The sequence below is a fragment of the Helianthus annuus genome, chromosome 4 (genome assembly GCF_002127325.2).
Source record: "Helianthus annuus cultivar XRQ/B chromosome 4, HanXRQr2.0-SUNRISE, whole genome shotgun sequence".
NCBI classification, from domain to species: Eukaryota; Viridiplantae; Streptophyta; class Magnoliopsida; order Asterales; family Asteraceae; genus Helianthus; species Helianthus annuus.
The window spans coordinates 112,114,001-112,258,179 of record NC_035436.2 but is presented as its reverse complement, the minus strand read 5'-3'; positions in this window follow the sequence as shown (position 1 = coordinate 112,258,179).

Below are 144,179 nucleotides of genomic sequence, written 5' to 3'. Positions count from 1 at the left end.
GGGACCTACAGGAGTGTAAGCCACATTTAAAGAGTTTTGCTTGAGGACAAGCAAAAGTTCAAGTGTGGGGTATTTGATGTGTGTAAAATACAACATATAAATCACATCGATTAAGGCATAAAACTAACCCTTTTTAAGAACTAATGTTGGAAAAAGAGTGTTTTTGTCTTTCTTTTGTATTTTCAGGATGAAATGAGCTCAAATTCACAAAAGAAGCAAAAAGACAACTAATTCTAGCATAAATACAAGAAAAGGAATAAAAGTAGACTGCCCGGACCCTCAACGGCATCCTCCAAGGCAAAGAAGAGAAAGCAGAAGTCTGAACACGCCCCGTGCTCAGCCAGCACGGGGCCGTGCCCAAGAAGCAGCATAAAAGACAAACTTATAGAAGCTTCCATTGCCCACCACGGGGCCGTGTCCAGCGGGCACGGGGGCGTGGTGAAAGTACAGCAGGCGCATTAATTGTAATTGCGAATTACAATTAATGAGGAGAGAGAGTGTCAGACGGGCACGGGGGCGTGTCCAGCGGACACGGGGCCGTGCCCAGCCTTCTGTTCAGCCTATAAATAGGAGTGCTTGGTTTCATTCCATCTCATCCCTTGGCACACCACCTCTCTCACACTTCATCCACCACCCACCACCACCATAACACCATCATCCACCACCATCATCCATTGTCCATCGTAGAGTGTGTGAGTCGTCTCGGGATCCAAGATTGATCGTAAGAGTTCTTGACAATCAAGGCCATGTTTGCCTAAGTCTCTTACATCACTTGGTGAAGACAAGTGTTTAGTATAATACTTTTTATTTTTAATCTTTTGCACTTTTTATTTGGTTTTGTATTAATGACTTTAATAACTAGTTGCTTATGTTGAAGGTGATCTTTCCTTATCGTTTGTCCGTGGTGTCTTGGCATTATTTTACTGTCTATATAAAATAAAAGATTTTCACCATTCATATCTCCACGGTCTATATGGAGGTATGTTGGCTACCTGGTCGGGGGTTAAGGGAACGGTTTGGTAAGGGTCTTGCCCTTGTTCAGCGTTTAAAGGTCCTGCAAGGGACCTGGGTCAAATTTAGTAGGATCTCCTTCAATGCCCATAGGTATTGGATGGCGGGGATCCAAACTCTTTGACCCCCTCATAAGTTAACTACTATTAATACTATAACCCGGCTATTTAGGATTGTATCCCTGCTGACTCAGACTACTTAGCCGAGGGTAACGTCACCGCCGAAAGCGGGGCCTACCACAATTTGCATTAATAACTTAATTCATTATCTTTCAATAATCCGACCCTTTAGGATTGTATCCTTGCTGACTCAAACTACTGGGTTGAGGGTAACGTCGCCTTCAAAAGAGGGGCCTACTACAATAACTAAGATAATCTCTTAAACAAGTGCAAAAGTGCGAAAATAATCAAAGGTTATACTAATACACGTGTCGGATCCAAGTGATTCATCTTGTCTATCTGTTTTTATTTTATTTTTATTTTTCAGCATTTAGTTAGTTTTTATTTCCTTAGCTTAAAAAACATTTTTCTCATTTTTTGATTTGATTAGACGTTGAGGATAAACCGGTATTAAAAGCACTTGTGTCCTTGGACGACCTCGGTATCTTACCAACACTATACTACGTCAACGATGGGTGCACTTGCCCATATGTGTGTTTAGTGTTAGTGAATATCGTGTTTTATAAATTTAAAACTTGGCTAAAAGTGTAAAAAGGGCTTAAATATACATCAAAAATATAACACACTTCACGCACATCAATCTTCGTTGTCCATCTTGGTCTCCTTGGCATGCCTCTTGGCTGCTGAAAAGGAAGTACCACATATGTCTGATCCTCTGGATATGAAGCTGATAATTTGTGCATCAGCAGGAGGAGCAGGAGCTCTTTCTGGAACTTTTTCAGTATCCTGGATCGTTGACTTTTTCTTCCCAACAGTTCCTTCAAGTGCCCTTTGCATAACAAGTAACCAATCTCTTTTCTCAGTGCAATACATTCTTCAGTGAGATGACCGAAATCTTCATGATATGCACACTGTTAGGGGAAGATTTTCTATCAGTTAGTGATCCTTACTTGTTATCCTAATAGTGATCCTTATTTCTGTGACAGGCAGTGATCCTTAGAGGAGCTTCAGGGAGCAGGATCATGGATCACCTTAAGGATCATGGATCACCTAAAGGATCCTCATACTAACGGTTGTTTCTTTGTATTTTGTATTATTTTGCAGGAGTGTTAAGCTTGACCTGGTCCTGGTAACGTTGCAACGGAATATTCCCCGGGCATTTCGCAGCCATTTGAACGAAGATGGACGTTGTGGAAGAACGTGGGGGAATGGCACAAAAGTCGGGCAGTTAGTTAGCTTAGTTTAACTTTCATATTTAAATGGGGTAACGAGCTAAAATTAGAACACTTAGCTACTTTTTGCTTACACACACACTCGTATACTTGCAGTCAAGAAGCTCTCGGCAAACACTTCACATTTCTTACACTTTCACACAATTAAACATAGTGATCCTTGTACTTAGCTCGTCACTATCCGAAGTTGTAAACATTTTTTGTTATATTTGAGCTTGGTGATCGGTAGTTTCCATCACCCGAGGTTTTTTATGCCGGAGATCTTCTAAAGATCAAGGGCTTTTTCCTCGTATAAATCCTGGTGTTGTTCTTGCAATTTATTTCATAGTGATCCTCATCACACTTCTTCATTTCAAGCATCATTCCATGTACATAGAGTTTGGTTGCATTATCCTCATCAGATTTTTGACCAAAACAGTTTGGCGTCCACCGTGGGGCAATTGGTGCTTCATTTCTAAGAAAGTTTTCTGTTGGTGATCATTCCGGTTCATTGCAAACGAATACATGGCTTCATCATTGAAGAATACTTCTACGGCAATGTCTGCGGTCAATTCATCTCAGGGCATTCCACCGCTGCCTCCACCACCTGCTGGATCTTAGAAAAATGCTGAGAAGAGACCAACTCCCATTTTCTCTAAACCTCCAACTTCTTCTGCTCCAACTTCTTCTGCTTCTTCTACTCCCACTACTAGTGATATGTTTACTTTGATTTTGCAGATGAGGGATCGTATTCAGCGGCAGGATGAGACCAACGATAGGATCCTCAAGGAAATCGGAGATCTCAAGAAACAAAAGAAAGCGGCAGAGGATCACTCCCCGTTGGTGCCCAGATCATTGAATTTTGACACTCCAGTGATCACTTCTCAGCCATCGGTGGTTCCAGATGTTCAATATGTAGGTGGACCGAAAGAAGTGCACAACGGCTCAGCAATAATGACTCAGGCATCAGGCCCATATTTCCAGCCAGCAGGATCCTATCCGCAGCATATGGGATCCTTCATGAATTCAGGGGCTTACTCAGGAGTGCAGCATAGTCAAGGATCTTCCTTTGTTCCAGGATCATCCCAGGTTCAAGGATCCTCCTTTGTTCCAGGATCATTCCAGGTTCAAGGATCCTCCATTGTTCCAGGATCATCCCAGGTTCAAAGATCATCCTTTGTTCCAGGATCATCCCAGGTGCAAGGATCCTCCTTCGTTCCAGGATCATCCCAGTTTCAGGGATCCTTCCAGATGCCAGGATCCTTGAGGAGTTTACAAACAGGAAGTTCCGACGTCCATCAAGGAGATTTTATTCCCATGCAAACCATTGCTTCTACTGGCCCCTCCATCATTCCAGAGTCCCAGCAATTTGGATTCACATCCAGTGTCCCTCACTTAAACCCAACGGGAGGTAACATGTTTAATAATTCTCTTACGACTAACCATGGATCCATGCAGGATACAGGTATCAACCATGCCATGGCCAGAGAGTTGCAAAAATTGAAGGATATGATATCAAGTGTTCCAGGAGTGGTCAAACCTATCCCGGAGATTGCAGATGGAAGTCACAGGATATCTCGTTTTGCACCACCAATCTGTGATGCTGAGATACCCAAAAGGTTCCATGTTCCAACCATGAAGCTGTATGATGGTTTGACAGATCCTGAGGAGCACATAGCACAATACGGGGAGAGGATGGAGATCAATCCAATCCCAGAAAGGTTAAAGGAAGCATGCCTGTGCAAGGGATTTGGATCCACTCTTACTGGATCAGCTCTCAAATGGCTGCTAAGTCTTCCCCCTTACTCTATTACCTCATTTGCTAATCTAGTTAACTTGTTCAATAGTCAATTTTCTTGTAGTAGAAAGTTTGGGCGATTAACTAGTGATCTATATAGGATAACCCAAGGTCATAATGAATCATTAAGGGATTACATAACCAAATTTAGTAAAGAATCCTTAGACATTCCCAATTTGGATATAGCCACGGCTGTTGAGGCCTTCAAAATGGGATTGCTTAGGGACTCGTTGTTTTATGATGATCTTGTTATGACACCTTGCAGGAACCTCGATGAGGTAAGAACTCGGGCACTCAGGTTCATCAGATTAGAGGATGACCAGAGGATTCAGGAGAGACTGGCAGGATCCTCAAAGCAAGACAAGCAAGGATCCTCATTTAAGAATAACAAGTTCAGATCCTATAATAGATCTGATAACCAGAACGTGCATGCTGTTGATCAAGAAGAGGATGATGAAGATTATCCTCCAATTTCTGAATATTGTTTTTCTGTTGATAACAATGAACTGATACTTGCGATGCAGAATTTAGGTGATAAAGCCAGATGGCCAAGAAAAAATGATAGACCAGGTGCAACCAAAGATAAATCCAAGTGGTGTCCTTACCATGAAGATTTTGGACATCTAACAGAAGAATGCATTGCATTGAGAAAGGAAATTGGATACTTGTTGAGCAAGGGGCATTTAAAAGAGTTGCTGGGCAGAAAAAAGCCAAAGACTCAGGATCCTGAGAGGATCCCCGAGAAAGCTCCGGCCCCTCCAGCAGATGCACAAGTGATAAACTTCATTTCCGGAGGATCAGATATTTGCGGCACATCCTTCTCAGCAGGCAAGAGGCATGCAAAGGAAACTAAAATGGATAATGGAGAAAGACCTATTCGAACATCAAGTGTCTCTGAGGGAAAAGTTATAACCTTCGATGAGGATGATCGTGTTGATATCCAGGATCCTCATCATGATGGATTAGTTATTACACTTTTTATTTCTAACCATTTTGTCCGCAGGATCCTTATTGACGGAGGAAGCTCAGTGAACATTATCCAGCTAGATGTTCTGAAGAAAATGGGTATTCCTGAATCAGATATCATACCAAGATCCTCCATGCTTGTGGGATTTAGTGACGAAACGAAGAATACCCTGGGGGACATTAAACTCCCAATATATATAGAAGGCTTACATTCTTATCAAAAATTTTGTGTTATTGACTGTTTATCTTGTTGTAATGTTATCCTTGGCAGGCCTTGGATACACGATATGAAGGCAGTCCCATCTACCTACCACCAGTGTGTAAAGCTCCCTAGTCCTTGGGGAATAGTCAAGATTGATAGTGATCAGCAGGAGGCTAAGAACTGCTACACTTCATCGATGAAACCAGCCTCGAAGTCAAAGGAGCAATAGCAATCAAAGTATCCTCCAAGGGATGTCTTGGAGGCGAGAGAACAGGATGTGGTAGAAATCCTCATGGATCCTGATGATCCTGAATCCAAAGTCTATATCGGATCAGGGATCCTTGGCCAAATGAAAGAAGACCTCGTATCCTTCTTGAAAAGAAGGAAGACTACCTTTGCATGGAAGCATGAGGATATGACAGGTATATCTAAGGATATTATAACTCATAAACTTGGCATTGACAGGTCATTCAAGCCGATTCATCAAAAAAGGAGGAAGTTTGCACCAGAAAGGAATGCCATTATCCAGGAAGAGGTAGAGAAACTGCTCCGGGCAGGTATGATTAGAGAGGTCAAGTATCCAAGATGGTTGGCCAATGTGGTTGTTGTTCAAAAGAAGAATGGAAAGTGGAGGGTATGTGTCGATTTTACAGATTTAAACAAGGCATGTCCCAAGGATCCTTTCCCATTACCCCACATTGACTCCATGGTGGATGCAACCGCGGGTCATGAACTGTTGACTTTTATGGATGCTTCATCTGGATTCCAACAAATCCAGATGGAACCATCTGACCAAGAGGATACGGCTTTCATGACTCCAACCGGTATATATTGTTATATTGCTATGCCGTTTGGATTAAGGAATGCAGGTGCCACATATCAAAGGCTGGTGAATATGATGTTCAAGGACCAGATTGGACAAACTATGGAGGTTTACATAGATGATATGGTGGTGAAATCCATAAAAGCTGAGGATCACCTGAGGGACTTGGAGGAAGCATTTGATATCCTTGATAAATATAACATGAAGCTTAATCCTTCAAAATGTCACTTTGGTGTCAAAGCAGGTAAATTCTTAGGATACATGGTGACCAAGAGAGGCATCGAAGCTAGCCCAGAACAAATTAAAGCCTTGGTGAATATCAAATCTCCTGCCAATGCAAAGGATGTCCAAAGGTTGACAGGCAGGATAGCAGCTTTAAACAGATTTATATCTAAATCCTCGGAGAAGTGCAAAGAATTCTATGATATCCTAAGGAAAAACAAGAAATTCGAGTGGACTGAGAAGCATGAAAATGCCTTAAGAGCTCTCAAAGATTACCTATCCTCAGCCCCGGCCTTGATGAAGCCAGAAAAAGGCGATGTGTTATCCTTATATCTGGTAGTATCCTCAAAAGCAGTAAGTGCGGTCCTTGTTAAGGATCACGAAGGTACACAGCATCCTGTCTATTATGTAAGTAAAAGTTTACTTGATGCCGAATCCAGGTATTCACACCTTGAAAAGCTTATTCTTGCATTAATCATGGCATCTACTAAGTTGAGGCATTATTTTGAAACTCATGTTATTGTCGTTAAAACTAATTTTCCAATTAAGAATGTCCTCAGGAAACCAGAAATGTCAGGAAGGATGGCTAAGTGGGCAGTGAAGCTTAGTGCCTATGATATAAGATATGAGCCCAGGACAGCCATTAAATCCCAAGCATTGGCCGACTTTGTGGCTGATTTCAGTAGTGATTTACAAGAGGAAGCCGAGTTAGAAGTCCAGCAGCTAGAGGAGACCAAGGATCCTTGGATACTCTATACTAATGGATCCTCAAATGTCAAAGGCACAGGGCTTGGTATACTACTAAAATCGCCACAGGGGGACATAATACCCCACTCTATAGCTTGTGAGTTCCAAACCACTAACAATGAGGCTGAGTATGAAGCCTTGATTGCTGGTTTGCAAATTGCTAAGCATATGGGGATCAGGTATCTTATGGTACATGTTGATTCTTTACTAATTACAAATCACTTTAATGGATCCTATACTGTTAAAGGTGAAAAACTAACCAAGTATTTAGAGATAGTCAAAGAGTTGGCACTCTCTTTTGTTTCCTTTAGTTTGACACAGGTACCAAGGGAAGAAAATACAGAAGCTGATGCATTGGCTAACCTAGGATCCTCCCTGAAGATCCCGGAGGATATAAGTATCCCTATTATCCATATCTTGGCTCCCGCCATTAAGGATCATGTGGCTATGGAGATAGGAGAGGATTCTGCAATTATCCCTAGTGAGGATACTCAATCCCATTCAGGATCAGGATCATGGATTTCACCGATCATGAGATACTTACAACAAGGAGAGATTCCTATGGGAGAAAATCCTAGGGCTTTCAAACAAAAGGTATCTCAATTTACAATCTTAAATAATATGTTATATAAGCGATCTCTTGCAGGACCATATTTGAGATGCATTGAGGATCCTGAAGTTCAAGAAGTTCTAAAAGACTTCCATGAAGGAGATTGTGGAAACCACACTGGGGGCAGGGCATTGTTCTCTAGGATCCTAAGGACAGGATACTACTGGCTAACAATGAAGAGGGATGCTGTGGAGTATGCCAAGAAGTGTGATCCTTGTCAGAGACACAGTAATATCCTTCATCAGCCGGCTGAATTTCTACATCCTATATCCTCCTCTTGGCCGTTTATAAGATGGGGCATGGATATAGTTGGTAAGCTCCCTAAGGCACCTGGTGGGAAAGTGTTCATGCTTGCTATGACTGATTACTTCTCCAAGTGGATAGAGGCTGAAGCTTTTGCCCAAGTCAGAGAAAAGGAAGTTATATCCTTCATTAAAAGAAATATTAAAACTAGATTTGGTATTCCTTCTGAAATTATATGTGATAATGGTTCCCAATTTATTGGGGGCAGAAGTACTAACTTTTGTGACAGCTGGGGGATTAAGATGATAACATCAACACCAGTCCACCCACAAGCTAATGGTCAAGCAGAGTCATCCAACAAGATCATCATCAACAATTTGAAGAAGAAGCTTGGATCCAAGAAAGGGAAATGGGCAGAAGAGCTACCTTATGTGCTTTGGGCTGATAGGACAACCCCTAAGAATTCTACTGGTCAAACACCATTCCCTTTGGTATTTGTGGCAGAGTCGGTGATCCCAACAGAAATGGTGGTTCCAACTGCTAGAACAAGTACCCGTGATCCTGAGGAAAATGATGAGAACCTGGCTCAAGACCTGGATACTATTGAGGAAATCAGGGATTTAGCTAGGATAAGGATGGCTAGTTATCAACAAAGAATGGCCGGTGCTTATAACAAGAATGTCAGGATCAGGAAGTTTCAAATTGGTGATATGGTATTAAGGAAAGCATTTTAGAATACTACCAATCCTGCTGATGGAAAGTTGGCACCAAAATGGGAAGACCCTTATTTGATTGAAGCTGAAGCAGGAAAGGGGGCATATAGATTGCTGACCATGGAAGGTGATTTGTTACCAAGAGCTTGGAATGCTGTCCATTTGAAGAAATATTTCATGTGAGCAGGATCCTCTTTGCACATGTGATCCTTACACTAGGGGTATCCTTGAAGGATCCTTAAAGCGTCAATGATCCTCACTCTGGTAACATCCTAATCTTGAACTATTTCATTTATTTACTTTCCCATACAAGGATAAGGATCAGGTATCCTTTATCCTTCTCTCACCAGATTTTGAGTTTTGAAAGTTCAGGTATTCTTAGCATAATGTTGATTATCTACAGAAGTGATCCAAATCCTTGGGTTTAACCCCAGTTATTTGGGCTTGACCCCAGTTCCGCCTGTAGCGCATGATGATCCTGGTATAGTTCAAGGCATTGGGACCAGTACTCGCTTTAGGGGCTGATAATTCCATTGTACTGGCTATACCTAGGATCCTACGTATAATGGTAGACGTACCATACATCCGTTCCTAAGGTTTCTAACGTTTTCACGTTAGCTAAGGTTTTGGCATTATCATGTCACCAAGTTTGGATAGTCGCCAGTTAGGGCCATACTCCAGTTTACACACGATCCTTGGGCTTGTCCCCAGTTATCCTTGGGCTTGTCCCCAGTTATCCTTGGGCTTATCCCCAGTTATCCTTGGGCTTGTCCCCAGAATTGTTGGGCTTGTCCCCAGTTACTAACTTGTCTTTTATATTGGCTTAGTCCCAAGTTATATTCTATTTCAGGTTTTCGAAGTTAAACAACTAAGGATTCTCAATCCTTATTATCCACTAAGGTTTTTCTTATGGTTACCCTGATTATAGTGTTAAAGGTTAGGATCCTAACTTGGATTCTCAGGTATGATCCTTAACTATTTTGATTTTATTCATTATTCATTTGAATAACCCTTATACTTTGACAACTGAACCTATGATCCTTAAAATAAACTACCTTTTAGAAGTTTTCGACTATAGGATATTTGATCTTGGATCATATCCTAAAATTCTTAAACTTAATTTGTTTAACTTTTCTTATTCAAACAAATGTATAACACAACAATTGAAAACTAAAGGATATACAAGGATAACAACACGGGAAATAGTCAAAAAGTTGAAAGTTTTATTTATCAACAAAATATTTAACCCTTTAAGGTTGTCAAAATTGCCAACCCACATTTCTACCAGCAAAACGTGGCCCGTCCACATGGGTTGGCAAAGGGTGTCCATTGTTCATGCGGTCATAGCAGTGCAGGAAATAAAAGTCGGCAGGATAACAAGTGGCTTCATCCCCCAAACAGAGGATCCCTCCACCACCTATTATCCTACCTATTGTTCAAAGGATCATAGATCCTTACCCTAAAAACTATTGTTCAAAGTACAGACCAACCACCAAATTGTTCAAACAAACAACCACTAAACAAAAAAAAAAAATTGGGCTCCGGCTAAGTCTCGAAATTTCCATCATTGCCCAATCCTGCAGCCTAAACCTTCGCTGCATCCTCACCACCAGCTCCACTTGCCTCACCACCTTGGTCCTTGCCAGTGCCTCCACCCTCAAGCGTCAGGATCTCTTCAGCCTCTCCATCGTCCTCCAGTTCAGCCAGCCTAGCCTTCCAGCCCTCAACATCCCAGGTGCTCTTGTCAAAAGCAGGATCCTGAGCTTCCATGGCCATTTACAGCTGGATCTTATACATAGCTATTGTGGCAGAGACCTTGGCATCCTGGGTGATCTCATGCTTCTCATAGTCAAAGTTGATCAGCATCTTGGCAGCTTCATTCTTGGTGGCCTGGAGATCCTTCTAGAGGTCGGCTATCTTGAGATCCTTCAGCACAGCAACCTGTTGAAGATCAGCAATCCTCTTATCTTGATCCTCAACGTGGCCCACGTAGTCCTCAATCTCAGCAAATTTCTACAAGGAAGACAAAGGATAATGTCAGAAATAAAGGATCCTCAAGCAAGCAGGATATGCAAACAGGGACAGTGATCCTTACATCGTTGAAGTACTCGAGGAATTGGTGGCGGATCAAAGACAGGCCTTGCAGATCCTCAGCCTCGGAGGTCTTTCTCTTCTTTCCTCCTTTTCCTTTGACAGGTGCCTTGGGGATAGAAGCACTTGGGCTAGCAGGGGTCTTCTTCCTTGAGGATTTAACATTGGTGAGGTCAGTGATGCTGAACTTCGAAGCTGACTTGGTGGACTTTCCGGCACCTACACAATCAAAACAAGATAAGTATCTAAATTTTATTGCAATTTCATTATTTAATTAAATCTTTAAAACAAGGATACTTACTCGACATTGTGACAGAACCAGAGGATACTTCCTGAGAGTCTTGTGTGGTGGTCTTGAAAGTTCTTGTTTCAGGGTCCAATCTCTTGAAAGCTAGAAGTCTTTCCTTTGCAGCAGGAGTCAATCTAAGGTGTGCAACAGAGATAGCTGTACAACAAAAGAACAACAAAAGTCAGTGATCCTTATGTGAAAGAAAAGGTCTTCTGGTGATCCTCCCGAGGATCCTTCCTCCTACCATGTATAGCCCACATCGTGGGAAGATCCTTCCCGTCAGGGATAGAATCTCTCCTCACAAAGAAGAAGCGACGCTTCCAGTTGGTGTCATTTTTTGTGGCCTTGAAGATTGGATGCTCCTCCCCAGGCTTTCGTTTGAACAAGTAGCGATGGGAACCGAAGGTGGTCAGATCATACAACTCTCCTAACTCAGCCATACCCAAATCTATCCCCTCTTGCTCGATGATCCTCTCCAGGGTGTATAGAACCCTCCAGATCATCGGCATAGCTAGGATGTAGGATATGCCGGTCAGGGAGAAGAAGGATTGAGTGAAAGCTGGGAAAGGATATGTATAACCTATGGTAAATGGGGTGACAGGGAAAGCAACCCAGTTATCAGAGATGTGATCACTGAGAGCATTAGGGTTAAAAGGTTTGAAGACAGTGGTTGCCGGAAAACAACAGCGGATCCTGTCAATCTGTGGATCGGTAAAGCAGCATCGTTCCTTGATGGAATCTTCGATGATTCCTTGGCTTTTTGGTGGACTGTTCATCTGGTGATCCTTAGCAGGGGAGTTCCGGAGCAAAATTTTCGACAGAATAGTAGAAGAAAAGAAAAACAGAGCAAGCAAGAGAGAAGAAGATGAAAAGGAGAATACCTGGTTGATCTTCTGAACACGGTTATAAAGGGAGTCGCTTTGAATTTAAATGCATTTGATCATATCCCTATCTCTATTTATAATCATGATTTTGCAGATATGTCACTTCCGTGACGTCACAGTGCAACGGCTAGTTAGCATTTAATGGCTATAATGTCGTTGAGTTTGTTACAGATAAGATCGAGAAAATATAATCCGTTACTTTTACATTTCACTCCTTATATTTTGGGGGCAATTGTTAGGGGAGGATTTTCTATCAGTTAGTGATCCTTACTTGTTATCCTAATAGTGATCCTTATTTCTGTGACAGGCAGTGATCCTTAGAGGAGCTTCAGGGAGCAGGATCATGGATCACCTTAAGGATCATGGATCACCTAAAGGATCCTCATACTAACGGTTGTTTCTTTGTATTTTGTATTATTTTGTAGGAGTGTTAAGCTTGACCTGGTCCTGGTAACGTTGCAACGGAATATTCCCCGGGCATTTCGCAGCCATTTGAACGAAGATGGACGTTGTGGAAGAACGTGGGGGAATGGCACAAAAGTCGGGCAGTTAGTTAGCTTAGTTTAACTTTCATATTTAAATGGGGTGACGAGCTAAAATTAGAACACTTAGCTATTTTTTGCTTACACACACACTCGTATACTTGCAGTCAAGAAGCTCTCGGCAAACACTTCACGTTTCTTACACTTTCACACAATTAAACATAGTGATCCTTGTACTTAGCTCGTCACTATCCGAAGTTGTAAACATTTTTTGTTATATTTGAGCTTGGTGATCGGTAGTTTCCATCACCCGAGGTTTTTTATGCCGGAGATCTTCTAAAGATCAAGGGCTTTTTCCTCGTATAAATCCTGGTGTTGTTCTTGCAATTTATTTCATAGTGATCCTCTTCACACTTCTTCATTTCAAGCCTCATTCCCTGTACATAGAGTTTGGTTGCATTTTCCTCATCAGATTTTTGACCAAAACACACACCATTTGGATTTGTCTTTTGTTGCAGCTGGCTTATCACTTTTTCTAGGCCATTTTGCTTTTTCACCTAAGTTCTGCATTGCAAGGATTAGTTCATTCTTATCAACAGAAAAACAATATTCAGAAATGGGAGGATAATCCTCATCATCCTCTTCCTGTTCTATTGCATGCACGTTCTGATTATCAGACTTGTTGTAAGACTTGGACTTGTTGTTCCTGTAGTAGGATCCTTGCTTTTCCTGCTTCGAGGATCCTACCAGTCTTTCCTGGATCCTTTTATCATCCTTTAATTGGATGAATCTAAGGGCCCTGGTTCTCACTTCATCAAGATTCCTGCAAGGGATCATGACAAGATTATCATAGAATAATGAATCCCTAAGTAAACCCATTTTGAAGGCTTCTACAACCGTAACAATATCCAGATTAGGAATATCCAAGGATTCTTTACTAAACTTAGTGATATAATCTCTAAGTGATTCATTTTGACCTTGTGTTACCCTATATAGATCACTAGTTAAACGTTCAAATTTTCTGCTACATGAGAATTGGCTTTTAAATAGATTAACTAGATTAGCAAATGAAGTAATAGAGTAAGGGGGAAGACTTAGCAGCCATTTAAGAGTTGATCCTGTCAGTGTGGTGGATCTGAAACCCTTGCATAGACATGCTTCTTTTAACCTCTCAGGAATTGGATTGATCTCTATCCTTTCTCTGTACTGAGCTACATGCTCTCATGGATCAGTTGAACCATCATATAACTTCATGGTTGGTATTCGAAACCTCTTTGGAATTTCTGCATCACAAATAGGTGGTGCAAAACGAGATATCTTGTGGCTTCTGTTTTGGTCAAAAATCAAGCAATGATAATGCAACCAAACTTTCCGTTGTGAGGTGTGATGCTTGAATCAATGAACAATATTAAGGATCACTCTGAAATGTAACGAACAAGTGACACAGAGATTTATACAAGGAAAAAGCCCTTGATCAATGAATGATCTCCGGCTTAAAAAACCTCGGGTGATGGAAACTACTGATCACCAACTCAAATTAAACGAGAAATGTATTACAACTTCGGATGATAGCGAGCTAGTTACAAGGATCACTATAGTGTAAAGTGCAAAAAAAGTGTGTAATCGCCAAGTGAGTTGTTGAGAGTTGGTGAGAGCAGTTACTAGTGTGTGTGTTAAGCTAAAAATAGCCAAGTGTTTCTATCTAGCTCGCTATCCCCTTTAAAAATAGAAAATATCTAAGCTAACAAACATTCCGCAATTCATGCAAGTCTCCCACGAACTCCATAACGTCCATATTGGCCAAGCACGTGCGGAATAAACATGGAATATGCTCCAGGAATATCGCCAAGACCAAGTCCAAGCTCCTACTCCTACAAAACAACATCATATTCAAAGCAGACAATCGTTAGTATAAGGATCCTTATGATGATCCATGATCCTGATCCTGCAATACTTCTGAGGATCACTAGCTCAAACAGAAGTGAGGACCACTAAACCCAACAGCAATTGAGGATCACAAATCATTGGAAAATCCTCCCCTAACAATTGCCCCCAAAATATAAGGAGTAATGATGCAAATAACGAGTTATATTTTCTCATCCTTATCTGCAACGAATCAACCAGGAAACTAGTCGTTATATGCGGACTAGCCGTTGAGATCCTGACGTCATTGAGGTGACTATCCTGCAAAATCATCATTATAAATTGAAGTTAGAGATAAGGGCTAGAGAGCATTTAAATCCGTGCGTTTCCTCTTTAAATCCTCATTAGAAGACTTGATCAGGTATTCCTCTCTCCTTTCTCTCTTCATCTTCTTGCTTTGTTTTTCTTCTTCTTCACCATTGTCATAATCAAAATGATGCTACGATCCTCATCGGCTAAGGATCACAAGAAGAACAGCCCCTTGAAAAGCCAAGGGATCATAAGAGATTCTGTAAAAGAACGTTGCTGCTTCACCGACCCACAAATTCACAGAATCCGCCACTGTTTTCCGTTGAACACCATTTTCAAACCATTTAATCCCACTGTTTTAAGCAATTTTGTGTCTGAAACCTGGGTAGCTCTTCCGGTCACCCCATTCACAATAGGATACACATACCCTTTTCCAGACTTCACCCCAATCCTTCCTCTCTCTCACTGGCATCTCCTACATCCAGGCAATGCCTATGATCTGGAGGGTTTTAATCACCCTTGAAAGGATCATCGAACAACAGGGTATTGATCTGGGAATGTCGGAGCTTTCAGAGATGTACGATCTTGTTAGCCATGGGTCTCACCGATATCTATTCAAACATAAGCCCGGTCAATAACATCCCATCTTCAAAGCCACTAAGAACGATACCAGCTGGAAATGGTGATTTTTCTTTGTCAGAAGGGATTCTATCCCTGATGGAACGGATCTGCCTAGAAAATGGACCACTCATGGTAGGATAGAGGATCCTTATAAGGATCACTAGATGAATTTGATTCTGACCAGGATCACTAACATACTTCCATTCTTTTGTGCAGCTATTTTTGTCTCACATCTCTTCAAAACACCTGCAACAAAGGAAAGGCTTGCTGCTTTCTGAAGACTTGATCCTGCCATAAGATCATTCAAAGCAAACACCCAGGATTCTCAAGAGGTATCCTCAGGTTCTGTCACCATGTCAAGTAAGTATCCGTGTTTATATGTGATTAAATGCTTAAATAAAATAAGGTAAGGGTATTTATCTGTTTTGAATGTGTAGGTGCTGGAAAATCTTCAAGATCCGCCTCCAAATTCAGTGTCACTGACCTCGACACTGTGCGATCCTCAAAGAAGAAGCTTTCTGCCAGTCCAACTGTCTCGATCCCCAAGGCACCCATATCTAAAGGCAAGGGTGGCAAGAAAAGGAAGACCTCTGAAGCTGACAATCTACAAGGCTTTCCTTTACTGTGTCATCAGTTCCTTGAGTACTTTAATGAGGTAAGGATCACTGACTTAGCTTAAGTATCCTGCTCACTTGAGGATCACGTGATCCTGAACTTTGCACTATCTCATTTGCAGAAATTTGCTGAAATTGAAGACTACGTTGGAAACGTTGAAGAAATTAAGCAAAAGTACTCGGACCTCCAACAAGTTGCAGTGCTCAAGGATCACAAGATTGCTGCCCTCGAAAAAGACCTCAACAATGCCAAAACTGAGACGACCAAAGTTCTGATCAATGCTGATTATGAGAAGCATGAGCTGATGGAGGGTGCTAAGGTCTCCGTTGCTATTGCCATGTATAAGATCAAGCTGCAGATGGCCCAGGAGGCTCAGGATCCTGACTTTGACAGGAGCAACTGGGACGTTGAGGGCTGGAAGGCTAGGCTGGCTGAGCTGGACGACGAAGAGGAGGCTGAGGAGGTTCTAGCAATTGAGGCTGGTGGCAGTGGCAAGGATCCGGGTGGAGAGGCAGGTGGAGCTGGAGATGGTGATGCAGCGAAGGTGTAGCTGCAAGGATGGGCGATGATGGACACTACTAGACATAGTCGGAGCCCATTTTTTAGTTTGGTAGTGCTTTCTATGGTTGTTGATGTTTTTAAACAATGATGGTTGATCTGTACTTTGAACTATAGTTTTTAGGACTGTGGATCAAGGATCCTTAGACAATAGGTAGGATAATAGGTGGTGGAGGGATCCTCTGTTTGGGGGATGTAGCCACTTGTTATCCTGCTGCTTTTTATTTCCTGCACTGCTATGACCGCATGAAGAATGGACACCCTTTGGCAACCCATGTGGACGGGCCACGTTTTGCTGGTAGAAATGTGGATTGGCGATTTTGACAACCTTAAAGGGTTAAATATTTTGTGAATAAATAAAACTTTAACTTTTTGACTTATCCTGTGATGTTATCCTTATGAATCCTTTAGTTTCCAAGTGTTATTATATACTTTGTTTGTAAAGTTAAACAAATTAGGTTTACGAATTTTAGGATATGATCTGGGATCAAATATCCTATAGTCGGAAAAGATAAACTTTAGAAAGGTTATGCCATTTTAAAATCATTGGGTCTGTTGTCAAAGGATAAGGGTCACTTCTATAAATGATAAAATCAAAGTAATATAAGGATCATACCTGAGGATCCAAATTAGGATCCTAACTCCTTAACAATCATAATCAGGATAATCAAGAAAGACAAACTTTAGTGGAAGGTAAGGATCAAGGATCCTTGCTTGTTTAACTTCTAAAACCTGAAATAGAATTCAACTTGGGACTAAGCCAACATATAAGACAAGTTAGTGACTGGGGACAAGCCCAACAATTCTGGGGACAAGCCCAATATACTGGGGACAAGCCCAAAGGATAACCGGGGACAAGCCCAAAGGATAACTGGGGACAAGCCCAAAGGATAACTGGGAACAAGCCCAAAGGATAACTGGGGACAAGCCCAAAGGATAACTGGGGATAAGCCCAAAGGATCGTGTGTAAACTGGAGTATGGCCCTCACTGGCGACTATCCAAACTTAGTGACATGAAAATGCCAAAACCTTAGCTAACGTGAAAACGTTAGAAACCTTAGGAATAGATGTATGGTACGTCTACCATTATACATAGGATCCCAGATACAACCAGTACAATGAAATTGTCAGCCCCTAAAGCGAGTACTGGTCCCATTGCCATGAACTGTACCAAGATCATCGTGCGCTACTGGCGCTACTAGGATCAAGCCCAAACTGGGGACTAGCCCAAAAAACTGGGGTCAAGCCCAAATAACTGGATACTTCTATGGATAATCAATCCTTTGTTAAGGATACCTGAACCTTCAAAACTCAGAACCAAGTGAAAAGAGGATAAAGGATGCAGGATCCTTATCCTTATATAAGAGAATAAAAGAATGAAACAGTTTGAGATTAGAATGTTACCAAAATGAGGATCGTCTGTTCTGTAAGGATCCTTCAAGGATACTTGTCATGTGAGGATCATCTGTTCTGTAAGGATCCTTGTCACATGAAGTATTTCTTCAGATGGACAGCATTCTAGGCTCTTGGTAGCAAATCACCTTCTATTGTTAGCAATCAATATGCCCCCTTTCCTGCCTCAGCTTCAATCAAATAAGGGCCTTCCCATTTTGGTGCCAACTTTCCATCAGCAAGATTAGTGGTATTCTGAAATGCTTTCCTTAGTACCATATCACTAACTTGGAATTTCCTGATCCTGACATTTTTGTTGTAAGCTCCAGCCATCCTTTGTTAATAACTGGCCATCCTTATCCTTGCCAAATCCCTGATTTCTTCTATAGTATCCAAGTCTTGAACCAAGTTTTCCACATTTCCTTCAGGATCACGGATACTTGTTCTTGCAGTTGGAACCACCATCTCTGTAGGGATCACTGATTCTGCCCCAAATACCAAAGAAAATGGAGTTTGGCTAGTAGCGTTCTTGGGAGTTGACCTATCAGCCCATAACACATAAGGTAGTTCTTCTGCCCATTTCCCTTTCTTGGATCCAAGTTTCTTTTTCAAGTTGTTGATGACCTTGTTGGATGATTTTGCCTAGCCATTAGCTTGTGGGTGGATTGGTGTTGATGTTATCATCTTAATCCCCCAGCTGTCACAAAAATTAGTAGTTCTATTCCCAATAAATTGGGATCCATTATCACATACAATTTCAGAAGGAATACCAAATCTAGTAATAATGTTTCTTTTAATGAAGGATATAACTTCCTTTTCTCTGACTTGAGCAAAGGCTTCAGCCTCTATCCACTTGGAGAAGTAATCAGTCACAGCAAGCATGAATACTTTTCCACCAGGTGCCTTAGGAAGCTTACCAACTATATCCATTCCCCATCTCATAAAAGGCCAAGAAGAGGATATAGGATGCAAAAGCTCTGCTGGTTGATGAAGGATATTACTATGTCTTTGACAAGAATCACACTTCTTGGCATATTCCACAACATCCTTCTTCATAGTAGGCCAATAGTATCATGTCTTCAGGATCCTTGAGAATAATGCTCTGCCCCCAGTGTGGTTTCCACAATCTCCTTCATGGAAATCCTTTAGGACTTCTTGGATTTCAGGATCCTCAATGCATCTTAGATATGGTCCTGCAAGAGATCGTTTATACAACATATTATTCAATATTGTAAATTGAGATACCTTAATTTTGAAAGCCCTAGGGTTTTCTCCTGTAGGAATCTCTCCATGTTGTATGTATCTCATGATTGGGAGGATCCATGATCCTGAATGAGATTGAGTATCATCACTGGGGATAATTGCAGGATCCTCTCCTATCTCCATAGCTGCATGATCCTCGATAGCAGGGGTCAGGATATGGATAATAGGAATTCTTATATCCTCGGGGATCTTCAAGGATGATTCTAGATTAGCCAATGCATCAGCCTCTGCATTTTCTTCCCTTGGTACCTGTGTCAAACTAAAAGATACAAAAGAGAGTGCCAATTCTTTGACTATCTCTAAGTATTTGATTAGCTTTTCACCTTTAACAGCATAGGATCTATTAAAGTGATTAGTGATTAATAATGAATCTACATGTACCTCAAGATACCTGATCCTCATATGCTTAGCAATTTGCAAACCAACTATCAAGGCTTCATATTCAGCCTCATTGTTAGTAGTTTGGAACTCACAAGCTATAGAGTGGGGTATTATGTCCCCCTATGGCGATTTTAGTAGTATTCCAAGCCCTGTTCCTTTGACATTAGAGGCTCCATCAGTGTAGACTATCCAAGGATCCTTAGTTTCCTCTAGCTGTTGGACTTCTAATTCAGCTTCCCTATACAAGTCACTACTGAAATCTAGCACAAAGTCAGCTAAGGCTTGGGATTTAATTGCTGTTCTAGGCTCATATCTTATGTCATAAGCACTGAGCTTCACTGCCCACATAGCCATCCTTCCTGACATTTCAGGTTTCCTGAGAACGTTCTTGATTGGAAAATTAGTCTTAACAATAATGGCATGAGTTTCAAAATAATGTCTTAATTTAGTGGATGCCATAGTCAAAGCAAGGATAAGTTTTTCTAAATGTGAATACCTGGATTCAGCATCAATCAAACTCTTACTTACATAATAAATAGGATGTTGTGTACCTTGGTGATCCTTAACAAGGACCGCACTTACTGCTTTTGAGGATACCGCTAAGTATAAGGATAATATATCCCCATTTTCTGGTTTCATCAGGGCGGGGGTTGAGGACAGGTAATCCTTAAGAGCTTTAAGGGCACTTTCATGCTTCTCAGTCCATTCAAATTTCTTGTTCTTCCTCAGGATGTCATAGAATTCCTTGCACTTTTCTGAGGATTTGGATATGAACCTGTTCAAGGCTGCGATCCTGTCTGTCAATCTTTGAACATCCTTAGCATTGACAGGAGATTTGATATTCACAATAGCCTTGATTTGTTCTGGACTTGCTTCAATGCCCCTCTTAGTCACCATATAGCCTAGGAATTTACCTGCTTTAACACCAAAATGACACTTGGAAGGATTTAGTTTCATATTAAATTTATCAAGGATATTGAATGCTTCCTCCAAGTCTTTAAGGTGATCCTCAGCTTTCTTAGATTTAACCACCATGTCATCTATATAGACTTCCATAGTGTGTCCAATTTGTTCCTTGAACATCATGTTGACTAGCCTTTGGTAAGTAGCTCCTGAATTTCTTAGTCCAAATGGTATAGCTATATAACAATATGTACCAGTTGGGGTCATAAAGGCTGTATCCTCTTGATCAGATGGTTCCATCTGAATTTATTGGAATCCAGATGAAGCATCCATAAAAGTTAACAGTTCATGACCCGCGGTAGCATCCACAATGGAGTCAATGTGGGGTAATGGGAAAGGATCGTTGGGACATGCCTTGTTTAAATCAGTAAAGTCGACACATACCCTCCATTTTCCATTTTTCTTTTGAACAACAACCACATTGGCTAACCATCTCGGATACTTAACCTCCCTTATCATACCTGCTCGGAGTAGTGTATCTACCTCTTCCTGGATAATAGCATTCGTTTCAGGTGCAAACTTCCTCCTTTTTTGATGAACTGGCTTGAATGACCTGTCAGTGCCAAGTTTATGAGTGATTACATCCTTAGATATACCTGTCATATCCTCATGTTTCCAGGAAAAGGTGGTCTTTCTTCTTTTAAGGAAGGATATCAGCTCCTGTTCAATGTTGCTAAGGATCCCTGATCCTATGAAGATCTTGGATTCAGGATCCTCAGGATCCATGAGGATTTCTTTCACATCCTGTTTTCTGGCCTCCAAGACATCCCTTGGAGGATACTTTTATTGCTATTGCTCTATAGGCTTGGAGGCTGATTTCATTGATGAAGTGTAGCAGTTCTTAGCCTCTTGCTGATCACTCTCAATTTTTACCACTCCCCACGGACTAGGAAGCTTTACACACTGATGATAAGTGGATGGGACTGCCTTCATGTGATGTATCCAAGGCCTCCCAAGGATAACATTATAACAGGATAAGCAATCTATAACACAAAATATTTGAAAAGAATGTAATCCTTCAATATAGATTGGGAGTTTGATGTCCCCCAGAGTATTTTTGGTCTCCCCACTGAATCCCACAAGCACTGAGGATCTTGGTATAATGTCAGATTCAGGAATATTCATCTTTTTAAGGACTTCAAGCTGGATGATGTTCACAGAGCTTCCTCCATCTACAAGGATCCTGCGAACAAAATGGTTAGAAATAAAAAGAGTAATAACGAGACCGTCATGATGAGGATCCTGGATGTCAACACGATCATCCTCATCAAAAGTTATGACTTTGCCCTTGGTAACACTGGATGTTCGAACGGGTCTGTCTCCATTATCCATCTTGGTTTCTTTGGCATGTCTTTTGGCTGCTGAAAAGGAAGTACCACAAATGTCTGAGCCTCCAGATATGAAGTTTATAATTCGTGCATCTGCTGAGGAGCTGGAGCTTTTTCAGGGATCCTTTCAGGATCCTGGTTTCTCAACTTCTTTCGTCCCAAAAGTTCCTTTAAGTTCCCCTTGCTTAACAACTAACCAATTTCCTTTCTTAGTGCGATACACTTTTCAGTGAGATGCCCAAAATCCTCGTGATCAGCATACCATTTGGATTTATCCTTTGTAGCAGCTGGTTTATCACTTTTTCTCGGCCATCTTGCTTTCTCACCTAGATCCTGCATCGCAAGAATCAGTTCATTGTTATCAACAGAGAAACAATATTCAGAGATTTGAGGATAATCCTTATCATCCTCTTCCTGTTCCACTGCATGCATGTTCTGGTTATCAGACTTGTTGTAGGATTTGAACTTGTTGCTCTTGAAAGACGATCCTTGTTTTTCCTGTTTTGAGGATCCTGCTAGTCTTTCCTGGATCCTTTTGTCATCCTCTAACCGGATAAACCTAAGGGCCCTGGTTCTCACTTTATCGAGATTCCTGCAAGGTGTCATAACAAAATCATCATAGAATAATGAATCCCTAAGCAATCCCATTTTAAAGACTTCTACAGCCGTGGCTATATCCAAATTAGGGATGTCTAAGGATTCTTTGCTAAACTTAGTGATATAATCTCTAAGTGATTCATTTTGACCTTGTGTTATCCTATACAAATCACTAGTTAATCGTTCAAACTTTCTACTACAAGAGAATTGGTTATTAAACAATTGACCTAGATTAGCAAATGAAGTAATAGAGTAGGGGGAAGACTTAGCAGCCATTTAAGAGCTGATCCTGTGAGGGTGGATCCAAATCCCTTGCATAGACATGCTTCCTTTAACCTTTCTGGGATGGGGTTAATCTCCATCTTTTCCCTGTATTGAGCTATGTGTTCTTCAGGATTTGTGGAGCCATCATACAACTTAATGGTTGGTATTTGGAACCTCTTGTATCTCAGCATCACAAATAGGTGGTGCAAAACGAGATATCTTATGGCTCTCATCTGCAATTTCAGGGATAGGCTTAACTACCCCTGGAACGCTGGATATCATCTCCTTAAGCTTCTGTAACTCCTTAGCCATAGCTTGATTGATACATGTATCCTGCATAAGGCCATGGTTAGTGGTATAAGAATTATTGAAAGTGTTACCTCCCGGTGGATTCGAGCTTGGAATCCCGGATATGTATCCATATTGTCGAGGCTCTAGTACGATCGAAGGACTAGAAGAAGCAATGGTTTGCATTGGGATGAAGTCTCCTTGATGGACATCAAAACTTCCAGGTTGCAAACTTCTTAAGGATCCTAGATCCTGCGGAGCATTGGATCCTTGATGCACAGTGAATGGGGGTCTTAGAGGATAATCCATGGATCCGAAAACCTGTGAGGATCCTTGAGGCTAAAAGGAGGATCCTTGAACCTGGGAGGATCCTTGGACCTGAGAGGATCCTTGAACCCGGGAGGATCCTTGAACCTGGGAGGATCCTTGAATCTGTTGCATCCCCATGTATCCTCTTAAGCTGACAAAGGATCCTTGATGCTGAGAGAAGGATCCTGCTGGTTGAAAATAGGATCCTAAAGCCTGAGACGTTGCTGAGGATCCGTAGTGCATTCCTCTTGTTCCACCTAAGTATTGGACATCCGGAGCTGCAGAATGCTGAGAAGTTATGACCGGAGTGTCAAAATTCAGTGATCAAAGCATCAATGGAGAATGATCCTCCACTGATCTTTTCTGTCTCTTGATTTCACCAATCTCCTTGAGGATCTTTTCATTGGTTTTGTCCTGCTCTTGTATGTGATCCCTCATCTGCAAAATCAAAGTAAAAAGGTCACCAGTAGTAGGATTAGAAGAAACAGAAGAAGTTGGTGGTATTGAGAAAATAGGAGTCGGTCTCTTGGTGGTGGAGGCAAAGGTGGAATGCCCTGTGAAGAACTTATTGTCGGCATTGCACTTGAGGTGTTCTTCGCTGAAGAAGCCATCTGCTTGATTGCAACAAACCGAAATGATCACAAAAACAAGAATTCCTTAGGAATGAAGCACCAATTGCCCCACGGTGGGCGCCAAACTGTTTTAGTTAAAAATCAAGCAATGATAATCCAACCAAACTTTCCGTTGTGAGGTGTGATGCTTGAATCAATGAACAATATTAAGGATCACTCTGAAATGTAACGAACAAGTGACACAGAGATTTATACGAGGAAAAAGCCCTTGATCAATGAATGATCTCCGGCATAAAAAACCTCAGGTGATGCAAACTACCGATCACCAACTCAAATTAAACGAGAAATGTATTACAACTTCGGATGATAGCGAGCTAGTTACAAGGATCACTATAGTGTAAAGTGCAAAAAAGTGTGTAATCGCCAAGTGAGTTGTTGAGAGCTGGTGAGGGCAGTTACTAGTGTGTGTGTTAAGCTAAAAATAGCCAAGTGTTTCTATGTAGCTCGCTATCCCCTTTAAAAATAGAAAATATCTAAGCTAACAAACATTCCGCAATTCATGCAAGTCTCCCACAAACTCCATAACGTCCATATTGGCCAAGCACGTGCGGAATAAACATGGAATATGCTCCAGGAATATCGCGAAGACCAAGTCCAAGCTCGTACTCCTGCAAAACAACATCATATTCAAAGCAGACAATCGTTAGTATAAGGATCCTTATGATGATCCATGATCCTGATCCTGCAATACTTCTGAGGATCACTAGCTCAAACAGAAGTGAGGATCACTAAACCCAACAGCAATTGAGGATCACAAATCATTGGAAAATCCTCCCCTAACAGCTTCCATCTGGGATTTCAGGAATGGGTTTAACCACTCCTAGTACGCTGGATATCATATCCTTCAGTTTTTGTAATTCCCTAGCCATAGCTTGGTTGATACTTGTATCCTGCACTGAGCCATGGTTAGCATTATAAAAATTATTCAAAGTTTTACCTCCTAAAGGATTCAAATTTGGAATTCTAGATGTGAATCCAAATTGACGGGATTCTGGTATAACCGGGGGACCGGAAGAAGCAATAGTCTACATTGGTATGAAGTCTCCTAAATGAACTTCTGAACTTTTGGGTTCTGTACTTCTTAAGGATCCCTGATCCTGAAAGATGTTGGATCCCTGAGGTATCGAAGTTGGGGGTCTTGGAGGATAATCCATGGATCTGTGAACCTGAGATGAGGATCCTTGACCCTGAGAGGAGGATCCTTGAACCTAAAATAAGGATCCCGGATGCTGAGAGGAGGATCCTTGATCCGTCTGCATCCCCATGTATCGCCCTGAGCTAGTGAAGGATCCCTGATGCTGGAAGGAGGATCCTATAGGCTGAAAAGAAGATCCTAAAGGCTGGGAATAGGATCCTAGAGCCTGAGTCATTGATGTTGATCCATAACGCATTCCCAATGATCCACCCTGGTACTGGATATCTGGAGCCGCAGTTTGCTGGGCAGATATGGCTGGAGTGTCGAAATTCAGTGATCTAGGCATCAATGGAGAATGATCCTCCGCTGATCTCTTCAATTTCTTGATGTCATCAATCTCTCGAAGGATCCTGTCATTAGTTTTATCATGCTGCTGCATGTAATCCTTCATCTGCAAAATCAAAGAATAAAGATAACTGTTAGAAGGGCTAGAAGAAACAACAGAAGTTGGTGGTTTTGAGAAAAGGGGGCTTTGTTTCTTCGCCGTATTCTCAGCATTCTTCTGGGATCCAAAAGGTGGTGGAGGCAAAGGTGGAATGCCCTGTGAAGAAGTGACTGTCTGCATGGAACTTAAAGTGTTCGTTGCTGAAGAAGCCATCTGGTTGAAGGTAATGAACCGAAATGATCACGATGAACAAAATTTCTCAGAGATGAAGCACCAATTGCCCCACAGTGGCGCCAAACTGTTTTGGTCAAAAATCAGACTAGGATAATGCAACCAAATCTTATTTTGTGAGGTGTGATGCTTGAATTATATTGCAATTGTATGAACAACTTGTAAATGAAATGAACAAGAGACACAAAGATTTATACAAGCAAAAAGCCCTTGATCAAGAGATGATCTCCATCATAAAAAAACCTCGGGTGATGGAAACTACCGATCACCAACTCTATTGAACAAATAAAGGTTACAAATCGGGATGATAACAAGCTTGTTACAAGGATCACTAGTGTGCAATACGTGTATAATTACCAAAATGTTGCAGAGAGCTTTCGAGAGTATGTGTATTGCCAATTGTTCTTACTGTCAAGACTTGTTCATTCCTGTAAAACAAGTTCGAATACAATGGAAACAACCGTTAGTGTTAGGATAATAATGAGGATCCTGGATCCTTAAACCTGCAACGTCTTCTGAGGATCCTTAATTCAAACAGAACTGAGGATCAGTGATCCTGGCTGCACTTGAGGATCCATGATCCTTAGGTTTAGAAAATCCATCCCTAACAGCAATCTCAACAAATACATCAAGATATCAGCTTGTATTACAAAAATGTTAAAGTTCAAAGTTCAAACATACAAACTGTATTCAATGCAAATGTAGGAAGCTTGAACAAGTATACGTACATTCTAGTATCTAATGAAAATGGTGGTGGTAATAGTTTAGGAAATTCAGGGGTTTATTCTTCAAATCAAAATGTCTTTCTGCATATCAAACAAGAATCACAAAGCCGACAATGGCAGTATCTACCAGATTTTCAACATTTGAGGCAAAATCAGCCACAACAAAATCAACAAATTCCGCAGGGTCAAAATTCAGAGAATCTTCAATGCAATATGTCTTTGAATCTCACAAACTTAAAAAACTCATCAATTCCAAATGCCAAAGAGCACAAGGCACTATTAGCATCGGTGTTACAATCATACGAGTGCTTAGTTGAAGGGAAGATTGGAGATTATAATCTGGTCAAAGAAGATTATGATCGAATTGACCCAGAAGAAATTAAATAAATTGATATCCGTTGGTGTATGGCTAGTGTGACAAAACGTGCACAGTGATTCATGGAGATTACGGCCAGAAAAGATTTAGCTGGGGAGAATACAAAGGTTGGGTTTGACAAGTCAAAGGTAACTTTCTTTAACTGTGGAGAGCGTGGTCACTTAAAGCGGGAATCCAACAAAACCAGAGTAGAGGGAAATTATAACCTATTTAGAGGAAGAAGCGACTATTATCAGAAAGCCTATCAGTATTACCCACAACCGCAGAATCAGAATCAGAGCCAAGCATCTCCAACTAGTTTTATTCTAATCAAACGTTCATCATCAAATCAAACTGCTTCATCTCTGAATAAGAAAGCGTTAATGGTTGTACAAGGTGATGAAGGATTCAACTGGAATAGCATGGTGTCAAAGCCTAAATGAGTTACACTAGTTTCTGAAATCAGAGAAATCTAACCAGCAACTGATTTAAAAGAGGATACAGAAACAAAAACTGAATCTTTTCAATTTCAAATTTTCAAATCTGTGTTTCTATAACACCTCGTAAAAATCGTGTCCAACAATGATAATGTGTTGACACATGTCCTTAACCCTAAATATGTCAAATATTGACTATGAGGTACTATTATTGCCAAATGATGAAAAGATGTATGTGGAGGGACTAAAAGTGTCAACATGCATAACCTATGCCTCTGAATGACCTTTTACGGTATTCGTATCCTTTAACTAGCCACGTGTTGGACGTACGAAACCGTTTGTGATTTAAATCGAAAGTTTATGAATTGAAGGGTTAAAAGCATCAAAATGTTTAATTATACCTCTGAGTGACCTTTTTACGAACCCGGAGCTTAATGATATTCGATTATACTTCCGGGAATAACTATAATCTAACTTGAAGGGTCAAAAGAGCCAAATATGAAAGTATAAACAAGTTTTGGTGGCAAGGGACTGAAACTACCAAAGTTTAAAAATGTTTTACTAATTTTGTGAGACGTGGCGAGCCACGACCCCCTTGACTAATCTCGATTGCGGGGCGTAAGGAGCCCCTCTAGGCAGAAACCTTTGGACAGCTGCAGGTTGCATGCTTGTTCACTACTCAAACCACTTCTACTCACATGATTTCAAAACCTTGAGCTCTTTGATGGTCTTTAACACCTGCGATGATCTTGGAACCCCTCTTACACTTGGCTTAATCCTACATTTCAAGTTTCAAGTATAAATAGAGGTCCTTGGTGGCCTTGAATCCTTGCACCTCTTAAAAACATCTCTTCTCACTTCTCTTGCTCTCTTCGAGATTCCTGGCATAAAGGAGATTCCACCTCAGTTAAAGTTTCAAGCTAGGGCCCTTTGTAAGTGTCCTTAGCCTTTGCTTTTCGTTTTATAGGATTTTAAAAGCCGAAAGTCAAAGTTTTTCGATAAACGCTTTGACTTTTGGCTTAGACCATTATGGTCGAGCCATTGTAAGAGGCGAACATGGCTACGTGGTCATAATTAGGTAGGTTTTAATCTCTCAAAACGGCACCTCCTAAGAATCACGCTTGCTTAGTCAATTGACGGGTCAAAGTTATTAATTTAAAAATTAAACGAGTCAGTTTTTAAAATAATTCATATCTAATAATGTAGGTGTTATAAAATATGATTTATCACTTTAGTAACTTGGTAATAATTATTAGAACATGTGTAAACATGTTCAGCCTGTCAATTCTAGGTTTAGAGTCGGTTCGCAACTGAAAGTCGTGAAGTTTGACTTCTGCTTTGACTTTTGGTTTTGACTCGAATTAGATTAGTTTCATTCTGTTTTAAGGTTCTATTATGACCATATTATATTTTAGTATAACCCTCTGAGGTTATATTACATGGTCATATAGTAATCTGAGTTTATATTGCAAGTTCTGTTATTATGCTTAATCTTGACTAAAATGCCCTTTTGTTTAAAAATAAGGTATTAAATATAAATGAGCATCCAATGAGTTATGTACTGATAAGTAAACATATTTAGCATATTTGGATGTTAACTTTCTGGTAATAAACTGAGTTTACTTATATAATCGTAAATCATGCTTTTAAAAGGACTAAAACGCCCTTTTATATGTAAAATGAGTTTTAAACATAATTTCTTGGCAAGACTCATTACATACTGATGTAATAACATATTTAGGATTATTTGGGATGTCAAGTCAGTTTACATTCTGAGTTTAACTTCAAGTTCTTGTTAAACGTTCTTAAATGCTAAAATATATTTTTACCCACTAGTTGGGGATAACTCCTTCGTGGGTTTTATAAGTGGTGTGTCAGTTAATCATGTCTCGGTTTCTATCCTGGGCCCCATATGTATTAACAAACATGTAACTATGTACAAGATTAAAATTCTTAATTGGCCCAAGTTATAAAAGATTTTCATGTGCCTTGTGCACCCAAATCAATTTTGGAAACATTTTCAAAATGTGTCGTTAATTGTATTTACCAGTGTAAACTGGCGTATTTTCAAAAGTCTAAGTTACAGGTACTATACGAAATAGGCTGGAAGCTGCTCGGTATCAATAAGAGGATCTTGCAAATCGTTAGAATGCCTAAAGTCTGTTGAACATCATTTTGTACATTTATTTGATCCGCCTATCGAACCTTTATTACAATCGTCTGTATAATTATTTTTGAACATTCGAACACTTCGGTTTGTAATAGTAATTTTATTCCAAGACTTCCGCTGTGCTATTATGTGTTTAATTGTCTATGATGATATCAACTACGTCACAATACTCCCCACCGGGCCCACCGGGTTATGTTGGAAATTCGGGGTGTGACAGGTTTGTATCAGAGCCAACGTTTGAGTGAATTAAACACTAGCCCTTTGTGTTTAAACTCAAATGACACAGTAGCACATTCCTTAGACTTCCGAGTCTAGGCAAATGACCTAGGATTAATCCTAATCTTTATTAAGTTTATATATATTGTTTTCTTTGTTTTTGGCAGGTTACCTATTAAAATGCCGCCAAAAGTTCGAGGCCGTGGAAAAGGTCCAATGCGAGGTTGGCCATCTAATCAGGCGGGGCCATCACACCATCGCTTCCCATCTGCATCATTCGATTCAGATCCTTCTGAAGATTGGAGCATTCCATGGAACCTGTGAGGCACTCCGTTTCTTTAAGCACTTCGCCTTCATACCATCACTCCTTCGGGCCTCAACATTCACATGAGTCCCATTCGCACTACTCTCAGTCACAAGGGCATTTTAACCCGAATGACTACATCAACACTCCTCCTGGTTAAAGCCAGTTGGATCCTGAAGAACATCATGATGAAAGTCAGGATATGGATGTGGACGAGGATCCAGATCCAATCATGCCGCCATCGGGGACGCCTACGCATCCCATTGACATTTTAAGTGGTTCCGCTTCTTACACGGGATCGCCTTATCAGGGCCCCGACAAATGGGCCGAATGGTGAGGTTAATATAAGTGGGAGTATAATCCTTCTTATCATAACACTCCACCAAAGCAGCATCAAGCGGTGGAACCATCACCACCACCGCCACCACCAATGGAGGAACAACCACCTCCGCCGCCTCCAGAACCATCAAGGAGGAGAAGAAACGCATGTATGTCTGTGCGTGGGGGCCCACATTTTAGTTCGCCCCATGCTTTAACCACCTATCCCCTATCCCTGAGGACCCCCCAATGGGAGGGCCCTCAAATCCTGCGCAGGTGATTGATACTACACCAGCCACCTTTGCGCAACCATCGACGCCCGTGGGTTTTGTGTAGGATCGCGTGCTAACCCGAACGAGTAAATCAGAGGTGTTCTAATCCGTTACAGGTGCGGAAAACAAGAAACGGACACGGAAAACAGCTTGTTCTACTAAATATTGCCTTGTATATTGATTTCACAGCTATTACAAGTCAAACGGCACTTCGGCAGCAATTCGTTACCGGAACAAGACACACACCAATGATTTCGCTCATGATGGTATATATAGGGGAAGGGATTTCACCCCTAATGTCATGAATCCATTTGGAGCGAAATCAGCAATATGCTGATTTCGCTTGAAACAGTTTAGGGCGAAATCACCTAAACAACCTGCTAGGAGCGAAATCAACATCCAAAAACCCTAAGTTTTGACATTTTTCCATACAACATGCCCTGATCTAACATTCTAAGACTAAGACTCGATACAAGACGAAGTCGACAGATGTATGCACCAACAGACTCCCCCTCAGATGTTGACGAGTCTTAAGTGTCAAGTCTTCGCATCTTCAGTCTTGATCAGTCTTCGGGCTTCCAAACTCTTTCTCGAACTCTTCGTTCCACTCTAATTCTCTTGATCAGATCTCTTGATTCTTTAAGTTCATCAGCATCTTCACTTTTAGAATTGAAACTTGGCTCTTTGACAATTCAACTCCCCCTCAACTTGTGCTTGGATCATAGACTAACTACCAGGTTCACCTGCGGATCCTCTACCCAAAACATAAGATTTACAAGAATAAGATTTTTACAAATTATCTAATTGTATGCACCAACACTGACTTCCCCTACTATCAAAATACAATCAGAATTACAATGATCATTTAATAACTTCTCTGAAAAACTTTTCAATCAAACTCTCCCAAACCTGTTCATCATGTTCAGCACTCGGAATTTTGAGAATCAGTTCTTCAATATCAGTTGTCGAAAATCTTTTTGGATTTTTCAAAATTTTATGCTAAAACACACCGAAAATCTTTTTGGAATTTTGTGAAAACAACTGAAATGAAATGCAGTAAAGAAATATTTACAGACAATATTTTTGTGAGTTTGTGTAAGAGGATCATATCAGTTTCTGAGACAAATCACCAACACCGTTAAGCTTTATTTCATTTTAAGTTCTAAATGATTCACTTAGATTGTCAGTATACTGGTCCTCTTAAATTCTCACACAAAGTTCAACTGTTCCGAGATACGCAATTAATGTCTTAAGGACTTAAACTTATTCGCGTGCCCCATCACTTGAACATACTCCCGTATCCAGATCCCAATATTCTGTCTTTCAGGTGAGTATACCATAAATGATATCTGTAAAGGGTTAGGTGCGAGGGCCGTGAGAGCTCAGGTCGATACTTCCGTATACGCAAAGAGATGACGGCTTTGACTTTTTGGTGTGTCCCCTTTAGAGGATCTTTTGATTACAACAACAGTGACTATCAATTTTATTGTTTCATCAACTTGCTGAGGCCGTAGCTGTATTTCAAGCTTTCTGCAGAAAGCATTATACGGGGACTAGGTTAGTATTTCCATGCAGCAGAAGTCCCGAGAAAATACCCCAGATATCACTGAGCATAAAGACCTAGTATCTCAGAATAAGGGACCTTTCAAACAAGATTCCGGGGGTTACCCATATATCCAAGAAGTTGTTCCCCACGAACTAAGTAAGTTTGATTTTTAGATTTATATCTCGTCACAATCTATTAAATGTGCAAATACCTACTGACACATCATCAGTGAGACCGTTTATCACTATTTAACTCTCCAATTCTTTAGCATGCCGTGATTGTCCACTGATGTACTATCATTTCCTCTTATATACAACAAAACTCATTTTTCATTTTATCACGTTTTTGTCTTTTTCAAATTTTCTAATGTTTTTGGATTTTTCTGTGAAATTTTTACTCCCCCCTAAAATTCAAACACATTAAAAGGAAAATTTGAAAACAAACTGTACAAACAAATTGACAACTGATATCAAATCACTTCAAATCGCCATCCACTCGGCATAAACAATCAGAACTCCCCCTCACAACAACTATTTTCCCATTGTGATTTCAAAACACTTAAGTTTGTTTTAATCAAATGTTTTTTTCGGAAAATAAGTTTTGTTGATTTTCAAATCACTTGTAAATTAGGGATTCATCACATTGTTCTTCAAAATACCTCATGTAAGTATGGTCCAATCAAGTTCAACTTAATGACCTTGATTAACCACTGGTGAATGAAAATCTCTTCAACCACTTGCAAGTTTACTTACCAACCACAAACATTTGTAAAACAAAATATAACAAATTAAGTATACCACCGCACTTTACCAACTGTACCACTAGTAGGATCATTTGCAAAAATTCCGATTCCTGCTTTACTCTTATCAACCTGAGAGCTCCGGCAAGTCCACAATTAGTAAAATTTAACAAACTTTAAGATTCATTCACATAATCAATTTTAAGAAAGATGCCGATTCCTGATCCGCGATTACAAACTTGGGATCTCCGGCAAGTCAGGTGTTTAATCAAACATAATATCCACCCAAGCCTAACCAGCCTTGGGTGATTTTGGAACACATCTGTCCCACCAACACTTTGATTTATAAAACTCTTTAGCACCCTTAACCTTCCTATCAACCATCTTCCCGAAAATGTGCTTGACTTTCCCGTTGAAAGCTTTCTCAACATCAAATTCTCCCTTATCAGCGAAGAATTGATTTGAGATCTCTACCTTTCCCACTCTCGACATCAGATTTTCCTTTGACAATTTAGGAAAATATTTATCGGTCACCTAAGGAACGGGACTCACAATCTTCTTATCAACCAATGACTCCTCTGATTTTATGGAATCAGATTCATTGTCAGAATTGCTTTCTGTTTTTACAATCCATTTTTGTTTACTTAAATCACCTCTTCGTTTGTAAAAACGTTTTGAACTTTCACCCTTTTCAGAACTTGACTTTTCAAACAATTTACCAATTTTCACCAATTGTTCCTTTTTATCAACTTCAATCTTTCTCAAAACAGAGTTAGAAGAAACTCCCTGTTTTTGGTAGTTGTCCTTGGGGCAATTCCAAGCTATATGTGCAACCTCTTGATATTTGAAGCAGGTTCTTCTATCAACTCTCTCAGCAAACCTTCTCACATTCTTTTTCACTTCAGCAAGAAACTCTTGATTTGACTGCTTCCAAAATGGTTTCTTATGTTCATCCTCTGAGCTTCCTCCTGAAACAAATTTTGTTTTTGGTTTCTAAGTTTTCTGATTTTTATAATTTTCTGACGAATTAAAACCAAGACCTTTCTTTTTGAGATTACCATTATGGTTTGGTTTCTTTTGAAAACCATAACCACAACCGTAACCCATTTTCTTGTTTACTCTTGGTTGTATTCTTGAAGTGTAAGGTTTAGGTTTTGCAGAAAGATTTAAATCTTTTATTTCAGAAATATTAATTTCCGTTAATTTGAAAACCTGTTTGATCATTTCAGTTTTAACACTTCTTATTGGGAATTCCTTATCAGAATATAATTTGTCTGAATCATTCAATGTATATGCTACTTTGACTGATCCGTCATTCAAATTAGATTTTGATAACAGGAATTCTTTGTTGTACACCCTTTTAATCGCTGAACTCGGACTCTTCTCAGACAAAGTCAAACAACTGTTTGACGAACACGAACTATCTGACTTAGACTCCAATTTTGACCCTTCATCCATATCCAACACCTGATCGACAACTTTCTTAATTAACTCAGACTCATGATCAGTGTCAGACGCTGTGAATGTGACATCAATATTGTCTGGTAATTTATCAGTGATTTCAGACTTTAATTTGATGTTTAGAGCCTTATCTACATGTTCCTCATTTGGTTTCCTGGGGGAATAAGTCTCAAAGATAGGAGGCGGACATCTGTTATACTTGAGACTCTGTGTCTTACCAGTATCCTCTTCTTTTTCTTTCTTCTTTTTGAAGGCTTCAAGACCTGCCATAGTAGGATAAACCCGATCAATTAGATAATCACAAGTAGTATAACTCAACAACAATCGGTTAATCCTTTCACTCTCAATTTTCTCCAGCTCCAGCTCCTTTTTCAGTTTAGCACAATCTTCAATGTAGTCATTGATGACACTTTGCTCTGTCATTAAAGTTGCACTCATCTTGTCATTTGCTTTTTCAATTTCTGCATTTGGTCTCTTCAAACTATCAACTGTCCTATTCAGCACATCATATGATTGCTTCACATACTTTACAACGGACAGTAAATCTTCTTTCATTTTTTCTAATTTAGCAATCTTCTTGTCTTTTTCTTCACATACTTTGCAAGATTCTGAACATTTCTCACAAGGCTTAGTGACTTCAACCACCTTTTCAACTATGTTCTCAATTTCAACAGTCTTTTCAACTTCAACAATCTTTTCAACTTCAACAAGTTTTTCAACCTCTACAATCTTTTCTATTTCTACAACTTTCTCAACCTCCACAAGTTTCTCAATTTCGACAATTTTCTCTACTACTTTCTCCACTTCAACAATCTTTTCAGTCACATTCTCAGTAGCTGCTTCAGCTTTTGTTTCTCCGGCTTTCGTCTTCGCCTTTACATCTGCTAGTAACTTTGCCGCTTCTAGCTCTCTCTTCAACTGAGCAATCTTCTTCTGGTTCAGCATCTCAACCTTATCTGCATAGAAAAAATTAAAACTAGCAGGATCAATGATTTGTCTACATTTGTTAAGATACTCCTCCTCATCATCTGTATCAACATCACTTCCAAGATCCGGAAATATTGGGATTCTTTTCTGACAATCTTCATTTTCACCCAAAATTCTGGTAACAAGAGCCACATCAGGTCTAGTCCCACTAGGTATAAACTTGTCCCAGCTAAATCCCTCTACAACAAACTCATCACCTTGATCGATTATACCATAATAAGCTTTTCTGTTTGCTTCTTCGATCATTTTCCCATGAGCAGTTTTCTGATCCTTTTGCTGGGGTTGTTGATCAATCTGATGAAATATTGATTTCTGATAATAATTGCTTTTATCTTGACTCCCAGATGATTCTTGATTCTTACATTCTCGTTTGAAATGACCTTTTCCTTTACATCGGAAACAGGTAAACTTTGACTTGTCAAACCCAAGTGGAGAGGTAGCCATTCCTCGAAACTCATCTCTGCCAGTAATCTGTTGAAAAGTTTTCAGCTCTCCTGCAGGCACTGGCCAAACACCATTTCACATCCATCAGCTCAAACTCCTCTGCATCAATTTGGTCGTAATCTTCTTTCGTGAGCATCGGATTACCAATTCTTCCGGCAATCAGGCTTTCATACGACTCTAACATGGCGACCAGAGATGCCATGTGTTGCTTAGCCACTTCAGGAGATATATTCTGACCATTCTGAATAGTTAAAGTAACATTGCACTGCAGATTAGTCGGATTTTGCTTTTGAGAGCTAGGTGTGTTGCTATTTGGATCAAAGCTTGAGAATGACGAAGTGAATCCACCACTTTGAGTTGTAGTACTAGCATTTGGACTTGCAGAACCATCAGCACTGAATGCAATACTAATCTTCGGACTTTGACTGGGGGTAGTCTCAAATTTGTTTCCTCGATAATACAAACTGACATCTTGTTTGGCGTTTGGATTTGTCATGATAGATGTCTTTTGAATATCCAACTCTTGTTCTTCAATCTTCTGGATAAACTGAGCCAAGTTCATACTCTCGGTTTTTCTCATGAGTTTAACAACCATCAAATATGTTCCCCACTTGTGTTGTGGCAAGGCTTCAGCTAGCTTATCGACCCACTCATCCTCATCTTTCTGAATGTCAAGTCTTCCCATTTCTAGAACCAGATGACATTATCGATCAATGGTTTGCTTGGTTGTTTCATGATCAAAAGCAGTAAACATGTTAAACGACTTTTTCAATAAGGCCTTTTTGTTTTTGATCATATCAGCACTCCCTCTGAATTTCTGAATCAAAGCCTCCCAGATTGATCTAGCTGTTCCGTTATGTTGGAGTAACACAAAAATATCTTCTTTAACAGCTTGCTGTAGAATGCTGATCATCATCTTTTCACTTGTATATTTCAACTTGTCAGCTTCAGTAAAGTCATTAAAACCCTTTTCTAACCCGCGTTCATTCTTAGGTCTCTCGTAATCTTTTAGCAATGAACACCAAGCATCGAATCTGTAAGCTTGAATCCAGTTCTCAAAACGGTTTTTCCAACCCTGAAAATCCTCAGTGTACATCAACCTTGGTGGTTTCTAATGAGTACTCGTCTCATTCTCACTGTATACTGCCTCAGCAGCAGTAACAGGTGCAACCGGTGTCGCGAAAGCATTGTAAAACTCTTCAGCCATGCTTTGATAACACGTATTTCAATAACAGACAGTTTCGAGCGAAATAGCAAGTTGGGGCGAAATTAGAAAGCTTGGTTTGACTGGAGCGAAATCAGATTCTTTGTTTGACTGGGGCAAAATCAGGTTCTTATGCAGCTTTGGAGCGAAATCAGCTTTAGCAGCCTGGAGCGAAATCTGTTAGTCTTTTGAAGCGAAATCTGGTATTTGTAACTTGGAGCGGAATTAGCACTTTTTTCCTCCTGGAGCGAAATCAGCAACTGGTTTGGAGCGGAACCTCGATTATGAGTGGAATTAGCCAATTACTTAAGAGCGAAATCTGACTTTTCAGGTGGAATCAGAATGTACTCTCGAGCGAAATCACTTCACGAGTCCATTTTTGCTATTTTTAGTCCGAATTTTGACGTGAAACTTTCAAGGGTTTGTCTATGTCCAATTTTAAACAGTCTGTAAAAATTTGGTCCGATTATGACCGTGAAATCTTCCTGAACAAATAAAAGAAGGTGTAGAAGATAGAAAATGATGTTGTTTTGGCAAGAACTCCTCGTCCTGAGCTCTGATACCACTTGTAGGATCGCGTGCTGACCCGAACGAGTCAATCAGAGGTGTTCTAATCCGTTACAGGTGCGGAAAACAAGAAACGGACATGGAAAACAGCTTTTTCTACTAAATATTGCCTTGTATATTGATTTCACAGCTATTAAAAGTCAAACGGTACTTCGGCAGCAATTCGTTACCCGAAACAAGACACACACCAATGATTTCGCTCATGATGGTATATATAAGGGAAGGGATTTCGCCCCTAATGTCATGAATCCATTTGGAGCGAAATCAGCAATATGCTGATTTCGCTTGAAACAGTTTGGGGCGAAATCACCTGCACAACCTGCTAGGAGCGAAATCAACATCCAAAAACCCTAAGTTTTGACATTTTTCCATACAACGTGCCCTGATCTAACATTCTAAGACTAAGACTTGATACAAGACGAAGTCGACAGATGTATGCACCAACATTTTGAAAAGCTAATCCCCACTTACCCAGCTGCGACTGGGTATAACCCGTTAGAACCATCAGCTCCTATGGGCTACAACTACCAAGCGCCATCGTACGATCCATATGTTGAAGCAATCGTACATAACGCTTTATATCCATCTCCTTTTCCCCCTGCTTACCTAACTAGGTATCCAGCTTATGGGTACCAGTATCTTGCTCTCCCACCACCACCACCACAACCACAACCACAATTACCACCACAACAAATGGAGGTCTTAACTCAGGCCTTGGGAAGGGTGGAGGACGTAGAGCGTCAAGTGGAAAGAGGTGAGAGGAAAACCAGTAAGTTCCCTAAGAAACTTACAAAGTTGATCAAAGGAAAGAAGGACAAGGATTAAAGACTTTATTTTACTTGTTTCGTAATGTTATTTCAATTAAGTCCCTGCATGGACAATTTATTTTAGTATTAGTCCCTGTGTGGACCTGTTTTTATTTTAGTCCCTGCGTGGACAACTAGTTATGTTAAATAAGACCCGTTTAGGGCAATTTTGCAATCATTAGTTAAATTAATGAGATTTTTTTTGGAATTAATGTTTGTTATATTATATATATATTTCATTACATCATTGTTCAAGCGATCGTCTTGATTTTATTCGAACTTTATCGATCTGCTAAATAGTTCCAAAAGATCTTCTTAATGGTTTAACCTTGCCTATATGTCAATGCGAACATGGCTACATTGGTAAACCCTCTTAAGATAATTAATCTTTTTTAGTATTCATAAAATGTTAACACTCCTAGCAGAGTGGCTTGAGGAACCACACTTGCCGTCAAGGCATTTGGGTTATATCCAAGCCTTTATAGTCTATATGATCAATACGATCATGACTAGTATCATCTGTATGGTGATTATTATTATTATTATAACATCCATTAGTGATGTCAATTGATTTGCCTACGGGCCAAGTTATATCGTCTTTCATGACGATGATAGTTGTAGTCTACGACTCCTGTAAAACCTGATAGGACCTTTTAATGATATCAAACGTGACTTGTGAAAGTGCGGAAATCAATCACAAGTTGATTCAAGAATAATAGTATGAATGAGACAATGATATTCAAACACAAACTGAAATATCTTGCATTCAAAGATGAACAATGACTGATACAAGACTTCCTTGTTTCGACTGGCCGTACCTTGTTTGCTCCTTCTAACCAATCAACCTCAACCAAATGGTTGAGGTTAACCTAAATACTAAACACATGGATCACATGGCCCACTCGAAACCGGCCAAAACTAACCAAACCCATACATGTCGACCCAAAATATAAACTAAAGAATTACAAAATCAACCCTTTAACTATGCAATCCTTCATGTATAAACCTTCAGGTTCCAACAATCTCCCCCTAGGTTTATGCATGGAGGTTCTTGAGACTTCAACTTTCACGATCACCACCCAACCGATCCTTGAGCCTATCAAAACCTTTTGTGCGAATATGAATGGCTGAGACAATAGCAGCAGTCCATCATTTTGCAATCTCTTCATACTTTTCAGTTGATCTAATTTGGTTTCGAGGTAACACCTCCAGGTCTTCAAGAGCAAGATTCAGCACATCAACTTGATCAACCAATCGATAATTCACATCATCATCACAAACAAACACTGTCTGTCCAAGACGCTCATCATAAGCCCAGAAATGTAAAGACTTCAAAGCACCTTTTGGAATCTTTTTCACCAACGGAATCATCTTTTCTTTGTCAGTTAAATGCCAGTGCACAATCTTCATACGCTTGTTTGTGTATGGATCTCTAATTCCTTTAGCTGGTTTAACAAAAGACTCTGCCGTGCGCATCGAAGGAAAGTTACGAAGAACTTCCGTCTTCAATCTCTCGAAAAACACATATCCAGGACCTCTAGGCTTGTCATCTACATAAGGTGCTTTAGACAAATTTGTCAAATCAACCTTAGTGAAAGACTAAAACTGGCCTGGATGTTTGTACCACTCGACAGGACCAACTTTTCTTTTTATCCACCATCTTTTGCGATCATGATCAAATCCCCAGCTAACTACACTAGAACGCTTTCCAACTTTATCATAGAGAGTTTCACCAACATCCATTAAATGGTGAGTTGCATGAGCATCATCATCATCTGGATCTAGATTCTTGTTCTTTAAAATTACAAACTCCCTTTTCTTTTTAATTCTTTCAGCCTTCTCTTTGTCTGCCACTGGATCAGTAACTCTTTTGAAGTATTGTTCCATGGCAACACTTCTCTCAGCATCATCCCTATCGAAAGCTTTTCTTCTGTTTTCAACGTCAGTCAGATCAGAAAACTCTTGCCCAAATTTCTTCTCCAACTTTCCACGTAAATCATAAACCATATTGAATAACAAACTTACAACTCCTTGAAGTTGTTCAATTTGTTGATCTTTCTTAACTATTGTATCTTCAAGTTGAATGATCTTGGCATCTTTGTGAATTGAATCTTGCTCAAGCACAACCAGTCGTTTCTTCATCTCCCTCATGCTAATAAACTCAGCATCATCACTTGAGTCTTCATTAAGTGGCATCATCAACGGCTCTTCAGGTCTTCTACCACTTGAACTGCCAGGTACATCATGAATAATTCCAGAAGGACCTGCATATTCAGAGATACCAAGCGGTATTGACCCACTTACAGACTCAGAAACAACTTTCGTAGCTTGAACATCAACAATGGTGGACTCTAAATTATCTCTTTGAGCATCAACATCAAACTCAAAGATATTTTCAATAGTGGTGGTGGTATCAGTGACACTTCTTTCAAAATCGAAGTCATACAAACCATCATCATCTTCAGCAATATTCATGGATTGATCTTTGTTTTGCTCAACATACATTCCGAGTTGAGGATCCCTCATTTTCCGCTTCAATGGCAGGGAATCAGGATCCTTTGGGTTCTCACTAGGCTCTTCACTTGATACTGAAAGATCAGAAGGAGGATTTCCCATCTTATCAGTTACAGACTTTAACAGCAAAGCCAAATTTTCAGCAGAAATCACAGGTGGAACAGCAGAAACAGCAATATCAGCTTCAGCTTCAGGAGGAAGCTCTTCATCTTCTCCTGAATCACACATAACCTCAATGCCTTCATCGTCAGAGTTGATTGTTAAAATCTCTGTCTCAGGCTCATCTTCAATATCCCTTTGAATGTCATGTTCTTCAGCAACTATAGCATTTGCAGGTGCATTGATTGGCGCATCATTCACTGGAACAGGTTGCACTATTACTGGATTAGCAGCTACATCTTCAGTCTCTGCAAATTGACCAAATTTCTCTAACGGAATTAAACCTTCAAATTTCTTTTCAGTACCCTTCTTTGGAGTGAGAGCACCAAAACAAGCTGGACCCATGGGCTTCAACTCCAATGTGTTTCCAGATCTCTCCAAATCTGGATAGCAAGCATTAAAAATCATCTGCAAGAACCTTAGATACATAAGAAACTTGTCCTTTCTGACTCCAAACACATTTCTCTTCATCGCTTCCAAAATATACTTTGAATAATTGAAAGGCCCGTTCATTATCACACAAACAAGAGCAGCAGACTATGTGATATTTAATTGATCTGTACCTCCTCTAGTTTCTGTCATACACAACATAAACATGTAAACCAAAAGACGCCAATAAGGATGCACAAATTTATTTACCAGAGGTGGATACTGTCCTTCGTAACTCAATCGAGGTAAAATTTCTTCCACAGTTCCAGCTGGAAGCTCTTTGGAGTCTGTTTCTTGATCATTGAACTGCAACACTTCTCGAATCATCTGCTCTGTCACAGTGGCAACCGTCTTTTGAATGTCAGCAACAATAACTCCTTTTCCTTCAACAACTTCAATCCTTGCACTTTTCCAAAATTCTTGAATGAGACTTTCGTAAAAAACTGGATTTTCTCGTAGTGCATGAACAATACGACAACTACTGAGACCTTTCATCAATGAAGTGTACAACTTCTTGTGTTTCTTCGGAGGAGGGGCTAAGTATCCTGCTTGATTATGTGTTGAAATAAACTTCAAATCCATATTCTGCATAAAACACAAGTTTATTAGGAATATAAAGAGTTAAGCAAATACTTGAATCAAATTTAGAAATCTCAAACTTTAGACTCAACAATCAGAACAGGTCAACAGCATTATGACTCAGATAATAAAATTTTGACTCGAGACTGTTACTTTTGACTCGAGACCATGAGTCGAGATCATGAGTCGAGACTATGAGTTCTCGAGTCGAAACCATGAGTTATTGAGTCGAGACCATGAGTCGAGACTATGATTTCTCAATTCGAGACCTTGAGGTCTCGAGTCGAGACCATGAGATTGCGACTCGTAACCACTGGTCTCGAGTCCTTATGTGTTATCTGAGTCGAGACCCTACAAACAACTTCATCTTCTCAGCTTTTTGGATCAAAATCCCAAAAGACCCTATGATTTATTTGAAGACCAAGATATATTCAAAACTAGGGTTCTAGGTCATCTTCAAATCTTCGTATAATCAGCATCAAATCTTCAAACTTCCTGTAAAACTTCAAACGAAACATCAAAATACCTTTAAAAGTCGATGAATCAAGACCGGAAAACAATTTTGATGAATCGAGACCGGAAAATGCATCGGAAACGTTAAAGACTGGCCGGAATTTTGAGAGAGAATAGCAGTTGGTCTCGAGTGAGAAATGAGGTCTCGACTCGAGACCTGTCTTATATACCCAAGGATTGGGCCTTTTGACTTTTGGGCCAAGACCATAATGTTGGGCTCAATCTGATTTTTAAGGATTTAATTAATTCAATTAATTCATTTATGAAAAACATCCTCTAATTTCAGATATAATTTTAATAACCCACTAAACCTTCTGAGTACAATCCAAGAACACAAAAACCTAAAACAAAAAATAAATAATAAAAACTATTATTTACAAAAATAAATAGGAAATAATAAAATTGCTCAGGGATCAAATCACGAGGTTTCAGGCTTGACTTCACTTATCAACATTGATCTACTACCGAAAGATCTAGACGATTGCCAGTATTTTTGTCCGCATAAACTCATCTCCCTAGACCTTTTCCATATAACTGCCTGTAACAAGTTTTATCATGTTTTGATTTCTTAACAATGAACACTCAATCAAATACTAATCAAATCCCTGAATTATAGACAACACACTCTATCATGCAAGTAGCTTCCCTACCACATATTTCACAAGTCCAATCCAGATCTCTGAAATCTTAACTGGGAAGAGAACAGAATAGATCTTAAGCAGAGATGGTATAATATACAGATCAAACGAGTTTTTCTCAGTTTGATATAGGTCTTTTGGGTTTCTTTTGGGCACTTGAGGGCCTCTTTTGGGTGTATAATTGATCTACAGAGCGACAACGTACAGCTAGGTCAGCATGTATCTGGATGCAGCAGAAGCTGTCGTTGCCTAGCACCTCCAGGTTAGCATATATCTGGATGCAGCAGAGGAGATACACGACTTTTTCAGAGAAGATTTCAAAGTCAGACCAAAATTGTGTGTATCGGGACAACATACAGACATTCAAATAGACATGAGCTAATTCCAAGTGATTTTCTTTTCTGAGGTCATGTACAATTTTAGTTCTGAACAAAACAGTCATTGTTTCCAGTCTTAAGGATGGAGCCTACCAACACATCATACTAGAGTCAAACTATTTCGATACTGGTCTTACATGAGTCAGCCCTTGACCATAAAGTGAAAATTCATTTCGTTTCCCAGTCATGCAACGCTTCTTTTTGTATTTTTCAATTTTTTAATGTTTTTGTATTTTTCATAATTTTCTCCCCCTAAATTTGAGCATAAATAAAAACTACCTAAGAATAGAAAAATTTATGAACAAATTTACCTACGAATAAAACAAAAACATGCTCAGTCAGTAAAGCGAATCATTTTCAGAAAATCCACAAGCACTTGAAATTTCGAACTGCGGATAGGTTTTGTGAACAAATCGGCAGCATTTGCATCTGTGTCGATTTGCTCAAGTTTGATAAGACCTCTATCGAAACAGTCTCGTATAAAATGAACTTTAATATCAATGTGCTTGGTTTTTGAGTGGAAAACAGGATTTTTCACAATTTGTATGGCAGCATCATTATCACAGTATATGGTAGTCTTAAGATAAGTCAAACCGTACTCTTGCAATTGATGTTGCATCCACACCACTTGAGAGCAAGACGCCGAAGCTGCAACATACTCTGCTTCAACTGTGGAAATAGCTACCGTTTGTTGCTTCTTGCATTGCCAAGAAATGAGCCTGTCACCCAAAAATTGACATTCAGCAGAGGTGGATTTCCTGTCCTTGTCAGTGCCTCCAAAATTACTGTAAAAAAACGCAAACAGATCAAAATTCGAATCCCTCGAATACCACAGACCAAACCTGGGTCGGCCTCTAAGGTACCGAAAGATTCGTTTAACAGCAGTAAGGTGAGAAGTTTTAGGATTAGCCTGATATCGTGCGCAGTTGCAGACAGCAAACATAATATCAGGACGACTAGCCGTCAGATACATCAACGATCCAATCATAGACCTACAAAGTCGTTGATCAACAGAGATCCTTCAGCATCTTCAGTTAACATCGGTCTTTCCGCCATTGGAGTTTCTGCCGGTTTAGCCTCAGTGAACTTGAATTTCTTCAGCACATCATCCACATATTTCCCTTGATTAATTAGAATGCCCCGTGAATCTTGTTTAACTTGTAAACCCAAAAACAATGTCATTTCACCGAGTGCACTCATCTCGAACTTCTTTTGCATAACTCTCTCAAAATCTTTGCAAAGCTCCTCACTTGTAGACCCAAAGATAATATCATCGACATAAATTTGAACCAAGATTTGATCCTTGCCCACTCTTTTGATGAACAGAGTCTGATCTATTGTGCCTCGTGTGTATCCATGAGCCAGAAGATGTTCTGTCAGAGTAGCATACCAAGCCCTAGGTGCTTGATGCAACCCATATAATGCCTTGTCAAGCTTGTAGGCATATTATGGATGGTCTGGATGAATAAAACCCGGCGGTTGCTCAACAAAAATCTCTTCCTTCACTTCTCCGTACAAAAAATGTCGTTTTGACATCCATCTGGTAAACAGTGAATCCCATGAAGGATGCGTATGCTAAGAAAATCTGGATAGCTTCTAGTCGAGCAACTGGGGCATAGACTTCATCATAATCCAGTCCCTCAATCTGTCTGAATCCTTGAACCACTAATCGTGTTTTATTTCAAACGATAACTCCTTCAGAATCTTGCTTGTTTCTGAAAACCCACCGAGTTCCAAGCTTGCGTTTTCCTTTTGGCAACTCCACAAGTTTCCATACTCCTAGCCTCTCGAACTGGTTTAGCTCTTCGTGCATAGCATCAACCCAGCCTGGTTCCTGCAACGCTACATCAATGGTTTTAGGTTCAATTTGAGAAATGTAGATAGAATATAAGCACAAATTAATGGTTCCTGATTGGCTTCTGGTCTGAACTCCTGCATTCACAGGACCTATCACATTCTCAATAGGATGATTTCTTTGAACACTTGTTGGAATGGCAAATTCAGGTATCGTCTCGTCTAGAGATGTGTGTATGTTGCTTGACTCCCCCTCATTAGGTGCTACCGGACTGTGACTCACATGAGTGGTTACACTACATTCTTCAGGAATGGGATCTGCAAACAGTACTGATCCAGCTGCATTAGTTGAAATTCCACTGGATTGTGCACCTTCAAGAGATTGATGAGACGTTTGTTGAGGCAAGGGATGCTGTGTAAAAACCATTCCTGGCGGGTCAATGGTATGATGTCTGAAGCTTCCTTCTGCCTGTTCTTCTTCCTCAGTATCACCAAAAGACAATGGCTGCTTTGGCGTAGACACACCTGCATCGGAAGAGACACTTGACAAATTGTTAAATGATTTAAACAAATTTGCATAATCATATAACCAATCTGGTCCAACTCTACCATCCGTAGCATTTTCTTCGAGCCATTCAATGTTGCACGACTCGATGACCTTTTTAATAACTTTGTTGTATACTTTATAGGCAGAGCCTTTTGCATATCCAACAAAGAAACATTCATCCCCTTTGACTTCAAACTTTCCATTAGAGTCCATAAGTAATAATACACATGGACATCCAAAGATACGAAAGTATGAAACCGAAGGTTTACGTCCTTCCAGAATCTCATAAGGAGTTTTGATATGACGTTTATTTTCTAAAGCATGATTCTGGACGTAACAAGCCGTGCTAACTGTTTCAGCCCAAAAGAAACTAGGAAGCTTCGAGTCAGCCAGCATAGTTCGTGCAGCCTCGATAAGAGTAGGATTTCTTCTTTCAACTACTCCATTCTGTTGAGGAGTTCGTGGTGCACTATACTGACGATCAATTCCCTTTTCAGTGAAGAATGTATCCAACGTAACGTTCTTGAATTTTCCTCCATTGTCAGATCGAATAGCCTTTACTTTGGTGCTCGCTTGATTTTCTGCCAGAGTGATGAATTTCTTCACTAAAACTGCAGTTTCATTCTTGTGGCTGAGAAAATACACCCAGGTGTAACGTGAATAATCATCTATGATTACGAGACAATAAGCTTTCTTGCCAATACTCAACACATTCACTGGACCAAAAAGATCCATATGAAGTAATTCGAGCACAGCTTTCGTTGAGGGTACAGGTTTAGACTTATGAGGTTTTCGATGAGCTTTTCCTTTCGCACAAGCAACACATTTTTCAACCAACATGGAATCTTTGATTGGAAGATCACGGACTAATTGACCTTTAGCCAGTCGGTTCAGATTCTTCATATTCACATGTCCAAGACGACGATGCCACAGTAGACCATCGTGTTCTGAAATCTTCGAGAATAGGCAAGTAACTTCTTCACACGGTTTCTTGTTCATATCAATCACATAAGCGTCTCCTCGTCTCTCTGCTGACATCAATAACCAATCTTCTGGAATGACAATCCCAGGTTTAAGCACATAACATCCTTTCTTTGTAAAGTGAACTGAATTTACTCGATCACAAATCTGAGAGATTCTCAACAGATTGTGTTTCAGTTCTGGAACATAGTTAACATTCTCGAAGCTTAAAACGCCGTTTTTACTGTTCCTTTAATTGTGATCCTTCCTGATTCTCCTCCCGCAAATGAGACATATCCACCATTAAATTCTTTGACATTTATCAGTTGGGATAAGTCTCCCGTCATGTGCCTGGAACAGCCACTATCCATGTACCAGAGGTGCACGGTAGTCCTCCACAGCTGTTCCTGCACGATTAGCGGGATCAGTTAGATTTGGGAACCCAACCCATAGTGGATCTGGGTTTTCCTTGTGCATCAATGTAAGTCAGTCTCTGCCATACTAAATTGTCTTTTTTTAAAAACTTCGAAGGGTTTTCAATGGCAGAATTTTGATGAAATGTATGAGACGGATTGGATTGTGTGGCCTTAGCTTTAGGTTTCCAATGCTTGTTTGACCATTTAGAATTGTAGTTACCAAAAGCTTTATATTGATTTCTTCGAAAATCATTTTGTTGATTTTGTTTTTTACGTTTGGCTGCATTCCAATCTTGATCAGAAGGTTTAGTCTTGCGATAGTTGTTTTTCATTGGCTTAGACTTTTCAGTCGTCATTGACTCTGAACAATGATATTGGTTAGACTTGACCTTTTGATCTTGCACAAACTTCTTTTTAGACTGGGCACTTGGGAGTTGAACACAGTTTCTGACAATGTGTCCAGCAATTCCACAATTAAAACATGTTTGCCGTTTCATTGTGTGTGTATTTTGAAAATTTTGATATTTTAATGAGGAATCTTTGTTTGTTTTTTAATGATTTGACGTTTTGGTTTTCCTAATATGTTTTGCTTGTGGCTGTTCTGAGCGTTTTCGTATCTGCTGATTAGAATCTACACATTCATGTAATGTTGATGAACAATTTGACACCCTTTCTTTACCGTGATCATCATTTGAAGTTGATGTTTTAATTTCAAAAACATTTTCTGATGACTCTTTATTTAACTCAAAACCTTTTTCTTCTTTACCAGATTCAGTTTCAGTATTTGAACATGCAGAAGTCTCATTAATATGCGTTTCATCAACACATTTATCATGTGAAACTAATTCAGGTTCAATTTCCACTACAGTTTCCAATGGGATCCCACTAGATTCAACATTAGGGATGCCCACTGAGACAGATTCAGAAGAAGAATCACAGAACTCTTGATTTTCTTGTGAAGAAGTTTCAGTGGTTTCACTGAATGTGTCCTGAGGGACCTCACCTGTAACACTGTCATCAACCAAAGGGTTAGAATCATCACATTGACAATCATTAACTGAAGAAAATTCATCACCAGACTTATTGTTCAAAGTTTCACCACAAACATTATCAGTTTCGCCCAAAACGTCAGGGTCACTAGACGAAACATAAGCACAAAATGACGCAAAAAAAGACCGACCAAAAGCAATATCAGATTCAGTTTGTTCAAAATAATTTTCAGAAATATTAGTATGAACAACTGGTTCACTCCCAAGAACATCTCCACACTTTACTTCAGATACTTTATCTGCACATGAAGACGAAGTGTTAGGATCAATTGAGCCTTTAGAAACAAAGTTTATTAGAGCAGACTTCTGTTTCTCAATTGGTCTGTCATTAAATGATGACTTATTGTTTTTGGGACCATCAGTCATTTTACTTTCATTCATCATCTCCTCCTCAGTCATGGGTAAATAAGTATAATTGTCATTATAGGGAGGAGGAGCCTGATTAAAACCCAAACCACGCCCTTTCTTTTCCTTGTACGCGAGCTGTTGATCACACAAGTTTTTGACTAATTTGCTGGAAGAATCAAATTTCTTAATATTAAGCTCATTTATTTGATGTCTATCTCTAATATCTTCCAGTTCCTTAGTTACAGTGCAAAGTTTCTCCTGAACATATAAGAGTTGACTTGATTTCATACTTACATCATCCTTGAGTTTGACGATGTCTTTTCGCTGAGCTTCAATCTTTTCTTTATAAAGTTTTTCGTTTTTTCATAAAGTAAAGTTTTTATTTTTGATATCTTGATAATCTTGAATTAGCTCAGCGTTGTGTATTCTATAAACTTCAACTCTTTGTTTACACTCAGGAGTACAGAAAGCAGAAAGTACCTCTTCTTTGGTGAGACCTTTGACTGAAGCTGAAAGAATCTGGGTCATGAGAGCCAAGTTTTCAGCTCATGCCTCATCCTCTGGTACAGAAACTTGATCATTTAAAGTAATGAAAGCAATGTTGTTTGAAGCAGCTTGATTTTCTGGAGCTGAAATGTTCAGTCGCTCAATTTTGGAATTCCAGTTAAAGTTGATGTCAGGCTGAACCACCAAAGCTTGAGCTCCTGTAAATGAAGCACCCCATCTGTTTTTACCAGTTCTTTTCATAAACCTAGTTGCCCTGAATGCAGCCATAGCCATCTGCCAAGTGATGTCCATTTCTTCAACATCATCAGGATAAATCTGATGTAAGTCATCGCCACACCATTTAGGAGGGTCAATTTTTCCTGCAACAAATGCATTCAAACAGTTTATAACAGAGGTTGCGATATCCAGATTTTCTTTAGACTTTCGTGTAAAGAAAGCAATCATCTCATTATTCACAGTAGAAGTAGGAGCAGCAGAGGATGCATTCACAACGGAAGCAGAAACAGTAGTAGAAAGTGATGGAGCATTTTGTGTAGAAGACCCAGAGTAATAGACATTTCCTGAAGTAGGAGCAACCTTAGCAGATGCCGCATTGCTAAACATTTGAAATCCTCCTTGAGACAAGAGAGCTGCGTTGTTATTGTTTGACGAAGTAGGAGCAACAGAGAATCTTGCAGCTAGCATGCTGTTCTTATAGTTGGTTTCCCTTTGTTTATCATCTAGTTCACAGGCTTTGATATGAGAAATCATCTCTGACAAACTGCACCTAGCAAGATCTTTTGTTTTCTTGATCATTGCAACATGATGATCCCATCTCTTTGGTAATGCGTTCAAAAGTTGTCTATTTGTTGAAGCATTTGATGTATGAATTTCTTCCATCTGCATTTGAGTGACTAGTTTGACAAACCTCTGAAGTTGGTTATCAACAGTTTCTCCATAGATATGGTTGAAATTGTTGAAATTTTGTCTCAGCAAATTTCTTCGACTCTCCTTCATGTCCTTATTTCCTTCATAAACATCGATCAGAGATTCCCACAGTTCCTTGGCAGATTTGTAGGTACGAAAGCCAATAGCAATATCTGGACCCAATCCCATGGTCAAATAGGACAGTGCTCTTTCATCTTCTTCAATTATATTGAAATCATCTTCGGTATATTCACTTTTGAGTTTCCTTACTTTTACTCCTGGTTCAGTAGGACTATCTGTCATGATCTCCCTTGGCCCTCTCGTAATACTTCTCCAAATTTTAGAATCCTTGACCTTTACATGTTGTTCAAAACGCCACGTCCACTCAGGAAAGTCGTTAGCATCGGTCAACCTTGGAATGCGTGTAGTGGTTCCAACCTTTGAATCCAGTTCTTGTTGTTTGTTAAGGGCAGCCAAGTCAACATTATTTGAAGACATGATTAATTAATCAATTAATTATTTTAAGTCCAAAGATTTTGTTCAAAGTTCAAAGTCCAAAGTCCAAATCGCGTTGCAAAATGTCGTTGCGAGTCGAGACCACGGTTGCGAGTCGAGACAATAATGAAGATGACTCGAGACCACAGATGGTTGCGAGTCGAGACCAAAAGCAGACAACTCGAGACTGAAAATGGTTGCGAGTCGAGACTAGCAGTGAACAACTCGAGACCAAGGCTGGTTGCGAGTCGAGACAGCAAGTTCACAAGTCGACATATGCTGATTTCGAGTCGAGACCCTGCAAAACAAACAAAGTTATAAAACCAGCAGAAATCCCTGATTATCAGCAGCTTCCAAAATTCAAAGATTTTGAAATCTTTGAATTTTAATCCTCAACAAACTTCCGAAAAATCAGCAAACAACTCACTGAAATCACACAAACCAAAATCAGTAAATTCTTTCAATAATTTCTAAGAACAGTTTGAAGATTGAATGATCCGAAAAACAGAACATGCAACCAAAACTATTGTTACTGCAAAACAAACACTATCAAAACTGGATCAGTAATATAAGATATCCTTGAATCTGAATGATATCAAAACCGAACCAAGAATTGGTTTCTTGGCTCTGATACCAATTGTAAAACCTGATAGGACCTTTTAATGATATCAAACGTGACTTGTGAAAGTGCGGAAATCAATCACAAGTTGATTCAAGAATAATAGTATGAATGAGACAATAATATTCAAACACAAACCGGAATATCTTGCATTCAAAGATGAACAATGACTGATACAAGACTTCCTTGTTTCGACTGGCCGTACCTTGTTCGCTCCTTCTAACCGATCAACCTCAACCAAATGGTTGAGGTTAACTTAAATACTAAACACATGGATCACTAGGTCCACTCGAAACCGGCCAAAACTAACCAAACCCATACATGTCGACCCAAAATATAAACTAAACAATTACAAAATCAATCCTTTAACTATGCAATCCTTCATGTATAAACCTTCAGGTTCCAACAACTCCCTATCCAGCGGTGAAGAACTATGTTCAAGCCTTAAAAACCCTTGATCAAAGAAGATCGCGGATTATGTTTTAATGTCCTTGTGACAAGGCCTTTTGTGCCATATTTAAATGTCCTTTGGGACGAGCCTTCGGGCTATTTAATATTGTCAATGCGACAACGACAGTTGTGATTTATGATCCACTGTCTGATAATTAATGGACTATGTCCTATTCTAAAGTGCCATTGATGGTTCTTTTGTAAACTAGGCCAATTATATTGAATTAATTTCGAAGTAACCTTCATTAGAAATGTTATAACTTAATAGCCTATATGGTTCAATAATACTATGGCTTGTTAATCATCAAATGCAATGATTCACTATTAAATTGCAACTAAGCAGTTGTTGTTATTGGTGTTTAGCACTAAAGCTTCAAAATGGTGAATTCTGATGAAGCACACAGCAGTACTACGGACATAAACGATGCTGCAAATGTGAATATTAATGGTGCTGATCTTCAGGCCATGATTGACGCAACTGTTAATAAGGCTGTAGATAGAGTTCTCAAGGAGTCGAGTGCAACTCGCTCCAAGTCCTAATTGAAACCACATACATCTCGAAAAGAAGAATTTGTTCACTCATCAATTGCGAAGAGTGAACCATCGAAGAAGATCATTTTTTATCAAGAGCCCCGATCCTTTAAAAAATGTACTTATAAGTATTTTGTCTCTTGCAAGCCAAGATACTTCAATGGCGAGAAGGGGGCCATCGATTGCGTGAAGTGATTGGACGAGAGGGAGACCGTTGTGGATATCAGCGGTTGTGCAAAAGAAGACATAGTAAAGTATGTGTCTCAATCGTTCAAGGGCGATGCCCTAACATGGTGGAAAGCATTGGTACAGTCCACGGGGAAGATCCCCCTTTATAATCTTGAATAGTCTATGTTTGTGGACCTGGTGAAAGAAACCTAATGCCCTCAACATGAGGTTGAAAAAGTAGAGTCAGACTTCTTGACTCTTGTTATGAAAAATCTGTACTGTAGAACCTACATCACTGACTTTAATTCCATGTCAAAATTGGTTCCATATCTGATTACACCCGAACCCAAGCGCATTGCGCACTTTATTTGTGGTCTGGCACCAGAGATAAAAGGGATGGTGAAGGCTTCAAAGCCTACAACCTACAGGTCCGCTATGGATCTATCTCTATCCCTCACATTAGACATGATCAGAAGCAGGTCTGGAAAGACCAATGATGAGGGTAAGATAAAGAGGGAAGATGATAGCTCCCACAGGTCTGACAAGAAGAAAAAGGGGAGGTTTGGGTTAAAAAAGAACCAGGATAGATCGGGTGAGAAGCCCACTTGCAAGAATTGCAACTACATGCATTGGGGGCAGTGCACTATCACACCCTGGCTTTGCGGAAGCGTGGTTAATTTGGTGTGACTTCTTAATACCATAGCTTAATCATAACAAAGCTATATGAATTAAAAACATGCAAGATCATCCATTATATTTTAAAAACCAAATACAGTACCATTGTCGTAACGGGAAAATACCCTAACAACCATAACATTGTTCAACAATACAAATAAAACATAATCATGGTTTAAGGACTGTGACTTGTCCAGGAAAGAGTCACATTCCCCAAACCCCGGATGACCTCGGAAACTTGTGCAGCGGGAAAACGTGCCATACCGTGCCAGATCTTTTAATTCCCTGAAATACATGTAAGTTGAAAAATCAACAATAATGTTGAGCGAGTTCATGCGAAAGTGAGTAAATAAACCTTTGTAGCTATCAAAAATCCTGGTATGTAGCAAATAAGGAAAAAAGAGATCACCAATGGTTTGCAAGGCCATTGATACGTGTGAAGTGCAAGTAGGAAGACTCAAACCTTGCGATTTTGCGTCGGGGCACAAAGTCACCCCGGGGTCCGTTATGTTGGACCTGGGGTTGGGCTCGCTACACCCAGATAGATCTACCGCTTACGTCCCTCGGTCCTACAATGAGGATTAATGGCCTCCAGTTCCCGCCTACCCACTCACATGATCTAAGTAGTAACCCTCCTTACGCTAACCATACCATGTAAAAAGTACTCATAATCATAGTAACATGTATTTCACCCCCGCAGTTTAGAAAACTGAAAACAGTTAAGAGAAAATGGGGACATGAACTCACAGTCGGTGCGTCTCTACCAAGTACTCCAAATCAGGCAGCTGTGCAACGACCTACATGTGCTAATTCTATTAGACGGACGGCCGTGCCCTAGCTTTATAGTTTAAGTTTTTGGGAAATAGTTAGACAACTATTCCGTGTTTACTTTTCGTATATACTTGGTAGTTAATCTCCTTCCCAAGGATGGGGGATTTAATACATGTGCGTTCGAATTATATCATTAAGTCTCACTTAATATATATTTATTTCTAATTCCAAAATATAAATATTTTTCTCAAAAATATTATATTTTCATCGCATAATATTCTCCAAAAATAATACGTTTGACAAAATACGCGTTCATAAGTATTTCCGCATAATGTTTAAGTTGCGTTTTATCATTCGTGTGGTAATAGTAATTACCGGTGTAACTTATATAATTATCGTAGAGGCGTTCGTATTATTTTGGATCTGTTAACGTTCGAAAATATTGTTTTTACTCTAAAAATAATATTTATGTATTTTTCACAAAATAATCATAAACAGTGTGGTGAAAATATATTTACTAATATATTTATTTATCACGTTTAATTTTTGTGAAAATCCCACCTCCGAATATTTGTAAATTAAGTCGTGGCGAAATATATTTTGAAAGCATGTCAAAAAGTTATTTCTAACACTTATTGTAAAAATAATTCTAAGTGTTAGGTTTTTAGGAAAATTTCGCCAGAGTTTCCTCTGTAACTGGAGGTGGCCACGCTTTCAAGCGTATCATTTTCTTTTACAAAATCAATTTCAACAACTTCTTTATTCAATCAAACAATTTCTGACACATCAACTAGTCGACAAGTATGTAAATCGCATAAGTACATGAACTTGTAGTTTTTCCGAAACTATAGTGTAAATCCCATTATATTTTGTGGATCTTTATATAAAGTAATTTGATCCCGTAAAAACCTCGTTTTTAGAGTAAATCCATCTTTACAACTTCTCGTCATTTTTACAAAGTTTGTTATTTTGTCGAAACCTTTCATTTCACAAGTGTTTACACACTTGTGGTTTATAAAAATCATGCTTGTTAATGTAAGATTCATTTTTAGAAAACATGATTTCTGTGATATGTGGTTCTTTGAAAATACCACCCGCAGATACGTAGATCTGCTAGTTTTGAATACTATTTTACAAGTAAAACATTTTTACACAAGTTCATGATTCGCGTGTGGTAGAGTTTCACCTTTTAACCCTTGTACCATTCAAAACAAGCTTATGTCAAGATCCATGACCTTAACCAAACCGGGTTAAATGATGATCTGAGCTACCACAACATAGATCGGGTCTAGATAATCACACAAAATCAATACTACAACATTTACACAACTTATGAGCTTTTAACCAACAATACTTGCATTTTTAGTAAACTTTAATGCATGATTTTATAAGATTTCGAGTTTTAACCGTTACAACACATATTAACCACCTTAGATTAGTTCAAGAGGGTGTTTTAAGCATTATACCTCTAGCTCGAGGCTAGGGAAGAATCTATGCGCAAAAGAGGTGGATAAAAGCTAGATAGAGAGGTCCTTCGTCTTCCGTTTGCTCCAAGGCTCCTCGTATGTGACCCGTGATGTTTGTGTAACCTTGGAATGAGAAGATGGCAACCGAAAAATGGATGGATATGGAGAGGGGGGTTCGGCCGAGAATATAGGGAGCAAGAGAGGGAGTAATTTTTGTGTGTTGTGTGGAGTGAATGATCTCTAGTGCCATCCATCATACTTATAGACAATTTAGAAGTTTTGATCCAATGGATTATATGTAGGTTAGATATCAAACAATCTTGATTAAAATAATCAAACTTGTACCATGGGTGTTCCCCCTTAGTTGGGGACGGTTAGGATGGGGGAGGGGGGCTTCTAGTTCATTTCCAACTAGTTAGTTGATGTTTAGTTAGGTTAACTACGTTAGATTTAGGGATTAACTTGGTTAGTTATGCGATGTGTTTTAACGCGGGTGTTAGGGTGTTCAGGGACCCTAACTGGCTCAGAAAAAGATCAATATTGTTAATGTCAATATTTTTATGTTCCGGGTATAGTCCGGTTGTTCGGTTGGATAGTAATCCGTTAAAGCGCTTAATAAAGCTTTTAAGTGTCGTAAATACCATTTTTAGTGACACAACTTATTCCTGACACTTTGGAAAGTGTCTAGTAATATTTTTCTCATGTTTTGGCACTTTATTAGCTAGCCAGAAGCTGAAATGTTAATTAAAGTGCTGTGTTTTGTGCTCAGTGTATGTTTTAGGCACATCCAGTCATCGTAACTTATTCCTAGAGACGCAGTTCTACAACCCTTGTATCCCTACACTCACTATGGGTGTAGTAAAATATTTCTGGCTCATACAGGCCTTAGAGGCAGTATCTGCCTGATGCTGGCTTTATCAGCATGTTCAATAGGTTATACGTTCATAGTGCTACTGTGCTTTTGTGCATCATGTTTGTCACTAAAGTTCAGTATGTAAATAATGTAGTGACGGTATGTAAAGTATGATGCAGGAATATACAAGTATCAGAAATCAAGTAGCAGTTCATCAGTAATTTCAAGTAAGCACAGTAATTAAGCAAAAATTATTTATTAATTAAATCGTACGGATACCTGGTTTAGTGAGGGTTGTCACATTCTCCCCCCATTAGAAAAATTTCGTCCCGAAATTTAAGTTCTGCTTGTAGAAGCAGGGTTCTTGGGAAATAGATGGGGGTATTTTTCTTTCATTCGATCCTCACGCTCCCAGGTGAAATCAGGACCATGGCGGGCATTCCAACGAACTTTGACGAGCTTGACACTGCTCCGGCGGGTCTTGTTCACTTTCCAATCTGTGACCTCAACAGGTTCTTCAACGAAGTGGAGCCTGTCGTCAACATGAATTTCGTCGGTAGGAATGACAACGGTATCTTGTGTTGGACTTTTCTTCAGATTGGATACATGAAATGTATCGTGAACACCATTCAGTTCGGCAGGTAGGTCCAACTTGTATGCTACAGTCCCAATTCTTTCCAGAATCCTGAACGGACCAATATATCGCGGATTTAACTTTCCACGCTTCCCAAAGCGTGCCACACCCTTCCAGGGTGATACCTTCAACAAAACCATATCTCCAACCTCAAACTCTAGAGGTTTCCTGCTTCGATCCGCGTAGGCTTTCTGCCGGTCACGAGCCGCACTGATGCGTTCTCGTATCTGTGCAATCTTGTCGGTGGTTTCCTGGACTACATCAGGACCAACCAACTGTCTATCACCAGCGTCAGACCAACAGAGCGGTGATCTGCATTTGCGCCCATATAAAGCTTCGAATGGCGCGGCACCAATACTGGTGTGGTAGCTGTTGTTGTATGAAAACTCAACCAGAGGCAAATGCTTATCCCAGCTACCGCCTAAATCCATAACACACGCTCTCAGCATGTCCTCCAACGTCTGAATCGTCCGCTCGCTTTGACCGTCGGTCTGCGGGTGAAACGCGGTGCTCATATTCAACTTCGAGCCAAAAGCTTCTTGGAAGGATTGCCATATCCTTGATACGAACCTTCCATCTCTATCGGAAATAATCGAGAGAGGTACTCCATGGCGTGTAACAATTTCTCTCATGTAAGTTTCGGCCAATTTGCTCGTATTATCCTTTTCTCGGATAGGTAAGAAGTGTGCTGACTTCATTAATCGATCCACTATCACCCAGATGGTGTCATGGCCTCTTGGCGTTCTTGGCAATTTCGTAATAAAATCCATGGAGATTTGTTCCCACTTCCACTTGGGAATTTCCGGTTGTTGCAGAAGTCCTGAAGGCTTCTGGTATTCCGCTTTAACCTTAGCGCAAGTTAAACATTTGCTCACATAAATAGCCACATCGCCTTTCATCCTAGGCCACCAATAATAATCTTTAAGATCCTGGTACATCTTATCCGCTCCAGGGTGGATAGAGTACCGTGACTTGTGAGCTTCATCGAAAATAACCTTTCTTAAGCCTCCAAACAAAGGAACCCAAATCCTTTTCTCAAAACACAACGTTCCTTCCTTGTTTGGTACCAATAACTTCTCCATCCCACGGAGATACTCTTCTTCAAGGTTTCTTCCCTTGAGAGCTTCTTTCTGCGCGGCACGAATGCGCAGAGGAAAATCGGTTCGAATAACCATTTCCAAAGCCCTAACTCTTATGGGCTTGATCCTCTCCTTTCGACTTAGGGCATCGGCGACCACATTCGCCTTCCCTGGATGATATTTTATCTCGTAGTCGTAGTCATTCAACAACTCAACCCATCGCCTTTGCCTCATATTCAGCTCCTTCTGGTTGAATATGTGTTGGAGACTCTTGTGATATGTGATGATCGTACATTTTGTACCATAAAGGTAGTGTCTCTAGATCTTTAAGGCAAAAACCACTGCGCCGAGTTCCAAATCGTGAGTGGTATAGTTCTTTTCATGCACTTTCAATTGACGCGATGCGTAGGCAATCACCTTTTGGCGTTGCATCAACACACAACCCAATCCTTGACGCGATGCGTCGCAGTATACCACAAAATCATCTGTACCCTCTGGTAGGGCTAAGATTGGCGCGTTGCAAAGCTTATCTTTCAATACCTGAAATGCTTCTTCCTGTTTGATTCCCCAATCAAACTTCTTGTCCTTCTGTGTGAGGAGCGTCAATGGTTGAGCGATCTTTGAAAAGTTCTCGATGAATCTTCGGTAATAGCCAGCCAAACCCAAGAATTGTCGAATCTCGGTTGGCGTCTTTGGCGTTTCCCAATCCTTGATCGCCTTGATCTTGGTTGGATCCACGTGGATTCCATTTCCATTTACCACGTGTCCAAGGAATTGCACTTCTCTTAGCCAAAACTCGCACTTAGAGAATTTGGCGTACAACTGTTCCTTCTTCAGCAGCTCCAGAATGGCTCTTAAATGCTGCTCGTTCTCAGCCTTCGTCTTTGAGTAAATCAAAATATCATCGATGAATACAATCACGAACTTATCCAAGTACGGCTTGCAAACTCGATTCATCAAATCCATGAACACTGCAGGTGCGTTTGTCAAACCAAACGGCATAACGAGAAACTCGTAGTGCCCATAACGGGTTCTGAAGGCTGTCTTCGGGATACTCTCCTCTTGTATCCTTAGCTGATGGTAACCAGATCGCAAATCGATCTTCGAATAGAAGCTTGAACCTTGAAGTTGGTCGAACAGATCATCAATCCTTGGCAGAGGATACCTATTCTTGATCGTCAGCTTGTTCAACTCCCGGTAGTCGATGCACATTCGAAAACTACCGTCCTTCTTCTTGACAAACAAAACTGGAGCTCCCCAAGGCGAGAAGCTTGGTCGGATGAATCCCTTGTCTAACAACTCTTGAAGTTGTGTCGACAGTTCCTGCATCTCAGACAGAGCAAGTCTGTATGGTGCCTTAGCCACAGGCGCGGCGCCTGGAACTAAGTCAATGCGGAACTCCACTTGCCTTTGAGGCGGCAAGCCAGGCAAATCTTCTGGGAAGACTTCTGGGTACTCCCTTACGACAGGGATGTCTTCGATCTTCGGTTCTTCAGCTTTCTTATCCACAATGTGTGCCAGAAAAGCAACACATCCTTTCTGCAAACACTTTCTTGCTTTCAGGCAGCTAATAATCCTCAACGGCGTCTCACGCTTCTCTCCGTGAACAACAATGGTCTCACCATCATTGGTTGGGATACGAACAACCTTTTCATGACAAACTATCTCTGCCTTGTTGCCTGATAACCAATCCATTCCTACTACCACGTCGAAGCTTCCCAACTGGACTGGTAGTAGGTCCAGAGCAAACTCACGCTCTCCCAATTCAATCACACAACCTCGAATCACCTCATTAGCTTCTACTAACTTCCCATTCGCCAATTCGATCGAGTACGGAACATCTAATTTACTAGCGGCTAAACCAAGCATATTCTTAAATTCTAACGACACGAAGCTATAATCGGCACCAGTATCAAATAAAACGGATGCATAGCGTTGGTTTATAGGGAACGTACCAGTGACAACATTGGGATCCTGGCGCGCTTCCCTTGCTTCTATGTTGAAAACCCTTCCGCGGGCTTGGTTTAATTCCGGGAAATTCCTCTTGTAGTGCCCAAGATCACCACAGTTGAAACATCCGGGCCTCTGCCCATTTCCACCACCGTTTCCAGCTTGATTGTTCATCTGATTACGATTCATAGTGCCTGCTTGGTTTGCATTATTGACCCGATTCCCATCACCTCCATTGTTTCCTTGTGGGCGATTCCCAATACCACCACGATTATTTCTATTCCCAAATCCTCCTTGGCCTCCCCAGCCAGCACTAGCCCAACAAGAATCCTTCAAGTGACCAGTCTTTCCACAAGCTTCAGATACTTTTGGCCTGCATCGACCAGAGTGATGGCGTTGGCAAGAGTTACACTTGGGATGTGCACCCATATATCCCTTACCTTTCCTCCTACCACCAGTTGTATCCTGAACTGGCATACTTGATTCCCCTTTCTTAACCACCACCTCGGTGCCCTGCTTGAAGTTTGAAAACTTCCGCTTGTTTCCTCCAGATGACTCCACATGAGTCTCTTTCTTCTTAGGCTCGACTTCATCAAACTTGTTCAAACGAATTGCCTCCTCTGTGAGAGCCACGCTCAAATCAATGGCTTCAGTGATAGTCGCAGGTTTGGAGGAGGTCACCATGCTTATGATTTGAGGAGCTAATCCCCAAATGAAACGCTCAATTCTCTTGAACTCAGGAGTAACCATGTAAGGTACCACATGCGACAAGTCGTGGAATCTCTGAACATACTCTGCTATCTTTGGGCCTTCCATTTTCAAATGCCAGAACTCGGTCTCCAATCTTTGGATTTCAGCGAGGGAACAGTACTTTTTGCGCATGAGTTCCTTCAGTTCGGTCCAGGTCAGCGCGTAGGCAGCAGCTTCGCCAAGTGTCTGTACTTGCAAATTCCACCAGGATAGGGCTCCATCCAAAAATAGCCCAGAGATATAGGTGACTTGCTGATCCAGTGCGCATTTGCTCATGCGAAGAACAGATTCGGTTTTCTCAGCCCAGCGGACAAAGGCGACAGCACCTCCTGTGCCATCAAAGTTTACGGGCTTGCAGTCCAAGAACTGTTTGTAGGTGCACCCTGCACATACATTATAACATATGATTTGCATTAGCATTCTTGCTAAGGAAATCCATTTAGGTCATGGTATGTCTTAATGACTTAGGGTTACCATGAGGTGGATTGTTGTTGTTGCCGGTGTTGCCAGAGTTGCTTCCACTCATTCCTCCTTGAGAGGCAGCATATTGAGCAATGGCAGCAGCAATGACTTGCTGTAGTTCTTCCTGAGTCGTAGGCATTTGCTGTTGTTGACGTCTTGGCGGCATCTTTTAAAGATGTGTTTACGTTGGTCAGGCCATAGTGAAGCGTACTTATATAGTAATAGTAATAGCACATAACATCTCATGTTATCAATATATCACAAATACCAATCACACAACATCCCATGTCACAAATATTATACACACAACATCCCATGTCATAAAAATATAAATAAGCAATCAAGCGAAGCAAATATGATGAGAATACTGCGATTGCTATATATCGAGACCACGTAGTATGTGTATCAGTACATCACTGTGTCATACAATCATCAATCAACTAGGGGCTACATCACCCCTGTCCAAAAACTATATCAAGTCAGTGTCAAATACATCAAATACATCAAATATATGTCAACAAAAGTCAGAATCATCATGTAGTCTCTAAAAAGGCTGTGCAGTCAAAAGCAATCGCGGTCCTCTCACCAACGTCTACCCAAACAGTACTGATGAGTTCTATACAGATGGTGGTGGAGGAGGGGGAAAGTGAGTGTAAAACAAACGACGTAACTGGAGCCAGTCCTCCTCCATGGCTCTCTGAGTACGGATGAATGAAGCAACCTGCTGCTCTAAAGCAAAAAGGCGTGCAGCATAATCTGGGGGTACAGGTCGAAATGGCTGCAAAGGAGAGTGTGTCTAACCATGGCACAAACATGGTGGCAGCTGAGCTCTCTCAAGCTCCTGGATACGCTGCGTGTGTGACTCATGCTGAAAAACGAAAGACATCAAAACGTCCTCTATAGTGTGTCCCACATGGAATGGATGGTAAGGATCAGTAGGTGGCATGACAGGAGGTGACGGCCAAAGGAATGGCGTACTAGTGGGATCAAAAGGTGCCACATGAAAAGGAGAGACAGGGGGTACAACAGGTGGAAACTGTGGCAAAACAGGAACATATGTCGGTATATGCCCAAAGGGATGGGCCGATGAACCCTCTCCAGGTCTCGCTGGAGGTACAAACTGAGGAACCTGAAAAGAGAAATCAACATGTCGTGTATCAGTGTGGTGTGGGGGAATAGGTGGAACATCCTCATCAGCAGGAATCCATCCGTGCTGTGCGTGCTCGTCCGGTGGATCCATGTGTGCCACAAACAGTGCATGCTCGGGCTCTAGTGGAACGGGATCAGGTGGGGGAGCAACAATAGGGTGAACGGGTGCAATGTGATCGACAGGATGGTCAACAGGTATATCAGCAATAAGAGGTGGGTCGAGATGATCGGCAGCAATAACATGATCACCCTCCAGATGATCATCGACAGGCGGGTCAGCCAGAACTGGCTCAACAGGGATGCCAGCATGTACGGGGTCATGCTCAGGCATAGGGTCTAGAGCAGCTGCCTGCTCAGGAGCCAAGGCAGGCTCAGGGTCATCAAAAGCCATCTCGAAATCGAACCCGGGGTCAATAGGATCGACTGGATCAGCTGGATCCTCCATGGGCTGATCCATCGGTATGAACTCTATATCATGATCCGGGTCGAATCCCGGAGGAAAGATGGGATCAGAATCCTCTATGTCATCATGGTCAAACGCAAAGCTGGGAATAGGAGCAACAGAGGATGCCTGGTCGGGGTCCGAACCATGCGAAAAGTGCTGTGCGCTCAAAGGGTGGGAAGGTGCGGATGCCACAGACTCAAAGGAGTCTGGGACCGGAGAATGCGCAGGCGAATCCTCGGCGGGAGCATCAGCGATCATCAGAAGATCGCCAGCAGGAAGAAGGGCCGCGTCCTGGATCTCATCCTCGATCGGCTCGTCGTCATACAGATCAATATCGCCGTCAGCCTCGGTGTCAAGAAGTAAGTCATACGCAGGATAAACGGCTAAAGGTATAGGAGCCGGAATCTCTACTAATGGTAGGTACTCAACGGGAGGGCCATCTGCAGGCTCATCAGCACCCTCAGGTAGTGCGAAGGGCTGAAAATCGTCCTCGTCAGTGCTGGTGTAGTCAGAAGTGTGCACCTCGTGCTCTGAGGATGGGAGGTCATCAGATACTACAGGTATAGGTCCGGTGGTGTGCGAATCGCCGGTACCGGGCGAGTCCATGAGTCTGTAACATAAACACAAATATGCACAAATAATCAGTCATACAATCAGGTAATCACATAAGTCACCAAGTAAGAAATCACATAATCCTCCTTGTCCCACTAGCGTCCCAGTCTCCTAGACTGACATTCCTAGTCCCACTAGCCAAATTCCTCCCAGTCTCTAAGACTGCTCTATCATCCACCTCGACCTCCTAGATCGAGCCTCGGCCTCCATGACCGAGCCTCAGCCTTCATGACTGAGCCTACTCTTCCTAGTCTCACTAGCCATCTACCTCGATCTCTAAGATCAAGCCTCGGCCTCCAAGACCGAACCTCAGCCTCCAAGACTAAGCCTAAAACAATAAACATCTACCTCGATCTCTAAGATCGAGCCTCGGCCTCCAAGACCGAGCCTTAGCCTCCAAGACTGAGCCTAAAAATAATAAATGACATGTGCTCAACGTTTGTTTATAAAAAGGTTTTGGATCTGGACTTAAGTGGTATGCAGTAAAAATGTTTTCGTGAGAGCCCTAGTGATCATAGTCTAGACTCGAGAAGGAATCCTAGTTCGCTATAATCAGAGCTCTGATACCAAGCTGTCACACCCTAGCTTTGCGGAAGTGTGGTTAATTTGGTGTGACTTCTTAATACCATAGCTTAATCATAACAAAGCTATATGAATTAAAAACATGCAAGATCATCCATTATATTTAAAAACCAAATACAGTACCATTGTCTTAACGGGAAAATACCCTAACAACCATAACATTGTTCAACAATACAAACAAAACATAATCATGGTTTAAGGACTGTGACTTGTCCAGGAAAGAGTCACATTCCCCAAACCCCGGATGACCTCGGAAACTAGTGCAGCGGGAAAACGTGCCATACCGTGCCAGATCTTTTAATTCCCTGAAATACATGTAAGTTGAAAAATCAACAATAATGTTGAGCGAGTTCATGCGAAAGTGAGTAAATAAACCTTTGTAGTTATCAAAAATCCTGGTATGTAGCAAATAAGGAAAAAAGAGATCACCAATGGTTTGCAAGGCCATTGATACGTGTGAAGTGCAAGTAGGAAGACTCAAACCTTGCGATTTTGCGTCGGGGCACAAAGTCACCCCGAGGTCCGTTATGCTGGACCTGGGGTTGGGCTCGCTACACCCAGATAGATCTACCGCTTACGTCCCTCGGTCCTACAATGAGGATTAATGGCCTCCAGTTCCCGCCTACCCACTCACATGATCTAAGTAGTAACCCTCCTTACGCTAACCATACCATGTAAAAAGTACTCATAATCATAGTAACATGTATTTCACCCCCGCAGTTTAGAAAACTGAAAACAGTTAAGAGAAAAGGGGGACATGAACTCACAGTCGGTGCGTCTCTACCAAGTACTCCAAATCAGGCAGCTGTGCAACGACCTACATGTGCTAATTCTATTAGACGGACGGCCGTGCCCTAGCTTTATAGTTTAAGTTTTTGGGAAATAGTTAGACAACTATTCCGTGTTTACTTTTCGTATATACTTGGTAGTTAATCTCCTTCCCAAGGATGGGGGATTTAATACATGTGCGTTCGAATTATATCATTAAGTCTCACTTAATATATATTTATTTCTAATTCCAAAATATAAATATTTTTCTCAAAAATATTATATTTTCATCGCATAATATTCTCCAAAAATAATACGTTTGACAAAATACGCGTTCATAAGTCGTTCCGCATAATGTTTAAGTTGCGTTTTATCATTCGTGTGGTAATAGTAATTACCGGTGTAACTTATATAATTATCGTAGAGGCGTTCGTATTATTTTGGATCTTTTAACGTTCGAAAATATTATTTTTACTCTAAAAATAATATTTATGTATTTTTCACAAAATAATCATAAACAGTGTGGTGAAAATATATTTACTAATATATTTATTTATCACGTTTAATTTTTGTAAAAATTCCACCTCCGAATATTTGTAAATTAAGTCGTGGCGAAATATATTTTGAAAGCATGTCAAAAAGTTATTTCTAACACTTATTGTGAAAATAATTCTAAGTGTTAGGTTTTTAGGAAAATTTCGCCAGAGTTTCCTCTGTAACTGGAGGTGGCCACGCTTTCAAGCGTATCATTTTCTTTTACAAAATCAATTTCAACAACTTCTTTATTCAATCAAACAATTTCTGACACATCAACTAGTCGACAAGTATGTAAATCGCATAAGTACATGAACTTGTAGTTTTTCCGAAACTATAGTGTAAATCCCATTATATTTTGTGGATCTTTATATAAAGTAATTTGATCCCGTAAAAACCTCGTTTTTAGAGTAAATCCATCTTTACAACTTCTCGTCATTTTTACAAAGTTTGTTATTTTGTCAAAACCTTTAATTTCACAAGTGTTTACACACTTGTGGTTTATAAAAATCATGCTTGTTAATGTAAGATTCATTTTTAGAAAACATGATTTCTGTGATATGTGGTTCTTTGAAAATACCACCCGCAGATGCGTAGATCTGCTAGTTTTGAATACTATTTTACAAGTAAAACATTTTTACACAAGTTCATGATTCGCGTGTGGTAGAGTTTCACCTATTAACCCTTGTACCATTCAAAACAAGCTTATGTCAAGATCCATGACCTTAACCAAACCGGGTTAAATGATGATCCGAGCTACCACAACATAGATCGGGTCTAGATAATCCACAAAATCAATACTACAACATTTACACAACTTATGAGCTTTTAACCAACAATACTTGCATTTTTAGTAAACTTTAATGCATGATTTTATAAGATTTCGAGTTTTAACCGTTACAACACATATTAACCACCTTAGATTAGTTCAAGAGGGTGTTTTAAGCATTATACCTCTAGCTCGAGGCTAGGGAAGAATCTATGCGCAAAAGAGGTGGATAAAAGCTAGATAGAGAGGTCCTTCGTCTTCCGTTTGCTCCAAGGCTCCTCGTATGTGACCCGTGATGTTTGTGTAACCTTGGAATGAGAAGATGGCAACCGAAAAATGGATGGATGGGGAGAGGGGGGTTCGGCCGAGAATATAGGGAGCAAGAGAGGGTGTAATTTTTGTGTGTTGTGTGGAGTGAATGATCTCTAGTGCCATCCATCATACTTATAGACAATTTAGAAGTTTTCATCCAATGGATTATATGTAGGTTAGATATCAAACAATCTTGGTTAAAATAATCAAACTTGTACCATGGGTGTTCCCCCTTAGTTGGGGACGGTTAGGATTGGGGGGGGGGGGGGCTTCTAGTTCATTTCCAACTAGTTAGTTGATGTTTAGTTAGGTTAACTACGTTAGATTTAGGGATTAACTTGGTTAGTTATGCGATGTGTTTTAACGCGTGTGTTAGGGTGTTCAGGGACCCTAACTGGCTCAGAAAAAGATCAATATTGTTAATGTCAATATTTTTATGTTCCGGGTATAGTCCGGTTGTTCGGTTGGATAGTAATCCGTTAAAGCGCTTAATAAAGCTTTTAAGTGTCGTAAATACCATTTTTAGTGACACAACTTATTCCTGACACTTTGGAAAGTGTCTAGTAATATTTTTCTCATGTTTTGGCACTTTATTAGCTAGCCAGAAGCTGAAATGTTAATTAAAGTGCTGTGTTTTGTGCTCAGTGTATGTTTTAGGCACATCCAGTCATCGTAACTTATTCCTAGAGACGCAGTTCTACAACCCTTGTATCCCTACACTCAATATGGGTGTAGTAAAATATTTCTGGCTCATACAGGCCTTAGAGGCAGTATCTGCCTGATGCTGGCTTTATCAGCATGTTCAATAGGTTATCCGTTCATAGTGCTACTGTGCTTTTGTGCATCATGTTTGTCACTAGAGTTCAGTATGTAAATAATGTAGTGACGGTATGTAAAGTATGATGCAGGAATATACAAGTATCAGAAATCAAGTAGCAGTTCATCAGTAATTTCAAGTAAGCACAGTAATTAAGCAGCAATTATTTATTAATTAAATCGTACGGATACCTGGTTTAGTGAGGGTTGTCACATGCACCTTGGACCCACGGGCTAAACCCTGTGGTATCTGCAAAAAGAAGGGTCATAAAACCCTTGAGTGCAAGAATCTGAAGGATGCAGTCTATTATGGCTGCAATGAAAAGGGGCACATCAAAACAAACTGTCCCAAGAATCCAAAGAAGCCTGATGAGGCTAAGAAAGGGAATGTGCGGGCATTCCAAATAAATGCAAAGCAGGTGGTGAATGATGACAACATCATAACAGGTACTTTCCTCATCAGTGACATTTATGCTAGAGTCTTATTTGATTCGGGCGCAGATAAGTCTTTTGTAGACCTTAAGTTTAGTGAACTATTAAATCTTCCCATAAGAACTCTAGATATTAAATATGAGGTAGAGCTTGCCGATGGAACCATAGAAACTGCTTCTTCCATTCTTGATGGATGTTCTATATCCATCAAGAATCATTTTATTCCGTTATCTCTTCTGCCAATGAAATTGGCGAGGTATGACGTAGTTTTGGGTATGGATTGGTTATCACACAACCAAGCTCGTATCGCATGCGACAAGAAACTCGTCATAATTAAAACCCCTTCCGGTAAAACATTGACCATTCAAGGAGATACGCACTATGGATTGCCTGATCAAGTGTCTATACTTAAGGCATCCAAGTGCTTGAAAAGTGTATGTGTCATTTACATGGCACAGGTGACATGGATGAACCAAAGCCCAAGATAGGAGACATTCCCATCATCGCTGATTACCCTGATGTCTTTCCTGATGAGCTACCTGGATTACCTCCTGAGAGGCAAGTGAAGTTCAAGGTCGACATCATACCTGGAGTCGCACCTGTCGCACGAGCACCATACCGTTTAGCGTCGACTGAAATGAAGGAGCTAGGAGCACAATTAGATAAACTTTTGGATTAAGGCTTTATATAGCCCAACTCATCATCTTGGGGAGCGCCGATTCTATTTGTGAAAAAGAAGGATGGTTCAATGCGTCTATGCATTAATTACCATGAATTAAACAAGGTAACGATCAAGAATCGTTATCCTTTGCCCAGGATCGACGATCTGTTTGATCAACTGCAAGGGGCCAGCTTCTTCTCGAAAATAGATTTGAGGTCAGGGTATCATCAACTCAAGGTTAGAAGTGAAGACGTGCCCAAAACCGCGTTTAGAACCATATACGACCATTATGAATTCTTAGTGATGCTTTCGGGCTCACTAATGCACCTGCAGCATTCATGGATCTCATGAATAGAGTCTGCAAGCCATATTTAGACAGGTTTGTCATCGTCTTCATAGAAGACAAACCTATCTATTCTCGTAATCATTCTAATCACGAGGATCATCTTAGATGCATCCTAGAGTTGTTACAGTAGGAAAAACTTTATGCCAAGTTCTCCAAGTGCGAGTTCTGGCTTCACGAATTCCAATTCCTTGGACATGTTGTAAGTGAGTGTGGTATCCAAGTGGATCCCGCCAAAATAGAAGCAATCATGAACTGGGAAGCATCTAAGACAACCTCAGAAATTCGTAGTTTCTTAGGTCTGGGTGGTTATTATAGGAGGTTCATTGAGCACTTTTCGAGGATAGCCACTCCTTTGACTACCTTAACCCGTAAGAATGTTAAATTTAATTGAGGTCCTAAACAACAAGAATCTTTTGAGATTCTTAAACATAAGTTGAGCAATGCTCCTGTGCTAACTCTGCCTAAAGGCATTGAAGAGTTTGTTGTCTATTGTGATGCTTCACACATTGGTATGGGCTGTGTGCTTATGCAAAGAGGCAAGGTGATTGCCTACGCATCACGACAACTAAAGGTGCACGAAAGGAATTACACCAGCCACAACTTGGAATTAGGTGTTGTTGTATTTACACTAAAACTGTGGAGACATTACTTGTATGGAACAAAGTGTATTATATACACTGATCATAAAAGTCTCCAACACCTGTTTAATCAAAAAGATCTGAACATGCGACAACGTCGATGGATGGAGACGTTGAATGACTATGATTGCGAGATTCGCTACCATCCTGTAAAGCGAATGTAATCGCTGATGCACTCAGTCGAAAAGAAAGGGTTAAGCCTATACGGATTAATGCCTAAAGCATGGAGCTAAAGAACAACTTAAATGAAAAGCTAGTAAATACGCAGAAAGAAGCTATGTTAGAAGCTAACCTTCCAAGCGAGGGATTAGATGGAACTGTTGAACAGTTATCACCTAGGAATGACGGAATCGTTAGATTCAATGGTCGAATCTGGGTTCCGAACTTTGGAGGGCTTAGAGATTTAATCCTCCAGGAAGCACAAAGTTCCAGATACTCAGTTCATCCTGGAGGTGACAAGATGTATCAAGATCTGAAAGCAAACTATTGGTGGTTGGGTTTGAAGAAATCCATAGCCACACATGTAGCTAAGTGTCTGACGTGTTCGCAGGTTAAGGCCAAACATCAGAAAACGTCAGGTCTGCTACAACAACTAGAAATTCCCACATGGAAATGGGAAATGGTAACTATGGATTTTATCACCAAGTTACCTAAAACCAAGCATGGTAATGACACAATATGGGTCATTGTTGATAGGCTGACTAAGTCAGCGCATTTCTTGCCCATAAAGGAGACGCACAACTCCGATAAATTAGCAAAGTTATATGTGGACGAGATTGTGTCCCTTCAGGGAGTGCCAGTATCTATTGTATCCGATAGAGATACTAGATACACTTCTCACTTCTGGAAAAGTTTCCAGCAATCCTTGGGCACTCGTTTGAATTTCAGTACAGCTTACCATCCATAGACTGATGGACAGAGTGAGTGTACTATTCAGACATTAGAAGACATGCTTGGAGCATGTGTTATCGACTTGGGTGGTAGCGGGGATGACCATCTCCCCCTCATTTGTGACACCTGTGTCACTTCAACCATCAAACAAATGCCAAAGCAATGAAATATTGTATTTCATACTTGGGATTTGTACAAATGTGTGTATCATTTGCACATATCAATTTTTGTTCGATTTCAAACTCTACATCGCTTTCTGGAGAATTATACGCAAACTGGTGCGTAAACGTACTCAGTTTAATGCGACAAATACTCTGGAACATCAACATATACTTAACATACCTTAAATAACCTTTACATAACTTAGAAATAAGTTTTGAAGGCTTTGGTATGACAAAATCGATTTAAATCGCTTACAGGGACTAAATTCGACAAACTGCGAAAGTATAACGATTCGTACTAAAACAGACATTCCGGAACATGTCCGTAAGTTAAACATACCATAAATATCCTTCACATAGCTTATAAATAGGCTTTGAGGGGTTCGGTGTGCTAAAATAAACTTTTGGGTCATTCAGGAACTAAAAGCGTCAAAAAGTGCACAAGTTTACACTTTCACGCATAACTTACGTTCTGAATACATCCGGACATCCAAAAATTTATGTAAGCATTATAATATTATGTTTTAATGTTTGGCTTGTCAAAAATCCATTCGTCGCGCAATTTGGATCGTTTTTCGCACTTATGCGCATTCCGTCGTAATTAACCGAACATCGCGATCGTACGACTAAAGAGCCAACATCCGGAATATTTTTGAGCATGTTTCATGTCCACAATGTTTAGGCATCATATTAGTGCCTTAAATTTGGCTTTACGGGCCTTAGAAGTGTTGGAAATGGCTTAAATATGCAACAGGGACTAAAACTGTCATTTCTGAAAGTTTGTGCTAATCAGACAAGGCCAGGCGGCCCGCCTGAGTTTTGTGTGTATCCTGACGCGGGCCGCGTCAGCCTCCCAGACCAGATTCAATGTTTCTGATCCACTTGCAGCAGCCTTTCGATCACCCAAAGGGCAACGCCACGTGTCAAAACCCTATGGTGGGGGCAAAATAAGCCACCACAGCTTTGCGACAAGTGTACGGGTTAGATCGTGGCACGATATTCAAGAAACGATCCTAACGGTCTTGCTTTTCCTATAAATACCCCCCCCCCTTTTTGGTTAAAAACCCACAAAATCTGATCTAAAGCTCTAAGTTGAGGCCTTTGCTTCATACCTGAGCTCCTAGATCGAGATTAGCTTTCGGGGACCCTTCGTAAGTGTTCTTTCGTTCTTTTATCGCTTTCTAGTCCTAAAGTCAAACTGTGTTTGACTATCTGCGTTGACCAGCTTATGGTCAACACGAAGTTCGTTGGAACTTCATAACGTGAGCGTGATCACGATGGTTATAGTCCCTAGTGACTACACCTACTGATCACCACGTTATCTAGGCTCAGTGACGAGTCGTAGTTTCGGCCAAAATGCGCATTCTTGCGTATTTTGTAACCAAACTACTCATAGGTATCAAAACCGTTTGTTTTGATACCAAACCTGTTTTCTAAACTTAGGTAAGCATGTTCTAACATGCTTAGCTCGTCACTTTTAGTTTAGTGCTTATATAGGGTCGTAAGGTAAGCGATCTAAACAATCGCTTATACTTTCGAACCCGACCCATTTGGTCGATCATTAGGATCCGACCAAACCCATTAGGTGACCATAGTATATAGGGAATAACCTTTCGAGGTTATACCTCATGATCGCTTTGTTTAAGTAGTTGTGTGATAGGTAATTTATATGCCTTAGGTAAATTACCAAAATACCCTTTTTACGCCAAAATTCATTTTAAGCATATGTAACCTAACTATTGGTATCTAAACTGATTTGGCAATAATATTAGACATGTTAAGGCATATTTTACTTACCATAGGGCTAGTTAGGCGGTCCGAACGCGTTTTACGCGAACGACGCGTTAAAGTAGCATAAGCTACCTAAACGGGTCGTAATGGGTCGTAAGCACTTAGGTTAGGTTTCATTTTAGTATGTAGGTTTCGTTAAACCATATTACACGAGTCTCCATACTCGTTTGGTTTACGAACCCTCATGCTATCAAATCTTCCGATTTAGGTCCGGTATATTAATATAGCTGCCTACTAGGTGCCGTTTGATATTCCGTGATCTCTAGCATTGTGTGATTATTACACAAGGACTTCTGAGCAATCTCAGGTGAGTACATAGTCCCCTCTTTTACTGTTTTCAACTGTTTTGGGGTGAAGCATGTGTACCTATCTGTTATTTTCATGATTTCAAAGTAATTGATTATACACGTTAGTACTTATCTTTTGACAAACTAAATGACTATCTATGGTTTAAACACTGATTTTTCAAAGATTATGAAATTAATTGGTGGAATTGTACTTATTTTATGCATTCACCAGACCGATTGGTAGTATGATATAGCGCTATAGGACTAGACACCCCATTCCTGTTGTCATGGAATGTCTGAAACCAATTTGTTTCTCCATCCAAATAGGGATTTGCCTTTGTGGTATCCTTATAGTCTCAAAGGTGTAGTTTGATGCACTAGGTCTGAATGAATTCTTAAATCACACCTTTAAAGTATATTTTGATATACTCCCAAAAGTATAGTTTGATTTACTCTCATGTGTGGTATTGTACAGAACCAACATATATATTTTATCAACAAAACAAAACATATTTTTAATATGTTATTTACAAATCCAAAGTAAACTTTTAATATGCTACTATAAGGTTATTCGTTTAACCTTACATTATTTTACAAAGCATAACTTTTGATTTATTCAAACACTTTGTTTTGTACATTTTTACTTGTGGTTTAAGAAATCTGATTTTACTTACCATACATAACTTTTGTTTATACATTACATGGTTTGCATTTAACTTGAGTTATACGATAACATTGGACTATTGGTTTAAACATGAACATTCTATATGGGTGGTTTGGTTTGCGTAAGTGACTTAAGTAACGAGGCGTGTGTAATATGATACAAGCATGGTGGATACGCCGCTGGTACTTCCTATATATAAGTGTTTGTATGGTATTACATATCGTAGCGTTATTTGAATCATTTCAGTTTAAGTCATATAACATTTTATACAAAAAACATGTTTTTCTTAAGACATTGTTTTACAACAACTTATCGTATACAAATTCATTTTTTTACTTGGTTATTCAATTAATCTTACATTACTCTTTTACGTATCATCTACTTTACCATCACTTTTCGAATGATTTATAAAACAAAACATTTTACAAGGATCATGACTGACTTTTGTTGAACAACTCTTTCTAAACTTATAAGTCATGAATCCTATATTCACAAAACCTATGTATCTCACAGGCATTTTTATGCTGACGTACCTATTTTTACACATGTTTCAGGTGCTGTCTTGAGATGATTGTTGATACATGCTACATTTAGGATAGACTCGTGCCTTAGCAACTTTAAAACTTGGAAGATCATAGTTGTACTTATTTGATTGTATTAAAACAATGAGTTCATTTATTTAATAAAACAGAATTTATTTATTCCACGGTTATGAAACAATGATTCTGTTACAACACTCCCCGACGTTTCCGCCACGTCTGGTTGTTCTACGTGGTCGGGGTGTGACATCATTGAATTCTCCTACAATAACAGTAATCATACGAGCATCAACGTTACGCCTTTTGAGGCCTTGTATGGGAGAAAATGTAAAACGCACGTCTGTTGGGCAGAAGTTGGGGAGGCCCAACTATCAGAACCTAAGATAGTCCTCGAGACGACGGATAAGATTATACAAATCCGTGATCATCTAAAAGCCGCAAGAGATAGACAAAAGAGCTACGCTGACAAGAGGCGTAAACCTCTAAAGTTCCAGGTTGGGGACAAAGTCCTGCTAAAAGTATCACCCTGGAAGGGTGTGATGCGTTTTGGAAAGAAGGGCAAGTTAAGCCTAAGATATATTGGACCATTCGAGATCATCGAATGTGTTGGGTCTATAGCATATAAGTTAAACTTGCCTGAGGAGCTCAGTGGAATTCACAATGTGTTCCACATTTGCAATCAAAAGAAATGTCTAGCCAATGAGTCGCTAGCAATGTCTCATAAAGACGTGCAGATTGATGAAAACTTGTGGTTTGTTGAGAAACTTATATCGATCGAGGATTGGCAGGTTAAAAAGCTCCGAAGAAAGCATGTGCCAATAATAAAGGTCAAATGGGATACCCGTAGAGGCCCCGAATACACGTGGGAGGTCGAGTCCACTATGTGACAGAAGTACCCCCACCTTTTTCAGTAAATCTCGAGGTCGAGATTTCTTTTAAGGGGGTAAGGATGTAACACCTTATAAAAATCGTGTCCAATAATGTGTTGACACGTGTCCTTAACCCTAATTATGTCAAATATTGACTATGAGGGACTATTATTTCCAAAAGATGAAAAGATGTACGTGGAGGGACTAAAAGTGTCAACATACATAACCTATACCTCTGAATGACCTTTTACGGTATTCGTATCCTTTAACTAGCCACGTGTTGAACGTACGAAACCGTTTGTGATTTAAATCGAAAGTTTATAAGTTGAAGGGTTAAAAGCGTCAGCATGTTTAATTATACCTCGGAATGACCTTTTTACGAACCCGAAGCTTAATGATATTCGATTATACTCCCGAGAATACCTATAATCTAACTTGAAGGGTCAAAAGTGCCATATATGAAAGTATAAACAAGTTTTCATTGCAAGGGACTGAAACTGCCAAAGTTTAAAAATATTTTGCTGATTTTGTGAGACGAGACGTGGCGGGCCGCGACCCCCTTGACCAATCTCGGTCGCGGGGTGCGAGGAGCCCCTCTGGGCAGAAACCTTTAGACAGCTGCAGGTTGCATGCTTGTTCACCATTTAAACCACTTCTACTCGCATGAATTCGAAACCTTGAGCTCTTTGATGGTTTTTAACACCTGCTATGACACCTGGGATGCTCTTGGAACCACTCTTACACTTGGCTTGATCCTACATTTCAAGTTTCAATTATAAATAGAGGTCCTTTGTGGCCTTGAATCCTTGCACCTGTAAAAAACATCTCTTCTCACTTCTCTTACTGTCTTGGAGATTCCTGGCATAAAAGAGACTCCACCTCAGTTAAAGTTTCGAGCTAGGACCCTTTGTAAGTGTCCCTAGCCTCTACTTTTCATTTTATAAGCTTTTAATAGCCGAAAGTCAAAGTTTTTCGATAAACGCTTTGACTTTCGGCTTAGACAATTATGGTCCAGCCATTGTTCAAGGAGAACATGGCTATGTGATCGTAATAAGGTAGGTGTTAATCCCTGAAAAGGGCACCTCCTAAGAATTACGTTTGCTTGGTCAATTGACGGGTCAAATGTTGGACACTGTATGCCCAAGACACATATTAAATTGATGTGGCTAGTGCGTTATGATCCAAGTCGGGTCATACCCAATAACAAGCTAGACAAACACCTACAATATTTATTTATGATATGATCAAACAAATAAATATTAACACTTACAATATTTAGAAATCGGTTTTCTAAATAATTGCACTTAACAAACTAATAAATTATATGGATAATTTATTTTGAGAGAATATTTTATTTTTGTTATTTAATAGGTTAAATAACAATTAAAAGGTTGCATGTGTTTTTTAAAATGTTATATTAAGTTTTATAAAAGTTATAAAACTTAAATAGAAAAGCATGGAGACAAGTTAAAAAATTCTGATTGGGTGAGTTGGGAGGTGGCTTGGGCCGCCCACTTTGGGTCTTCCCAAGGTGATCTTCCACCAATAAAATTGCATGCAATCTTCTCAAAGAACAAGGCACTTGATTTTCTTTTAAATGTGTGTAACACCTTCTCTCATAAGTTACTACTAGTTTTCAAGTTGCAAGAACTCTCTAAAACTCCTCTAAAAATTTCGGCCAAGAATAGGTTGTCAAAGGGGATTTTCATTTGAGTTTCAAGTGTAGAAATCCTAGCAACATAAGGTGTTCGTTGGAAGCTTGGGGTATGCAAGCTTGAGGTCTTCTCCTTTGAAGATTTCCATTCAAGAATATCATCTTCTTCATATCACCTTGCTCTTGGAAAGGTAGTATTCTAAAACACCCTATGGTTGTATTTTGATAGCATGCATTTCATATATGGATCCGATTTTGGGTTTTGCATTTAAAAATGGTTTTAAATCTTGCAAAGTAACATGTTTTAAATCCTTATTCCGCTGCGTTTTAATTTTATTTGGATAAAATTACTTTGATAAACATGTGAAAAACCCAACAATGGCATCTAGAGCCGCTTATATGAGTGCTTGCTTCATCGGATTTAAAAATTTCGGGTTTTCGGGTTTGTAGAAACCCTATGGCCGAAATTTTATCCATGGTTTTCCTTTTGTTTTTTCAAGATTTATTTCCTACATGCATAAAGGAATCTTGAAAAAATTATGTCATATGGATGATTTGTTTTGTTTGGACAAAAACCCACATTTTTCGGCTTTTCATTCTTGGCCGAAAAATATAGGTTGTAAAAGGAAACCATTTTGCTCTTGAAATTAATATATATTTGGATATATATTTTGGTGTTCATAACCTAGCCATGACCTTGTGTGAATATATTTGTGTTTGTGATTTTATTATTCAATGGGTTGTAATAATTATTATTTTTGTCTTCCATTTGTAAAAATATGTAATTTATTTATTTTCATTTGGTATGTAAGTAAATAGATTAGATGCATTTTATTTTACTAGAAAAATGTATTAGGATACTTTTATGTAAAAGAAGATGCACACAAAAATGCGGTTTTGGGTTTTGCCATTTTCGGGCATAAAGGACTTCATAGTTCTTAACGGGATTTTAGCCCGATAACCAAAACACATTTTGAAGTCCAAAGGAGTTTGGAGCTGAATATTAAAGACATTTGGAAGCTCAAAGAATGTGAAGAAATCACAACACAAGATGAAGACTTGAAGCATTTGGATGCGGGATCAAGTGGGAGTTCAACGACACATTATTTGTATCTATCTTCACCCTTTAGGAAGGACCTTTTGGCACACTTGTTTCGGCTAACAAGTGTGGTCAAAATAGTTGGCTATGGTTATGCACCTATTGATATGTGTGTTGTGCTTGTGTGGTTGTTTATTTATGTTGTTTGGATGATATTTGGATATGCATGCTTAACAAACTAAAAATCAACAACAAGCTTAAAATTGGTTCTTTAAAAATCATTAAAAGAGGTTAATAAAAGGTTATTAAAAATTAATGATTTTATAATAAAATGGGTTTTGTTAAAAGAACCTTGAAAATTGGTTTTCGTTAAAGTACCATTGATTTGAATACATGCAAATATATGGTACATAAAATTTTTCTAAAACTAGAATTTTGAAAAATAAAAATCCCTTTTATAAAACAAGTCAAACACCATCCTTTTATACAACACTCGAATTACTTGGGAACTCTTTGTGGGATAAAGGTCACCTAACCACATTTGAGGAAACTTGTATATTTGAGGTGGGTTCACCATGTTTGTGGGATAAAGGTCACCTAACCACTTATGTGTGTAAACTCACATGTGTGTATAAGTTGGACGACTTGATTTGGAAACCATGAACTTAGGGTCACCGAAGCATGGGAACAAAGGTGTTGATGGGATTAAACATGCCAACTAAACATAAAGATGTTTAACCGATCCCATATAGCTAGAAGTTGCAAAGGGTTGCAATTGTCAAACGTTGACTACCTTGTTAATTTAAATAATGGGATAAAGGTCACCTAACCAATATTTAAATGTAGCGTTGGATTCTAGATTTTAATTATTAATTGTCTATGAGACATTAAAAGGGTATTAATGATTAAAATTTTAATAATATCGAAAATACTAAAATTGAACTTTGTTAAATTTTGTAGATGGCCGCTAACAATGCAAACCCGATTACCCAAACCGTCCGTAACCTATCACTAAGAACCATCCTTGAAAAGGATCGTCTCAACCATAACAACTTCATGGATTGGTTTCGAAACTTGAGAATTGTTCTCAAGCAAGAGAAGATATCCTATGTGTTGGACGATCCCATTCCCGATCAACCTGACGAGGAAGATGTAGAAGCCTACAATGATTGGGTTAAGTATACCGAGGACTCCTTGCAAGCCTCTTGCCTCATGTTGGGAACTATGATTCCCGAGATTCAAAAGGACTTTGAACATCATGGGGCATATGACATGATTACCCAATTGAAGGAAATGTTCCTACAACAAGCAAGGGTAGAACGCTTCGAAACGGTTCGAGCGCTTCATGCATGTCGAATGGAGGAAACCCAATCAGTCTCATCTTACGTCCTTAAGATGAAAAGCCACATTGATCGCCTCGAGAGGCTCAATTGTCCCGTCTCTAAAGAGTTGGCTACGGATTTGATCCTCAACTCCTTAACAAAGGAATTTGAGAGTTTTGTTATGAACTATAACATGAATGGATGGGACAAGAGCATTGGTGAGCTTCATGCAATGCTCAAAACGGCCGAAGCGGGAATGGGTAAAAAGGCTTTACCCGTTCTAACGATCAATGAGGGAGGCAAGAAAGGGCATCACCCCGACACCAAAGCAAATGTTGCCAAGGGAAAGGGACAAGTCAAAGGGAAGGGAAAAAGAAAGGCAAGAGCAGAACCACCAAAACCAAAAGAGAAGAAGGCAAAAGTTGCCACAACCGATCCATGCTTTGAGTGTGGAGAGATAGGACATTGGAAAAGGAATTGTCCAACCTATCTCAAAGAGTTGAAAAACAAGAGGGATGCAGGGCAAACCTCAGGTACAATCTTTATGATACATATTGATCTAAATGTTATTTCTTCTAACACATGGGTATTAGATACCGGATGTGGAACTCATATTTGCAATTCGTTGCAGGGGTTCAAAAGAAATAAGCATTACAAGAAGGGAGATACTAGTCTCTTCATGGGCAATGGAGCGAAAGTTCAAGTTGAAGCCCAAGGAGACTATGTTTTAAAACTTCCAAGTGGTTTGGAAATATGTTTGAAAAATGTTTTGTATGCTCCTAGTTTGACTAGGAACATTATTTCAGTTTCCCTTTTAAAACAATATGGATTTGATTTGAAGTTTGTGAACAATGAAATTTATGCTTTGATGAATGACATGTTCTACTTTAAAGCTACGCCTTCAAATGGTATTTGTGAATTGGTTCATGATAATACATCATTTGATAATTCGATGTACCAAGCAAACACCAAGAAACTCAAAATGGATTTGAGTGAGACCTATCTTTGGCATTGTCGTCTTGGTCATATAAACAGAAATCGCATGCAAACACTTCAAAAGAATGGTCTTTTGGAAACAAATGAAATTGGCTCATTTGATACATGCGAATCTTGTTTACAAGGAAAAATGACCAAGAAACCCTTTAGTGGCACAAACCAAAGGGCAAAAGATTTATTAGGCATCATACATTCAGATGTATGTGGTCCTTTTAAGCCAATGACTAGGAATGGCAAAAGATACTTCGTAACTTTTACCGACGACTTTAGTCGTTATGGTTATGTGTACTTGCTAACACACAAAGATGAAGTTTTTGAAACGTTCAAAGTCTTCCAAAACGAAGTAGAGAATCAACTCACCAAGACAATCAAAGTTCTTCGTTCCGATAGAGGAGGTGAATACCTTAGTGATGCTTTTCAAGATCATCTTAGGAGTTGTGGGATCATCTCACAACTTACTCCACCTGGAACACCACAACATAATGGTGTGTCTGAGAGGAGGAATCGAACTCTATTGGATATGGTTCGATCTATGATGGCTAGAAGCACATTGCCTCTATCATTTTGGGGTTACGCTTTGCTCTCCGCGGCTCGTATATTAAATATGGCCCCAACCAAGAAAGTGGATAAGACACCTTTTGAAATATGGCATGGAACGGTTCCATCATTATCATATTTGAAGGTATGGGGTTGTGATGCTTATGTGAAGCAATACACCCCAAACAAGTTAGAAGTACGATCCATTAAGTGTATCTTCGTAGGATATCCTAAAGATGATATAGGATATTATTTCTACGATCCAACAGAGCAAAAGGTATTTGTTGCTCGAAAGGGTAAGTTCTTGGAGGATAAGTTCCTAACGGAAGGAACTAATAGAACAGTGGAACTTGATGAGGATCAAGAACTACAACCCGATACACGTTTGGTTGATACTAGCACTCAACAAGAGGTTGTTGAAAATGATCAAATGGTTGATCAACGTACACAAAACGTTCGCAGATCTGGTAGAATTAGTAATCCTCCTGAAAGATATGGATTTTTCATGGATGGATGCTATGTGGTAGATTTAGATGAACCAACCACATACCATGATGCAATGTCAAAATCTGATTGCGACAAATGGCTTGAAGCCATGAACGTAGAGATGCAATCCATGTATGACAACCAAGTTTGGGAATTGGTTGTGCCACCTCTTAACTCCAAAGTAGTTGGAAGTAAGTGGGTTTTCAAGAAGAAAACAGATATGCATGGCAACTTGGATACTTATAAAGCGAGACTTGTAGCAAAAGGTTTCACTCAAACTCAAGGGATTGATTATGATGAGACCTTCTCGCCAGTGGCAATGCTAAAGTCGATTAGGATATTATTTGCCATAGCTGCATATTATGACTATGAGATTTGGCAAATGGATGTCAAAACGGCTTTCCTCAATGGATATCTGGATGAAGATGTCTATATGGTTCAGCCTGAAGGTTTTGTCGATCCAAAACATCCTAACAAAGTATGCAAGTTAAAGAAATCAATCTATGGATTGAAACAAGCATCGAGAAGTTGGAATCACCGTTTTGATGAAGAGATTAGGAATTTTGGGTTCATCAAGAACGGCGATGAAGCTTGTGTGTATAAGAAAGCTAGTGGGAGCACTGTCACTTTCTTAGTATTGTATGTCGATGATATTCTACTATTTGGAAATGACATTCCAACCATGGAAGGTGTAAAAGCATGGCTTGGAAGATGTTTTTCCATTAAAGATCTTGGAGAAGCTGCCTATATTTTGGGAATAAAGATCTATAGGGATAGATCAAGGCGCTTGATAGATTTAAACCAAAGTGCATACATTGACAAGGTCTTGAAAAGGTTCAAGATGGAGAACTTTAAGAAAGGTTTGGTACCTATTCAAAAGGGGACGATATTGAATGTAACTCAATGTCCAAGCTCAAAGGATGAGCAAGAAAGAATGAAAGGAATCCCATATGCGTCTGCTATAGGATCCATAATGTATGCAATGATATGTACTACACCGGACGTGTCATGCGCCTTAAGCATGACAAGTAGATACCAGCAAAATCCAGGTAACAGTCATTGGATGGCTGTTAAGAGCATATTGAAATACCTTAGGAGGACTAAGGATATGTTTCTAATATATGGATCTGGTGAAGAGGAACTCGTTGTAAAGGGTTACACAGATGCGAGTTTCCAAACTGATCGAGTTTCCAAACTGATCACAATCTGGGTACGTCTTCATTTTGAATGGAGCTGCAGTCTCTTGGAAGAGCTCGAAGCAGGATGTTGTAGCATTGTCCACTACAGAATCAGAATACATCGCCGCCTCATTGGCAGCACAAGAAGCTGCGTGGTTAAAGAAGTTCATTGCCGACCTAGGGGTAGTCCCTACCATTCAAGACCCCCTAGAGATCTTTTGTGATAACGAGGGTGCAATTGCTCAAATCAAGGAACCTCGTGCACATCAAAAGACTAGGCACATTGAGCGGAGATTCAACTACATAAGGGATGAAGTTGAAAAGGGAAAGATATGTATTCGCAAAGTTCACACCGATCAAAACATTGCGGATCCACTCACGAAGCTCCTTGAACGGCCAAAACATGAGGGTCATACTTGTGCCTTAGGACTTCGATATTCTAGTGATTGGATTTGATCTATTTTGTATTTGGATATTGGAACAATTGTTATTTTAACTCTTTATGGTATTTTGAGTTATGTTCCATTTTAGCATGTTTAAATCCGCGAATAAATTAATTATTCTAAATGTCCGTAGTCGATCATATTTGTGGGAACAATATGAATGTAAGACTATTATGAACTTGGATTGGTGGATATTCATTAGGTATGAATATAGAGCAAAGTGTTGCTGCCAAAGTTCATAGATATTTGTGGGATACAAATATTGGACTGACCCGCTCTCAAATGTTACTGCATGGAATCATTTGTGATTGATCATAAGTAAATTTGAGCAAAGGCGAACATCATAGTATCCTCTGACCTGAGATACATATTGGGTCTTGATATTCACCAAATATTATACCTTGACTTAGTTCTTCGCTGTCTGTAATAAGACAGTACATAAGACTAAGCTCAGGTATAGTACGAGATGATTGTGAGAGACGTATGTAGTCAAGAAGGGATTTGTTCCTCTTATTCGATGAGAGTAAGATGTCTAAGGCCTGCTAAAGTTAAATCAACAGAGAATGATCACACTGTGTCTCTGGATTTGACATGACATCTGTAACGAAAGGATAAATGATAGATTCACCTAAATCATGTTCAAGTAAGGGACTTGAAGGAGATGATGTTATTGAATGGCACTTCGTCATACGTATTAGGGGTAGTAAACCGTTGTTAGGCGTCATTTACTGCTTGCATCAATCTTCTATGTATCTTGTGCAAGTGGGAGATTGTTGGACACTGTATGCCCAAGACACATATTAAATTGATGTGGCTAGTGCGTTATGATCCAAGTCGGGTCATACCCAATAACAAGCTAGACAAACACCTACAATATTTATTTATGATATGATCAAACAAATAAATATTAACACTTACAATATTTAGAAATCGGTTTTCTAAATAATTGCACTTGACAAACTAATAAATTATATGGATAATTTATTTTGAGAGAATATTTTATTTTTGTTATTTAATAGGTTAAATAACAATTAAAAGGTTGCATGTGTTTTTTAAAATGTTATATTAAGTTTTATAAAAGTTATAAAACTTAAACAGAAAAGCATGGAGACAAGTTAAAAAATTCTGATTAGGTGAGTTGGGAGGTGGCTTGGGCCGCCCACTTTGGGTCTTCCCAAGGTGATCTTCCACCAATAAAATTGCATGCAATCTTCTCAAAGAACAAGGCACTTGATTTTCTTTTAAATGTGTGTAACACCTTCTCTCATAAGTTACTACTAGTTTTCAAGTTGCAAGAACTCTCTAAAACTCCTCTAAAAATTTCGGCCAAGAATAGGTTGTCAAAGGGGATTTTCATTTGAGTTTCAAGTGTAGAAATCCTAGCAACATAAGGTGTTCATTGGAAGCTTGGGGTATGCAAGCTTGAGGTCTTCTCCTTTGAAGATTTCCATTCAAGAATATCATCTTCTTCATATCACCTTGCTCTTGGAAAGGTAGTATTCTAAAACACCCTATGGTTGTATTTTGATAGCATGCATTTCATATATGGATCCGATTTTGGGTTTTGCATTTAAAAATGGTTTTAAATCTTGCAAAGTAACATGTTTTAAATCCTTATTCCGCTGCGTTTTAATTTTATTTGGATAAAATTACTTTGATAAACATGTGAAAAACCCTACATCAAAGTTATTTATTCAAAAGTCAAATGTGTAAGTTTTTAAAATAATTCATATATGATAATGTAGGTGTTATAAAATATGTTTTATCACTTTAATAACTTGGTAATAATTATTAGAACATGTGTAAACATGTTCAGCCCGTCAATTCCAAGTTTAGAGTCAGTTCGCAACCGAAAGTCGCGAAGTTTGACTTCTGCTTTGACTTTCGGTTCTGACCCAAATTAAATTTGTTTCATTCTGTTTTGGGGTTCTATTATGATCATATTATATTGTAATATAACCCTCTGAGGTTATATTACATGGTCATATAGTAATCTGAGTTTATATTGCAAGTTCCGTTATTATGCTTAATCTTGACTAAAATGCCCTTTTGTTTAAAAATAAGGTTTTTTATATAAATGAGCATGCAAATGAGTTATGTACTGATAAGTAAACATATTTAGCATATTTGGATGTTAACTTTCTGGTCATAAACTGAGTTTACTTATATAATCGTAAATCATGCTTTTAAAAGGACTAAAACGCCCTTTTATATGTAAAATGAGTTTTAAACATAATTTCTTGGAAAGGCTCATTACATACTGATGTAATATCATATTTAGGATTATTTGGGAAGTCAAGTCAGTTTATGTTCTGAGTTTAACTTCAAGTTCTTGTTAAATGCTCTTAAATGACGATAATGCCCTTATAGCATTTAAAATGGGTTTTAAACATGATATGTATACAAAACCTTTTACTTACTGATATGTTATGACAAATAACATATTTTAACTATTCAAAGTTGTTCATAACATCAGATTTACTAAAACTTTGTAACTATCCTCAGTTAATGTCTTTTACGCCGTTTAAGCTCATAGTATGGTTTTAAACCATACTTATCACCCAAGACTTGTTACCTACTGATTTTATAAACCATTTTAAATATTTTTTTTCATTAGGCATAAGTCATGAACTCGGAATCCCAAACAAGTTCTCAAAGCTATGTGTGAAATGACCAAAATGCCCTAACGGTGCATAGTTTTGTCTTAAAGCATAAACCACACATATATTTGAGATCCTACTAATATTATATCATAAATTAATTATTTTTCCAGAGTGTTTATGGCCATAACATCAATTTACTTGCAAACTCCTTTTATAAGTCATAAAATAACCAAAACGCCCTTACGCGGCTTAATTTAAATTTTAAAACCTTAACGGGCATACATGTTGATATCCTAGTGATATTATCGCAACCCCCGACCCCACCCCGAGAGCGGAAGCTGCGAGCACGAGCCGGTGGTATCGGTGTTTATTAAATTTGTAGTGGAATTAAAATATTAGGATCGCAGTTAGGAAATAATTTCAGAGTTTGCAAAACTCCAAACTTTTTGTATTAAACAAATGGGATAAAAACCCATATTTCATTTATAATATCTTTATAGGGTAAAACCCTAGTTTGCTGAAAATATAACTTCTTCTTTCATTCAGGTAATTTATAGCCACTTTATTTAAGTCTTAAGTGCTCCATAGCTGGCTTCTAGTAGCTTCACATCAAGTTACCTAAAACGCGTTTTAAAAATATTTTATCAGCAAGAAATATTGGCGAGTACATTCCATTTGTAAAAAGACACATTGTTATCACATTACAGTATTAAGGGTAATTACAATATTTTTATCTAATAAAAACTCCAAAACTCGACGGATCTGTGACTATGGTTATATCACACATTGGCTAACCCATTGTCCAATTGTGAAGATTATCAAGTAGTGTATACAAACCCCATAATACTGGCAGTAATTGTAGAATACAAAAACTTTATCCCTGTAAGTATAACTTTGAAAAACATTTAAAGTTTTGTAAAGCAGTTTGATAAAAAGAGAGAATGACTCACATTGTAAACTTAGGTTTTTCTACAGGAGTCCTAGTGATATTTTCTGATTATTTTCTTGAGTTCCTATTAAAAATATACAATGCACGCGTGTTAGTATAATAACCTAATTTCAACTTATCAATACGTCACGAGACAGAACCCCAACTTGATGACCTTGATTCTGAGGATCAAGAATTTGTATCATTTACCTTTTAGACAAATTGAAGTGATAATGGTACAAAATTCAAGAACAACAAGATGTTTGATTTGTGCAATGAGAAGGGAATTCTTCATGAAATCAGGGCACCTTATACGCCACAACAAAATGGTGTTACTAAATGAAAGAATCGAACCCTGATTGAAACAACCAAGACGATGTTAGCAGATTCAAAATTACCAGTGAGTTTTAGGAATGAAGTAATCGCCTCGGCTTGTTACACATTAAATAGAGTTCTCACACTCAAAAGATTCAGGACCACCTATTTTGAACTTTTAAATCAGAGGAAACCTGATCTTCAACGGTTGGAAGCGTTCAGGTCTCCATGTACGGTGATAGATCCTGATGGTAAATTTTGAGCAAAAGTTGTCAAAGATTATTTCGTGGGGTATGCGAGTCCTCTTAAATGGGTATATCTGTTGAGTATCAATCGCATAGTTCAAGCGTAGCACATTCAATGTCAGAAGTATACCACTCCTACACAGAAATTGGGTGATCCATGGATGTTTGACTATGAGAGTCACTAGAAATCATTCAGCTTACCTATTGAACCAACATAGAGTGAATTGGCTATATTGTATTTGCAACAACAAAGTATAGCTCAATCTCAAATTCCAAGACCGATTATTGTCACTCAAACACAATCTGGTTCAAATCCTGCTGGTGAAGGTAGTAGTTCTTAGGTTAACCATAATGTTCAATGCCCAACTCCAGATGATTATGTGTCAGACGATTCAGATTTTGAAGATGCCAATGATGAAAATGTGTCAACATCTGATAATGAACCACAAACTGAGGTTCAACGTGAGGCTCAATAAATTAATCTTGTGATTTAACCGAATGCACCTCATGTCAGCGAGAGTGTTACTATCCAAGATGTTGATAATTTAGATTCGATGGTAACAGTTTCAACTGAAGTTGTACCACGGACTCTATCTTATCTTCCAACAGAAAAAATTCTAGGAAATTTGTAGAGCAGTGTACAAACTCGACGCTAAATCCAACAACCATTAAATTGTTTCTACTCTGAAGTTGCTGAAATGCAGAGTCGGTTCTCATTCATTGTTATATCTCTAATATAGAACCGAAGATGTATAAAGAGGCGTTAACAGAAGAAAGTTGGGTGAATGCTATGTAGGAAGAGTTGCTACAATTTGAGAAATTAGGAGTTTGGAAGTTAGTGGATTTACCAGCAAAACACAAAAAGGTAAATACAAAGTGGGTTTTCAAGTGTAAAAAGATGATAGATAATCGTTCGCAACAAATCTTGACTGGTTGTGCAAGGTTTCAATCAAAAAGAGGGAATTGATTTCGCTGAAGTTTATCCACCAGTTGCAAGGCTTGAGGCAATCATAATTTTCTTAGGCTTCGCATCATTGAAAAAATTTAAAGTCTATCAGCTAGATGTGAAATATGTGTTTCTATACAGTAAAGTCAAAGAAGAGGTCTATGTGGGACAGCCACCAGGCTTTGTGGATCCGCAACATATGTGTGACACCTGTGTCACTTCAACCATCAAACAAACGCCAAACCAATGAAATATTGTATTTCATACTTTGGAATTGTATAAATGTGTGTATCGTTTGCACATATCAACTCTTGTTCGATTTCAAGCTCTACATCGCTTTCTGGGGAATTATACGCAAACTGGTGCGTAAACGTACTCAGTTTAATGCGACAAATACTCTGGAACAGCAACATATACTCAACATACCTTAAATAACCTTTACATAACTTAGAAATAAGTTTTGAAGGCTTTGGTATGGCAAAAACAAGTTAATTCGCTTACAGGGACTAAACTTGACAAACTGCGAAAGTATGCCAATTTGATCTGTAACAAACATTCCGGAACATGTCCATAAGTTAAACATACCATAAATATCCTTTACATAGCTTAGAAATAGGCTTTGAGGAGTTTTGTATGCTAAAACAAACTTTTGGATCATTCAGGGACTAAAAGTGTCAAAAAGTGCACAAGTTTGCACTTTCGCGCATAACTTACGTTCTGAATACATCCGGACATCCAAAAATTTATGTAAGCATCCTAATATTATGCCTTAGTGTTTGGCATGAGAAAAATCCATTCGTCGCGTCATTTGGATCATTTTTCGCGCTTATGCGCATTCCGTCGTAATTAACCGAACATCGTGATCGTACGGCCAAACGAAACAACATCCGACATATTTCTGAGCATATTTCATGTCCACAATGTTTAGGCATCATTTTAGGGCCTTAAAGTTGGCTTTACGGGCCTTAGAAGTGTCGGAAATGGCTTAAACACGCAACAGGGACCAAAACTGCCATTTTTGAAAGTATATGCAGATCAGACAGGCCCGGGCGGCCCACCTGAGTTTGTGCATATCCTGATGCGGGCCGCATGGCACCTTCAGTAACAGAATTTTTGTTTTTTCTTGCAACTTGGCCTTTCAAACCCACCAAAGGGCAATGCCCTTTCACCGTTCCAGCAACTAAGGGTCATTTTGAGTCACCATAACAATTTGGCAAGTGTACGCTTAAGATCGTGGCACGATATTCAAGAAACGATCCTAGCGGCTCTACTTTTCCTATAAATACCCCCCCCCCATTCTTGCAAAAACCCACACAATCTGATCAAGAGCTCTAAGTTGGAACCTTTGTTTCATACCTGAGCCATTTTGATCTAGATTAGCATTCGGGGACCCTCCGTAAGTATTCTTTCGTTCTTTTATTCGCTTTTCGAGTCCGAAAGTCAAAGTTTTGTTTGGCTTTCCGTGTGACCAGCCTATGGTCGACACGAAGTTCATAACGTGAGCGTGATCACGAAGGTTATGGTCCGTAGTGACTATACCTACTGATTACCACGTTATCTAGGCTCAGTGACGAGTGGTAGTTTCGGCCAAAATGCGCATTTTTGCATGTTTTGTAACCAAACTACTCATGAGCATCAAAGCCTTTTGTTTTGATGCCAAACCTGTTTTCTAAACTTAGTTAAGCATGTTCTAACATGCTTAGCTCGTCACTTTTAGTATAGTGCTTATATAGGGTCGTAAGGTAAGCGATCTAAACCATCGCTTATACTTTCGAACCCGACCCATTTGGTCGATCATTAGGATCCGACCAAACGCATTAGGTGACCATAGCTATAACCTTCCGAGGTTATGCCTTGTGGTCACGATGTTAGGCGTTCCAAAGGCGTTCTACGCGAACGACGCGTTAAGGTAGCATAAGCTACCTAAACGGGTCGTAATGGATCGTAAGCACATAGGTTAGGTTCCATTTTAGTATGTAGGCTTTGTTAAACCATATTACACAAGTCTCCATACTCATTTGGTTTACGAACCCGCATACTATCCGATCCTTCCGAATTAGGTCCGGTATATTAACATAGCTACCTATTAGGTGTCGTTTGATATTCCGTGATCTAGCATTGTTTGGTTATTATACAAGAACTCAAAGCAATCTCAGGTGAGTACATTGAACCCCTCTTTTACTGTTTTCTAAACTGTTTTGGGGTGAAACACATGTGCCTATCTGTTACATTCATGCTTTCCATGTTTTCACATCATATGCTGGCTATGTTGTTAGTACATTATAGTACACGATTTCATTACATTTCATGCTATGTATGCCCATTGTGTGCGTACTTAGTACATTTATTTACATTACATTCCTGTTACATATGTTTACTCAGCATATGGACACATTGATTTACATGAACATTTCTGTTGCATATGTTTACTCAGCATATGGACACATTGATTTACATGAACATTTCTGCTGCATATGTTTACTCAGCATATGGGCACATTGATTTACAAGAACATTTATGCTTCGTATGTTTACTTAGCATTACTTAGTACAACTGTTTACATCACATGCCTCCATTTTGTTATGGCATTTGGTTTGTTTAACATGGGACAATGCATTCATTAACATTGATCACGCTGTTCGTTAGTAGGTAGTGGTACCATAGGAATTGACAACTCCCGTTCCTGAAATCCTGGGTTTGATAGGATTGTAAGGAATGACCGAATTCGATATACATAACTTAGATAAACCTTTAATTTGTTTAAGGGTTTATCGCCACAGTCTCAAGGCTTGGATGTATGCATATTTCACAATACCGGATAAATGTTAATATCAATAGAGTATGCATTTTTCCCCAGAACATAAAGTTGATTTAAACCACGTTTTACTTCAACGACTTGTTTTGTGCATTTTACATATGGTTTAAGTTGATACATTTCGCTTACCGTACATGATACATTTTGGGATACACATTACATGATTTACATTAAACATAAACATTTTGACATTGATACACATACTTGGTGGTTTACATTGAACATAGACATTTCGACATGGTTTACACAATAACGCTTGACATTTGGTTTATACATGAACAATTTACATGGTGTTTGAATTGGGTAAATGGTTGGTGTAACGTGGCGTATGTAATATGATACAAACATGGTGGATACGCCGCTGTTACTTCCTATATATAAATGCTTGTATAGTATTACATATCGTAGCGTTATCCAAGTCATTTCAGTTTAGACACATATGACATTTTATACAAATAACACACTTTTCACGAGACATTGTTTTACAAACGACTTATCTTATACAAGCACATTTTACATGGTTATCCGTTCAACCATACAGTGTTTTCTTATTTATACATACATCTGATTTTATCGTTTTTCAAATGATTTACAAAGACAAAGCAAATTACAAGGTTCATGACTAAACATTTTCTCAAACATAGGTCATGAATTCTGTTTTCACAAAACCAATGTATCTCACAGGCATTTTTATGCTGACGTACCTATTTTCACATGTGTTTTCAGGAAATGATGTATAAGACTTATCAAGACATACTTAGGCGGACCTGTGCCTTAGTGACTTAAAACGAGACAAGAACTAGTTAATTTATGTTATGTACTCTTTGGTTCTTGTTTAAACAATGTATACTTTCATATTTGATTAATAAAACGAAACTTCATTTGCCATGGATTTGAAACAATTGATTCTGTTACAAAACTCCCCGACGTTTCCGCCACATTTTGTATGTTCTATGTGGTCGGGGTGTGACAGAAAAGTTGGTATCAGAGCCAATGGTTATAGGGAATTAGGTTATTAGTAATGCTTTGACCTAGTCTATAACTTTCCTAGGACCCTAACGTGAGTTTACTTGCGTTTAGTCACAAAACAATACCGTAACCTATCCTTAGGCGACAACCACAACAAGAACATAAATTTCAAAACCGCTTTGAAAACCAATCATCTGTTCTAGGATGATTGATTACTAGGTTTTGAACCCTCTATTATAAGGTTCTGAACCCCTTTGAATTTTCAAAACAATCGTCAAAGTTTTGGGTCCTAAATAGTGTGAACACGTGCAAACTGGAAGAGTGAATGCCTGTACCCTGGGTTTTCTATCTAAGGTTAGAATGTTCGTACAAATCCACATAATCGGACCAGTCACTCTTACCTGGGAACTCTTGGGGTGAGTGTCCACTTATAGGCGAGCATGTCTTCGCGATACACTATGAGGATCTATTTGCTTTGATTCAGCCTTGGTGTTGTTTGTTTGCTTCGTGGTTCAAACAAATGACCATCAACCATGACTATGGTCGGTAATTGTAACATCCTATTCTTACCCAATGCCATTTCATTTGCTTTCTTTCTTGTTTCTCTTTTAGAATGCCTCCTCGACGCGAAAACCAGATAGCAACTGCCGAGCTGGCAGAAATTATTGCGCAGCAGATGGCTGCCCAATTCCCAAATCTCTTCGCTCAATGGAACCAAGCCAACAACAGCAACAATGGTACATGCAATTTCAAGAACTTTAACTCGGCTAAACCACTCAAGTTTAGTGGTTCTGAGGGAGCAACTGGGCTTCTTCAATGGTTCGAGAGCATCGAGAATACTTTTCGCCACGTGCAGTGTCCGGATAATCGCAAGGTCGAGTTTTCTTCGAGTGTGTTTCAGAAGAGGGTTCTTACATGGTGGAACGGGGTAATGAGAGACCGTGGTGCAGATGTTGCTCTAGCACAGACATGGGCTGAACTAAGAGCTCTTATGATGAGGGAGTTTTGTCCTCGTCATGAGCAACGAGCGTTGGAGAAAGAGTTTGATGATTTGAAGCAAGATAGTGGCGAGCACAGGGCATATACTGATAGGTTTGAGGAGTTGAGTCTACTTTGCCCGACTATGGTCGCCCCACTCGACAAGGCTATCGAAAGGTACATCGACGGCCTGCCTGACTCGGTACAAGACATTATCACTGGTAGCAACCCTACCACACTCCGTCAGGCCATTGAGCTATCTGCAACCTTGACTGAATCGCAGATCAGAAAGCATAAACTTTTTCAAAAGGGTGACAAGAAGCCAATCGAGGAATCAAAGATAATGGATGAACAGACTGGATCCCCTGAGAAGTCTAAGAAGCGTAAGGCTTCGCAGAATTTTGCGATTGCTGCTCAACCCAACCAAAACACCCGCAACCAACCAACTCAACCTCCTGCAAAGAAACCTTATGCCGGTACTGCACCGATATGCGACAAATGTAATGCACACCACTTAGCTCACCTACAGTGTCGTTTATGTGCATCATGTGGGCGACTCGGTCACCTGGCAAATGCTTGTCGATTTACCCCAAACCAAGGTGGTCCAAACCAACCTCAAGTAAATCCTGCTCAAGCTCGTCTTCCACTAGGTCCTTGCTTCAACTGTGAAGAAATGGGCCATTTCCGGAGAAATTGCCCAAAGATTGCTAATGCGAATCCAGCGCAAGGATAAGCATCGGACCAACTAGAAGACAATGTTGTTTAGAGATAATCAAGCCTTATGTATTAATTTCTTTTGTAGTCAAGGCCCATGAAACAGTTGTTGTTGTTTATAAATAAATTTTTTTTATTTTACATTGCAATGTACAAATGTGATGTCATGTATAAACAACGTATCCTCTATAATACCGACAATCAAGGAACCGTATTCCTTGAAGAACAGACTACCCCGTAATTTCTTCCATTTTATTATCTCTTGTGTTTTCCACGAATACCCAAAGTACCACTATAAATTCTTAATAGGGTACCTAAGGGTATTTCCGTATATTCAAAAATTATTGTACCTTAATTCGAAAATTGCGTTTTCTTGAAAACGAAATCGAATTTATAGGAGATCTTTCTATCTTCATAGTTAGATTCTTGCTAATGTTTAAAGTACCGAATGAAATCCATGAAATAGATTCCTAGTGTGCTTTAAATGCATGTACGTAATCAACAAAACAAATTAACAAATTAAAGATCTAGATAAACAATTTTGTGGTTATGTGACTATGTGTTTATGCATCTTGTCTTTCCATTTATGCATTTTGTGTTTTTGTATACTCTGGATATTCGCTATCCAAATCCTCGTAGAATCTTTCATACCTTCATATGAGGGATTCATAGTAGGATATTCAAAAAGGTACTATCTTAAATCCTTAATGGACTTCTATGTTGTAGTTAAGTCCCTTGGATTATAAAGTACTATTCCAAAGTTTAAGGACAATATGTGTTGATTTAGTTGAAGAGATTGGTTCGACAATCTAGTTAAAGACATCCTACATCGATGTAGTTAAATATTCCCCGTGGGTAGTTTAGTTAAATATTCCCCGTGGTTAGTTTAGTTAAATAGATCATTCGTTGATCTAAGTTAAAGAGATTGGTTCGATAATCTAGTTGAATATATCATGCGTTGATATAGTTAAAAAGGCCCTCGGGTGGTCTAGTTAAAGAGATCCTACGTCGATCTAAGTTAGATAGATTGGTTCGACAATCTAGTTAAAGACATCCTACGTTGATGTAGTTAAATATTTCTCTTGGGTAGTTTAGCTGAAGAGATTATTCGTTTGATTTTTTTTTCCCATGCGCATTATGAAATGAACTGTGCGGACTGTGCAAGGAAGTACGTAATTATGGAGGCCTACATAATTATGGAATTCAGTGCACAGAAACCACAGGAAGTTTTGTCATGTGTTAAGACCTACAGTGACAAGAGTAATGATACGGGAGAAGTCTTGTATTTTGACCAATGTCATTTATCCTTACACTCCCCAATTCTGATTTCAAGCACACACAAGTTTCCTATGATAACTCTTCACGGGAAACGTTCTCCTGCCCGTAGTTCGAAACTCCATGTTTTGTTACTACAAGGACTTCACTTTGTGGGTTGAAATTTTTGCTATGGATCCTAACATGGCCCAGAGTTTTACCTAAGGGTTCAATGGATTTGTCTGAAAGCGAAACCGTCACAGCTGTCTTCACAAGTTTCCTCTAAAAACTAAATTTCGGGACGAAATTTCCTAAAGTAGGGGAGACTGTGACACCTGTGTCACTTCAACCATCAAACAAACGCCAAACCAATGAAATATTGTATTTCATACTTTAGACTTGTATAAATGTGTGTATCGTTTGCACATATCAACTCTTGTTCGATTTCAAGCTCTACATCGCTTTCTGGGGAATTATACGCAAACTGGTGCGTAAACGTACTCAGTTTAATGCGACAAATACTCCGGAACAGCAACATATACTCAACATACCTTAAATAACCTTTACATAACTTAGAAATAAGTTTTGAAGGCTTTGGTATGGCAAAAACAAGTTAATTCGCTTACAGGGACTAAACTTGACAAACTGCGAAAGTATGCCAATTTGATCTGTAACAAACATTCCGGAACATGTCCATAAGTTAAACATACCATAAATATCCTTTACATAGCTTAGAAATAGGCTTTGAGGGGTTTGGTATGCTAAAACAAACTTTTGGATCATTCAGGGACTAAAAGTGTCAAAAAGTGCACAAGTTTGCACTTTCGAGCATAACTTACGTTCTGAATATATCCGGACATCCAAAAATTTATGTAAGCATCCTAATATTATGCCTTAGTGTTTGGCATGAGAAAAATCCATTCGTCGCGTCATTTGGATCATTTTTCGCGCTTATGCGCATTCCGTCGTAATTAACCGAACATCACGATCGTACGGCCAAACGAACCAACATCCGACATATTTCTAAGCATATTTCATGTCCACAATGTTTAGGCATCATTTTACAGCCTTAAAGTTGGCTTTACGGGCCTTAGAAGTGTCGGAAATGGCTTAAACACGCAACAGGGACCAAAACTGCCATTTTTGAAAGTATATGCAGATCAGACAGGCCCAGGCGGCCCGCCTGAGTTTGTGCATATCCTGATGCGGGCCGCATGGCACCTTCAGTAATAGAATTTTTGTTTTTTCTTGCAACTTGGCCTTTCAAACCCACCAAAGGGCAATGCCCTTTCACCATTCCAGCAGCTAAGGGCCATTTTGAGTCACCATAACAATTTGGCAAGTGTACGCTGCCACACCCCCAAAATCCACACGCGGAGTATCACCGCTTGGGAGCGTGACTGACCAGGATCAAGCCATCAACCATATCGAACATAGCATTTAATAATAAAAATAGATAATGTAATTCAACAAGACATGATTGATGTTCAAAACCCAACATTTGTTTAAGTAGCGGAAGCATGTAAGTAAATCCAACATAATTAATAATGTAATGTCATAAGTGTTTAAAGAAAACAATCACGATCCAAGCCCACAACGACCAGCTTCTCCCTGTGCAAGCTCCATGAATTTAACGACCTGCAAGGCATGTAACAGAGGATCAACAACTAGTTGAGCGAGTTCACAGAAAGTAAGTGCGTAATAGTAAGTTCGTTTGTAACAGGTGGCTCTACTGGGCCGTTAGTACGTTCTATTGGTGGGGGCTTCCCATGTTGTATAACCACTAGACTACTCGTAACCATAAGTATCCTTCACAACCGAGGATAGTAGTAAGTATAATACACGTAGGTTTTACGTGAGTATCCTTCACAACCGAGGATAGTAATAAGTATAAGTACACGTAGGTTTTACGTGTGTATCCTTCCCAACCGAGGATAGTAGTAAGTATAAGTCTACGTAGATTGTAAGTATGTGTCCTGCACAACCGAGGACAGTGAATAGCATAAGTATGTGTCCTGCACAACCGAGGACAGTGATATGGTAGTCTAGTATTAGTGTCAGTACGAATCTATTCAACCTTATTCCTTCAATCCCATTCCCAAGCCCTTGGGAATCCCATGCCTTAGTAAGGGTGTGAACTCACCTTGGTTTGCTCGGTATGCTAATTACTCGTTTCCAATAAATTCAGTCAAAGCCTAGTATATGTGCGTACACAATCAGTTCGTGTTTGCATCGTTTTCTCATAAGTTAAATTCATAGAGTGCATGCAAGGTAACGATCACATAACAGCTATACACTTATCCATATCCACAGTTAACATATATGCTCCTTAGTCATGGTTAACAGTTAAGTGTATGTATCAAAATAAATTCATAATTGATGTCATCAACAGGTAAGAGTTTACATATACTAATTCCTTATCGCACTTTGCATGCATGCATGCCATATCGATACATAACAGTGAAGGGTACCATGTGTAAGAATCCAAGTCATAATACTTGATCATCACTAAACATTAATAATAACAGATATCATCATATAGTCATCCCATGTCATGCTTGCAAATTTACACAAATATTATAACTACTGTTCCATATAAGCTTCATGTCCAAAAGAAGTCGGACTTTAGCACATCACAAAAAGTCGGATTCTATTCCTTAACATTCAACAAAGTTCGGACAAGGGCAAGGGAGGGTGAAACTCGGACCAAGGGGGTTTGGGATTGAAAGTCGGACATGGGGGTTCCTTTGATTAAAAGTCGGACAAGGGTGGTGAGGGTTTCTATGCTTGAAACTCGGACCCCCTTATAACATGATGAAGGTCGGACATGGGATTGTGGGGGTTTAAAGTCGGACAAGGGGAATAGGGCAAGAAACTCGGACCTATGCCCCCCCCCCTTATATACCTCGGACCAGCTAACAAACAAGTAAAACTCGGACATTCATGATGCCTTTAAAAAAAAACTCGGACACATGCCTGAGGTTATAAAAATTCGGACCACACTCAATCCTTTAAGAGTTCGGACCTGATTACATGATTAAAAGATCGGACATGCATGTTTGTATTAGAAACTCGGGGCATAGAGGTATTCTTTTAAGAAACTCAGACAACATTGTGTAATTAAAACTCGGACATACAACATTACAAAACTCAGACAGTTTAACAATACAAACTCTGACAATCAATTCAATCATTCGATCCTTGCAATTGAAGCAGTTACATTTTCTATGATCATCAGTTACGTTCTTACGACTGAACCCTAATTTCATGATTTTCAATATGCATAATCAATCAATCATCAATAGTTTGACAAAACAATTATCCAAATCATCTAGCACGATTACACAATCATCAACATCCTTTCACAGTAAATCAAAATCAATTAACAAAGAATAGTATATGAGGAACTAGGGTTTTCTTGAAACACACAATCAAGAATCAAAGATAACAATCAATCATTAACAACTTACCTTGGATTGATTCTAGAGAAGGAGAGGAATCAAGAGTGATGGATATCTTGTTGATGATGATTGCCAGAGAAAATGAATGTACGTGCTTTGGTTTTTGTGTGCCAATGATTAGTGAAAAGGGATTAGGGTTAATATCTCTAGGATTTCACTAATTACCCTCTACCTCCCTAAGTATCATATTTTACACATGTACACCATCTCATAACAATTTCATAGTTTCACCACCAAGTTTACATAAGTTTACATATTTGACAAGTTTATCGCAATTAACACATAACCATGCACAATCACACAATACACTTCATTGTATCAAAACGTATATAATTCCATAGCAATTAATTGTGCAAATAATCAACTAAACAATACAAGAACGTGCAATAAATGCGAAATAGAAATCTTGGAAATTCGAGTTGTCACATTATCCCCAACTTAAAAGAAATTTCGTCCCGAAATTTGGTACGCACTCACTGAGGAAGCTAGGTAAGCTGTATTGTTCACTGGTTTTCCTGGGGTGTCACATCATCCCCCCGTTGATTTGGAATTTCGTCCCGAAATTCCGCAGTAGTAGCTTCAGTCTCAGTAGTGGTTGTATTGGTTCCGAATAACTGGGGGTACTTTTCTTTCATTTGGTCTTCGCGTTCCCAGGTATACTCTGGGCCATGTCGGGAGTCCCAACGAACTCGAACAAGAGGGATTCTCTTGCTTTTGAGGACCTTAACATCCCGGTCCGTGATTTCTACAGGTTCCTCGACGAACTGCAACCGCTCGTCGATAGTGAGTTCCTTAAAAGGAACTATGAGGGTCTCATCTGACAGGCACTTCTTCAGATTCGACACGTGAAATACATTGTGAACTGCACCGAGTTCAGCTGGTAGGTTTAGCTTGTAGGCTACTTTGCCTATTTTCTCAATGATCTCGAACGGTCCGACATACCGCGGATTTAATTTGCCCCGTTTGCCAAAACGAACCACACCCTTCCAGGGTGAGACTTTTAGTAAAACCCGGTCCCCGACCTGAAATTCCAACGGTTTCCTACGCTTATCCGCGTATGCTTTCTGACAGTCGCGTGCTGCCGCCATGCGTTGTCGTATTTGAGAAATCTTTTCTGTGGCGTCCACTACAATCTCTGGACCCGTGATCTGACTATCCCCCACCTCTGCCCAACAGAGAGGTGACCGGCATTTACGTCCGTACAATGCCTCGAATGGAGCGGCTTGTATGCTGGTGTGATAACTGTTATTATACGAAAACTCCACCAAAGGGAGATGCTTTTCCCAGCCGTTGCCGAAATCAATAACACATGCCCGAAGCATGTCTTCAAGAGTTTGGATCGTTCGCTCAGACTGCCCATCCGTCTGAGGGTGATACGCTGTGCTCATGTCTAACCGTGAGCCGAAAGATTTATGCATCGCTTGCCATAGCTCTGACGTGAATCGTGCATCCCGATTCGAAATGATAGAGGTTGGCACTCCGTTCCTCGAAACAACTTCTTTCAAGTAGACGTCTGGTAAGGTAGAGAACTTATCGGTTTCCTTAATAGCCAGGAAATGAGCGGACTTTGTGAGTCGATCTACGATCACCCAGATAGTATCATTCCCACGCTGGGATCTAGGTAGGCCTGTAACAAAATCCATGGAAATTTCTTCCCATTTCCATTGCGGTATCTTGGGCTGCTGAAGTAGGCCCGCTGGTTTCTGATACTCCACTTTGACTTTTGCACATGTCAAACATTTGCCGACGTAAGTAGCGATGTGGGCTTTCATGCTAGGCCACCAATATGTTGTTTTGAGATCGTGGTACATCTTATCCGACCCTGGATGTACCGAGTAGCGGGACTTGTGAGCTTCGTCCATTACCAGCTCGCGTAAACCGCCAAAAAGTGGGACCCAAATACGCCCCGTTACATAGTATGCACCGTCTTCCTTTTGTTCCATTCGTTGCCTTGAGCCGCGTAAAGCTTCAGCTTTGATGTTTTCGGGTTTCAATGCTTCTATCTGAGCAGTTCGTATCTATGTAGGAAGACTGGACTGGATAGTGAGCTGCAAGGCTCGTACGCGTCTAGGTAGAGTGTCTTTCCGACTGAGAGCGTCAGCCACAACATTGGCCTTGCCTGGATGGTACTTGATGGCGCATTCGTAATCATTAAGTAACTCTACCCATCGTCGTTGACGCATGTTCAATTCCTTCTGCTTGAAGATATGTTCGAGACTCCTGTGATCGGTGTAAATTGTGCACTTGGTACCGTACAGGTAGTGTCGCCATATCTTAAGTGCAAAAACAACAGCTCCCAGCTCTAAATCGTGCGTCGTGTAGTTCCGTTCATGAACCTTGAGTTGACGAGAAGCGTAGGCAATAACTTTATCCCGCTGCATCAATACACAACCAAGCCCCTGTATCGACGCGTCACAATAGACTACAAAATCATCCGTGCCCTCTGGCAATGAGAGAATAGGTGCGCTGCAAAGCCTATCCTTTAAGTACTGAAAAGCCGTTTCTTGTGTATTACCCCAACGATAGGTAACACCTTTCTGTGTTAACATTGTAAGCGGCTGTGCGATCTTCGAAAAGTCTTTGATAAATCGTCTGTAATACCCCGCCAAACCCAAGAATTGGCGTATTTCCGTTGTGTACGCGGTGCAGGCCAGTTCCTGATCGAGTCTACTTTAGATGGATCAACATGAATCCCATCCCTGTTCACTACATGGCCTAAGAAGTGGACTTCACGAAGCCAGAAGTCGCATTTTGAAAACTTTGCGTACAGTTGTTCTTTTCGAAGAAGTTCCAAGATAAGACGTAAGTGCTGCTCGTGTTCCTCCTGACTCTTGGAGTAGATCAGAATGTCGTCGATGAAGACAATGACGAACTTGTCAAGATAGGGTTTGCACACCCTGTTCATAAGAAACATGAAAACTGCAGGCGCGTTCGTAAGCTCGAATGGCATAACTAGAAACTCGTAGTGACCGTAGCGAGTTCTGAATGCTGTCTTGGAGACGTCCTCATCCCGGACTCTCAGCTGATGGTAACCTGACCTTAGATTAATCTTGGAGTAGTAACTCGACCCTTGCAACTGGTCGAATAAGTCATCTATACGAGGAAGAGGATAGCGGTTCTTCACTGTGACCTTGTTAAGTTCGCGGTAGTCTATGCACATTCTGAAAGTGCCATCCTTCTTTTTCACGAATAGTACTGGAGCTCCCCAAGGCGAAGAGCTTGGACGAATGAAGCCCTTATCCAAGAGCTCTTGTAGTTGCTTTGAAAGTTCTTCCAATTCAGTTGGAGCTAAACGATACGGTGCGCGAGCTATAGGTGCTGCTCCTGGAGCGAGCTCAACTTGAAACTCGACCTGGCGATGAGGCGGTAAACCAGGTAAATCTTCAGGAAACACTTGAGGAAATTCGCGTACAACTGGAATATCCTCTATCCTTTTCTCTTTCGCCGATGCATCTGTAGCAAGGGCCAAAATGGCAGTATGACCCTTTCGCAAACACTTCTGGGCCTTCAAGAAAGAGATGATGCCAACCACAGCACCACTCTTGTCGCCTTGAACTTCGAGAGGTTCCTTTCCCGTACGAGGAATACGAATGATCTTCTCCTTGCATAGGATCTCCGCCTGTTGCTTGGATAACCAATCCATGCCGATGACGATGTCGAAACTACCCAGAACTATAGGAATAAGGTCGATGGAGAAAGTCTGACCCGCTAGAACGATGTTACAACCCTTGACTACATGCATGGCTTCTACGCTTTTACCATTTGCTAGTTCTACGACATGTTTGGTGTTTAGGGGTGTGGGTGCACGTTTTAACAATTTACTCATTTTCAAAGACATATAACTCGTATCCGCACCCGAGTCAAATAAAACAGTAACATAAATATCGTCGAGAAGAAACTTACCCATAACGACGTTGGGATCATTTCTGGCATCACCCTGCCCCAACACAAACACACGACCCCTTGCTTCATTGCCGTTGTTGTTCCCACCATTGTTGTTGTTGTTGCCATTACCCTGATTGTTGTTATGATTGTTGTTGTTCTGGTTCCTGTTCAGCTGAGGACAGTGCCTTTTGAAGTGACCCTCTGCACCGCAATGAAAACACCCTTTGTTGCCCTGCTGCTGATTTTGCTGTGCTGGTGGCTGCTGCTGATTCTGGTTCGCAGGTCGAGCGCTTCTACAATCTTTGGCCTCATGACCCATCTTGAGGCATCTTTGACAGCGACCCTTGTTACATTGGCCACTGTGGTGTCTGTTGCACTTTGGTAAGTTCCCTCGATACCCGCCCTGCCTGTGGCTGCCTGAGGAGTGCTGACTGGGACTCTGGTAACTGTCTGTCTTTCGTTGCTGAACTTGTGACTGCACTGAAGCTGATCCCTTGCTAGAATCCCCATCCCATTTTCTCTTGTTTTCACAGGGAGTAGCAAGTGTAGTAGAAGCAGTAGCGGTAGCAGTAGCACTGATACGCTTTGGCAGTCTGTTCTGATCCACTGCCTGATCTGTGATGCGGTGAGCGAGGCGCTGAATAGCCTGAATGTTGTCAAGATTAGCCGATGTTACGTGGCTCTGGATTTCTGGCGCCAAACCCTTGAGATACAACTCAATACGCTTGTATGGAGGGTCCACCATGGTTGGACACAGCACAGCCAACTCGTTCGACCTCTTGGTATAAGCCTCGATTTCTGACCCAGACATTTTCAAATGATACAGCTCGTCTTCCAACTTATGAATATCTTCCCGAGTGCAGTATTCGCGTTTAATCAGTTCCTTGAAATCATTCCAAGGGGTGGCGTTAGCAGCTGCCAACCCTAGGATCTGCACCTGCGCGTTCCACCAAGTTAACGCGATCCCTTCCAAAGTACCAGTGGCATACTTAACCCTGCGAGCCTCAGGGCATTCACACATCTCGAACACAGACTCGAGCTTTTCAAACCAGTGGAGGAGTCCAACCGCTCCTTCAGTGCCACTGAACGTGCTAGGGCGACAATCCATGAAATTCTTGAAGGTACACACAGGTTGCTGAACGTGTTGACCTATTGTGTAAGAACAGAATGAGGTTAAACATAAGAGTTGATTAGGAACGTAGGATCTAAAGATCCTAGAATGAGTTACTACTGTAGGGTATACCTCCTGCGTTTGCAGCTGCAAGTGCCGCAACAACTTGTTCTTGAATGAGAGCCGCCAACTAGGCTTGAGTCATGTTCACACTCCGGACATGATCTTCATAGTAAAGGTAAAATAAGTGAGAATGGTTCGCGAGTAGTGCGATGACAGAAGAGTGTAAGCACACAAGTGTGGTCAAGTAATAACATGTAGTGAGCAATGTAATCTAAGCATACTACGAGCAAAGTTCTATGCAATTCTAGCATGTAGGCAATAAACATAAACCTTATTACCTAGGATGTTGAGTCTTGCACGTGGAGCGAAGCATCGTTGTGGATCGTTGAGAGCACTGTTCTGGTTATAGTCTGGTTTTAATAAAAACGTTTTCCCATATTAAAACCAAGTTCTCTATAACCAATGGCTCTGATACCAATCTGTCACACCCCCAAAATCCACACGCGGAGTATCACCGCTTGGGAGCGTGACTAACCAGGATCAAGCCATCAACCATATCGAACATAGCATTTAATAATAAAAATAGATAATGTAATTCAACAAGACATGATTGATGTTCAAAACTCAACATTTGTTTAAGTAGCGGAAGCATGTAAGTAAATCCAACATAATTAATAATGTAATGTCATAAGTGTTTAAAGAAAACAATCACGATCCAAGCCCACAACGACCAGCTTCTCCCTGTGCAAGCTCCATGAATTTAACGACCTGCAAGGCATGTAACAGAGGATCAACAACTAGTTGAGCGAGTTCACAGAAAGTAAGTGCGTAATAGTACGTTCGTTTGTAACAGGTGGCTCTACTGGGCCGTTAGTACGTTCTATTGGTGGGGGCTTCCCATGTTGTATAACCACTAGACTACTCGTAACCATAAGTATCCTTCACAACCGAGGATAGTAGTAAGTATAATACACGTAGGTTTTACGTGAGTATCCTTCACAACCGAGGATAGTAATAAGTATAAGTACACGTAGGTTTTACGTGTGTATCCTTCCCAACCGAGGATAGTAGTAAGTATAAGTCTACGTAGATTGTAAGTATGTGTCCTGCACAACCGAGGACAGTGAATAGCATAAGTATGTGTCCTGCACAACCGAGGACAGTGATATGGTAGTCTAGTATTAGTGTCAGTACGAATCTATTCAACCTTATTCCTTCAATCCCATTCCCAAGCCCTTGGGAATCCCATGCCTTAGTAAGGGTGTGAACTCACCTTGGTTTGCTCGGTATGCTAATTACTCGTTTCCAATAAATTCAGTCAAAGCCTAGTATATGTGCGTACACAATCAGTTCGTGTTTGCATCGTTTTCTCATAAGTTAAATTCATAGAGTGCATGCAAGGTAACGATCACATAACAGCTATACACTTATCCATATCCACAGTTAACATATATGCTCCTTAGTCATGGTTAACAGTTAAGTGTATGTATCAAAATAAATTCATAATTGATGTCATCAACAGGTAAGAGTTTACATATACTAATTCCTTATCGCACTTTGCATGCATGCATGCCATATCGATACATAACAGTGAAGGGTACCATGTGTAAGAATCCAAGTCATAATACTTGATCATCACTAAACATTAATAATAACAGATATCATCATATAGTCATCCCATGTCATGCTTGCAAATTTACACAAATATTATAACTACTGTTCCATATAAGCTTCATGTCCAAAAGAAGTCGGACTTTAGCACATCACAAAAAGTCGGATTCTATTCCTTAACATTCAACAAAGTTCGGACAAGGGCAAGGGAGGGTGAAACTCGGACCAAGGGGTTTTGGGATTGAAAGTCGGACATGGGGGTTCCTTTGATTAAAAGTCGGACTAGGGTGGTGAGGGTTTCTATGCTTGAAACTGGGACCCCCTTATAACATGATGAAGGTCGGACATAGGATTATGGGGGTTTAAAGTCGGACAAGGGGAATAGGGCAAGAAACTCGGACCTATGCCCCCCCCCCCTTATATACCTTGGACCAGCTAACAAACAAGTAAAACTCGGACACTCATGATGCCTTTAAAAAAAACTCGGACACATGCCTGAGGTTATAAAAATTCGGACCACACTCAATCCTTTAAGAGTTCGGACCTGATTACATGATTAAAAGATCAGACATGCATGTTTGTATTAGAAACTCGGGGCATAGAGGTATTCTTTTAAGAAACTCAGACAACATTGTGTAATTAAAACTCGGACATACAACATTACAAAACTCAGACAGTTTAACAATACAAACTCTGACAATCAATTCAATCATTCGATCCTTGCAATTGAAGCAGTTACATTTTCTATGATCATCAGTTACGTTCTTACGACTGAACCCTAATTTCATGATTTTCAATATGCATAATCAATCAATCATCAATAGTTTGACAGAACAATTATCCAAATCATCTAGCACGATTACACAATCATCAACATCCTTTCACAGAAAATCAAAATCAATTAACAAAGAATAGTATATGAGGAACTAGGGTTTTCTTGAAACACACAATCAAGAATCAAAGATAACAATCAATCATTAACAACTTACCTTGGATTGATTCTAGAGAAGGAGAGGAATCAAGAGTGATGGATATCTTGGTGATGATGATTGCCAGAGAAAATGAATGTACGTGCTTTGGTTTTTGTGTGCCAATGATTAGTGAAAAGGGATTAGGGTTAATATCTCTAGGATTTCACTAATTACCCTCTACCTCCCTAAGTATCATATTTTACACATGTACACCATCTCATAACAATTTCATAGTTTCACCACCAAGTTTACATAAGTTTACATATTTGACAAGTTTATCGCAATTAACACATAACCATGCACAATCACACAATACACTTCATTGTATCAAAACGTATATAATTCCATAGCAATTAATTGTGCAAATAATCAACTAAACAATACAAGAACGTGCAATAAATGCGAAATAGAAATCTTGGAAATTCGAGTTGTCACATACGCTTAAGATCGTGGCACGATATTCAAGAAATGATCCTAACGGCTCTACTTTTCCTATAAATACCCCCCCCCCATTCTTGCAAAAACCCACACAATCTGATCAAGAGCTCTAAGTTGGAACCTTTGTTTCATACCTGAGCCATTTTGATCTTGATTAGCATTCGGGGACCCTCCGTAAGTATTCTTTCGTTCTTTTATTCGCTTTTCGAGTCCGAAAGTCAAAGTTTTGTTTGAATTTCCGTGTGACCAGCCTATGGTCGACACGAAGTTCATAACGTGAGCGTGATCACGAAGGTTATGGTCCGTAGTGACTATACCTACTGATTACCACGTTATCTAGCCTTAGTGACGAGTCGTAGTTTCGGCCAAAATGCGCATTTTTGCGTGTTTTGTAACCAAAATACTCGTGAGCATCAAAGCCTTTTGTTTTGATGCCAAACCTGTTTTCTAAACTTAGTTAAGCATGTTCTAACATGCTTAGCTCGTCACTTTTAGTATAGTGCTTATATAGGGTCGTAAGGTAAGCGATCTAAACCATCGCTTATACTTTCGAACCCGACCCATTTGGTCGATCATTAGGATCCGACCAAACGCATTAGGTGACCATAGCTATAACCTTCCGAGGTTATGCCTTGTGGTCACGATGTTAGGCGTTCCAAACGCGTTCTACGCGAACGACGCGTTAAGGTAGCATAAGCTACCTAAACGGGTCGTAATGGATCGTAAGCACATAGGTTAGGTTCCATTTTAGTATGTAGGCTTTGTTAAACCACATTACACGAGTCTCCATACTCGTTTGGTTTACGAACCCGCATACTATCCGATCCTTCTGAATTAGGTCCGGTATATTAACATAGCTACCTATTAGGTGCCGTTTGATATTCCGTGATCTAACATTGTTTTGTTATTATACAAGAACTCAAAGCAATCTCAGGTGAGTACATTGAACCCCTCTTTTACTGTTTTCTAAACTGTTTTGGGGTGAAACACATGTGCCTATCTGTTACATTCATGCTTTCCATGTTTTCACATCATATGCCTGCTATGTTGTTAGTACATTATAATACACGATTTCATTACATTTCATGCTATGTATGCCCATTGTGTGCGTACTTAGTACATTGATTTACATTACATTCCTGTTACATATGTTTACTCAGCATATGGACACATTGATTTACATGAACATTTCTGTTGCATATATTTACTCAGCATATGGACACATTGATTTACATGAACATTTCTGCTGCATATGTTTACTCAGCATATGGGCACATTGATTTACATGAACATTTCTGCTTCGTATGTTTACTTAGCATTACTTAGTACAATTGTTTACATCACATGCCTTCATTTTGTTATGACATTTGGTTTGTTTAACATGGGACAATGCATTCATTAACATTGATCACACCGTTCGTTAGTAGGTAGTGGTACCATAGGAATTGACAACTCCCGTTCCTGAAATCCTGGGTTTGATAGGATTGTAAGGAGTGACCGAATTCGATATACATAACTTAGATAAACCTTTAATTTGTTTAAGGGTTTATCGCCACAGTCTCAAGGCTTGGATGTATGCATATTTCACAATACCGCATAAATGTTAATATCAATAGAGCATGCATTTTTCCACAGAACATAACGTTGATTTAAACCACGTTTTACTTCAACGACTTGTTTTGTGCATTTTACATATGGTTTAAGTTGATACATTTCGCTTACCGTACATGATACATTTTGGGATACACATTACATGATTTACATTAAACATAAACATTTTGACATTGATACACATACTTGGTGGTTTACATTGAACATAGACATTTCGACATGGTTTACACAATAACGCTTGACATTTGGTTTATACATGAACAATTTACATGGTGTTTGGTTTGGGTAAATGGTTGGTGTAACGTGGCGTATGTAATATGATACAAACATGGTGGATACGCCGCTGGTACTTCCTATATATAAATGCTTGTATAGTATTACATATCGTAGCGTTATCCAAGTCATTTCAGTTTAGACACATATGACATTTTATACAAATAACACACTTTTCACGAGACATTTTTTTACAAACGACTTATCTTATACAAGCACATTTTACATGGTTATCCGTTCAACCATACAGTGTTTTCTTATTTATACATACATCTGATTTTATCGTTTTTCAAATGATTTACAAAGACAAAGCAAATTACAAGGTTCATGACTAAACATTTTCTCAAACATAGGACATGAATTCCGTTTTCACAAAACCAATGTATCTCACAGGCATTTTTATGCGGACGTACCTATTTTCACATGTGTTTTCAGGAAATGATGCATAACTAGTTAATTTATGTTATGTACTCTTTGGTTCTTGTTTAAACAATGTATACTTTCATATTTGATTAATAAAACGAAACTTCATTTGCCATGGATTTGAAACAATTGATTCTGTTACAACACTCCCCGACGTTTCCGCCACGTTTTGTATGTTCTACGTGGTCGGGGTGTGACAATATGGATAAAGTATACCTGCTTGATAAGGCGTTGTACGGTTTACACCAAGCACCAAAAGCGTGGTATGAAATGTTGTCATAACATCTTATTGATAACAACTTCATCAGAGGAACTGTGGATTGCATATTCTTCACAAGAGAAACGAAAGGGCATATTCCTATCATACAAATATATGTGGATGATATAATTTTTGGGTCAACCGATGACACAGTTTGTAAAGAATTTAAGTCGGTGATGCGCAGTAAGTTTGAGATGACTTCATTGGGGGAGATGAAGTTTTTCTTAGGGCTATAAGTGGATGAGTTACCAAATGGTATCTTTATCCATCAAACGAAATACGTCAATGATATTTTGAACAAATTCAAGATGATGGATTATACAGTGGCCAACACCCCTCTTCAGCAACACCATAGTATCTCTTCAGCAACACCATAGTATCGGCCCATACAGTTCAAGTCCTGCGGTGGATCCTACGCTTTATCGCTTAATGATTGGCTCGCTCGTGTACTTAACAATATCAAGACCAAATATTATGTATCCAACATGCTTATGTGCCAGATACCAATCCAATCCATTAGTTTCACATTTGACAGCCGTTAAAAGGATTATTAGATATCTGAAAGGATGTCCGGGCATGGGCCTTTGGTATCCTAAGGGTGGTGAGTTCGTTTTAATAACATTATCGGATTCATATTATGGAAGCTGCAAGTTGAGCGTAAAATCTACAACTGCAGGCAACCAATTCTTTGGAAGTTAGTTAGTCATGTGGTAGTATAAGAAACAAACAACTGTTTCTCTCTCAGCATGTGAAGCGGAGTACATTGTAGCATCAAGTTGCTGTTCTTAGGTGCTCAGGATCCAACAACAATGAGAGATTACGGTTTTCAGTTTATTACTACTCCCATATATGTATATAACGAAGCAGCTATTTCAATCACTAAAAATCTGGTAAACCACTCTAAAACGCAACATATTGAAATATGTTATCACTTCATCTGTGATTACTACGAGAAGAAGTTGATAAACGTAGTCAAAATTCACACTAATAAGCAAAAAGGTGATCTTTTTATCAAAGCATTTGACAAATCACAATTTGATTATTTGCTTAAAATCCATGGTGTAAAAGAACTGGAATCGGGGGTAAAAAGAGTGATACCGATATTTTTGAAGCTAAAAATGAGTAAACCACATAGGGAGTCATTTTATTTGATTTTTAATTTTTCTTGCATTTTTTCACAAAAATCCAAAAATATGTTTTTATTTTTAGGGGGAGAATATGTTTAGAAAAAAAAAACATTGAAAATTTCTTAATTCCAAAAACATTGAAAAATGTTAAAATGAGTTTTTCGTTGCAAAATAGAGGAAATGGCAGTACATCAGTGGACTATCAGTGCATGCTAAGATTTGTAAAGATTATATGTCGAAAGCAGTTTCACTATCGATGTATTAGTAGGCTCGCAAAGGTTTACATAAGTGATACAAACATAACAAACTATTATTAACTAAATGTGTGTCACATCTCACGGGCATATGGTTTTGGTACCATAATTTCATTTGATATAATTGACGAGATACTGAGATACTAGATCTTTATATTAGTTTAACATCTAGGGTATTATACAAGTTCTTTTTGTCTACACAGTAGTGTTAACCTAGAACTTCTATAATACTTTATTAAAAAAACGTAAAATGTGTAAACCCTCAAAAGCTGAATAATTATCGAAAGATATGAATTTAAGCTACAGAAAATACCAATATGGTACACGACTAAAGTCGAGCTTCAAACTTTTTGTTTGTACTGTGACAACTGGCACTTTTCCATACATTTCGTACGATAATTAGAAAGTAATATGTGCTTTAATAACTGTGCATGATCTAGATTACAAGACGAATGAAATTCTGATTACTGTTATATACACACAATGGCATTTCATGTTGCAAGACTTTTATCATTACTACATGCAACACAATATAATTCTATTAATGCTCAAAACAGAGCTGGCACTGCTATCAGACAAACTAAAAGCACTGACGGGAGTTCAGTACTTAGACAGACATGATGTTAAGACACAGAATGAGCCCTAGAACCAAGTGATACACTAGGATAGTGTGTAGGAAAGTAGGGGTTATAAAACTGCCTTCCTAGTGATGACATAAGTGCCAGAAAAACACTAAAACTGCAAAATTCGCAGAAAATAAATAAATTCAGCAATTTAACATCTCATTATAATGCAGAAAAGTGGTTTAATGGTCCATAATACTCTCCTAACTGTCGGGAACCGAAACTGTCATAAAAAAACTACATAAAGCACACTAAATTGCGCAATTTAGCACTTTAACGGACAGTAATGAAACGAACAACCGGACACTACCCAAAACACCAAGATTCCACTAGAAGCATTGTTTTAGTGTTATGAAGCTACTTATGAACCCTAAACACCATATTACATCTTAAAATCACTAAACACTAAAACACTAACTATTACCCTTACATTTCAACTTAACCAAGTAACTAACCATTGAAATTCAACTAATACCCCCCCTCCCCACATTAGTGCCGGTTACATGAGGGCCCCACTTGGTGGATTTCTTTTGAATATTAAATTGGATTTGTTGTGTACTTATGGAACATAATAACCAAAGGATCTTCAAATGTTGGAAGTATTTTATTTAAACCCACAAGACATAACTCCCTAGTCATTCCACCATCTTCACCACTCATACACCTTCTTCTTCTTCTCCTCATTCTCGGCTCCAAACACCCACACTCACACATCCATTTTCAAGCCATTCTCAAGTATTTAAAGGTGATTCTAAGGTGTCTTAAGCCTTTCTAAGAAGGTTTCAAGCATCGGAATTGGAAGGACCTCATCAAGAAGCTTTTATCCACTTTGTTTATCATCTTCATCCACTTGATTTCTTCCCTAGCCTTGTGCTAGTAGTAAGACCCTCATGACTCCCTTTACTTCATATTATGTTGGTTAAAAGATTATATGAGTTGTTAAACATAAAGATCATGAAGAAACATAAGCATAAACTTGAACATAAAGCTCTAAAACATGAAGATCAAGTTGTTTTGGTGTGTGTATGAAACTTGTTTGATGATTTCTTGTGATTATGATGTTGATCATCATAAGAAGCTTGCTAGATGATGATTAAATGCGTGGTCTAGCAAGTATAAGGATGAATCTTGTGAAAATCATAATGATCATCCTTTATGTTAAACATGAACTTGAAAAATGAAGTTGTTTTTATGTATGATGAAGTATGAAACATGTTATAAGACTTGTAGAATGATGATTTCAAAGATAGATTTCTCAAGAAACTAAGTTAAAATACAGGATATACATAAACTTGGTTCTTAAAGAAATTAACCACATTTTTAGTGGTTAATCAAGTGTAGAAATATATATTTAACAAGAAAAGTTCAAGAAGAAATAACTTTAGAAAATCACTTTACAAGTTGTGAAGATCTAAATCTTTCATGAATGATATTTTTAAATAAATAACCACACTTTAAAGGGTAACTAAGCTTACTAAATACTCTAGTAAGCTACTGCAAATTTTTGAGAAGTTTTAAGTTCATGACATAGTGTAAATTTCATATTTTTGGCACATGGTAAGCGTTGCATGATTGTTGATGATTGATTGTGTTGATTTTAAAAGAAAATGATATGGCTTGAAAGCATGGAAACCTCCATTTTTAAGGGGAAACTATGGCAAAATTTTTGTTGAAATCAAACACTTAGAAAAGTATTTTTAAAACAAGTGTTTATAAGTAAATCTTGAGAATGGTTTTCACATAAAAGTTGCCATAATTTTTATTACAAAAATTACAAATATTGGAGGTTGGTTTTTGATAAACAAAAGTGACTAATTATATATACATATATATATATATATATATATATATAGAGAGAGAGAGAGAGAGATGTCACAACTCGTGTGATTATTTGTATATTATGTGTACTAGTTATATTATTTTAGGACTTGAAATAATATAACTCATCAAAATACCCAAGAAATTACAATCCAAAATATTACCAAAATTCCAAGGAATAAATATACAAGTTACACACAAAATATTGGCGAGACTGAACAAGAAATGTAACTTACAAAATATTCTGGAAAACTTACTCATAAGTGTAATTTTGGTAAATAATATTTTGGACATCAAAGGAACAAAAATATGATATTTACAATTATTGCAAATTTATATCATATTTTTGACAAGGAGAAAATATATTATTTTTGGAAGTAAAAATATATTTTCTTGGAATTTTTAGAAGATATATATTTTTGGGAAAAATATATATTTTCTTGAGAAAACTTGAAATACATTATTTTTAGATAAAAATAGGTTTATATATATTTATCAAGTTAGACTTGAAAATATATTACTTTTGGAACTTATATGAAAATACAAATATTTTTGCCAAGGGAAAAATTATAAATAATTTTCCTAAGTAGTAATCCTTAAAATATGTATTTTGAAAATATACATGAACTTTGGAGAAGTTAATACAAAATTAAGTATAAGGATACTTAATAAACACAATGGAAATACGCATCTGTGTACATACAAATACACTCCGGAATACGACTCAAATACATGGCAAAATACACGAGTATAAGAAATACGTAACTCAAAGACACTAATTAATACAAAGTCAAGGCATGACCCGCTCGGCTAATAGACCGTAGTACGTTGTAGGTAGTCGTGCACACTAGTAGCAGCGTGAGTTACGTCGGATTGAAGAATATAAACAAAAACAGTGAGTTCATGCTCCCCCTTTTCTTTAACTGTTTTCGGTTTTATAACTCTCGGGGGTGGAATACATGTTACGAATGTCTAAACGGTCTGAATTGACTATGAAATGAAGGTTAGATCTAACGGATACGGCCGAACCCCACTCATGGTATTTGTGACCACTTGAGTGCTTCGGTGTCCCAGTCGAGGTGAATCGACATCAGTCGAGGTGAATCGACATCAGTCGAGGTGAATTGACATAGGTGAATTGACATAGTCGAAGGGGAATTCTACATAGTCGTGGGAAATCGACGAGGGTATAAGCCTACTCATTTCGAGTGCTCCCTATGTCCTCACATGCTTTAATGTCCTTGTAAAACATTAATTTGATATGTTTATAAATGCTTTTCATACCTGTTTTCTAAGGAGTCTCTCAAATGATTACAAGTATATCAATACTCACACAAACTCATGAACTCGCTCAACTTTTGTTGATGTTTTCCAAAATTACATGTATTTCAGGTAACAAGTTGGATCTTAGGCGCGGGTGTTGTCTCTATAAGTAAATTCCAAGTTTAGATGTCATCCACTTTTGTTGATCTGTAACTTAGTCGAAGGTTGTGCTGTTTGAAACTTAAATAAATGGTGTTTGTAATACTTTAAACTTAATGAATGGATGAACATCATTTTGATCATATAGTTGTTTATTATGATTGAATGCAATGGTATTAAACAAGTCACACATCATACGCTTCCGCAAAAGTCAGGGTATGACAGTTTGGTATCAGAGCTTCAAAACTAGGATTCCTTCTTGAGTCTAGACTACAATCACTAGGACTCTCTCACGAAAAACATTTTACAAAAAGGTTTTCATTGCATTCACGTAAGCGTCAAGATCCATGAGTCAAACATTTTTCAAAGAAAAGACAAGGCAATGACATTAGTAGGGAGGAAAGTACCCCAAACTAAGGTGCCAATTAAGGCATAGTCTATGTGGGATAGACTTGCCAAAGACAAAATGACCCCCTAAAGGATAAACGAGAGTTATATGTGATATGATGCATTTATTTTCCTGTTTATGCTAAGTAACATACTTGTTTATTGATATATACATACGAATAAGTGTATGAAAAAATTATTGACGTGAATAAGATACCTTCGACTCCGAATCCTATTATTGTCCTTACTCGCACGATGAAGCTATCGGCCTCGCATTCATTGCAAAGCTCATGGTTGGAGTGATTACCAAACGAGATTTTGAGCTTGTTTCCATAGGAGATGGCTGCTCTTCCCTCTTGATTGTGAAGGTGCCTGACTACGATAGTGACGGCGAGGCAGAGGCGACAACCTTGGACAACAACCTTATCAGCAGGACGAGGTCCCTATGGTTTTTGAAACAAGATTGAAGACGCTCTTGTCCAGACTAGGAAGATGAAGTATTCATCTTAAAGCCCCCCCCCCCTCCCCAACTACTAGGAATTCTCCTTATTCCTATTCCGTTTAATCATCGTGCCTATTCGCACGTAACGATAACGAATGTTAGCGCGTGGACCACCGCAATGGTCCTTTCCATGTCAGAGGTATAAGGACAGTAGTGTCCCCCTCTTTAGTTGATCATCTACTTGAACGAGGGAAAGTTGGGGTGACCGTGCAAGACAATTTATTATTACGGGGGCCCACGTAATAACGACTTGTACTGCATGGAAATCCTGGTAGACTCCGCGGATCAGGTTAATGATCACCACCCATCCAAAAATAATCTCTAGGTGTTCACGCCTTCATATGATAAAACAATACCTAGAAAGTTACCTTAGAAGAGTAGGAAACCTGTCTTTGCCTACTTCGTGTCTGACACTTCTACCCGTCTACAAGCCGATTGGAGGCCGATAGTTAAGCAAGTGAAGATGGCTAACACGCAGGAAGGATTCAATGACGTCACATGAACAACCCCCATCTCAGGGTAAGTATACACGGCTTGTGAGGCCAAAGACCTAAGAAAACTAACCTAGAAGGAAAATCACTACTACTTTCATATTATGAACCTTGTATGACCGAGGTGATATAACCTCGAGTTCGTTTTGTTTCCCCATTACAAACAATAAATCAAGTGGCAAGCCTATATGAAGGCTCAGCAATTGTTTTCTCACTCATACATTGTGGGTTATATATGCATATTGGGTGATTACATGTTTGCTTATGGTACTATGTACCTCACAGACAATTATGGAATGTTGTCTAACCTACCCCATACCTTTTGACAGGAGAAAATGCCGCCCAGATGTGACACAGACACCAGTACGTTACCAAGGACAGAAGCCAAGCTTCAAGAACGCATATCACAGGAAATTGCACGACATGAAGCCCTCTACTCTGAAAGCAGCGGTGGCACTTCTGGAAGTAACCCTCCAACTGACTGCACTTATAAACAGTTCCTAAACTGCAAGCCATTGAACTTTGACAGCACAGGAGGCGCCGTTGCATTTGTTCATTGGGCAGAAAAGACTGAATCAGTTCTGAGAATGAGTAACTGTTCACCCCAGCGAAGTGTTATGTCACACCCTGGCTTTGCGGAAGCGTGGGTTTATTTGGTGTGACTTCTTAATACCATAGCTTAATCACAACAAAGCTATATGAAAGTAAAACCATGATGATCATCCATTAATTCAAGTTTTAAAAATAAAATATGACAACATTGTTTTCAAAAGTCGACACATGCAACGAAGTTACAACACGACGCAATAAAAATATTGTTCATACGACACAACCATAAGACATGAAATAAACACAGTTTAAGACTTATGACTCGTCCAGGCAAAAGTCACAATCCCTAAACTTGGATGACATCATTTCTCCTACGCAGCTTGATGACATAGCATACCTTGCCAGATCCCTAATTTCCTAAAATACATGTAATTGGAAAAATCAACAAAAAGTTGAGCGAGTTCATGTAAAAGTGAGTACGAGTAAACCTTTAAAGTATGTATGAAAAGTCCCTGGTATGTAGCAATAAGGAAAAAGAGATCACCAATGGGTTGCAAAGCCACTGGTGTGTGTGAGAAAGTGCAGGGAAACTCAAACCTAGCAAATTTGTACCGGGCTTCCGGCTGTAAGACACAGTCACCTCTATGGGTCACCCTGACCTCACGGGGTGGGCTCGCTACACCCAAATAGATCTATCACTCTTGTGTCCCTCGTCCTAACAAAGAGGATTAATGGCCTCGAGCGTTGTACCCACCCCTCACATGATCTAGTAGTAGTATAAACCCTCCCTATGCTAACCATACCATGTAATAAATGTTTGTAATAGTTGTCGCATGTATTTCACCCCCGAAGTATAAAACTGAAAACAGTAAAGAGAAAAGGGGGACATGAACTCACAGAAGTGCGTCTCGAAATAGTCGGTCCCAAATCAACCTGTTGCGTGACGACCTACACGTACCAAATCCTATTAGACGGACGGTCGTGCCTTGGCTTAAGGTTTAACGTTGTTGGGAAATAGTTAGACAACTAATTCGTATTTACACTTCTTAATTATTTTATAAATATATCTCTTCCCAAGGATGGGGGTATTAATACATGTGTGTTTTATAATTCCGAAAATATATCTTTAAGTCTCACTTGAAAAATATATTTTTAATTACTTTGTCTAAAATGTTCTAATCCCAAAATATATATATTTTTGCCAAAAATATTAATTTTATTTCATAATTTTTTCCCAAAATAATATTTCACCAAAAATATTCTAATAAGAGTATTTTTCCGAAAAATACATAGGTTACATTTTTAAAGTTTGCCTTGTATTACGATACTTATATAACTTAAATATTTATTTTGTGAGAGCGTTGATATTATTTTGGAGGTCGTAATTTCATGATATTTCAAGTTATATTATTTTTACCCTAAAAATAATATATATCTAGTTCACAAAATAATCGCATAATCACACAAGCGTTTTACTATAAAATATATATTCCAAATATATATATTTAACAAGTTTTAATTACGAAAATCCACCTCTGGTACTTGGTATTTTGTAATAAAAATCATGGCGAAGTTTATATTTTGAAAACAAGTTAAAAATTACATTTGTAAATATTTGTTAGAAAAATATTTCTAAGTGCGATATTTCTGGAAAAATTTCGCCAGAGTTTCCTCTGTAACTGGAGGTGTTCATGCTTTTAGCATATCATTTTCTTTTTGTAAAATCAATCAACCAAACAATTTACCAATCAATAATATACAATATTTATTCATCAATCAAGACAAAAATAAGACTAAACCATAACTCATGAACTTGAGAGTTTTGTAAAAATATGTAGTAAATCACTAACACATTTAGTAGGTTTTGTTATCTCTAAAAATAAGTTTAAATTCTTGAAAACTTTATTTTTAAAGAACTTGAAGTTTCACAACTTCTAGTCAAGATTTACGAAAATATTTCTTTATGAAATTTGATTGTTACAGAAGTGTTTACACACTTGTTTAGTTACTATAAATGCTTCTTGTTCATAAAATATCCGGGTTTTAACAAAACTAGTATTTTCCGCTTGGTTCTTCCGAAAAACCACTTGTAGATCTTTAGATCCACAAGTTTACAACTTCATCTTACAAGAAAAATTATGTTTATTCAAGCTTCAAGTTCATGGTGGATGGTTTCATCATCTTTCACATTTCTAACACTAACATACTACTAGTTCATGTTCTTGAACATGATCTAGTATGTCTAGATGATGATCCATCCCACTTTTAGTAACAAACAACATCAAATATTCACAACTATGCAAGATTCACATGTTTTACCCTCATATTTTTTCTTTATCCATTTTATTCATCTTATGTTCAAGACTTTAATGGAAGTCCTTTAGTGTTCTTAATTTTTAACCATTAAATCAACTATTAACCACCATAAACAAGATCAAGATGATGATTAGAGACACTTACTACTAGCACAAGGCTAGGGAAGAAACAAGATGTAAATGTGGTGGATAAAAGAAATCTAGAGCGGTTCTTGAACTTTCGAAAGCACCGGGCTTGTTTGTGGGACTCCTTGCTTCTATGTATGTATAAGAAATGGCTAGAACCAAGCTTGATGGTGGTGATAGGGTGGTGATGGGTGGCGGCCGTGAGGTGTAGGAGGGAAGGAGAGAAAGAGTTGGTTGGTGTTGTGTTTAATGAAAGAAGGTGATTATCCCATGAACTTATTTATAATCCTAATTCACTAATGTCCAACATGTATTGTGTTCTTTAGATATCCAACAATAGTAATAAAATAATCAAGAAATCACAAGGGTGTGTCCCACCCTTGGGGACCGTCGCAATGAGGGGGGGTAAGGGTTGGGTGGTGATGATACTTGGTTACTAACTAGTTGGATTGTAAGTATTTAGTTAGTATGTTAAGTGTGGTTATTAATATAAGGGGTGTTAGGGTGTTCGGGGACCCTAACTGGCTCAGAAAAGTAGAAACAATGTCTTTGGCAATATTTTTATGTTCCGGGTAAAGTCCGGTTGTTCGGTTGGATATTGGTCCGTTAAAGTGCTAAGTAAAGCTATGAAGTGTCGTTTATATTATTTTTAATGACACATTAAATTCCCGACAGTTTGGAAAGTGTCTAGGACTATTTTACCAAATTTTTGCACTTTACTAGTTATGTTAAGAGCTGAATTTTTTGTATGTAGTGCAGAATTTTGCAAGTAAAGTATGTTTTAGGCACTTCCGATCACTATAACTATCACCTAGTGACGCATTTTTATGATCCTCACCTCCCTACACTCCCTATTAGAGTAGTAATCTATTCCCGGCTCATACTGGCCTCAGAAACAATGTCTGTCTAGTGCTGGCAATGTCAGCATGTTTACTGGGTTATCCGCTCACTGTGCTAACTGTGCTTTTGTGCATCAAGTTTGTCACTAATGTTTTGTGTGTAATAAATGAAGTGACAGTAATAAAGTATGATGCATGAATATGTATGTATCAGAAAACAGAAAGCAGTTTAGTCATAATTGTAATTAAGCACAGTAATTAAGCACTAATTAAATATTAATTAATTTGTACAGATACCTGGATTTGTGAGGGTTGTCACATTCTCCCCCCATTAAGAAAATTTCGTCCCGAAATTTTAAGCTCTGCTTCTAGTTGCAGGGGTCTTAGGAAATAAATGGGGGTACTTTTCTTTCATTCGATCCTCACGTTCCCAGGTGTATTCTGGACCATGTCTGGCATTCCGACGAACTTTGACAAGCTTGACACTACTCCTGCGCGTCTTGTTTATCTTCCAATCCGTAACCTCAACGGGTTCTTCCACAAAGTGGAGCGTCTCGTCGATATGAATCTCATCTGCGATAATGACAACGGTTTCTTGTGTCGGACTCTTCTTCAAGTTTGACACATGGAATGTATCCTGAACACCATTAAGCTCGACAGGTAAGTCCAACTTGTATGCTACTAAACTAATTCTCTCTAGAATCTTGAATGGACCAATATAGCACGGATTTAACTTTCCACGCTTTCCGAAGCGTGCCACACCCTTCCAGGGTGATACCTTCAATAATACCATGTCTCCTACCTCAAACTCCAGAGGTTTCCTTCTTCTGTCGGCATAACACTTTTGTCGATCGCGAGCCGCCTTGATGCGTTCTCGGATCTGTGCAATCTTATCTGTGGTTTCCTGGACCACTTCTGGACTAACTAGCTGTCTATCACCTACGTTAGACCAACAAATCAGTGATCGACATTTGTGTCCGTATAGAGCTTCGAACGGTGCGGCTTGAATACTTGCGTGATAGCTGTTATTGTATGAAAATTCGACCAATGGTAGGTGAGTATCCCAAGTTCCACCTAAATCCATAACGCAAGCTCGCAGCATATCTTCTAATGTCTGAATCGTCCGTTCGCTCTGTCCATCTGCTTATGGGTGAAAAGTTGTACTCGGATTCAACTGAGATCCGAATGCTTCTTGGAAGGACTGCCAAATCCTTGACACAAACCTTCCGTCTCTATCAGAGATGATCGAGAGAGGCACTCCATGGCGTGCAACGATCTCTCTCATGTATATCTCGGCCAACTTGCTCGTGTTATCTTTCTCTCTGATGGGCAAGAAATGTGCAGATTTCGTTAACTGGTCTACTATTACCCAAATAGTATCATGACCTTTTGGCGTTCTTGGCAACTTTGTTATGAAATCCATTGGCGCATGTTAAACACTTGCTAACATAAACTGCTACATCGCCCTTTCATTCTAGGCCACCAATAATAATTCTTAAGATCTTGGTACATCTTATCTGCTCCTGGATGGATAGAGTACCGTGACTTGTGGGCTTCATCAAAAATAACCTTTCTCAAACCACCAAATAGAGGAACCCAAATTCGTCTCATGACGCATAAAGTTCCTTCCTCATTTAGCACTAATTGCTTCTCCATTCCACGGAGATATTCCTCTTCGATGTTCCTTTCTTTAAGCGCTTCTTTCTGCGCGGCACGAATGCGCAGGGAAAGATATGTCTAAATAATCATCTCTAGAGCTCTAACCCTTATGGGCTTGATTCTTTCCTTTCGACTTAGGGCATCGGCGACCACATTCGCATTCCCTGGATGATACTTGATCTCGCAGTCGTAATCGTTCAATAATTCGACCCAGCGTCTTTGTCTCATGTTTAACTCCTTCTGGTCGAATATGTGTTGCAGGCTCTTATGATCCGTGAAGATTGTACAGTTCGTACCATATAAATAATGTCTCCAAATTTTCAACGCAGATACCACTGCGCCTAGCTCCAAATCATGCGTGGTATAATTCATTTCATGGACCTTCAACTGGCGTAACGCGTAAGCTATAACTTTCAGGCGCTGCATTAACACACAACCCAAACCTTGATGCGAGGCGTCACAAAATACCATGAAATCATCAGTTCCTTCTGGTAGCGATAAAATTGGCGCATTACAGAGCTTGTCCTTCAACAACTGAAACGCTTCTTCTTGTTTGATTCCCCAATCAAACTTCTTATCCTTCTGCGTGAGGGAAGTCAATGGTTGTAGGATCGATCTTGGCCCTGTTTGAGTCGTTCAGAGAAGTTCGTATCCGAATTAAGAGGCGGAAACTAATAATTCGGTGCTATTGAAGCTGTATTCACTTTAAACTTGTTGTTTTATTGATATTGAACGCGATTACAAGATTTGACAGCACTTCGGCAGCATACCGGAACAAACACCTTCAACTATGTGTTTATGGTTCGCTCCTATGGACCTATTTATAGACAAGCTGGTTCGCTTATACGTACATGTACGTATAAGCGGACCTACATCGTGACAGAAAAGCGGACCACATTCAGAACCAAATAAGCGGACCTAATCCTGACATATGAGCGGACCTAGACCTAAACATGACACAAAAGCGGACCTAACCTAGTGACTGATAAGCGAACCTTATACAAACATGTATTTCTAGGTTTCCGTGCCATGTCCGATCGCTTTATCTTTAAGACTCGATGTAAGACGTAGTCGACAGACGTAAGTGCACCAACGGACTCCCCCTCGGATGTTGACGGAGTCTTCATAGAGTCTTCGCACATGTCAATCTACAATCTTCATCAGTCATCAAACTGCCTCTGAAATATCTGTCGCTTCAAGAATCCTCGTTTTCTATTTTCATTATCAACAAACTTTTCTCTCTTGAATGTTGATACGGTATCTTCAGACTCCCCCTCTCACAAAGCTGGGATCGTAGTCTGGAATTCACAACTTCATCAGGTTCAAGATCGTAATCTGGCACTTCAACACAGAATCGTCATCTGGTTCAAGACCTGCACAATCTCTACCGAACCATAAGTTTCTACAAAGATTAAAACTTTTCGACAATTTAGAAACTATGTTGAACCAAAACAATAATGATTTTACATTCAAGAATTTATTACTGGTTCTTATCAAGACAACTTTACCATCTACACACAAACACTCCCCAAACCAGTTCTTCAAGTTTAGCACTTTGAATTTCGAAAATCAGCATCTCACACCAGTTGTCGAAAATCTTTTTGACTTTTCAAAATTTATGCTAAAACACACCAAAAATCTTTTTGAATTTTCTGAAAGAAAGTAAATGCAGAAATGAAATATTTACAGACAATATTTTTGTGAGTTTGTGCAAGAGGATCATATCAGTTATGAAACATATCACAAACACCGTTAAGCTTGATTTCATGTTATGTTCTAAACAATTTACCTAGATTGTCAGTATGTTTGTCCACTTAAATTTTCATACAGACTTCAATTGATTCGAGATACGATATTAATGTTTTAGAAACTAAAACTTAATTGTGTATCACTCCACTTGAATATACTCCTGTATCCAGATCCCAAATATTCAGTCTTACAGGTGAGTATACCACAAATGATATCTGTAAAGGGGTAGATGCGAAACCGTGAGAGCTCAGGTCAGAACTTCCGTTCAGCAGAGAGATGACGGCTCGACTTTTGGTGGGTCCCCTTTAGAGGATCTTTTATTACAACAGCAAAGATTATCAATTTTATTGTTTAATCAGATTGCTGAGGGCGAGCTTGTATTACAAAGCTTTTTGCAGAAAGTATTATTCGAGGACTAGGTCAGTATTTCCATACAGCAGAAGTCCCGGAATAATATCCCAGATATCACTGAGCATAAAGACCTAGTATCTCAGAATACGGGACCTTTCAAGCAAGATTTCGGGGGTTACCCATATATTCAAGAATAGTTACCCACGAATTAAGTAAGTTTGATTTAGGTTTATATCGCGTTTCAATTTACTAAATGTGCGAAAATCTACTGACACACCCGCAGTAAGATTGCTTATCACATTTTGACTTTACAAATCTTTAGCATGCTGTGATAGTTCACTGATGTACTATCATTTCCTCTTTTATGCAACAAAAAAACTCATTTTTCAATTTTATCATGTTTTTGGCTTTTTCAAATTTTTTGATGTTTTTGGATTTTCTAAAAATTTTACTCCCCCTAAAATTCAAATACATCTAATGAAAATTGAATTCAAACTGTACAAAATATGACAACTGATATCGAAACACCTCAATTCTCCATCCGTTTGGCTTAAACAATCAGAACTCCCCCTCACAACAAAACTATTTTCCCATAATGATTTCAAAACACTCAAGTTTGTTTTAATCAGAATGGTTTTTCCGGAAAATGAGTTTGGTTATTTTTACCACTTGTAAAATTGGGGTTCAAATCATCACATTGTTTCACCAATCTTATGAATGATAGTTAATCTCAAGTTCAATTTAATGACCCTGATTTAATCACATGTAGGTTTAGCAATTAAGCTATTCAAACCTGTTTTTCAACCAATTACCATCTTTTGGTTGAATTCTCAAGGTGCCGATTCCTACTCCTCGCTTACAAACCTGGGAGTTCCGGCAAGTCCTGCAAAACTACAAAAAAACAAATTTAGAAAGATGCCGATTCATGATCCACGATACCATCTTGAGATCTCTGGCAAGTCAGGATTTTATTCTTGAAAAAATATATCCACCCAAGCCTGACCTTCCTTGGGTGTAACTTCATTGTTTTCATCGTTCCTTTCAACCGACTTGTAAACCCATCCTTTGGAAGCATAAAAATCCTTAATGCTTTGGGCCTTACCACTGACCATTTTTCCAAAGATGCGTTTTACATTTCCGTTGAAAGTTTTTTCAACATCAGTTTTCTTCTTGTCAGAATAAAATTGATTTGAAATTTCAACTTTTCCAATTTTAGATTTGTAATTTTTAGCATTCAGTGGCGGAAAATTCACATCGTCCACTTTCGGAATTTTTCTTACAATCTCTTTCTCAACATGTGGCTCCTCTGATTTTATGGAATCAGAATCATTACCAGACTTTTTACCTGAACCTTTTACAACCCATTTCTGATTTGTAGCATTGTCTATTCTTTTGGAAGCACTCTTTGAACATTCTCCTTTTTCATAAGTTGAATTCTCAAAACCTGTGAACTTCTGGGTTGACAGTTCAGTTTTTTCAACAATTTTTTCTTTCATTTTTCTTGAGACTTCTTGTTTTGGTCGAAATGTATTTGGACAATCTTTTGCAACATGACCCACATCTTTACACTGAAAACACGATCTCTTTTCAACCTTCTTTGGATCTTCCTTCTTCTTCATGTCCTCTTGCTTCTTAGCAAGGAATTCTTGATTCGTCTGATTCCTGAAAGATTTTTCTTTTTCAGCTTCTGTTGTTTTTCCTGCAACAAACATTGTTTTTGGTTTATAAACTTTTTCATTTTTATAGTTTTTCTGTGGAACAAAACCAAGACCTTTCTTTTTGAAATTACGATTATGGTTTGGTTTCTGTCGAAAACTATAACCACAATTGTAACCCATTTTCTTGTTGATTCTCTGTTGATCTCTTGAAGTGTACTGTTTGGGTTTTCCAGTAAGATTTAAATCTTTTATTTCAGAAATATGAATTTCTATTATTTTGAAAACCTTTTGAATCATTTCAAGTCTGACACTTCTTATTGGAAAACTCTCGTCAGAATATAATTTGTCAGAACCTTTCAAAGTATATGCCACTTTGACCGATTCATCATTCAAATTAGACTTCGAAAGTAAAAATTCTTTATCATAAACCCATTTGTCCTTTTTATTTGTTGGCTTTGACGCACTGGACCCAGACTTTGACTCGGGTTTTAACTTCGGTTTTGATTCCTCATTGTCATCTGTGTCTAACACCTGATCGACCATACTTTTTATCAACTTTGACTCATGATCAGTATCTGATGACGTATATGTGACATCAATACTTTCTGGTAAATTATCCGACGACCCAGACTCCCATTTCAAATTGATCGCTTTATTGACCCTTTCTGAATTTGGATTTCGAGGTGAATATCCATTTTCGACCAGGGGCGGACATCTATTGTAGGATACACTCGGTTTCTTACCAGAAGCTTTCAACTTTTCTTCAACATTTGTCACACATTTTTCTTCATCCGATGTCTCCTCTTCTTTGAACGTCTTTAAATCTTTCACCACCGGATAAATCCTGTCAACCACAAAAGTAGAACATGAGTAACTATCTAATAATTTCTTGACTTTCTCAGTTTCTATCTTTTGTGTTGCCAATTCCAGCTCGAGATCTGCACATTTCTTTATGTTATAGTTCGTCGTATCAAGCTGTCTCAGATAAGCTATCTTCAAAGTATTCATAGCTTCAGCTTGTTCACCATCAGAATCTGTATATTTGTTGATTTCTCTGTTCATAGTATCATACGATTCTTTCAACTTGTGAATATTGTGCAACAGCTCATTGTTCTGCTTAATCAGCGAATCACGGTTCATGCACTTTTCTTGGACCATGACTGGTTCAGCATCCACTTTAACCTCAAACTCAGGAACCTCTTTCACTGTCCTGCTTGATTGTAAAAATTCAGCTCTTCTTATTTTTTCAGCTTTAGCTTCTTCCTTCAATCTCTCTTCCTCTTCTGCCTCTTCTCTGTTCCTTCTTCGTTTTTCTTCAGCAGCTTCCATGACTTTTCTGCACCTTTCTGCACATTTCAAATCATAAGCATTAGCAAAGAAAGCATGAGAAATGTTTTTGGACATCTCTTTGGCCATGAGATCTTGATCTGGACAAAAATCATCCCAAGTAAAACCTTCAGCCAACTTCTCATCATCTTGCTCAGCCAAACACACTTTGCTGTCTTTCAGAAGATACTTTTCCCAGGTAAAATTATCATATTTTCCCTGACTAACAACACATGCTCTTTTATCAACCACATCTCTCCCATGAACTGTTTGTGTCTGTTGTTGTGCTGGTGGTGTGATTTGATGATAGATAGCCTTCTTGTGATAGTCGTTGTTTCCGAAAGGATTCTGGGCTCCGGTAGCTTCACGGTTTTTGCACTCCCTCTTGAAATGCCCTTTCTCCCTGCAACGGAAAACACGTAACTTTAGATTTATCAAAACCCAAAGCTGAAATGTTTGCATCACGAAAATCATCACGGCCTGTAATTTGTTTAAACTTTTCAGCACGTCTCATCACACTCGCCATACACCATTTTATATCCATCAATTCCATTTCCTCAGAATCAATTTGATCGTAATCCTCTTTCGTGAGCATTGGATTTCCGATCTTTCCTGCAACAAAACAACTATAAGACTCTAAAATCATCCCTAACAAAGACACTTGATTTTTTGCAATTTCTTCAGTGTAGTCTTGATCATTTTCAAGGCTTAACACAATGTTACACTGAAGTTTTCCACCATTCTTTGTTACAGAGATATTAGGATCGAAAGATGAAAATCTTGTGCTGTTGCTTGATCCTTGAGATGCCTTCTTCTCAGGAGAATCTTTAACACTGTAAGCAGTTTCGATCTTAGGAGAAAACTTTGTTGAATCAGTAACACCATGCTTGTAGTACAGACTGATATCCTGTTCTCCATCGTAGTTCTTCATCCTAGCAATCTTCCTCTGCTCCATCTCTTGAGCTTCCAGATGCTTTATGAAGTCTCCTTGTGTCATCTTTTTATATTCTGCTTTGTTGGACCTCAGCATCATCAAAAATGTTCCCCATGTTTCATATGGAAGCGCATCTGCAAGTTTTTCAATTAACTCATCAGTATCTTTCTTAATACCTAACTTTGTCATATTTCTCACCAAGTTACAATATCTATCAATAATTTGCTTGGTGTTTTCATTTTTCAATCCCCGAAACAAATCAAATTATTTCTTCATGAGAGACATTTTGTTCTTTAACATATCATCACTTCCCGTAAACTTTGCTTCCAACTCTGTCCAGATCGAATATGCAGTTCCATCATGTTGAAGCAATATCAAAATATCTTCTTTATCGCTTGCTGAAGTAAACTCACCATCAATTTCTCATCTCGATATTTCTTTTTATCTGCAGTACTCATCTCTCTAAGTGTTAGCGGAGTACCATTCACAACATCGTTCTTTGTGGGTTTAACATATGGTTCCTCGGCGTGTTCCCACACATCAAGATGATACGCCTCGACCCAATTTCCAAAACGTTCAGACCACACGTTGTAATCGTCAATATCCATGAGTTTTGGTGGTTTCTGAGACGTTCCGGTTTCGTTTTCAATCAAAGCACTCTGAGTAATCGAGGCCGGGGTAGCAAAAGCATTATAAAATTCAGTATCCATCGTTCACAACTATCAAATTTTAACACCCTGTTCACAAAAGCGAGACTGATACAAAAGCGATACTATAACTGTTCCCAAAAGCGAACCAATACAGTGTCTTAAACGCGAACCACGATTTTAACAGTAAACCTGATCAATAAGCGGACCAGTTGACTTGGCCAGATAAGCGGACCAACTAGACAAACCGTTCGAGCGAACCGTCAAACAAGCGGACCTGATTTTGTCGATACGAGCGGTCCTGATGAGTTGACTAATGAGCGGACCAATCTGATGTCGTTGGAGCGGACCACACTCAAAACTGTCACAAAGAGCGAACCCAATTTGAACTTTCGAGCAGACCAAGATGCTGATGTCACTTTTTGTGCGAAACCGTAAAAGCGAACCCCCTAAAAATCAACTTTCTAGGTCGATTTTAGATCTGAAAACTTCAAGGGTTTGTTAATTCATGATTCCGAGTGCACTGTGTGATTTTGAGCTTATTTTACCGTGAAAATTTTTGAAAAAGTGAAGAAAGTGCAGAAAATCAGAAGAAATGCAGCTAAAATGGCAAGAACTCCTCCTCCTGAGCTCTGATACCAAATGTAGGATCGATCTCGGCCCTGTTTGAGTCGTTCAGAGAAGTTCGTATCCGAATTAAGAGGCGGAAACTAATAATTCGGTGCTATTGAAGCTGTATTCACTTTAAACTTGTTGTTTTATTGATATTGAACGCGATTACAAGATTTGACAGCACTTCGGCAGCATACCAGAATAAACACCTTCAACTATGTGTTTATGGTTCGCTCCTATGGACCTATTTATAGACAAGCTGGTTCGCTTATACGTACATGTACGTATAAGCGGACCTACATCATGACAGAAAAGCGGACCACATTCAGAACCAAATAAGCGGACCTAATCCTGACATATGAGCGGACCTAGACCTAAACATGACACAAAAGCGGACCTAACCTAGTGACTGATAAGCGAACCTTATACAAACATGTATTTCTAGGTTTCCGTGCCATGTCCGATCGCTTTATCTTTAAGACTCGATGTAAGACGTAGTCGACAGACGTAAGTGCACCAACAATGGTTGAGTGATTTTGAGAAATCCTCAATAAACCTTCGATAATAACCAGCCAATTCTAAGAATTTTCGAATCTCGGTTGGCGTCTTTGGAGTCTCCCAATTCTTTATCGCTTCAATCTTGGTGGGATCCACCTGGATTCCATCTCCATTCACCACATGTCCAAGTAATTAGACTTCGCGTAGCCAAAACTCGCACTTCGAGAACTTGGCATACAGCTTTTCCTTCTTAAGTAACTCCAAGATAGCTCTCAAATGCTGTCCGTGCTCGGCCTTCGTCTTCGAATAGATCAAGATATCGTCGATGAACACAATCACGAACTTGTTAAGGTACGGCTTACAAACTCTGTTCATCAAGTCCATAAAAACAGCTGGCGCGTTTGTCAACCCAAACGGCATAACCAAGAACTCGTAATGTCCATATCGAGTTCTAAAAGCAGTCTTGGGAATACTTTCCTCTTGTATTCTTAGCTGATGATATCCGGATCGCAAGTCGATCTTTGAGTAGAAACTTGAACCTTGCAGTTGATCAAATAGGTCATCAATTCTTGGCAGAGGATACCTATTCTTGATCGTTAACTTGTTCAACTCCCGGTGGTCAATGCACATACGAAAACTACCATCTTTTTTCTTGACAAACAGAACTGGAGCTCCCAAGGTGAGAAGCTTGATCTGATGAATCCCTTGTCTAGCAGCTCTTGGAGTTGCGTCGACAACTCTTGCATATCTGAAGGTGCAAGTCGATAAGGTGCCTTAGCCACAGGCGCGGCGCCTGGAACTAAGTCAATGTGGAACTCCACTTGCCTTTGGGGTGGCAATCCTGGCAAGTCCTCTGGAAAGACTTCAGGATATTCCTTCATGACAGGGATGTCTTCGATCTTCGGCTCAGCAGCTTCCTTATCCATGATGTGTGCCAAGAAGGCAACACATCCCTTCTGTAAACACTTTCAAGCTTTCAGGCAGCTGATGATTCTTAGAGGTGTATCGCGTTTTTCTCCGTGAACTACGATCGTCTCCCCATCTTCTGTTGGGATGCAAATGATCTTTTCGTAATAAACAATCTCAGCCTTGTTGCTTGACAACCAATCCATCCCTACTACCACGTCGAAGCTTCCTAACTTGACTGGTAATAGATCCAATGAACTCGCGTTCTCCCAGCTCGATTACACAACCTCTGATGACTTCATTTGCTTCGACTAGCTTTCCATTAGCCAGTTCAATTGAGTACGGAACATCTAACTTACTAGCAGTTAACCCAAGCATACTCTTAAATTCTAACGAAACAAAGCAATAGTCGGCACCAGTATCAAACAGAACAGATGCAAAGCGTTGATTTATAGGGAACGTACCAGTGACAACGTTGGGATCCCGGCGCGCTTCCCTCGCTCCGATGTTAAACACTCTTCCACGGGCTTGATTCAGCTTCAGGCATTCCTTCTTGAAATGCCCAACATCTCCACAGTTAAAACGACCCAGTCTTTGACCGTTACCACCTCCGTTTCCAACTTGAGCGTTGTTTTGGTTGCAATTCCCATTACCAGCTTGATTCGCAACGTTTCCACGGTTTCCATTTCCGCCATTTCCTCCCTGCTGGCGGTTTCCATTACCATTCCCAAACCCTCGATTACCAGTACGCCCTGCACCAGTTTCGGCCCAACACGTATCCTTTGTGTGGCCGTTCCTTCCACATGCTTCACACTTCCTCAATCTACATTGTCCATGATGATGGCGCTGGCACGTATTGCACTTGGGCATAGTACCCATATAACCCTTCCCTTTATTTTCAACACCGGTTGCAGCTCGAGCCGGTGCGCTTGTTTCACCTTTCTTGTTCGCATTGCTTGTACCTTGCTTAAAGTTTGAGAATTTCCTTTTATTATCCCCAGACGACTCCACATGAGTCTCTTTCCTCTTCGGTTCAGAATTCGAGAACTTGTTTAATCGAATGGCCTCCTCAGTAAGAGCCACACTGAGATCAATGGCTTCTGTGATGGTTGCGGGCTTGGAAGTAGTAACCATACTCATGATCTGAGGTGCCAATCCCCAGATAAAGCGCTCGATACGTTTGAACTCCGGTGTAACCATGTATGGCACTACGTGGGACAAATCGTCGAATCTCTGAACATACTCCGCAATCTTGAGACCTTCCATTTTTAGATGCCAGAATTAAGTTTCCAGCTTCTGAATTTCAGTGCGTGAGCAATACTTCCTTCGCATGAGCTCCTTCAGCTCATTCCATGACATCGCATAAGCAGCAGCTTCACCAAGAGTTTGCACTTGCAAGTTCCACCAGGATAGGGCTCCGCCCAGAAATAGCCCTGAAATGTAGGTCACTTATTGTTCGGGAGCGCACTTGCTCATTCTAAAAACAGACTCAGTCTTCTCCGCCCATCTTACAAACGCAACAGCACCTCCTGTGCCGTCGAAATTCACGGGCTTGCAATCGAGAAACTGCTTGTAAGTGCACCCTGCACATACGTTAGGATTTACAAATGGTATTAGCGAACGTGCTAAAAATATCGAAATTGTTGATGAAAGGAATGTCTGTTGACTTTGTCTACATTAAGTCTTAGGTCAAGTTTGGTCAAATTAGGATCAAGAAAGTCAAATTCATGTATTTTATATATAGTTTCGCTTATGTGTCAGAAGTTGTAAAGGTTTCGCTTATTAGTCAGTTAGATGTTCCGCTTCAATGGTTTTGAAGAGGTTCCGCTTATGTGGCTTGACATTCAAGCGAAACCTCATAGGGTATATATAGGGCATAGAAGCGAAAGTAGGAGAATTCATGTGTGTGTGTGTGTGTACGAGCGAAACTTGTTCATTGTATAGGTGCTGAAACTCTGTCAAATCTGATTCAAAAAGTAATAAAAGAGAAGGAATTGAAAAGGAAAAGCTATGTAACTTCATTTACGTTGATTCCGCCTTCGTATGTGAAGATGAACGCTCTCGACTGACTGTTTAGGGTCATAACACGGTCCAACAAGTGGTATCAGAGCCCAGGACGAGGAGTTCATACTACTACAGCTTGAATCTGCAGAATTCTCTCACTTCTACTCACTTTCTCTCATACTTTTTCAGTTTGAACTGGTTACTACGGTTGAAATGGCCTGAATTTTGACTATAACGTGTGATATATAGTAATAACAAACCCTAGAAAGTCTCAGGTTAAAATTCGGACTAAAACATGGTGAAAACTGGTTAGAACTAAGTTTCGCTTATACGGACATCGAGGTTCCGCTTGAAAGACCTGTTTTTGCTGATAGGTTCTGCTTGAAACAACCACTTAGTTCCGCTTTTAAGTACCTTTCGCTTGTGGGTTTCCCTTGAAAGGACAAGCAGTTCCGCTTATTTGTGCAGTTTCGCTCATAGGTTTCGCTTAAAGGAACATAGTAGGTTCGCTGGTAGTGACAATTAAGTGGTTTCGCTTTTCAGTCACTGATAGTGTCGCTTATCCAGACATTGGAGTTTCGCTTATCTGGACAACTTGCTAGTTTCGTTTGTTTGTCAATCAGCATACTTCCGCTTATCTGTCATATGTGATTTCGCTTATTTGACACACAACATATTTCGCTTATTCAGTCATTCCTGTTTCGCTTGAGTATCACATTTTTCAAAATCTCGAAAATTTTTCTAAGTGTTGATTGATTTTGTAGGTACATTGAAGATGGATGATATTTTCTTAAACCCGTTCAGTGACATGTACGCGTTTGCTGGAAATTCCGGAAATGATGATACTTCATCAAGTAACACGAATGAAAATTCAACAGTTGTGAAGAAAAAGGAAGCTTGGGAATCGGAAAGTGCTTTCGGAACGTTCAACAAACCCCCAAAGCTAATGGCTATTGAAGAATATAGTAGATGGTCAAGAAAGTTTGAAGACTGGTTGATGGCGTTTGCGTTTGCTAGTTGGAAGAGTTTGAAGAATGGTTATGATCATGGAAATAAATCTGGTGAAACGCTAACCTCAGCTGAAGAGATTGATTCGTTTGTTGCTGAGCAGAAGTGTATAGCATTATTATTTCAGTCTGTTTGTGAAGACATCATCTCTTTGATCGATTATTCGAACGCAAAAGATCTGTGGAACAAACTTCGTGTAAAATGTTTAGGAACTTCTGATATTGTCAAAAACAAAAGAAAACTTCTTAGAAAAGAGTTTGATCTTTTTGGATGTCTGAAAAACGAGTCAGTTTGCAAAATGATAGAACGATTTGGTCATCTGAAGCTGGAATTAGCATGTCATGATATCATATATCCTGAGGATGAGCTTATCGACAAATTGTTTGATTCGTTACCCGATGAGATGGATTGGAGGTATTATGCATTGATGCTGAAGAATACCATTAAAGATCCAGAAAAGTTGACTTTGGATCTGCTGATTGAAAAACTCGAGAGTCACGAGTTAGAGCTGAAGAAGACGTACAAAGTCAATCACTCATCCTACCAGCAGAATTTGGATCTGTATTATCCGAAAAGCATGATGCCGAAAGCAACTTCTCCAAAAACTGCATTTTCTGCTGAGAATGTTTCGTCAGCAAGCAAAGAAAGTCAAAGCAGGCAAAGCAGTGGAAGTCACAGTGGTTATCACAGTGGATCTTCATCATCTGCAAGTCATTCTGATGCAAAGAATCGTTTTCAATGCAACATCGCAATAGATTTGAAGAATGCTTAGAACTTTGACGAGGAGTCGGCTAAGCAGCAAATGGTCTTCTTGGCATTGGTGTTGGAATCATATGAAGGATTAGTAGCTGGGAAGATTGGAAACACAAACCTAACGAAGGAGGACTATGATCAAATAAATCCTAAATAAATGGAGTTAATCGATATTCGTTGGGCTATGGCTAGTGCTGTTCGTCGTGCTCAGAGGTTCATGGAGATAACAGGCAGAAAATCGATTGGTGGTCCGTCTACAAAATTGGGTTTCGGTAAGTCCAAGGTGACATGCTTCAAGTGTAAGCAGAAGGGTCACTTCAAACGAGAGTGCAGAAACGCTTATGCGGATGAATCGGAGAACCCTTTCAGAGATGATTACTACAAGAAGGCGATCTATCACCAGAACAAATCTGAACCGCCTAGATTGAAGCCGATTGAAGACACTAAAGAAAAGTCTAGGGCTTTTGCGGTGATCTACCATGATGAGGGGTATGATTGGAGCAAAGAGGTTTTACCAGAGGAAGACGCGGTTGGTTACGCGTTTATGGCGAAAAATGAACCTATTCCTTGGAAAGATAACCGTACAGAAGAGCAGAAGTATAGGTACAGAAAGATAATTGCTGAAAACAAAATTATTAGACTTTCTGGTATCTTTTTGGAAGCGAGAAGAGCGAAAAGATGGGATCCGGACAGAGAGTGCTACCTTGATCCGTATGGAAACATAGCGATCGATGACAAAACACTTGATATCGAAGCCATCATCAAGGAGTACAAAGAAGAAGATGAGTACTGGCAAAACAAATGGTGGGGAACTCCAACTGAGAAAATGAAAGAAGAAGAGAAAGAGAAAAAGGAGAAAGAAGAAAAAGAAGAGCAGGCAAAGAAAGTTGATACTGGAATCATCGACACAACACAGGAGTTGACAGCAGAGAACTTGGGAAAAATGGCTGACAAAGTGCTGGCTGCAAAAGCACTTGAGGTAGACTCTAACTCCGTGTTTGAGTCAAAAAGCCAGGACAGTCCAAACTCGTCAACGAATGTGTCAGGTAAAAAGATTGAAGGAAATGTTATTGCAAAAATTGCAACAAAGAGTGCAAATTTTGTAGCACTGTCACGTATCTCAACGATGAGAAAGTTAAAAATCTGACAGCAAAGGTCAGAAGCGTTGAGAATCAGATCCTTGGTCGTGACAAAACTGTAAAAGCTTCAACTGAACGGATAAGAGAATTAACTGCTCAAATGGAAACTGATAAAATTGAACATAAAAAGGTTAAAAATGAAAATGAAAAGTCAATTCTTGAAAACCGTCAGATTTCTGAAAAGTTTGAAAAACTCAAAAGCACCATGAAAGATAACGATGATCGAAATGGTAAAACTTTTAAAGAAAATGAACATCTAAAAGCAGTGCTTAGAATTAAAGAAGAATCAATCAGCAAACAACTGGATGAAATCGCTAAACTGAAACTTAAATGTCAAGAGGCTGAAATTGAAAATGAGCGAATCCAGTTGAAGCTTAACAGTTACAGCTCCGCAAGCTTTGTTTTGCAACACATCGTTCCCAAACCTATCGGAAAAAACAAAGCGGGCGAAGATGTCTATTCTGATGGAACTGGGGTGGGTTTTCATAAAGTTCCACCGCCGGTTTTGGATAATTACACGAAAAAGACAACAGGGTTGGTTGAAATTGGTGAAGAAAGTGAAGTTAAACTTCCGGAAAACATTGATGTTACGTTCATGTCTTCCAATGACGAGAGTGTCCAAAATGATATTGTAAAAGGTGTTGTTGAAAAAGTTTTTGAAAATCGGATGGTGACACTTCTGAGGAAGATGGGTGTTTCTTGGACAGATACATTCCGAAACAAAAGTCCAAGAACAACTTAAATGATGAACCTACTCTTGTCATGTACAAGATGTCGGGATCTGATAAGTTGTTTTTGGATTCAGAGTTTCCAATTGTGAATGTTAACATGAACAAATTAACAAATGTTTTCAAGTTAATTGAGGTTGAATTGTCAGAAGTGAACAATCTGGGTCAAACAAAGAACAAAATGTGTTTTGAGAAAGATAAAGTTTACAAACAACCTGCTGTTCCACCACGTTTGAACAACAATTACCGAAACAGATGGTCGGGTGGTTATCAGGGGGGTAAGCCTTATCAGAAACAGAGTATTCAGACCCAGAAGTTTTCAAAGAAGAAGGTGTTTATGAACAGTTCAAGTTCACTTGCTGATGAAGAGAAGGAGATTTTTTCAAAATCTAATGAAGAGTTCTTTAAGAAGAGAGCTTCACAGGCTCAGTCTGAAGGCATGAGTCAGGTAGTTGATACTCGTACTTGTTTTAGATGTGATCAGGTTGGTCACATTGCACGAAAGTGTACATATGTGAAGCCTAAGACTGAGGCTGTGAAGATTCAACACAAGAAGGTTGACGTGAAGGGTAAAGCACCCATGGTTATTGAGAAAAGGGTTGTTGAGAAGAAGGTTAAAAATGACAACCTCAAAGTGAAAAATGTGAAAAGTGAACCCGTAAAAAAGTTGCTAACTAAAAATGACACATTTTACAAACGGGTTGCATTAACTCAACAGGTGTGGAAACCTAAAATTGAACCAAAATATTCAAATCCTGTAAAGAAGGTGGAGGATTCAGTTCCTGTTGATTATGATGCAGATTTTCCACCTTTAAAAGCCGAAAATTTTAAAATTCAAATTGCAAGGGTTAAAACGGTAAATGTTTCACCTAAGTCTGAGGAAGCTTGGGTGGACACCATGTTTGACTAAACAGTTTGAATTTGCCAGAGCTTCCTTGATCGCAAAGCAGGAATCGGCATCCTTATTGAAGTTTTAAATCATGATTGTTATATGTGCAGGATCTTCCGAGATTGGTTTCGCGATGGATTATGGACAGTGGAGCATCTCGACATATGACCGGGAAGACTGCATTGTTATACGATGTGAAGAACATAAATGGAGGATATGTTGGTTTTGCGGGCAATCAGGGAGGTCGTATCATCGGTGAAGGAACGTTTTCCAATGGGATCGTTACGTTTGAAAGGGTGAACTACATTGCAGAGCTGGAGAACAATTTACTAAGCATCTCGCAGATTTGTGATAGGAAGTACACTACACATTTCACTGACAAAGAATGTTTGATTTTGAAGCCTGGATTTGTAATTCCTGAGGAATGGATCATCATGAGGGCACCGAGAGTCAATAACCTATATGTGTTGGATATTAGTGTAGCAACAACAACAACGGGTCAGGCTCATTGTTTCGTGTCAAGAGCAACGGAAAAAGAATCAAGGTTGTGGCACCGGAAGATGGGGCATATACATCTTAGAAAAATGAATCACTTGGTGCACAATGATTTGGTTACTGGAGTCCACGTAAAAGGTTTTCATCTGGAAGGGGAGTGCATTAGCTGTGTCAAAGGCAAGTAAAAGAAAAAGTCACACCCTACAAAGCAAGCCAATTCAGTCTCAAGACCCCTTAAGAGACTTCACATGGATTTGTTTGGTCCAGTGAATGTCAAGAGTATTACTGGAGATAAATATTGTCTTGTGGTTACTGATGATTATTCCAGATTTTCGTGGGTATGTTTCTTGAAGTCGAAAGAGGAAACATTTGATAGTTTAATGGCGTTATTCAAAAGGATTGAGAATTTGTACCAACGGAATATTCAAAGAATTCGAAGTGATAATGGTATTGAATTCAAGAATAGTAAAGTGGAAGAATTTTGTGATGAAAGAGGTATATTGCATGAGTTTAGTGCTCCGTACACTCCGCAGCAGAATGGAGTTGCAGAACGCAAAAATCAGACGCTAATCGAGACAGCTAGAACAATGCTCGCAGACTCAGAGTTACCAATAAATTTTTGGGCTGAAGTTGTTTCTGCTGCATGTTATACGCTCAACAGGGTTCTTACTGTCAAAAAGTTCAACAAAACGTGCTTTGAGCTAATCAATAATCGCAAACCGAATCTGAAGTATGTTGAACCGTTCGGGTCACCCTGTACAGTTCTAGAGCCTTATGGAAAGTTTGGTCCGAAGAGCATTGAGGGTATATTTGTGGGTTATTCAAGTCCTACACGACGTGTCTTCGTTCCAAGTGAAAAGCAAATTATTGAAGCAGCAAATGTTGAATGTCAAGGTTACACGATACCGCCACAAAGTCCTGGAGATTCATGGCGTTATCATTATGACAAATTGTGGGATTCGTTTGACATGAGAGAAGAATCAGAGGATGAGGAAGATTTCTTTGATGAGTTGGATATTCTGCGTGAATATGAGTCACAGCAAAGGTTCCCAGCTGAGTATATAAGGCGACCACGGGAAACTTCAAACGATGATGAAGCTGGTCCAAGCAATGCTGGTGAACAGAATGATGTCCAACAGGATGGAATTGCTCAGGAAAATCAGTCGGGAGAGAATGATACTCAAGTCGCTAATAACATGCCAGTATTTGATCACGGAGATTCAGATTCTGAGGGGGAGCAGATCCAGCTTTCAAGTCAAACAAACCAAGTTGATGAACATGGTGCAGAACAGAATGTTAATAATCTGGAGGGCAATGTAGATGTTCCAAGCGAAGTGATGCCGCGAACTCTTTCATACCATCCAGAGGAGTTGATCATAGGAGATCTACAAGCAGGCGTTCGCACAAGACGTTAAATTGACCAAGGGCTAACTTGTTTTTATTCTACAGTAGCACCTTTACAAACTGATTTTTCATTAAGTTGTTTCATTTCGCAGATCGAACCGCGAACGTACAAAGAGGCGCTTACTGAAGATTCTTGGGTCAATGCGATGCAAGAAGAGTTAGGGCAGTTTGAGAAGTTAGGAGTGTGGAAGTTGGTAGATTTGCCGGATGGTCATCAAAAAATCAATACAAAATGGGTATTTAAATGCAAAAGGGATGATCGTGGAGTTATGGTGAGAAACAAGGCTCGACTCATAGTTCAGGGTTTCAGTCAACAGGAGGGGATTGATTTCACTGAGGTGTATGCTCCTGTAGCTCGACTGGAAGCGATCAGAATCTTCTTGGCATTTGTATCGTGGAAGAATTTCAAAGTATATCAGTTAGATGTGAAATCGGCGTTTCTCTACGGGAAGGTCAAAGAGGAGGTATATGTCGGACAGCCACCGGGCTTTACCGATCCAATCCACAAAAACAAGGTCTACTTATTGGACAAAGCGCTGTATGGTTTACATCAGGCCCCGAGAGCCTGGTACGAGACTTTGTCTCAGCAACTACTAGCCAACAAGTTCATACGTGGAAAAGTGGATGCCACTCTCTTCACTAAAGAGGTCGACGGTCATTTTCTGATAGTACAGATTTATGTAGATGATATCATATTTGGGTCAACAAATGAGAAATTGTGTAAAGATTTTGAGTCAGTCATGAAGCAAAAATTCGAAATGTCATCGATGGGGGAGATGAAATTCTTTTTAGGTCTTCAAGTTGAACAACTACCTGAGGGAATTTTCATTCACCAGACGAAGTACGTTCATGATATTCTAGAGAAATTTGGGATGTCAAGTTCTACTCTAGCTGCAACCCCACTCGCAACGAATCATGGGATACATCCAGATCTCACCGGGGATAGGGTTGAAGAGACGTTATATCGTTCCATGATAGGCTCATTGATGTATTTGACTGCTTCGAGACCCGATATCATGTATCCGACGTGCCTCGTAGCAAGATTTCAATCTAATCCAAGAGCATCGCACATGATCATTGTCAAGAGGATATTACGTTACCTTAAGGGTACTCCTTCATTGGGGTTATGGTATCCTAGAACAGGCGATTTCACGCTCGAAGGATATTCCGATTCGGATTTCGGATGCTGCAAGCTCAATTCCAAATCAACAACTGCAGGATGCCAGTTCTTTGGTCTTAGATTGGTTACCTGGCAGTGTAAGAAACAAACGTCTGTGGCGTTATCTACATGTGAAGCGGAGTACGTGTCTGCTAGCAGTTGCTGCTCTCAGATCCTGTGGATACAGCAACAGATGCGCGACTACGGTTTGCAGTTTCTTAACACACCTCTTTTTGTTGATAATGAGGCCGCAATTAATATTACTAAAGATCCAGTACATCACGCTAAAACTAAACACATAGAAATTCGACATCACTTCATCCGAGATTGTTTCGAGAAGAAGTTGATTCGAATAGAGAAAATCCACACTGACAATCAGAAAGCTGATTTACATACCAAAGCTTTTGACAGATCACGTTTTAAATTTCTTTTAAAACTAAATGGTATGAAGCGTTTCTCAGTGATGGATGGCATTCTTGGCGTTGATGAAGATACTGTTGTGGATGAAGACGAGAAACAATCTGCAATGGTTTGTCGCTTTTTTACTTGTTTTGGTATTTAGGGGGAGTATAGTAGTTGTACATAGTTATATTTTCATAAAATACAAAAATAGTAAAAAATGCAAAAATACAAAAACATGATAAAATGAAAAAGAGCTTGTGTATAAAGGGAAAATGATAGTACATCGGTTTGACAGTTACGGTACGCTAAAGATTTGTAAAGAATTAAAGCGTTAAACAGTCTCACTGACGGTGTGTCGATAGATTTTCGCACATTCAGTAGATATATTCGGGATATAAACCTAAAAATTCAAACTTGCATATTTTGTGGGGAACACTACTTGGATATATAGGTAACCCCTGAAATCTCGTTTGAAAGGTCCCTTATTCTGAGATACTAGGTCTTTATGCTCAGTGATATCTAGGGTATTATTCTGGGACTTCTACTGTATGGAAGTACTGACCTAGTCCCCGAATAATGCTTTCTGCTAAATGCTTGAAACATAGCCTCGCCCTCAGCAAGCTGATGAAACAATAAAATTGATAGTCGCTGCTGTTGAAATTAAAAGATCCTCTAAAGGGGACACACCGAAAAGTCGAAGCCGTCATCTCTCTGCGTATACGGAAGTATCGACCTGAGCTCTCACGGCCCTCGCAATTAACCCCTTACAGATATCATCTGTGGTATACTCACCTGTAAGACTGAATATTGGGATTTGGATACGGGAGTATATTCAAGAGGTGGGACACATAAATGTGTTTAAGTGCATAAAATTACCTAAATCGTATCCTGAATAGATTGAAAATTGTGTTGAGAATTTAAGAGGACAAGTATATCGACAATCGAGGTGAATTGTTTAATTCTGACAATGTAATTAAGCTTAATGGTACTTATGACTTGTCTGATAACTGATATGATTCCCTAACACGCTCAAACAAAAATATGTTTGTATATAGTTTATATTTCATTACATATTGCATTTACATTTTAGTATTTCATTTTCTAGTTTAGATATCTTATAGAAAATCCAAAAAGATTTTATTTCTGCTTTATTTTTGACAAACCAAAGTGGAGAGTTGACTGTCGGATTCTCAAGATTGAAGCAGATGCAGAAGATTCTGAGCTGGACGATGAGGAGAGCTTATCTGTAATAAGATTGATTGTTTGAAAGTTAATGCAAGTTCATTAAGTTGATGCTTGTAATTTTCAGAAAAACTTGTAAATGTTTTGAACAAAATCAGTTTGATTGTTAAATAGATCAACCAAGGTCATTAAGTTGAACTTGGTAGATTAATTGAGTAATCAGGGTCATTAACTTGGACCTGAATACTTAAGTGGATGTTTAAACTGATAGTTTTGTTGGTTATTGTAAATAGACAAAATTGTAATGTTATTGGTTGAGTAACAGGTTGCAGACTTCATCATTCCCACGGAGATCAAACTGTTAAAGATTAAACCAAACCTTAGCATACAGAGAGGGGGAGTCTATGAAAGGGGGAGTCTGGATCAACAGTCAAAGGGAAGATGGAAGTTAGAGTCAGGATGTGAACCTGAAGCCTGTGAAGATAAAATTTGAAGAAAAGACAGAGTTGGAGAAAAGACCAAGACTAAAGACTCAGGAGCTGAAGACTTCGTCAACATCCAAGGGAGAGTCTGTTGATGCATGGAATGTCTGTTGACTTTGTCTACATTAAGTCTTAGGTCAAGTTTGGTCAAATTAGGATCAAGAAAGTCAAATTCATGTATTTTATATGTAGTTTCGCTTATGTGTCAGAAGTTGTAAAGGTGTCGCTTATTAGTCAGTTAGATGTTTCGCTTCAATGGTTTTGAAGAGGTTCCGCTTATGTGGCTTGACATTCAAGAGAAACCTCATAGGGTATATATAGGGCATAGAAGCGAAAGTAGGAGAATTCATGTGTGTGTGTACGAGCGGAACTTGTTCATTGTATAGGTGCTGAAACTCTGTCAAATCTGATTCAAAAAGTAATAAAAGAGAAGGAATTGAAAAGGAAAAGTTGTGTAACTTCATTTACGTTGATTCCGCCTTCGTATGTGAAGATGAACGCTCTCGACTGACTGTTTAGGGTCATAACACGGTCCAACACAAATGTATCATAACATATCTTAAACGACTTAACATTACCATTAGGTGGATTGTTATTTCCGTGGTTCTGAGAGATATTTCCACTCATTTCTGCATGCGAAGCAGCGTATTGCGCAATAGCAGCGGCAATGATTCCTTGAAGTTCTGCCTCATTAGTGGGCATGCGCGGGTCACGTCTTGGTGGCATCTTCTAAAAGATGTTTCACGTTGGTCAGGTCATAGTAAATAAATGGTATACGTATGTAACAGCATTGATCAAACACATAACATCTCATGTTACAAATTAATCAAGCACATAACATCACATGTTATAGAATATAAACAATCAATCCAACATCACATATAATGAGAATACTGCGATTGTGCTATCATAAATCAAGACCACAGTACAATGTTTACAAGTTTTGTGACTGTATCATACATCAAAAGTGACTAAGGGCCACATCGCCCTTGTCTGATCTGTCTAATCAACTACAACAACAATCAAAAACTAAACACCAAAAGTAGTGTCATTAAAATGCGGTCTTCAAAAGCTATGTAATCTGCACAATCGCGGTCCTCTCACCAAAAGTCTACCTGCGTCGAATCAAAAGGCCTATGCTGATGGCAGAGGAGGAGGGGAAAAACGAGAGAAAAGTAAGCGACGCATATGTAACCAATCCTCCTCTAAAGTACGACTGACGCGCAGCAAATATGCTATCTACTGCTCGGAAGTCCAAAAGCGAGTGTCTGAGTCGGGTGAAAGTGGACGCGGAGGGTGTGATGCTGCAAGTGGGGTCTGACAATGGCATGGGGGTCGCTGAGCTCTCTCCAACTCCTCTACACGATGCGTCAATGCCTCCAGTCGCATCATCAAGGATGTGAGTATATCCTCCGTAGAATGCCCAACATGGTATGTGTGATACGGGTCAGACAGTGGCATGACAGGGGGCGTAGTCCATAGGAATGGCTCGCTAAATGGAGTGAAGGACGGTGCAACAGGTGGTTCAACAGAAGGAAACTGTGACGTGAATGGAAAAGGAGATGACAGCATGGGTGGAACAGGAATAGGCGGCTGCCTAGATGATCCCTCTCCAGGACACGGTGGCGGTATGTCCTGAAGGAACGTAACAGGAAGATCTGTGCGATGAGCATCTGTTGTGTGCGGGGGAAATAGTGGGATATCAGTGAGTGCTGAAATGGGTGCTAAAATAGGGGCTACTGGTGGTGTAACAGGTCGCACAAAAGGTGGGTAATCGTCATCGTCATCAATCCACCCGTTACGGGTGTCGGCGTAACGTGGATCTACATGGGTAGCAAAAGGTGCACGGTCGAACATCACCGGAACAGGATCAGGAAATGGTGCAACAGCGGGATCCTCTATCAAGAGTGGAGCATCAACAGGAGCGTCAGTAACATGATCATCCACCAACGATGGAGCAACAACAGGATGATCGGCAACGGGTATATCATCAACAAAAGGAGCAACAGCAGGTGCATCGTCATGAACAGGGTCATTCTCTAATGCAGGGTCAGGAGCAACTAAAGGCTCTGGGGCCACAGCAGGTTCCGGATCAAGAAAATCCATATCAAAATCAGCTGGATCATCAAACAAAGGATCGATAGGGGCTACAGGCTCCTCTAGGGGCTGATCTAAGTGAATGAACTCGATATCCTAGTCAGGATCAAAACTAGGGGGAAAGACAGGATCAAAATCATCGTCAACCTCGTGATCAAACTCAAGATCGTGTGCGGGAGCAAGTGCAGCTGATGACGCCATGTCAGGGTCGGCGTCATGAGAGTGGTGTTGCACTCCCTGAGTGTGCAAAGATGCGGACGCCACAGACTCAAATGAGTCTGGGACAGGTGAAGCAACAGGAGCCTCCTTTGCAGGAGCATCAGCAATGGGTAGGATGACATCAGCAATAATAGGGGCCCCGCCCTCATAGTCAGCCTTAAGTGGGTCCTCCTCAAACAGATTGATATCGTCGTCAAAAACAACATCGAGGGGCATATCTACGACTGGATAAGCAGCAAGTGGTATAGGAGCAGGGATCACCACAAGTGGTAAGTCCCCGACAGGAAGGCCATCAGCGGGCTCGGCTCCGACGTCAAGCAAGGCAAAGGGCTGGAAATCATCGTCATCGGTACTGGTGGTGTCGGAAGTGTAGACCTCTCGCTCCGACGAAACTCTGTCATCTGATACTATCGCCATGGGATCTAAAGTGTCTGAAACACCAGTGTCTGATGAAGAAGGCATGATGTCTGCAACACAATCACACATATGCACAAACAATCAATCATATAATCAAATAAACATGTTAGTCACCAATAAGCAAGCAAGCATTTCTTCCTAGTCCCACTAGACTACCATCCCAGCCTCTCAGACTGAACCTCCTAGTCTCTCAGACTACTCCCTGGCCTCACAGACCAAAACCTCCCCAATCTCAAAGATTGGCCCCTCAGTCTACATGACTGAACCTCCCCAGCCTTTAGGGCTGAACTCCCTCAGTCTCCTGGACTGAACCATAAATTTAGAAAAGTGCTCATACTTTTTGTTTGTAAAAATGTTTTGTATCCTGGATCTGGACGTAATGTATGCAATGTAAAAATGTTTTCGTGAGAGCCCTAGTGATCATAGTCTAGACTCGAGAAAGAATCCTAGTTCGTTATGATCAATGCTCTGATACCAAGCTGTCACACCCTGGCTTTGCGGAAGCGTGGGTTTATTTGGTGTGACTTCTTAATACCATTGCTTAATCACAACAAAGCTATATGAAAGTAAAACCATGATGATCATCCATTAATTCAAGTTTTAAAAATAAAATACGACAACATTGTTTTCAAAAGTCGACACATGCAACGAAGTTACAACACGACGCAATAAAAATATTGTTCATACGACACAACCATAAGACATGAAATAAACACAGTTTAAGACTTGTGACTCATCCAGGCAAAAGTCACAATCCCTAAACTTGGATGACATCATTTCTCCTACGCAGCTTGATGACATAGCGTACCTTGCCAGATCCCTAATTTCCTGAAATACATGTAATTGGAAAAATCAACAAAAAGTTAAGCGAGTTCATGTAAAAGTGAGTACGAGTAAACCTTTAAAGTATGTATGAAAAGTCCCTGGTATGTAGCAATAAGGAAAAGGAGATCACCAATGGATTGCAAAGTCACTGGTATGTGTGAGAAAGTGCAGGGAAACTCAAACCTAGCAAATTTGTACCGGGCTTCCGGCTGTAAGACACAGTCACCTCTAAGGGTCACCCTGACCTCACGGGTGTGGGCTCGCTACACCCAAATAGATCTGTCACTCTTGTGTCCCTTGGTCCTAACAAAGAGGATTAATGGCCTCGAGCGTTGTACCCACCCCTCACATGATCTAGTAGTAGTATAAACCCTCCCTATGCTAACCATACCATGTAATAAATGTTTGTAATAATTGTCACATGTATTTCACCCCCGAAGTATAAAACTGAAAACAGTAAAGAGAAAAGGGGACATGAACTCACAGAAGTGCGTCTCGAAATAGTCGGTCCCAAATCAACTTGCTGCGTGACGACCTACACGTACTAAATCCTATTAGACGGACGGTTGTACCTTGGCTTAAGGTTTAACGTTG